Source organism: Saccopteryx bilineata, chromosome 6 (genome assembly GCF_036850765.1).
Source record: "Saccopteryx bilineata isolate mSacBil1 chromosome 6, mSacBil1_pri_phased_curated, whole genome shotgun sequence".
NCBI classification, from domain to species: Eukaryota; Metazoa; Chordata; class Mammalia; order Chiroptera; family Emballonuridae; genus Saccopteryx; species Saccopteryx bilineata.
The window spans coordinates 164,802,897-164,946,600 of NC_089495.1; the positions used below are offsets into that span (position 1 = coordinate 164,802,897).

Here is a 143,704-nt window from a genome sequence, read left to right on the forward strand (position 1 = left end):
ATTCTTCCTATCCAAGAACAAGGAATATTTTTCCATCTCATTGTATCTTTTTCGATTTCCCTTAACAATGCTTTGTAATTTTCATTATATAGGTCCTTTACGTTCTTTGTTATGTTTATTCCTAGGTATTTTATTTTTTTTGTTGCAATCGTGAAGGGGATTATTTTTTTGAGTTCGTTTTCTAATATTTCATTGTTGGCATATAGAAAGGCTATGGACTTTTGTATGTTAATTTTGTATCCTGTGACCTTACTGTATTGGTTTATTGTTTCTAATAATCTTTTTGTGGAGTCCTTCGGGTTTTCGATGTATAGGATCATATCATCAGCAAAAAGTGATAGCTTTACTTCTTCTTTTCCGATATGGATGCCTTTTATTTCTTTGTCTTGTCTGATTGCTCTGGCCAGAACTTCTAGCACCACGTTGAATAAGAGTGGAGAGAGTGGACAACCCTGTCTTGTTCCTGATTTAAGGTAGAAAGTCCTCAGTTTTATGCCGTTTAATAGGATGTTGGCTGATGGTTTATCATATATGGCCTTTATCATGTTGAGATATTTTCCTTCTATACCCATTTTGTTGAGAGTCTTAAACATAAAATTGTGTTGTATTTTATCAAAAGCCTTTTCTGCATCTATTGATAAGATCATGTGGTTTTTGTTCTTTGTTTTGTTGATATGGTGTATTACGTTAACCGTTTTGCGTATGTTGAACCATCCTTGAGATTCTGGGATGAATCCCACTTGATCATGATGTATTATTTTTTTAATATGTTGTTGTATTCGGTTTGCCAGTATTTTGTTTAGTATTTTAGCATCTGTATTCATTAGAGATATTGGTCTGTAGTTTTCTTTCTTTGTGCCATCCTTGCCAGGTTTTGGTATGAGGGTTATGTTGGCCTCATAAAATGTGTTTGGAAGTATTGCTTCTTCTTCAATTTTTTGGAAGACTTTGAGTAGAATAGGAACCAAGTCTTCTTTGAATGTTTGATAGAATTCACTAGTATAACCGTCTGGGCCTGGACTTTTATTTTTGGGGAGATTTTTAATAGTTTTTTCTATTTCCTCCCTGCTGATTGGTCTGTTTAGGCTTTCTGCTTCTTCATGACTCAGTCTGGGAAGGTTGTATTGTTCTAGGAATTTATCCATTTCTTCTAGATTGTTGTATTTGGTGGCATATAATTTTTCATAGTATTCTACAATAATTCTTTGTATTTCTATGATGTCTGTGGTGATCTCTCCTCTTTCATTTTGGATTTTATTTATTTGAGTCCTGTGCCTTTTTTCCTTGGTGAGTCTTGTCAAGGATTTGTCAATTTTGTTGATCTTTTCAAAGAACCAGCTCCTTGTTTTATTGATTTTTTCTATAGTTTTTCTGTTCTCTATTTCATTTATTTCTGCTCTGATTTTTATTATCTCCTTTCTTCGGCTGGTTTTGGGTTGTCTTTGTTCTTCTTTTTCTAGTTCCTTAAGGTGTGAAGTTAAGTGGTTTACTTCGGCTCTCTCTTGTTTGTTCATATAGGCCTGAAGTGATATGAACTTTCCTCTTATTACTGCTTTTGCTGCATCCCAGAGATTCTGATATGTCGTATTTTCATTTTCATTAGTCTGTATATATCTTTTGATTTCTGCACTTATTTCTTCTTTGACCCATTCATTTTTTAGAAGTATGTTGTTTAGTTTCCACATTTTTGTGGGGTTTTTCCCCTCTTTTTTGCAGTTGAATTCTAATTTCAAGGCTTTATGATCAGAAAATATGCTTGGTACAATTTCAATTTTTCTAAATTTGCTGATATTGTCTTTGTGGCCCAACATATGGTCAATTCTTGAGAATGTTCCATGTACACTAGAGAAAAATGTATACTCTGTCGCTTTGGGATGAAGTGTCCTGTAGATGTCTATCATATCCAGGTGTTCTAGTATTTCGTTTAAGGCCACTATATCTTTATTGATTCTCTGTTTGGATGACCGATCTAGAGCTGTCAGCGGTGTATTGAGGTCTCCAAGTATGATTGTATTTTTGTTAGTTTTTGTTTTAAGGTCAATAAGTAGCTGTCTTATATATTTTTGTGCTCCTTGGTTTGGTGCATATATATTAAGGATTGTTATGTCTTCTTGATTCAACTTCCCCTTAATCATTATGAAATGACCATTTTTGTCTCTGAGTACTTTTTCTGTCTTGTAGTCAGCATTATTAGATATGAGTATTGCTACACCTGCTTTTTTTTTGGATGTTGTTTGCTTGGAGTATTGTTTTCCAGCCTTTCACTTTGAATTTGTTTTTATCCTTGTTGCTTAGATGTGTTTCTTGTAGGCAGCATATAGTTGGATTTTCTTTTTTAATCCATTTTGCTACTCTGTGTCTTTTTATTGGTAAGTTTAATCCATTTACATTTAGTGTAATTATTGACACTTGTGGGTTCCCTACTGCCATTTTATAAATTGCTTTCTGTTAGTTTTGTATCTAGTTTGTTTCTTCTCTTTTGTTTTTCTATCATTTGTTTTTGTTTGTTTGTGTTCCATACTTCTTTCCTCTGTTGCTACCTTTTTTAAGTCAAGTGTTTTTGTGGTGGTTTTTTAAAGGGTGGTTACCATTAAGTAATGAAAAGGGTACCTACCATATTCATTGTAGTACCCTATCTTATAAGTATTTCTGCACTTCATCATCCTTTGCTACTGTTAATCTCCATCCTCTCCCCCCTTTTTTTCCTTTGTTGTCACAGTTTAAGTTTGGTTTTATTGTGTTCTTGGTGGAGCTGTTACTTGTGGTGTTGTTTTCTTTTGTTCTTTGAATCTGGTTGGAAAACCCCCCTTAGTATTTCCTGGAGTGGGGGCTTTCTGTTGATAAATTCTCTCATCTTTTCTGTATTTGTGAATGTTTTTATATCTCCTTCATACTTGAAGGATAGCTTTGATGGGTATAGTATTCTTGGCTGAAAGTTCCTCTCTTTCAGGGCTTTAAATATTGGGGTCCACTCTCTTCTAGCTTGTAGAGTTTCTGCTGAGAAATCTGATGATAATCTAATAGGCCTTCCTTTATATGTTGTACTCTTCTTTTCCCTGGCTGCCTTGAGAATTTTTTCTTTGTCATTGGTTTGTGTCATCTTTATTATGATGTGCCTTGGAGTGGGTTTGTTGGGGTTAAGAAAACTTGGTGTTCTGTTTGCTTCTTGAATTTGAGGCTTTAGTTCCTTCCACAGGCTTGGGATGTTCTCGTCTATTATTTGTTTGAGTATATTCTCCATTCCATTTTCTTTCTCTTCTCCCTCTGATATACCTATTATTCTTATGTTATTCTTTCTGATGGAGTCAGACAATTCCTGTAGGGCTTTCTCATTTTTTATTATTTTTGAGTCTCTTTCTTCTTCTCTCTGTTGTGCCTCAAGTTGTTTGTCTTCTATTTCACTAATCCTATCTTCAATCTGGGCTGTTCTATTAGCTAAGCTTGTTACCTCGTTTTTCAGCTCGTGAATTGAGTTTTTCATTTCTGTTTGATTTGTTTTTATAGTTTCAATTTCCTTGGTAATATATTCTTTGTGTTCATTGAGTTGTTTTCTGATCTCCCTATATTGCCTTTCTGTGTTTTCTTGTATATCTCTGAGTATTTTTAAGATTTCTATTTTAAATTCTCTGTCATTTAGCTCCAAGGCTTCCAATATGTTAAGTCTTTTCTCCATAGATTTTTCCACATCTATTTGTGTTACCTCTCTTTCTTTTGTATCCATAATATTCTATTTCCTCTTTCTTATCGGCATCTGAGGGTGGTCTTATTGATAGCACTAATTAGAATTAATAAAGAGTAAAAAGAAAAAAAAAAAAAGGGTAAAACACCCTACAAAAAAAAACAGTAATAATTTATTATTTCCCCCTTTTTTTCTCTCTTCTCTTTCCCTCCTCTCCCCTCCTCAGGGAAATATCGTGCCTATAATGGAGGGCCTGATTTGGGGTGAAGAGTTCAAGGGGCACAAAAAAGGGAGTAGGGACCTACTAAATGCAAAAAAAAAAAAAAAAGGAAGAAAATCTTAGACAAGCATAAGATGATTTGCTTGTAAGTGATGGTCAACTAAGAGATATAATGAGAGGGATAAGAGGGAATCAGAAAAAAGGACCAAAAAAGAATAATAAAGAAGAAAAAATAAAAATAATAAGTAAAAATCTGTTGTATTAAGTGGAGCGAAGACTAAATACAATGGAGACCTTGGGTTGGGAGGACCCAAAATGCCACAAAAATAAACAAACAAGAGAAAAAAAAATTAAAAACAAAAGCAAAAAAGAGAAATAAAGCCAAAAAAAAGCCTTGAGTCCCAAATTAACTAATTTGTTCGTGATTGAGGATTATATGGGAGGAAAGTAAAATGAGAAAAGAAAAAACGAATAGAAAGGAAAAAATAAGAAAAAGAGAAAAACGAAGGAAGAAATAAAATAGGAGGAGAAAAAAACAAAATAAAGCAAGACAAAAAAAAAACAAAAAAAAAAACAAAAGAGGAGAGAGTGAGAGTTAAGTGTTTTGGAGTATAACCTTAAAGGAGGGTGAGGATGAAGAAGAAAAATAAAATGCAACACTCATGGGTAGTGTAGTTCAAGAAAGGGGAAGCATAAGATGGGCAGAGAATAGAAGGACCGAGGTGGAGGAAATAAAGGCAAAAAGATAGAAGAAACAAACAACAACAACAACAACAAAAAAAAAATTAGTGGATCAAGTTGTAAAGTCTGTGGGTTTTTCTTGATTTTGAGAGGTTAACTTCTTCCTTTTTCTTTTCTCTCCCTCTTCCTGGTTGGTGACTCTGTACCCCAGGCTCTGCCCCTGTGTCACTCTTAGGTAGGGATTTGCAGTTGATGGGATTCTATGGCAATGTCATATAATTGGCTTTAGTCTTGCTGGAAGTAAAGGCTTGTTGGCGTTTGCAGGATCCAACGATGAGAGAGTTTGCTTTCCTGGATTCTCTCTCCTAGTCCCCCCTTTCTGAATTAGCAGCCTGGTGATCCAGCTATAAGGCCGCAACTGCTTCTGCCTGGGGAGTAAGAGGCTCAAAGAGCTGGGAAATCCCCACTCTATCCCCACTCAGTGCAAGGCTTTGGGAAAGGCTCTGAGAGTCAGGGCCTCCAGTGTAATCAGGCGGGGGTGGGAGTCAATTGTTGTCAAGGTGACTGTTCAGCGCCTATCATTTAGTTGGACCTCTCAACCCAGGCTTTCCACACTTTGTAGCCTGTTTTTGCAGGGAAGAAGAGGCACTAGTCTCTGCTTACGACTAGTGTAGTATAGACCTTATTATCTGCCAAGTCCTTCTTGTTAGCGTTTATCCCTGAATATGGAGGCTCTATCAATCAGAAGTTGCCCCCGCCCCTTTAGCGAGAGGCACTAAAAAATATCATGCCTCTTGTCTTGGATCGCTGAACTGAGAGAGATCTTATCAATTAGAACCGAGGGTGCGCAGATTTTATGGGTTAAGCTAATTTCAGTGATTGGGTCGCAGCTGTGTTTCCGAAGGTATTTTAGGCTGCCTGCGCGCGCCCCTCCCCCAACGCTTGATTGTTAGCTTGAATGGCTGGGTGAGGTGCCCCGCCCACGGAGAGAATCTCCCAAGCCTCTCCCACTCGCCCGGCGGCTGGACCGCACCAGGCGCAGGATAATGGAGCCCCCTGGGTGTGCGGGCCAGTAGGGCGCCCTGGGCGCGTGGAATGCCCAAGGCACGGCGCGAATGGGGCGCTCCGGGCACCGGTGGCCGGCGACCCCCACTCGCAGTGTGCGGCCGCTGGGAATGTCAGCGGTGCTCAACCGGACCGGCGCGCGCGGAGGCTCGTGGCGGCCGCTCGCGGTGGCGGTTCGCGGCGGCCGCTCGCAGCGGCGGCTCGCGGCAGCTCCCGGTTCCCAAGTATATGGGCTGACTCACCGCAGGCACACTCCCTCGCGGCTTGAATGAGCGTCGCTGCTGCGGTAGCTTCCTCCACACCCTTGTCTCTCAGATTCAAGTGATAACAGTCCTTTTGCTTTCAGTTTGTGTGGAACTCCGGAATGCTCCGAGGATAAATTTTTCTGTTTCTAGTTGATAAATTTGTTGTGATTTAGGGGAGAGCTGTCGGACACGCTTCTCACGGCGCCATTTCCGTGACGTCACTCCCGACTTTCCACTTTTATCCACTACTGGATGCTGCCTAAAAGAGACCACTTTGCCCAAACAGAATAGTAATATTAGTGGCTTTTAAGATTTGTTCTCTCTGTGTGTAAGTAGTAAAAATGGTGGACATGGGCAAGTTCAATACACATGCAATATATTTCATTCACCATGACTGTAATGTTCAATGATGTCCAGTTTTACATTGAGCATTAACACCCTTGCAAACTCTCTGAGGCTTTTCTGATAGCTTAGGACACCTCTTGCTTACAGATACACAGCATAAATCGAAATACAGTGCAGATGCTCACAGACACAGTTCAGAGCTTGAAACAAAGATGCTGAGTGCAGTTCTTTGGGAAGGAGGTTGGCAAGGTCACTTACCACGCCCTCTGCTTGGGATGTGCACGGCCTCTACAATGGCTTGCAAGACAAGCACGAAAACTTTTCACATTTTCCCCAGAAGTGAACATCCTGTTTGGATTTCTTTCTGTTAGTGAAAAGGGTAATAATATAGGTCTTTTGTTAAAACAAAGCAGCTATAACTGAACTTTGGAAAAGCCAGAAACCTTATTTGGCTTGCCAGTTCTTAAATGGGCTTTGAATAAATAGCCAACAGTTCTTATTTAGAAAGCAAATAAGAAGCACAGGGCTTCTGCAGGTGGCAGCTCTCCTGCTCCTGCTATTCCTCCTTCTTTCTGTAAGCAGACACTCGCCAGAAGCAATGAGCAGCAAAAGGTGGGAGGACCAAGACTTTGTTCTGACCTTCAAGTCTTGAAGACCTCTGCTCGTTTTTCTGTTGGTTGTTTTTCCCACCGAAGGATTTCTTTATCTTTAATCATACTATATTTGGGGGTATATGTGCTGCAAATATCTTTTTTCTGGTTCGTGGTTTTGTCTTTTCACCTGAGTGATGCTATGTGGGTAAAAACAAATTCTTAATTTTTTTAATATTTATTTTTATTTTTTGAAGACCTAGTTAGCTTTATTAAGCAATTCATAAATCTTATTAATTGGGCAGCATCCCATCTAGAAACTAGAACTGTGCTCCCCTATAAATTCTTAATCTTAACAGAGTGAATGTATACCATATTTTTTGCTCCATAAGACATACTTTTTTCCACTAGAAGTGGAGGGGAAAATGCCCGTGCATCTTATGGAATGAAAAATGCATTAATTATTTTCTATAATTTGCAGATTTGATGTTTGATTTAGGTAATCAAAGTCATAAAGCCTCTTTCCTGTATTTTCATTAAAAAAATCTCTAAAAGCTTTAAAGTATAACATTTCACATTTATGTCCATAATGATCTAGATTTTTGTGCATGGTGCGTTTGTTAATGTATTGTCCAAAATTTTTGTATCCGTGTTCTCTGATTGAGACATGTCCAGGATTGTGCTTTCTCATACTGGTCATGTCTATCTAGCTTGTGTTTCCAGGTTATACCAGCTTCATACAGTGATCTGAGGAGCATCTCAGACAAGGTCCCCTCAGTAAAGAGAGGCACACTTGCAACAGGAGGGTTTAATTGACAGGAGTACATACAATGCTGTAGGTGCAAGGGAACCAGTGGGCACTGGGCCTTAATCTGCAGCTAGAGGCTCCCATGTTACACTCTTGCACTTGAAGGTTGAGGGGAGCCACCTAGGAGTCAGGGAGCCTCAATCAGCCCACTTGTGAAGAGAACAAGAAACAAATACCATGATGTCAGTCACCTTATGCCCTCCACCTCACTCTTGGCACCTTGTTAGCCAAATGCAACAGTAAGTCAGAGGGAACAGCAGCCCCACTGACGAAGTCCACACAGGTCAGTGTTCTGGGGCAGCACAGAGAACGGTATGAGTGGGGCTCGCGGGCAAATGAGTGACCTGGAACAGGGAGATTTCCCTTTGTCTTAATCCTCCAGGAGAGTTGTCAGTGCTTTACTTTTTGGTCCATTTATTTTAGGAATTGAGAAAGATTCTATGATCTGACTTCCATTTCATTTTCCTTATCCAGACACCCACTCCAATATAGAGTCAATTCTTGTCATTCCAGGTTGTTACATTCTAAAAAGTTGCCACAACACTGAATTAGCAAATATTGAACCAGTGCTCTTAACTGAGATACAGGTTTGGTTCTTGTGATTCTTGTCACATTTTGTCAACCAGTCAGTATACAACTTCTATACATGTTTCTGTTTAAAGACACCTTATTTGACATATATCATTGATTCATTAACATTGAACTCACAGCCAACAGCACTGTAATCATGCCTGAAGCTCATCTCTGTAAGGTGCATCCCCGCCATCTTGCATTTAGGGACCATAGACAGCATTTCAGTATTATTACATTTGGAGGCCATTTGAAACAGTGAAATAACCACCAACAACAAAAACATGGCACTAAACAGACTACAGAAATGACATTAGGACCCTTATTTATACTGGGAGAGCTAAAAAACAAAACAAACAAACAAAAATCAGGCCCTGGCCGGTTGGCTCAGTGGTAGAGCATCGGCCTGGTGTGTAGAGGTCCCAGGTTTGATTCCCGGCCAGGGCACACGGGAGAAGCGCCCATCTGCTTCTCCACCCTCCCCCTCTCCTTCCTCTCTGTCTCTCTCTTCCCCTCCATTGGAGCAAAGGTGGCCCGGGCGCTGGGGATGGCTTCTTGGCCTCTGCCCCAGGCGTTAGTTAGAGTGGCTCTGGTCGCAACAGAGCGACACCCCGGAGGGGCAGAGCATCGCCCCCTGGTGGGCAGAGCGTCGCCCCCTGGTGGGCGTGCCGGGTGGATCCCGGTCAGGCGCATGCAGGAGTCTGTCTGACTGTCTCTCCCCGTTTCCAGCTTCAGAAAAATACAAAAAAAAAAAACAAAAAACCCAAAACCCAAAAATCAAAGTGTTATGTTGTGCAGCCTGAGCTGGGAAGCTGTATGCCAGGTCACAGCAGCTTTCACCATTCTGAACATATCCATAAACAACAACAAAGGTGCCACAAGCATTGCTTTGGGAGTTACAAATAAATTTTAGCAAATAAGCAAATTCACAGTACAGAATCCATGAATAATGAACATCAGCTATATTTTAAGCTTTTCTACAAAAAAATACCGCACTACAATGCAGAGTAGATTTACAAAAACTCAGTTCTTTCAGACTGAGTATGAAGAGATGCTAGCAACATACCCTAAAATGAGCCTGTATTAAAATGACCAACTGATGGGCAACCCATTGTGCTTTTGGGGACAGACCTGAACATTCTGGTGATAACCAAATATGATGAAACCCAAATAAGCCATGTGGGAATGGGTCCTGTAAAATTTGGCGTATTGAACCAAATGGTGCATAGAGTACATTAACAGTGGAGTCGTTACAAAGGCTTGTAGCAATATAAAAAAGGTTTATGTTTTCTAAACAAACAAAATACAAACACATAAATACCCTAATAATAATACCTGAGTATTTGTAGGTTTGATGGGTAAAGTTTTGATAGCAACACATACATAAAAAATGACAACAGTCTTGGTAGTTAGAAATATGAGTAATAGAATTTTTCCTAAAATTTCTTTTAATGTAACATTAAATAATAATGTGAAAGGAAATAAAAAGCCAGTCCAGAAAATAAACAATTTTTCTTTTAAGTCACATGTGTGCATTTTAGAACCATAACTCTAAGTATGTATAGAGAAGAAAGGTCTTAGAATATATTATATAAATAAAAGTTATGTCACCTTTTTTATGCCCATTTTCTATATATAAAAGCACTGACTCAGTTTTAAAATGTATTTATGAAATTTTATATAAAGTAATAAAAGAATAACACTAACACTTACATTAATATTATTTTCTCATAAGTATTTATTTTAACTTTATCATTTTCTATGTTTCTTCTAATAGATATTTGTGTATATTTAATTTAACATTTTGTAGTTCTTTGGTTTAAATTTTATAGAATAATTTCTTAAGAAAATACTAGATAATATGTATTAACAAAATTACCTTTGAGAATATTTGTAGCAATTTTGACATGGTGTGAAATGTCTCAAACATATATATGGATACAAATTAATGCTGTTTTAAAAAGTTTTTTTTAAGTATTTGTAATAAAACTAATCTAATTATTCTTCTGAAGTTCTCCATTCAAATATTCCTGGGTTTTGCAAGTCCATGAGGGAAATGAAAAGAGCCACAATAAATAGAATAAATTCCTTACTTAAAGTTGCACAAAGTACAGAAGCCTAACTTTATCAACATGAATGCAGAATACTCATTTTCATGAATTCATTACTTTAACATTTCTGGATGAAAAGCCTTCTGAAATGTCTTTCTTCTCTTCATGCCTTCTAATGGGGAGCACACTGCACAAGGTTTGACCTTACCCGGATGTCTCTGAGAAACTTGTAGCAGGCAGAAGTGAGTCTGAGATGTCATTGGAGGAGGACTTTGAAGATGGGTCAAGGCTCTTCAGCCAGCCTGAAGGCTTCACAGTTTTGTTAGTGTGGCCAGAGTGGACGAGGGGGGCAGCTGGTTCCCTCGAACTTAACTATGAGACCCTGTCTAAGAACCACCCAAGTATAATATCATAATAAATGATTGCTGTTTTATGCCACTAAATTGAAATGGGAAACAGAAACCTAAGTATATAGTTATTTATAGATAAAAATGCTGATTTATAAATTGGTAATGAACACCAGGGCTATCCGTGGGGACCAGAACACACTTAGGGGTCCTCAGAGCATACTCTCCCTATCTTAGTTTGTGTCCTCACAGAAGCACATCTTGAGACAAGGATTCCAGTGAAAGCAATTTATTGGAGGTGACACAGGCCATCACCAGTATGAGTGTCAGGATACAGAAGGAAGGAAGCCAAAAAGTTTATAGATAAGCCAGTTTCTACCATTGGCAAGTGAGCTCATTCCCCCTGAGACCTCTGGGAGACTGCAGAACATTGTTCAGAGTTGTCCCACCCAAGGGGTGTTTACCCACTAACTTCCCAATAGTCATTGATTGGGGGCCGCTCCCAGTAGGCACAGAGGCATTAATTTCCCTGATTAATGAAGTAAATTAACCACCCACTGCTCCTCCCTTACTTCTCTAGCTAGTATCCAAGCAGAGAAGACTGGAAGTCCAAAGAAAGCCATCAGGAGAATTGCAGTTGGGATCAGAAGGTGTGGAGATAGGTGACACAAAGTGCACTTAGTAACTGGCAGCTGCTGCTGCACATAACAGGTGCTCATTCAGTGTACTGGGCACCTACACTGGTCAGAGGACAAGTCCAGGCAATCCTGGAGGCACACTGCATTGGCACCCATCACATTCTCTCTTGACTCCAAACCCCACACCGGACATTGCCCATGCCACACTTCCTTCTGTGATGCATGCAGATAGATGGCCACACCTTGTTTTCCACGTAGGTCATTTTCTGACCCTGGTCCTCTTAGAGCTGAGTGTTCTTAAATGGCTTCAGCCTTGTCTCTGCATATTACCTAGTTGGACACTCAGTATTTCAGCCTAGCTGCTTCTATGTTCACTCAGTCCAAGTGTCTGTGTCCACCCTAATCTGCTTATAAGGAAAGGCCAGACAATTCTCTTCGGTTCTGTCTTATTCAGGGTGCAGGCTCTTACTTTTCCTGCCCCAATTTCTCTGAAATTATCTAAAGAGATATGTCCAAGGTTGCTGAAAAAAAAAAGGGATAAGCTAGCATTGCCCCCCAGAAACTTATGCAATGATAGAAATGTTCCAGATCTGTGCAGTCCAATATAGTAGCCATCAGTTATATGTGAGCTATTGAGCACTTGAAATGTGAATAGTATGGCCACCACCCTAGTCAGCATGGGTGTAGGACTGGGTCCTTTGGATCTATTCTGGATCAGCTTCTACTTAAGGGTCCCACTCCCTCCCTGGTTCACACCAGAGCAGGTCTCCTTTCCCCTCCTGCTTCAAAGGATTCCTCTTCTGTTCCTCCAGTCAGTTTTCTACCAGGTTTGTCTCTCTGCCCTGAAACCTCTGCTCACCTAGCCTCTGGGGAAAGAAAACATTCACTCTGCATATTAATGTTTGAAGTTTTTCTCCCACTTGGGTGTAACCTGGGGGAGAGTGGGAGTGCCTGTAGGTTTCCTTTGAGAAAAAAAGAGAATAGGGGAAATACCCAGAAACATAAAAATAATTCTAACACATACCTCTGCAACCCTTAAGTCACAAGGTCTGGTTTAGAGGATGCAGTTCATTTCACCTCCCTTTCAACTGAATAGATTTTAGAATCTAAAATTGTAGGCCTTAGAATAGTCATAGAGAGTTCTTCTTAAAATGTATGCTTCCTAGACCCCAACTCTAGAACATCCTGATAAAAAAAAAACTAGTGACTTATGAATCAGGTTTTTTTTTTTTTTGGTATTTTTCTGAAGTGAGAAGCACCTGACGGGGATCCACAGGCATGCTCACCAGGGGGCGATGCTCCCATACAACCTGAGCCATTCTAGTGCCTGAGGTGGAGGCCATGGTGCTATCCTCAGTACCCGGGCCAACTTTGCTCCAGGCTGCGGGAGGGGAAGAGAGAGACAGAGAGAAAGGAGAGGGGGAGGGGTGGAGCAGCAGATGGGCGCTTAGCCTGTGCCCTGGCTAGGAATAAGACTCGGGACTTCCACACATGGGGCTGATGCTCTACTGCTGAATCTGCCAGGGCTGGTAATCAGTATTTCTTGACCATCCTTTAGAGTTTCCACATTGAGCCAGGTTTGGGAACTCTTACGTTTCATTTCTTTAACCCTGCCAGTAAGTCTCCTTTCAGGGCTTACAGCAAATGACTAATCACAAAGGAATGTCTGATGTCACAAGCCAAAAAGTCCTGGCAAACTTCCATAAAAGACCCTCCTTGGTCCAGCAGCCAATGGGCTAATGCCCCACGACCCTTCCCACTCCTCCTCCCCAAAAACCCTTAAAACCCAGTCCCAGGCTGTCCCTGGCGTAGGACTCCCCTTGTGAGTCAGCCCGGCAGGGTTCCTTTCTTCCTTTCTATAAAGCCTGTTACTCTGGTCTTTTTGGACTCCCATGAATTCCAACAGGAACTGCTTTAATCAACATACTGAACCTGACCAGGCGGTGATGCAGTGGTTAGAGCAGTAGCCTAGGATGCAGAGGACCCAGGTTCGAAACCCTGAGGTCACCGGCTGGCTTGAGTGCAGGCTCATCTGCCTTGAGTGCGGGCTCACCAGCTTAAGCACAGAGTCACTGGCTTGAGCATGGGATCATAGACATGACCCCATGGTCACTGGCTTGATCCCAAAGGTCACTGGCTTGAGCCCAAGGTTGCTGGATTGAGCAAAGGGTCAGTGGCTCAGCTGCTGCCCTCCAACTCAAGGCACATTTGAGAAAGCAATCAATGAACAACTAAGATGCCTCAAATAAAACTGATGCTTCTCATCTCTCTCTCTCTCTCTTCTGTCTGTCCCTATCTGTCCCTCTCTCTGTTTCTTTCTTGCTAAAAAAAAAAAAAAAAAAAAAAAAATCATTATACTAATGATGCACTTCAAGGCTTTTGAGTTGGCCAGGCTCCATTCAATCACCCTAGAGCTGTTCTGCTTTTCAAATGCTTAGTTCATTTCTTTTCCAGTTTTCTTCTTTACTCCTGCTTTTACTGCCACCTCCAATTTCCTGCCCCCAAAGCACACCAGTTAGAATAATGCATGTAGTAATAATAAGTAAAGTCTGCATGAAGATCTGAAATTTCCTTCTAACTCTAGAGTCCTGCAATACATAAATTCGGTGACATTTGCTTTAGTTATTTTTCTTTCTAGGATTTTTGGCCTTATTGCCATGCTCTCTAAAAGCAGATTACATTTTCTTAGATGTATTTTTTGTTTCCGTGGCCATGGTATACTTATTAATAGTTCGAAATTGTCACAAGTTCTCATTTGGCAGTGATCATTATATTTGCTTCACTACCTCTGCTTTAGCATTGCCAAATGTAAATGGTCTGGACTAGACTTTGTGTTAAAAAAATAACTCCCTTTGAGATAGTCCTGGAAATCTCTGGCAGATGATAAAATCTAGCTATGGACACTTCTCCTAGGAGATTAGAATTCTTCCTGGTAGGTGTGTTCAAGGAGACCCATGGCCTATGGACAATATTATATGAAGGATAAGAGAGGTCAATGGCTCACTTCATTGAGAAGAATCCAGTCAGTAAAACGAATGAAATAAGCATATATTGCATATATTAAGGTGACCAACTTTTTTACAATGAAAAGGAGGACAAAAATAAATTGAAGAAAACAATACCGTAAATAAAAGAAACATTTTATTTATTGTAAAAATAATACACTATAATATGATAAATGCATAATAAAAACATTTGTAATATTTTATACTGTAACTATGCTTACATGCCTGATAATTTTTAATAATAACTGTAAGAAAAAAGTAATCATTTAGATACAAATACATCACATCACACGCAATGGATTGACTCTGCATCGATCTAATATGGACATTTACAGATTAGTCTTCCAATATCAAAAAGGAGGACACTTTTCTAGGGAGGACGGAACTTACAAAAGAAGAACTGTCCTCCCTAAAGGAGGACGATTGGTCACCTTACATATATGCAATTCAGTTACAACCAAGGAAGAGAGACCAATGGAAGGTTGCAATGTGGGGAAACTAAAAAATAACCCTGAACTTATATTGGGGGAAATGATACATTTTTAAATGTCTTGTTCTGGAGATAAAAATGGACCTTTCTGCCAGCTGTTGCTGGTGGGTGGGTGAGTGGGTGAATGGGCATTACACAGTTAATGAAGTTATTTTCTGTGGCTCCTTTAAATTCCCTTTTGTGGAATTTGCCTGTAGTTTGTGTATTCTATTCTGCTTTCCCATCTGCTCATCCATTCCATTGCCACAGTCGTGCTGAGCAGGAATTCCTGAACCAACACAATGCTCAGTGTTTGAGGTGATAGCTAATGGAAGCCAGGGGTCATTTTACATTTCTCGCATATTTAAAGGACCACAGTTCACATTGGCCTAGGGCCTCCCGCCGGCGCCAGTTCAGCGAGATAGGAACCCGCTCTCACCCCGCTCTGCACTCTTCTGGGATCTGCCCTTGACGCTTAGGGCATCCCCCACTGCCCGGGCAAAGCCCGGGACTACAAATCCCGGCAAAACATGCGCCTTGCGCCTGCGCCCCCAGCCTGTAGGGTGGGCCCAGGACTACAAATACTGGCAATCCATGCACACCGCGCCTGCGTTCCCCGCGGGTGCGAGGACTGACCGAAGGCGCGGAAAGCGCGTCCCAGACGGCTGAGAAGGCTGTGGCGGCGGCATCAGGCGACATGGACAACGCAGGCAAGGAGCGTGAGGCAGTGCAGCTGATGGCGGAGGCCGAGAAGCGAGTCAAGGCTTCCCACTCCTTCCTCCGAGGGCTGTTTGGGTGAGCGTTAGACCTCGCGTGCCCCGGGGGTCTCCACCGGCCGGTCCCGCCGGTCGCTGCCCGCGCGCCCGGCAGAGAGCCCTAGGGCTGCAGACCTCCACAGTGCGATTTCCGAGCCCCTAGGGAGCTCCAGCGCCTGCAGCCCCAGCGCGCCCTCCGGGGACGCGCGAGGCCCCCAGGACCCCCGCCCTCTCGTCCCGAGCGCACGGCTGTTCCTGCGTCGGTGCCCGGTCCCACGGCGAGGCCGCGGCAACGTAGGTGCGTGGGCCCGCAGCGCAGTGGCGAGGCCGACGGTGGGGCCCATGGTGGGTCCGAGCTGGGGGACCTGTGTCCGGTGAGCGGAGGCGGCCAGGAGCTGCGTGGCGGGCCCGGGCCCGCGCGCCCCCGCCCCGCCGCGCTGGGTGTCGGTGTGATACACCCTCGGGCAGGAACGGGTACGTTCCCAGCGAGGTCTCCGTCGCCAGGACTGATGCAGGAGCCAGGCCTCCTGTGGAGGCGGAATACGCGGCTCCTGCTGGAACCAGCGTCCTCCGGGCATCCTTTTCATTTACTGTGCTTCGTGCTCTTCCAGGGAAGGTCTTGACCTCGGACGTTCCAGAAAGCAAAGCTTATTCTTGGAAGAATTGTGGCAGTTGGATAGGTGGATGATTCAGCTCTTTAGGATTAGAGAGGCAGAAATTTTGTGGCTTTTTTTTTTTTCCCTTTTGAAAGTGAAAGGACCTCTGCTGACACCAAGAGCGTATTTTTATTTTTGGTAAGGACAGGTGGCCCATACTTAGCTGTTTGTTGTTACACACGCTTTTATTTCTGTACAAATTCAGTTTGGAATCTGCTTATTTCGCCATCTCCGTTCTTTTGGGGATAAATAATACTTGGCCATCGTTGACACGTCTCTTGGGGAATTGCTGAAATGCAGGTTTCTCACGATGCACAGTGGTGGGGGGTGCAAAGGATACAGAAAGCTGAGGGTCGTGTCCCCAAGGGTCTTAAAGACAGCGTTTGCCAAGACTAGTTCTAAACTTCTTCAGTGACATGTAGTTTGACATGACAACAATGAATTCTAAGTTTGTTCCTCATTAAAAGTTACCACAATACAGAAGAACACTTCCTAAAACTTGATACTAACACCAAACAACAGATCCTTTCTCTGATTCAGAAAGCATTTAAAATTTATTTAATGTCATAGCACCCCATGCCAGGAAATGATTTATTGTCACAGCCTATTTCAAGTCAGGATGTCCTTCCCTGGAAGAGAATTTTTAAGTAGCAGAAGAAAAGAGCATTACAGCACTTGATGCTTATTTCAAGGAGAACACATTTTATTTCTTGAAGTGTTGCATTATTGTTTTTGTGAAACTAGGTCAAATCTTGTCATTAATCCTAAAAGGATTTTGAAAGCTTTTTCGTTTTGAAACATCTTTTTTTTTTTTTTTTTCCAAGCTTGTTGATCACCTACTGTGTTGACAGGCCATATAAGAAGACTTGACCTTTCACACTTAGTTTGTAGGTCTGGCTGGATACAGCAGGTCACTATATTATCTTAGCTTTGGGACCTAGGGCTGTTGACTTAGCCTCTCTGTGCCGCAGTTTCTTCGCTGTAACAGTGGGTAATAATAGTATATCTCATATTTAGTGTGTGTGTGGGGGGGTTCAATGGGTTTATCTTTGTAAAACATTTAGAATGGTTGGGAATAATTAGGATATTTATTAAAATGGTTAGCCCCAGTTATTTATCAAGGAAGAGGAGAACCAGACAGACTCAAGTGACTTTGTCGGTATTTCAGAGCCAAAAACCTTTGGGGTAGATCATTGCTCTTTTAATGAAATAATATTTTGAAAGAGCTTTGTATCATACAAGTGTTACTTATACTATGGAGAATTGTGTTATTTTTAGTGATTCTTAGTTCTAGGAATGCTTAGGGAAGAAGAGTATTCTCAAGAGTTCTGTGAGCTTTAATAGTGTATAATTATTTGAAGCCAAAAACCAGGCCTAGTTTGTCTCCCAGTTACAATGAAAAGACATTCTGTATCAGTTTTAGGTGTTTAGAATCTTACGTTATATTTGACATCACTTGCACATGTCAATGTCCTTCTGGGCTGGAATATATGTTACTCCACCCTGCTTCTCTTCCCTTAGCTATAGAATTTTCCTAGGTAATTGTTATCCTTTATTTAAACCACAGTGTAGTCCTCCTCCATGTCAGACTGCTGAATTAACAAAACAATACTGATATGAGTATTGTATCATTTCAGCCCATATATTTAAGTGCTGACTAGCTGGTCTTTTTTTTTTTTTTTTGGTATGTGTGACAGATAGGTTCAGAGAGAGGGACAGATAGGGAGGGAGAGAGATGAGAAGCATCAATTCGTTGTGGCTTCTTAGTCTCCTTAGTTGTTCATTGATTGCTTTCTCATATGTGCCTTGACCAGGAGCTACAGCAAAGCAAGTTACCCCTTGCTCAAGTGAGTGACCTTGGGCTCAAGCTAGCGACCATGGGATCATGTCTATGATCCTACATCCCTGCACTCAAGTCATATGAGCCCGCCCTCAAGCTGGAGGTCTTGGGGTTTTGAACCTGGGTCCTTCGTGCCCCAGTCTGATGCTCTAACCACTGCTTAACTGTCTGGTCAGGCGATCATCTGGTGCTTTAAAGAGAACAGATGTTGCTGTTTTGAGGGTGTAGCAATCATTAACGTGCTCTGCATTTTGCAGATATTTTACATCATGGACTCGGTCTTTACTGAAGATTAAAACCTATTGGGAGTTTATCTTCACTCTGTTTATCTACCACTTACAGTGGTTCTGTGGCAATACTGTATCCTCACAGCTATTCTATGGCTCTTCCTTTGTTATGGCTTTCAGTAAAATTAGATGAAAATATCTTTCATGAAAGGTACATGAAAAAAAGTTATCTCCTGGTCAAATTGGAGGCATTTGTAAACACAACCCTCACCTCCTCCTCCCACAACCACATCAAAATTACAGGTAAGCTACAGAACAACCATAAATCAGAACCACCTGAAATCTAGCTGAATGGAAGTCCTACAACTAGGGAATTAAAGAAGAGGCCACATCTTTAAGGAGATGTGGAAAGGGCTGGTCCCACACCCATGTGTGGCTGATAAAAATCAAGATGGACATCTTGGCTGGGAGTTTTCCCCTGAGGAGTGAGGGGTCATGGCCCCCGGGTCCCCCAGTCCAGGATTCCAGTGCTGGAAAGAGAAGTCCCCTTGACTTCCGGCTATAAAAACCAAAAGGGATTGTGGCTGAGTGAGGGGGACGGCTGCTAAAGTCCCAGGCAGTTCCTCTTAAAGGGCCAATGCTCAGACTTACTAGGACTCACTCCCTGTGAGCTCTAGCACTGGGGCAGCAGCTTAAAAGGCACCAGAGACATATGGGGAGGAACTGAATTATCCAGCATTAGGCTGAGACTAGGTGTGACAGCTTTCTCCCAGATAGAAGTGCTAGCAGAGGCGATTGTTACTTTTCTGAGCCCTCCCCTCACATAGCCAGCGGGCACCAATACACTGTTTGCCCCACCCTGGTGATTCTCTGAGGCCCCACACTGCCCAACATTCAGGCCCACCCATGCTGTTTCCCCTGGCTTTTCCATAGAAATAGCCTGTCTTGGATCATGCTTAAAATCTCTCAAACAAGCAATATTTGGCCTCGGCAAGCCTCATACCTCTTGCTAAGTGGCCCTGGGTGTGGCAGTAGTAGCAGCTGGCCTTACTTCACAGCTTGGTCTCACCTGGGCACTTCCTAGCCCACCACAAATAGCAGCTATCTGCACATCTCTTTATAGCTCATGCCGGGTGGCCCTGGGCAGAACATAGGTGGTGGTTGACCTTGGCCTGCGTCTTCCAGAACCAGTTTACCCAGTGGACAGCTTTAGACCATGTCAAAGCACTTCCATCCAACCATCTCCACAAACAGCACATTCACCAGGCAGATTCAACTGGTACCAGAACACCACTGAAGTAAGTCCTGCCCTGTAGGGTGGGCCCCTGCTTAGCGGATCACCACCGTGGTTGGAGGTTGGTGGTCAGTTGTCAGAGCCAGTCCTTGCAGCTCATGACCTGTGGGTAATTCCTTACCATTGACATGCTAACAGCAACCAAGGCTTAGCTACAAGAGGAGGGTGTAACAGCCCACATGGCAGGTGGCATAATTCAAGTGCCCAGCCTGGGTGATCGGGGAGGCTGTGCCATTGGACCCACAGGACACCTACTACATTAGGCCACTCCACCAAGCCAGCTGTACTGAGCACATAGAAACAAACAGGGAGGCTGCCAAAACAAGGAGACAAACCAGTCCCAAATGAAAGAACAGAACAAAACTCCAGAGAAAGAACTAAACAAAATGGAGACAACCAAGCTACTAGATCCAGAGTTTAAAACACTGGTTATAAGGTTGCTCAATGAACTTAGAACTGCAACAGCATAAAAAATGACTAGTCAGAAATGAAGGCTATACTAACTGAAATGAAGAATGATGACACATTATAATTAAAATGTCAGAGGTTAAAGAAGAATCTTAAAAGCAGGAGAAAAAATAGTTGCCTACAAGGGAGTTCCCATAAGACTGTCAGCTGATTTCTCTACAGAAACTTTGCAGGCCAGAAGGGATTGGCAAGAAATATTTAATATTTTTTTTTTTTTATTCATTTTAGAGAGGAGAGAGAGAGAGAGAGAGAGGAGGGGGGAGGAGCAGGAAGCATCAACTCCCATATGTGCCTTGACCAGGCAAGCCCAGGGATTCAAACTAGCGACCTCAGTATTTCCAGATCGATGCTTTATCCACTGCGCCACCACAGGTCAGGCAGGATTGGCAAGAAATATTTAAAGTGATGAAAAGCAAGTACCTAGAACCAAGATTACAGCGAAGCTATTATTTAGATTCAAAGGACAGTTAAAGAGCTTCCCAGACAAGAAAAAGCTGAAGGAGTTCATTACCACCAAACCAGCATTACATGAAATACTAAAGGGTCTTCCTTAAGAAGAACTAGAAGAAAAAAAGATTTAAAAATATGAACAATAAAATGACAATAAATACATGTCTATCAACAATTGAATTAAAAAACAAAATAAATTAACAAGCAGAATGGATCATACTCATAGATAGACCTTTTTGACAGTTACCAGATGAGAGGGGGGTTTGGGGGAATGAGTGAAAAAGGTGAAGGGATTAACAAGTAACAAATCATGATGTATAGCAGCCATAGGGGATATAGTTAATAATATTCTCATAATTATGTGGTGTCAGATACATTAGATATTTATTGGGATGATCACTTAGTAAGTTATGTAATGTCTAATCACTGGACTGTACACCTGAAACTAATATATATGTCACCTGTGATTGAAAATAAAATATGATTTTTAAAATATGCATTATATAGTCCCAAGAAAAAGTCATTCATATATTTTGTGTGTACAGTACAAGTTCCGTGCTGTCTTAGAAATTTCAGTGTTTGTTCCTCACCATCCCCCACAGGAAGAGATGCCTAGGAGATGCAACCATCACAAGAAACCACTGTTAGTGATGTTCTGTGTTCTTCTCGACTGTCAGTTAGACAGTGATGTGTTTTTGTAGTTGTGAAATGAAATTAAACATATTCTTTCTGAATGGGTAATATAGTATAGCAAAACTACCAGCAAAAGTGTAGTGTTTCCAGAGGTGAGCTATTGAGTTTGGTACTTTTTTCAAATTCCAATTTAGAATCTCAATCAAGGGCTTAGTGTGATCTCTAAATAAACTGCTTAGTATGGCCTGGGTTTGACTGGAAGATCCTTTTGCATGTCTGAAGCCTCCCTTAAGATCCTCTCCATTCTGTTACCAGGAGACCAGATTGGGGATAGCCTGCACAATCACATCAAAGAGAATGGCTGCTTATGAATGACAGTGGGAAGATGTTCTGGATGGTTAACGCTTTCTTCTCTTGTTTTTGAGTGTTCTCCAATCTCAAAGCTTATGAAAGAGACATAAATCTGGCAGTGTCAAAGTAAATTTAATGAAATAATCCTGTTGGGTTACCTTGAAATAATTATGTCTGTAATTTATCTATTTGTGAAAATAGGGAGTATACCTTTTTAAATAATCTTTTTATTGATTGATTTTAGAGAGAGAGAGAAACACCTACTTATTCTATTTATTTAAATGTATCAATTGGTTGATTCTTTATGTGCCCTGATTTGGGATCCAACCTGCAGCCTTGGCATAGCAGGACAATACTCGAAACAACTGAGCTACCTGCCAAGGGTGGGAATAGTTCTTAATCATTGTAGACCATTAAGTATCAGTATTCTTTTGCACAGCTTTATTTTGACAAAGATTTTGCTTAAGGTTTTCTAAAATAAGGTGGGGATTTGTTATGCCATTTGTAAAGCATTTAGATCTTCCTCAGTTAAAATAAATATTCAGATGCAGATGGAACTTTTAAAAAAAAAGTAATTAGCCCTGGCCGGTTGGCTCAGCGGTAGAGCGTCAGCCTGGCGTGCGGGGGACCCGGGTTCGATTCCCGGCCAGGGCACATAGGAGAAGCGCCCATTTGCTTCTTCACCCCCCCCCCCCCCCCCCCCCCCCCCCCCCCGCTTCCTCTCTGTCTCTTCCCCTCCCGCAGCCAAGGCTCCATTGGAACAAAGATGGCCCGGGCACTGGGGATGGCTCCTTGGCCTCTGCCCCAGGTGCTAGAGTGGCTCTGGTCGCGGCAGAGCGACGCCCCGAAGGGGCAGAGCATCGCCCCCTGGTGGGCAGAGCTTCGCCCCCTGGTGGGAGTGCCGGGTGGATGCCGGTTGGGCGCATGCGGGAGTCTGTCTGACTGTCTCTCCCCGTTTTCAGTTTCAGAAAAATACAAAAAAAATACAAAAAAAAAAAAAAAAAAAAGGTAATTAGCTCCAATTTAGAGACAAGTAGTATATTTCTGATGTACTAATGGAAAAAATAGAATAACCTATATATTGGATAGTTATTTATATATTATACAATATATGTTCTGTATGAACTATTATAATAAATGTAGCTACAATTCTCTCATTTACTAATTTGGTGACCCTGGCCAAGTAAATCATATCTGGAGCTTTTGTTTTTTCAGCTTTCAAGTGGGCAGACGAAAGTAACTTACTTTTCAGAATTGTAAGGATTGAATGAGCTATCCGAGTGCTTATTAAGCTGTACAGAGCTATATTACTATTACAGTGGTACCTTGAGATACGAGCAGACCAACATACGGTGTGTGTTTTTTTTATAAGATATGAGCTGTGCCTTGGTTTGTATTTTTGTTTGAGATCTGAGTGAAATCCCGAGATATAAGTCATGATTCGGGAAGCTGCTGCTAGTTGGCGTGTTGGCGCATGGGTCCAGTATTGGCAGTACAACACCAGCATCTCATTCTTTCTCACATGTTACCCACAGAATCAAGTCGAATCTCGTGCGCTGTACTCGTTCTTGCATCATTTTTGCATTTTTTACTGACTTTTTTTGTGTGCTATCATGGGCTAAAGAAAGTGAGTGTAAAGGACAGTGGTGAGAAGAAGAAGAGAATGATATCGATAGAAGTAAAGGAAGAAATAATAGAAAAACATGAGTGTGGTGTACGAGTGATTGAACTGGCAAGGCTGTATGACTGCAATACATCTACAATTTGTACCATCCTTAAACAAAAGGATGCCATCAAAACCGCAAATCCAGTGAAAGGAACTACAATTCTGTCCCAATTAAGGACAAATATCCATGAAGAAATGGAGAAGCTTCTGCTGGTGTGGTGTGGGTGAAAGAGAACTGGCAGGAGATACAGTAACAGAGACTGTAATATGCGAAAAGGCACGTATTATTTACAGTGACTTGAAGAAGAAAGAACCTTCAACCTCAAAAGAGGCAGCAGAAGATACGTTTAAGGCAAGTCACGGCTGGTTTGAAAATTTCAAGAAGATATCTGGCATCCACTCGGTGGTGAGGCATGGTGAAGCTGCGAGTGCTGACTTTAAGGCAGCTGAGAAGTACATCGCACGTTTTGCTGTGCTTATTGCAAAGGAAGGCTATATCCCCCAACAAGTGTTCAACTGTGATGAAACAGGATTGTTTTGGGGAAAAAATGCCCCGGAGGACTTTCATCACGCAGAGAAGAAGCTGCCAGGCCATAAACCCTTGAAGGTCTGTCTGACCCTTGCATTGTGTGCAAATGCTAGCGGTGATAAAGCCACTGCTAGTGTATCATTCTGAAAATCCTTGAGCCTTTAAGACTCACAAGATTTTTAAAGAAAAACTGCAGGTTATATGGCACGCCAATACTAGGGCATGGGTTACACGGCAGTTTTTTATTGAATGGGTAAATCTCCTGTTTGGCCCTGCAGTGAAGAAATATCTTCAAGAAAATAAACTCTTGATGAAAGCATTACTAATCCTTGATAATGCTCCAGCCCACCCACCTGGTCTTGAAGATGACATTCTTGATGAGTTCAAATTCGTGAAAGTCCTCTACCTCCCGCCCAACATGACTTCAATCTTGCAACCTATGGATCAGCAGGTCATTTCCAACTTTAAAAAGCTTTACACAAAGCACTTGTTCCGCCCCTGCTTTGAGGTGACTGAGAATATAATTCTAACCCTTTGAGAGTTTTGGAAAGATCACTACAACATCGTGATATGTTTACGCATTATTGATTGGCATGGCAAGAGGTTACAAGAAGAACCTTGAACTCAGCATGGAAAAAGTTATGGCCTGATGTTGCAGACAGGAACTTCGAAGGATTCGAACCAGGGACCGAGACTGAGGTAAAAGTGTTGGAGGAGATTGTGTCCCTCGGAAAGTCAGTGGGTCTGGAGGTAGATGAGGGTGATGTAAATGAGCTTGTCGAAGAACATGAGGAGGAACTCTCAACTGAGTTGAAGGAGCTTTAGATGATAAACATGGAGCTTCTGCAAGAGATTAGTAGTGAGGAGGAGGTAGAGTCGGAGGAAGTGATTTCTACAAGTGAAATTAAAGACATGCTGGCAATGTGGGAGAAGGTTTCAAGTTTCATTGAAAAGAAACACCCAGAAAAAGTTTCAACTGGTCCTGCTTCAGCACTTTTTAATGACACTTGTTTGTCACATTTCCGTAACATTTTAAAAGGCAGGCAAAAGCATGCCTCTTTGGGTAGATTTTTATTCAGAAGTCCTGCAAGTGAAAGTGCTGAAAGTGCAGCCAAAAAGGCAAAAACAGGTGATGATTAAATGAAAAATACGTAATGTTAAGCTTAGGTTAAGTTTAAAGTAAAGAAAATGCAGTTTTAGTTTACATTTAGTGCTAAGAAAGTGCAGTTTTAGTTTACATGCCTACAGTGCTTGCATCCCTTCCTCTCCCCTCCTCTGCCATTCACCTCCATTAGCTGCACTCGTCTGTCTCCAAGGTAAGAATACAGTACTAAATAACACTTTTTTCTTTTATTTCATATATTTTGTTAAGCATTGGTAAAGTATACATGTGTGTTTCTTAATTAAAAATGTCTTTTTTCATAATTTAGGATGGTTTGGGGATGTTTCACAGGGCTGGAATGGATTAAATCTATTTCAGTTATTTTAAGTGGGAGAAATTTGTATGATATACGAGTTGACTGATGAGCTTGGTTACAGAATGAATTAAACTCATATCTCAAGGTACCACTTTAATTGTAATCATTTGGTTTTCAAATTATGATGTCAAGTTATAGTTTGTATATCAAATAATAAACTATTACCAAATTGGCCTTTTTCTGTTTGTATTTTTTGCAGTGTTCACCATTTAGTCTCTCATTCTTGTGAGCCCTGTGAGGTGTGTAGAAAAGGGGATGACCCTATAGTGGTGTGTGGCTCTAGAATGTGAGCTCCTGGGAATCTGTCTTATTGCTGTGGTGTGCTTATCATGGTGAGGAAGGGAGCATCCCTGCAGGAGTCACTCAAACATGGTATCTTTCCACAATGCCAGGTTAATTAGGGGAGACCTCCCAGTAAGTCAGTAAAGATACACAGGTTACACACAGAGTGGGAGCTTATGTGTTAGAAGTGAATAGAGCGAGTATCTGGCAGGAAGTTCCAGTCACTGGCAGTGTCTACAGGTGGAGAGGCAGGTGTCAGTTTCAAGCCAGGCAGCTGTAGTGGCAGCACTTGTTTGGTAGGTGGAAGTCTGGTAGGGCTCTGTACCTGACCCATGGTACAGCCAAGCTTGAACGTTCGGTGATCAGAGCTCTGAATTCTTATAACTATAAGGGGTAGAGGTGCCAAGAGATAAAAACCAAGACTGTTTATACAAGCATTCTAGTTATAGGGGACTTTATAATTTATTTATTTATTTAATTTATTATTTATTTTTATTAAGTGAGAAGTGGGGAAGCAGAGACAGACTCTCGCATGCACCCAACCAGGATCCACCTAGCAAGCCCCCTACTGGGTGATGCTCTAGCCCATCTGGGGCCACTGCTCCAACTGAGCTATTTTAGCTGAGTTGAGGCCATGTAGCCATACTCAGCACCCAGGTCAACTTGCTCAAACTGTTTGAGCAGTGGCTATGGGAGGGAAGAGAGAAAGAGAGAGAAAGAGGTGGGGTGGAGAAGCAGATGGTCGCTTCTCCTGTGTGCCCTGACCAGGAGTCAAACCCAGGACTTCCACATGCCTGGCCAACACTACCGTTAAGACACCCGACCAGTGCCTATAATTTATTTTTACTTTGTGTTTAATTAGTTGATAAAATTGGTAAAGCTTTTCTACCTTCAAATATTTTTCACTGACTGATTCCTAATTAGATTTCACAGCAAGGAAACTTTGTGAAAGAATTTCAGAACATTAGCTATTTCTGTATTTGAATGGAGCTTATGATATGAATGGTATTTCATTAAAATATAACAAGTTAATAGATCAACACCTTCTTGCACTCAAATATATATTTTTAATGGTAAGGACATACCTGTCAATTTTTCTTTTAATGGATATTTTCACTAGAGATTGAATGAAAAGTTATATTTTGAAGACCTTTTCAGTATCTGCAGAGATAAACATGATTGTTCTCCTTTGTTGTTAATACGTTAATTCATGGATTTCCTCATACTGACCTGTCTTTGTATTCCCTGAATAATTCCTCTATGTATTTCTTTTAACAGACTAATGGATTTTTGTTTGTTTGTTTTTGCTTTTTAGCAAAAGAGACAGAGAGAGACAGATAGGGACAAACAGACAGAAGGGAGAGAGATGAAAAGCATCAATTCTTCGTTGTGGCACCTTAGTTGTTCATTGGTTGCTTTCTCATATGTGTCTTGACTGGGGGGCTCCAGCTGAGCCAGTGACCCCTTGCTCAAGCCAACAACCATGGGCTTCAAGCCAGTGACCTTTAGGCTCAAACCAGCGACTATGGGGTCGTGTCTATGATCCCACGCTCAAGCCAGTGAGCCCATGCTCATGCTGAATGAGCCGATGCTCAAGCTGATGAGCCCACGCTCATGCTGGATGAGTCCGCGCTCAAACTGGCGACCTCAGGGTTTTCAACCTGAGTTCTGTGCATCCCAGGCCAACATTCTATCCACTGTGCCACTACTTGGTCAGGTTAATGGATTGTTTTTAAATATTTTATTTCAAGTCTTTTATTTACAATTTATTTGTATATAGACTATCAGATTGAACTATATATTATTGATGTTACAAGTGCCTTAAAAAAGGAATTTGGGTCCTGGCTGGCTAGCTCAGGTAGAGCATCAGCTTAGCATGTGGAAGTCCCGGGTTCGATTCCCGGCTAGGGCACACAGTAGAAGTGCCCATTTGCTTCTCCACCCTTCCCCCTCTACTTTCTCTGTCTCTCTCTTCCCCTTGCACAGCCAAGGCTCCATTGAAGCAAAGTTGGCCCCGGTGCCGAGGATGGCTCCATGGCCTCTGCCTCAGGTGCTAGAATGGCTCCAGTTGCAGCAGAGCAACGTCCCAGATGGGTAGACCATCGCCCCCTGGTGGGCATGCCGGGTGGATCCCGGTTGGGCGCTAGCAGGAGTCTGTCTCTCTGCTTCCCCACTTCTCATTTCAGAAAAATACAAAAAAAAAAAAAAAAAAAAAAAAGAAATTTGGAAGGTTTTTTTTTTCCTATGCTCTGGCCTTTGAAGGTTTAAATATGTAAACCAAACTTAATTTTAGAAAATTATAAAGAATAAAAAGCGTTTATTGAGCAAAAAGAGCTGCAGCCTAGGAGACACATATCCAAGAAGCAACCTGAATTCTGCCCCATCAAGACATAGGGAAGGAGGCCTTTTAAAGTAAACGTTCCTGCCCAAGTTCCCAATTTTATCTAAATGAGGTTTCAAAAGTGTGCAGTACTGATTGGTGGATATAGATGATACAATTTGAGCATTTCTGATTGGACAGGGGAGGTCCATTGTTTTGAAAGAGAAAACCAGGGTTTCTCTGTAGTGATTGATTCAGATGGTATAAACAGCAGAGGAATTGTACCAAATATTGAAAGCTTGATTGGTGGCTTTTCCCAAAATTCAGTGCTCTCACTCTGTCAGCCTCCTACTAGAGGCTGTTTATGAACTTGAGCCCAGTTAAGGACAGTCCTTTTCCACAGATTATTTCTTTTTGGGGTTCACAAGTAGAATCCTCCTACAGTGAAATTATCTTGGTTTTTTGGTGTGTAGGGTTTGGTTTTTTTATACACCCCCCTGAAATTGTAATGTTTAAACTTTTGATCTCTACTGAGGTCAGTTTTGGTAAATTTATTTTTCTAGGAAATTATTTTAAGTTTTAAATTTTATCTTCAGAGTTGTCTTCTATGACTTTTTAAAATATTCTTTATTTCAGTAATTTCCCTCTTGTCACTTCTTTCTCTTGTGTGTGTGCTTTTCTGCTTTTTTCTTGATTCTTTTGATTCTTTCTGTCTAAACAACTAATATTTTGTCTTAGGAGTTTTATTAGAATCCTGTTTTTTGCTTTACTAATTTCTGCTTTTACCTGTATTGCTTTCCTTTATTCTTCCCCCACCCTGGCTTTGGAGGGTAGGGTAGGTAGTGGCCTTTAATTTGTGATTTCCATTATTTTATTTATATGGATTCAAATATTTATGGTTGAGTTTTTGTTAAAACTGTATTAATATTTTAGTTGTATCCCATAGATCCTAACATATAGCATTTTGTGTTTGTTTCCCTATACAATATTGTTTCTGGGTTTATTTCATTGTAACCAGAGAACTTACTGAGGTTCTTTTTGCCACCAGATGTATGATTGGTGTTTATTTAATGGTCCATGTGCAATTGAGAAGAAGGTAGATTTTCTCTTATCAGAGTGTATGACTTGATAGCCATCCCTAACATCTAGGATATTTTTATACTATTTACTTTTATACTATGAGTCTTTTTCAATATGCTTAGCTTCGTTCCTTACTTAGGCATTTAGTGTTTTTGTCTGCTCTGGAAAACATCCGTTACCTGTGTGTCAGTCTGTGAGTATTTTCTTTTTCTTTTTTTTTTTTTTTTTTTTTTACAGAGACAGAGAGAGAGTCAGAGGGATAGACAGGGATAGACAGACAGGAATGGAGAAATGAGAAGCATCAATCATTAGTTTTTCGTTGCATATTGCGACACCTTAGTTGTTCATTGATTGCTTTCTCATATGTGCCTTGACCGCGGGCCATCAGCAGACAGAGTAACCCCTTGCTCAAGCCAGCAACCTTGGGTCCAAGCTGGTGATCTTTTGCTCAAACCAGATGAGCTCGTGCTCAAGCTGGCGACCTCAGGGTCTCGAAGCTGGGTCCTCCGCATCCCAGTCTGACACTCTATCCGCTGCACCACCGCCTGGTCAGGCTAGTATTTTCTGTTTCCCCTTTTCTCCAGGGGAAGTCTGTGTGTGTGGGGGGAGTTCAGTTATTTGTACTTTATCAGAACAAATGTTTCCGTGTTATTTTTCTACCCATTTCCCTGCTTGTTTTAGTCTTAGAGCTCCAATAGAACATATTCAATACTGCTACTGCCAGTCTTCACTGATGTTTCCTAGTCAGGCATTTGGTGTACAAATGCAAATTAGCATTCTCCCCTGATGCAGCTATCTACTTCCTACATCATGTGAAAAAAGTTGGACTGTTTATACATATATTAAACCCAGAAATAAATAATCTTGAAATGGTTACATTTATCTAGGCAGTCTCCGAGTTTCTAGAAGCTGTGGTTACAGAAATGAAGTATCAGGTGAAAATAAATTGCTTATGAAAGATAAACTATATCAGAATAAATAGTTCCATATGGCTGTGATGCTGTGATTGCAGAAAACCCTGTGTGATCCTCAGTGATAAGGGTGAGAGAAGCGTATCCTATGTTATTTATGCCCCTTTCAAGCATACCTGAGCTTATGCTAATAAGGTGAGTCCCTAGATGGCTACAGTATCAGGGCTAATTGTCAGAGGAACCGACCATGTGGTATGAGGGTTGGAACTTTCAGTCCCACCACCCCCCTTCAGGAATGGGAGAGTGGCTGACAATTAATCACTAGTGGCCAGTGACTTAATTAATCATGCTGTGTAATGAAACTCCAGAAAAAGCCCTGAATGGCAGGGTTCAGAGAGCTTCTGGGTTGGTCCCTGGAGGTGCTGAGAGGTGGCACACTCGGAGAGGAAAATAGAAGCTCCATGAACTGTCTTCCCCCATACCTTGTCCTGTGTGCTTTTGTCATATCCTTTATAATAAACTACTGGTGGTAAATATAGTGTTTCCTTGTGTTCTATGAGTTATTCTAGCAAATTATTCAATTTAACAGTCATGGGAGCCCCTGATTTGTACGTGTTGGAGATGTGAGTGCCCCGGGGACCTAGTTAGTACTTAGGACTGGTGGCTGAAGTAGGGCAGTCTTGTGGAATTGAGCCCTTAACCTGTGGGGTCAGCACTGACTCTAGGTAGTTAGTCTCAGAATTGTAAATGATAGGACACTGACTGGTAGCCACAGAGTGGGAGTACTGCTTGGTGTGGAGAGCCTGCACACTTGTTAGAGGGACATATGGGGAAACTTTCTAAACAATGGATAGTGTCTTCCCCTGAGACACCCAGTCGTCAGCACTGTCACCGAGGCTTGTGTCAGGCCTGTCGGTCCCTCCCCAGAGAGGAGCCCAGTGGCTGAAGAGATGCTGCTGGGGAGGATCAAGAAGAGGGAGACCCCTCCTGGGTGGTGTTTTCCCGGCGGGTCCTGAGCACGACTGAAAATGACCCCTGTTTTCAGCCCTTTGATACAGTTGACATCTGTCGGTGTAATCTGAGGTTGGCCTGATTTTTGTCTCTAGTTCTGCTTTCACATCATCGCAGTGTTGTCACTGTCACTTCTTATGACATTTCTAACCTAACAGTGGTGATTTTAGAAGCAGCTTTATTACTACCTCAGCAGTTGTCACATTTTCTTTTGGATACATCTCATGATGTGTATTCCTTTTGTGCCCATGATTCCACTTTGATGTCTTCATCCTCCCGTCCACGGTTTAAAAGTGCGTGTACTGTAATTGTTGGTGTTTCACAGTGCTCCACAATAGTCGTTAATCTGGGTGGTAATGGCAAGCTGGCAAATAAAACAACCAGTTCTTTTATGAGCCAGTGGGTTTCTTTGAGAATAGCAGAGCAGTGCAATTTGGGACAAGCAGGCTAAGGAAAACCATAAGCCAGTGTGCAGAACAGAGGAGAGGGGCTTGCTTTTATTAGGCTTTAGGAGGCAGTGGGGAGAGCTGTTTTGAACAAAAGTTCCCTGGAGAAGAACAAAAGTTTAAAGTTTTGGTCGTTTATCATTGGCTGCAAGTAGCGGTTAGTGTATTATTTCTGGGGCAGGGAGGGATCTTCCTCCTTTGTCTTAAAAAATAGGAGATGAAATTCCATGTGGCGAATGTCCTCCCTTGTCAAAGTAATTATTTTTCTTGCTGGTTATTCAGGCTGTAACAAGTGGTAGGTGGGTAAGATATGCCCCTTTCAGGGCTTCTCAACTCCATTTTAAATGAGGTGTCCTTTATTTAGTTTCAAAAGGAAAAACCAAGACTTTAGATTATTTGAGAATTAATTGGTTTCTAAAGGATAACACCTGAGCTCTCTGAAATAATGGGCTATAATTTTTCAGAGCTGATTCTCCAGCCTTCCCCCCGTCCCCAGTCATCTAAATGGGAATGAAAAGGATGGCATTGTTAAGAGAGGCAGGGACTCACAGGCTGGACTCACAGACACAGTTCCCCTGTGCACTGGTGTCTGGTGAGACATGTGCTCTGACCAAGCTTCCTGGTGGGACATGGACCGGGGCCGGACACTGGCCCTTTCTAACCTGAAGTTGCATATTCTTCCTTTAGCATTTTGATAGCCTCAAGGGCAGAAACTCTTTCCTTAGTGTTTTTTTCTGGTACACACTGATCTCAGTAAGTGATTCCTGATTAAGCAGGTCCACAGGAGGAGGGAGGTCAGCCTTGCCCAGGAGCTGGAGTTTCGCTGGGGCTGCTCGGTGGTGGGGCTGGTGCTGGTGGTTCTTATGCAGGCTGGTCACTGATTTCTTCATGGGGGTAGGAGTGTTTTCCTCTTCAAAGTCAAGATACCATAATACCAAAAAATAGTCTATTTGGCTCAATCTAGTTTTCTTAATGTCAATTTAGTGTCATGTACATATATTGTATCACTTGATAATGTTGATTCCTTCACAGAAAGTTGTTTCTGTGTTCAAGAATCTTCTACCTCACTCTGTGGTCTCTGGATAGCAATCAGTTGAATTATTGAATGTGAACTCTGAATATTTGTCCTTAAAACTTACAAAAAATAACTTTCATTTATATAAAAGAATAGGCATTTGGAATAATTTCAAAAGTACATTTTTTAATTAGCTTTTAAACTTAAGTTCTATGTATAACAACTGAGTTTTTCTAGTGCTTTTATTTTATTTTTATGACAGAGACAGAGAGAGGGACAGACATGAAGGGAGAGAGAAGAGAAGCATCAATTATTAGTTGAGGCACCTTAGTTGTTCATTGATTACTTTCTCATATGTTCCTTGACTGGGGGGCTACAGCAGACCAAGTCACTCCTTGCTCAAGCCAGAGACCTTGGGCTCAAGCTGGTGACCTTGGGATTTTGAACCTGGGTCCTCTGCGTCCCAGTCCAATGCTCTATCCACTGTGCCACCACCTGGTCCAGCTATATTGCTTTTAAAATAAACACTTCTGTTTTAGGAGAAGTAAGGGTCTTGAGGCTGGCAGGGTTCACTTGATATTTTTATAGTGATCACTAGACTTGAATTCAGGCATCAGCTCCACCGACTGACTGGCTGAATGATCTTAGGCAGGCCATGGACGTCCAGACACAGCTTTCTGTGCAGTGGACATAACGTCTCTCATGATTGTTGTAATAATGAAGATGACATAACACTTGGGAATATTCAGCATAAAACCTGACATGATGTAGGCATTCTGTCTCTGAAAATAACAGGATAAAGTACATTTTAACTAAGCTAGTTTTATTTGGAAACCTTTAAGAAGAATGATTGTACTATAATTACAGTTAAAGATTCCTGTTATACTTTAGAAAAACAAGACACGAGAAAGTGACAAGTCTTTGTTAGCTCCAAGAAGCTATGGCTAAGATTGAAAACTTTGTTAGAAATTTTCCACTGTGGAGATTAGCTAATTGGGTTTTTAAAAATGTATGTATAGATTTGAATTGGAGGAAAAGGAACATGAAGTGTGAGTGAGAGCAGGCTTTGCTTATTGTGACACTTTCACTTTGGGTATGGCTTGTTGCCATCCTGTCCTGTGCTGTGTGACATATCCCCCAAAGGTTTTTTTTGTTTGTTTGTTTTATGTGTATGTGTGTGTATGTATGTATGTGGATGTAATTTTGCATACTATAAAGATCACTCATTTAAAGTGTAGAATTCAGTCATTTATAGTATGTTCACAGAATGTGTAACCATTACAACAGTCAATTTTAGAACATACTGATAACCTAAAAAGAAGCTCTGTCACCCCACGCCCCCATTTTTTCCCAACACTCCTACTCTAGACAACCAGTAACCCATCTCTAGATTTGCCGGTTCTGTACCTTTTATATAATGAGATCATACAGTGTGAGCTCCTCTGCGACTAGCTTCTTTCAGTTGGTATATAATGCTTTCGAGGTTCATCCACATTATATCATTTATCAGGACTTCATTCCATTTCTAATGACATTTCATGTTATATGTATACCACATTTTATTTATTCATCTAGCAGTTGATGGACATTTGGGTTGTTTGCACTTTTTGACTTTGAGTAATGCCACTGTGAACATTTGCATACAAGTTTTTGTGTGCACATTATGTTTTCATTTCTTTTGAGTTTATATTTAGTAGTAGAACTTCTGGATCATATCCTAACTCTGTGTCTGACCTTTTGAATGACTGCCAAACTGTTTTCCAAAGTGGCTGCACCATTTTGTATTTATACCAACAATCCATGAGGTTTCTAATTTCTCTACATCCTAACACTTGTTATTACCTGTGTTTTGATTCTAGCCATCCTAGTGGAAATGAAGTGGTATCATTTGATTTGCATTTCCCTGATGGCTAATGTTGAGCATGTTCTCATGTGGTTATTGGCTATTTGTATCTTTGGAGAAATGTCTGTTTAGATCCTTGACTTAATTTTTAATTGGGTTATTAGTCTTTTTATTATTGAGTTGTACTAGTTCTTTATATATTCTAGACACAAGTACCTTATTAGACATGATGTACAAATATCCCTAAAGGATTTTATGCCTTCAATACATGAATCTGATTATAATAACCCTGATTGAGTACATAGTCTGGGTCAGGTTCTACAATGGCAACTATATATGGGTAATTTCTTTTGATCCTCATAACAACCCAAAGGTATACATAATATCATACTCAGTTTATACATGTGAAAATAGAGGCCCAAAGACCTAAAGAACTAGCCTTGAGTCAGACAGTTAGTAGTTACTCTTGCCTGGGCCCACCAGCCCTACTGCACGGGATTGACACTGAGCTGCATGCCTCTAAGTGGAGTTCAAAGCCTGGCATATGCGGATACCCTCACTCATGTTCATATCATGCCCACTCTTGTCATCCTTGACCTCTCCTGTCTCTTAGTCTTTATGTCCATATTTCACTCTCAGTTACTCATTATGTGTACAGCACAGTTACAGGCTGCTCTATCATGGTTTTCCTTTGGTTATTCTGTGTTTATAATATAGACAGACAAGAGAGAGAAATATCTTTAATAGAAGGGCCTTTGCTTAGTGAAAACAAGGTTGATTTTAAAACTGGTGGAAGTTACAGAGAATTATTTTGGCTTTTATGTAAGGAGAAATTTCTAAGCAGCTAAAACTGTTCCTTAGAGCAGGGGTCCCCAAACTTTTTACACAGGGGTCCAGTTCACTGTCCCTCAGACCGTTGGAGGGCCGCCATATAGTGCTCCTTTCACTGATCACCAATGAAAGAGGTGCCCCTTCTGGAAGTGCTGTGGGGGCCAGATAAATGGCCTCAGGGGGCCGCATGTGCCCATGGGCCGGGCTGTAGTTTGGGATGACTGCCTTAGAGGAATCAGCTGCCTGGTGGAAAAACTTTCCAAAACTGTAGGTTCTAAAAGCAGCAATGGAGTTTCCTCCTCTCAGGATGCTGTAAATTTCATTTCCACACTGGGTATGTGGCTGGATCCCAAAGCCCCTTCCATACTGGGGGAAGAAGGGCTTGTTCCCTGCCATAGCTGACAGCTGATAGAGCCACAGAACAGTGTGGTGTTTTCTTATATGCTCCGGCTTCAGGTTCTGCTATTTTAAGTCTGAATAAACATAGTGCTAAATTCTTAGACATTAACATGGTAAAGATGTCTTGATCCTTCCAATTTTAGTCTCCTTTGAAAAATGTTCTTCTGATTTCTCAGATTGATATCAACTTTAGTTTTCATGCATGGAGAGGACTCTGGTTAAGGGTGAAGATCTGGGGCAGCCAGATCAGTGTTTGAGCCTCAGTTCTGTGGCATCCTTGCTATGTGACCTTGGGCTAGTCACTTTATGTTTGTATGCCTTAGTTTCTGGAACACGGGAATAAGTGTATCCGCTTTAAGTAGCTGTTAAGGTTCTATACTGCTTGTCTAGCACATAGTACATGTTCATTAAATAATTATAATTTGAGGATTAGGGATGTGTATGGTTGTCATAGAAAAACTTAATCTAATTTTTAAATTTTTCTTAGAGGAAACACAAGAATAGAAGAGGCTTGTGAAATGTATACCAGAGCTGCAAATATGTTCAAGATGGCTAAAAATTGGAGTGGTATGTATACAGTTTTTGTTTGTTTGCTTTTCAGGCAGATAACTTTAAAATCATTTTGAAGGAATAAATGAATGCTGTCCCCATAGAATAAGACTGTTGGCGCTAAGCAAGATGTCAGTGCTGATTATCTGGTGTGGCCAGCATGAACTGGGTGGGATTAAAGGACCTTGATTTAGTGAAGAAAGTTGAAACCCTGAGATAAAATGTAAACATAAGGACTAGATCTGTTTAGTTTCTATAAACCACTTCATACAGTAAGAATAGTTTTGATTCTCACTAATGTGCGCAAGTCAATCTATTGGCATGAAGATTGGAAGTTGTGGTAGACTCAGTGAAAACAGGCAGGAGACATAAAATGCCTGCTTTTCTTTACATAAACAGCAGTAGAGACAGAGAACTTCTGTTTCTTACTCTATTGCTCTGTGATTACTGTTTGCGGTTCTATTGAGAAATGTGACGATGGGAGTGTTATTTGTATAAACCAAAACAGACTTGCTGTGATTTTTTAAAGTGATGCTTTCTACCTACTGAAATTACACACGATAGAATCAACAGAATTATTGTTTTCATTGGTCTGAGTGGGGATGTGTCTTTCTGACACTGATTTGAGAAACAAATTTATCATCACCTCTAGAAAAGGGGGCTTGTCATAGTAGAGTATTTCTGTAGTGAAATGGAAGTGGCCTTCAGCCAGCACAGGGACATGGCCTCTGACCCTGGCTCGTACCTGCTGCATGATCTACAGCAGGGTCCCTTCCCTCTACAGGGCCGTTTCCCCGGCTTCCCCTGCCCCGGCTTGTTGAGATGTGATTGATACAAGGCGATGTGCTGGTTTGCCCATTTGCTTTTAAGGCCAAGCTCTTTAAAATCACTTCAGTGAAGAAAATGCTGTGAATCTGAAAGCTCCTTTGTGGCTCTAAATTTTTTTTATAGGTTTAGTTTTAGGTAAAAAGGTTATGTTAAATGTTTTATATGTTTTCAAATGCACTTATGCCTAAATTATAATGTACTGAAAAAGAGGGAAGGAGAAAAGAGTATTATTTCAGCATTTATATCTTTTGTTGTGTTTACATCCTATAATCAGAGGTGAAAAGTGATCTTATCTAAAAAGACCACTTTTTTATTTTATCTGATGATCATCTATTCTAACCCTGAGGTGATCTCATTGCAGGGAGGCGGTTAGCATTAATATATCTAACGAGGCTTTGTATTTATCCTTCCCCCATCATCTCTTGCCTACTCTGACATCTCAGCTTCTACATTTTCCCAAGCCTGTTTTAATGAACCACCAAAATTAATTGTGTTCAAATGTAAGTCTGCTATATGTCATTGCAAAGAAGAGCTAAAGTCCCTAACAGTGGCCTTCTGGCACCAACCAGATTCTCAGTTCCTGTCTCTGACCTCATCTCAGACCCACTCCCCTCCTCCACCTGGCTCCCTCCTCAGAGCCCCTCTGGCACTCTCTTCCCCGAAATAGGGTGCGGCTGATTCTGTTCCTCTACCTCCTCCAGATGTTGTCTTCTCAGTGAGGTCTTCCTTGGCCACCCTTTTTAAAGATAGCAATCATCTTCGTTTTTCCTGGAAACCCCTTTCCCTTTTCTCCAATGTCCTTATCACCGTGTAGCAAAAATAAGTGGAAATGTTTACTAATTTATATGGTGCATGTGTATTTATTACGTGCTGTCCCCTCATTAGAATGTAAACCATAGAAGGCCAGGACGTTTCTGTTCTGTCTCTGCTATACCTGCAGGGCCTGGACTGGTGCCTGCAGCACGGTGTATGCTCGGGATATTTGTGTAGTCGGTGAATAAATATTAGATTCTGTGAAATCATTTCTGTCTTGCAGTGATCATAACACCACTGCAACTCTAGTTTTAAAAGTTCTTTTATAAATAGTAAGCTAATTTGTTTGATGCTGGGTTTTTGAGAGATCATCCTGGCAGGTATTAGACCAGTTCTACAGGGGAAGGAAATTAGCTTGAGAGGTTATATGACTTTAGTTTAATACATGCTCCTTTAAAGACACTTTTAAGTTTGGAGGAATGGAGCTGCATTTGTCAGCAGTGATTGGAATGAGCACTTAGTGAAAAAGTAAGCAGGCAACTAGTTTTGGAAGGTGGGAGCATAAAATGATGAAATCAAACATTGTCTGGGGAAATGGAGCTAGCACTAGAGAGCCTGGTTGTTAGGTGTTATACTCAGCGAGGAAAGTATGGACCGTGATTGGTCAACATAGGTAAACTGTAAAATGAAATTACTGGTGGAAGAGGAAAGATATAGGCTGTGAAGGAAATGGTGACATTAGACTTGATAAACCACTGGTTTTGATTATAGGATAGATCTGTATGTAATGATGGTGAGGATGAACACGTGTAAATGGTGCCAGTCTATTCTAAGCTATTACCCCACTCTTCTGAGGCACAGCCAATCGAAGTTTCCATTTAGCTGATACATTCCTTAGAAGTTAGCTGCTGCCCCAGGATCTTCAGGGGCCTTCCTACTACCCTTGCGGTGGCATTGGCCCCTCTGGGAGCCCCAGCCTCATGACTCATCAACAAAAGCATTAAAGCCTGGTGGGCAGGGGTTCTTTGTCCCATGCTGGTGGTTAACTATTTTCAGAACTGCCTGGGCACTCTTTCTGTCTTACACAGAGCAAGAGTTAAACCTGGGTAGGCTGTGCTGCCTCTTGCGCCCCTGGGGTGTAGTCTGGAAACCCCAGTGGGATTGCGTGGTTAACTCAGGAAGAGCGGTACATGGGACAGCAGGTGGAGCTTTGATGGAAATGAGTGTTTAATCTCTTAAAAAGAAATTTAAATATTTAATACCAGCACTGGGTACTTAGGCATCTGACATGAATTTCTGTATGTTTTTGAAATGTGTTTTTTTTTAATAGCAAAAGGCATTGTGATAGTAGTAGATTCTTTCCCTCCCATTGCTGTTAGTATTGATTTCCGTACTCCAAACCTTACTGAGTTGTGTCTCCGTAAGCCTTTGTGCTCCCCAGCCCCTGCTGCCCATTTTTGGGAGACACTGCCATAGTGCTCTCCCTGAACTGAGAACCTCACGATGAAGTAGATTCGTCGTTGGCCAGGTTCCTCGTGTTAGCATGTCCAGTCCTCCTGAGCTGGTCTGTGGGTGTCGTCGGCCTGCCCGCCCACCGGCCCTGCACTTCCATCGTCCTGTGGGCAGCATGGCTGTCGTGCCCTAGTTCCTGCCCTTCCTTGCCTTCAAGCATTTGTCCGTTGTTTGTGTGACTTCTCTGCCAGGCATTTCTTTCTTCATTCTTTTTTGCCACTCCAGAATTCATAGTCCCTGATCCAAAACCTTTTCTGAGACAATGTAGTCCTAAGTCTTTCACGTTGCCCCGTGCCCTGGTGGAGAGCTGGGCAGCACCCGTAACCAAACCTAGCTGTGAATTCTGCAGGGACGTGTACGGACTTGCAGGCTATGTGGGGTACGGACAGATTAAACCTCTTCGAAATTTTAGTCAGATTTTGTCATAAACTTAAGGAAAAACTTTGAATTTAAAAACTGTAGGCCTAATTATCACTCATGGAGAAACTTATTTTGTCCATGAAGACTTCATTAGCAGTTTCTTCACTAATCACAACCACGTCCAGAGAATGCTGTAAGATAAAAAGAGGACTGAATAAAACCCTTGAGCTCAGTGCTTTATCTTTCTGTAAGCATTAGTAGCTTGAATCTGCCAGTCAGTGTTCAGTCCACGCGAGGAACAGAATCGAACAGCTGGGAGGAGGCTGTTGCTGAGGATGGAGACTCAGTGCCCAGGGGCCACTTGGGGGTCCTCTGTGGCCGAGAAGAGCTTTGATCACTGCTTGGCTTGTTTCTGGCTATTTTTATAAATCTCTAAGCGGCACTTGCTCACATTGTCTTGTGCTTCCGACTGGAATGCTTCTTTTCGGTGGAATGGGACTTTCTGGGAGTGGGTGCAGCACTTAGAACAGAGCCATTCCATGGGAGACTTGTTCCTCTCTGTTTAATTGTCTGCTTTATCTTCCTCAGCTGCAGGAAACGCGTTTTGTCAGGCAGCCAAGCTCCATATGCAGCTTCAGAGCAAACACGATTCTGCTACCAGCTTTGTGGATGCTGGGAATGCTTACAAAAAGGCAGACCCTCAAGGTAAGGCACAGCTCCGTCTAGGACAGCGAGTTTCAGCCGGGCTGCCGTGGCACACTGGGGCGCCACAAGAGGTTTTACAGCGTGCAGTATCTGACTATTTAGTCAGGGGCACAGACCTCTTTTCCCTTAGATTGTCAAATTAAAAAATGACAACAGCCAACACAATAGGGTAAATGAATCTGAATCATACCTATTTTATTTTGTCAGATCAGCAAAAAATATATTTTTGGTGTGCCGCAGAATTTTAGTAATTATTTTCTGTATGCCATGAGATGAAAAGGGTTGAAAATCGCTGGTCTAGGATGGTAGGGCCCATGTGGGTGACCTCTACTGCTGAACCTTTTGAGCCGTGGGAAAAATAAATTTTTGTATTTTGGAATAATAGAGATTTTGGTAGCTTTAGGAATTTTTCTTTAATCATTTGGAGCTTTATTGAGGGAGAAGATCTGTTAAATTTATCCTGGTTTTTTAGTTGCTTTACACAATTTTATTGAAATAATATTTGTGTTGCATTTTGGAGAACTTTTTGGAAATAAGCTTTAATTTTATCTAAGACATCCTAATTTCCCTAACTTTACGAATATGTGTATTGCTTATAAAGGAAACTCTCATGTTCTCTCACTCCTAAATACCTCTTATGTTTGAAAATCCAGTTAAGGGGAGATTGTAATATCTGATGGTTAAAATAAACTTACTCATACAGTATTCATCTGACTTTTTAGAGTGTTTTCAGAGAATTTGTTTTGAGGGAAAGAATGAAGTTGGATACTTAAAGTGGTATAACTTTGCCAGTGTTGTTTCTCTTTTAGTTAGAGGAGTGCACACTTAGCAATTAAAGCGTCGGGACCTCCGCCCTGTGTTTGCACTGCTAGCTGTGGAGCTTCTCCTTTTTCTCTAACAGTCCACTTTCACATAGAGATTCCAAAGTCTGTGACTGTATCCTACAGAAATAAGATAAGTACAAAGGCTTCTGTCTAGAGACTGATCACAGTGCCATTTCCAGAATGAAGCACTGAACACAGCCGAAGCGAGCAGCAAGGTGAGGTGGTTGGATGCCGGTGTGGTGGAGTGCGCTGCCGTCGCTGCACACGGCCCGGCTCCAGAGAGTCTCACACGGGGAGGCAGTGCTCAGGTCCGTGATGCTGTCCGTGCATGCACACGTGCATCTAGAGACACTGCAGGGCAGAGCGCGCCAGGGACTGAGAGTGGGTCTGAGTGGGCTGATGCATAGCTTACTTTCTCTTTATGGTTGTCTGTATTTCTAAAGGTGTGACACTGAATCCACATTCTTACGTAGTTTAGGAAGAAGGTGCTTTTATTTTTATTGGTCTGTTCTCTGAGACGTTAGGCCTTTGCTCTGCTGCGTCTTTTCCAGAGCCATCCTGTGCAGCTGTCAGCATGCCAGCATGATAAACACCACCATTTTGTGAAACGATGTGTTGGCTCGTTGCTTTAGAAAATTAGTATACTTTATTAACACTGTCATTTATAATATTTTTTCTTCCTTTTGTGTATCTGATAGTACAGCAAAAGTTAGCATCTTTAATATTATACAGAATGTTGATATCACTCAAGAATTGTCTGAACAGAGATTGCAAAGTGCTTTTGGTTTTGGCCACATGAAGAGCAGTCTCTTGAAGTCATCTTCTTGTAAAGTACTGTCTTCCAAAATTAGTATATATAGATGTCTCTGAAGACTGTATTTGCATTTATGTTTTAGCAGATAGAGCTGCTCAGTGTAGATGACACCCCATTTGTTTATTTATCAAGCAGTCTCTCCTGGATGGAGCCCCCACTCTGAGGCTGTTACTGAGCACTCGCGCTGCAGCTCCAGTTCCCTCGATGCACTGCAGCTGCTGGCAGAGCTCGCCGAGGTCTGGGTCCTGTGTGACTCATGTTTGCTTCTCGTTAACTCTCCCCTGCCTCCGCTCTAAACGGGACCTCCTTAATGTTCTAGTAGCAGCCAGGAAGATAGGCTCACTTGAACTCTCTGTGACTGAATGGATTTTTCATTGTTTTTCTTAAATGCCTACGCTTCAGAGGCTATCAACTGCTTAAATGCAGCCATCGACATTTACACAGACATGGTAAGACATTGCCTTGCTTGAGCAGCTATGGGGTGGACTCCTTGAAATGTCTGAGAGTCATATTTTTTTTTCTCATTTCTAAATGGAGTGGCATTAAACTAGATAAAACACAAATGTGACTCTGTGTTTTGTTTTCCCCCAGGGAAGATTTACAATCGCAGCCAAACACCACATTACCATTGCTGAGATTTATGAGACTGAGCTTGTAGACATCGAGAAGGTAAGCCATGGAATGATTGAGTTCCCCGTGAACTTGGTGTGAAGCAGGTAGTTGACTCCAGGGACAGTTTCCTCTTCCAGTGGAGCTGAGTGAAATAGAGTGAGCAATCCCTACGTGGCTGTGCGTGGAAGGCTTAGGGGCCTGGGGCTGAGGAGTGGAGGGCTGCTTTCCTGGAGGCAGGTCTGAGACAGGGGCTGGCTGTGGACCGCTTGCTGTTTCCGTTCGGGCGGTCCGTGTCAGGAGAATCTTCCCTGTTGCTGCGGCCTGTGTGGCCCCGTGAGGGAAGTGGAAGTGCTGTGAGCATTGCACACCTTTATCTTCAGGCCTTGACCCTGCGGAAGAAGGTAGGTGAACACCTACTTGGCCACACGTCCGCTTCACTCAAGTCTGGCTTTCTAGCGGTGGTTTACACAGGCATACCTTGGGATATGGCGAGTTCGGTTCCAGACCAACGCCATAAAGTGAATGTCACAATAAAGGGACCCGCACGTGTTTTGGTTTCCCAGGGTATATGAAAGCCATGTTTACACTGTACAGCACGTCCTAGTGTAGCACATTTGTTCAATGTGGTTCTGTTATAACTTTGATGAGATAATATAAGAACTTAACTCTTATGTAAGTTAAGAGTTAACTCACTGGCTTCTGGTAAGATTGGTGTTGTGTCATTTTACTTAAGGTGGTAGAACCTATCAACGGTATTAAGTGAGGACTTCCTGAGTTTAGTAAGTGTACAGTGTCGTTATGTCTATTCAAACAGTGTACATATGTTTAAAAAGCTATTGCTAAAATGTACCACCGTGTGAGCCTTCATGGTCTCCTATCTGTTTGCTGGTGGGGGAGGTTGCTTTGGAGTTGATGAGCATTCATCAGTGGAAGGCAGGAAAGCGAGGCATACCTCTAGTAGAAGAAAAGGAAGGAGGAAACACTTACTGGGCATCTGTTGTTTCCCAGGCTTTGTCCCTGGTGGCATGCCATGAATTTTACAACCTTTCAGCTCTGTGACAGTAAGGCGTCTGTGGCTATGGAAGGTAGGACTCGATATGGTTACACTGCCCGGGATCACTCAGGTGGAACCGGGGGAGCCGAGGCAAAGCCGGCCCAGCACTGCCCTGTCCCCCTGCGGTCTGCTCAACGGGGGTCTCCAGAGGGCTGGACTGTACTTTGGTGAGAGGAAAACACACTGGCCAGAAGTTATTGGCTGCCTCAACTCAGACTGGGAGCAAATGTTTGTAAACCGGTCCCCCTGAGTACTGTGGAAAACAAGTGTGAGTCAGAAAGAGAAGCAGTAGGGGGGATCGTCACTAGCTGTCAGACTAGTGAACCCTGAGTGTGCTGAGACTCTGGTCGCATCCTGTCTCAGTGTCTTGGCACCTCGTGCCTGCTGCGGCACTGGACAGCTGTCAGTCCTCCTGGCCTGTGACTTACTTCTTGCCTTGGCTCTTGGAACGTGTCTCCCACCCGGTTCTCTGAGCACCTCGTCCTGACTGCTTACCTGGTTCCTTCCCTTCTCTTCACCCTGTAGTGTGAAGTGCCCCTGAGTGGGGTCGCTGTCTTCTCTGTCTGCACGTGCTCCCTAGGGACCTCTGTACTCACTCAGCATCACTGCTTTAAGTATCATCTGTACCCCAGTGACTTGCCTAGACCTCTTTCTGAGCTTTAGCTTCCGATGTCCCTATGTCTGCCAACCTTCCTACTTGAGTCTCAAACCAAGCATGTTTGAAACGGATTTTGGATCTTGCCCTCCCTCCCACCTGATGTTCCCCTCCCCACCACAGGCATATTTGCCTTTTCTCCTTCTCCACGCCCAACCTGTGAGCCATGTCTGCGGGTGCTGTCCTCAGAACTCCCAAGTCTTAGCACTTCTCACTCTCTCTGTACAGGTGGGCTCCGTCCTGGGGAGGTGGGCGTTTGTGTGTCACCTGCCAGCGGAGGCTGCTGTGTCAGCAGCGCGTCCACAGGGGTCAGAAGAGTGCTGCAGGCAGAGCCTGAAGTGCTGAGTGTGGGCCCTGCTGCCCGGGAGTGGACTCGGGCAGCCGCTTCAGCACACGGGTCTTCTTAAAGCTTAGGGTGGATAAAATGAGTTATGGTCTACTCTTGTTTTCTTTCTTTTTTAAAAATTAAAGATTTGCCTTGGCATCTTCTGAAACTCCCATTACTCACTACTCACAGTGTTTTTGCCATTCTGCAAGTTGGCCAGTAGGTGCATCTTTTTTCATTGATGTGTTCTTTTTAAAAGCAATTTAAGAATATTACTCAACATACACACAAGTTTAGCTTGTCGTGTTCACTGGTATTTGGCATCCTGTGTTTACAAACATCCTTGCCTTTGAGTCCCTGGTTGGACTCACCAGATTTCGGTTGGTGGGGTGTGAAGTTTAAGTTTGAAAAAAATCAGGGTGTTTTTTTTTGTTTTATTTTTTTTGAAGACAGACAAGGGAGAAAGAGAGAAGCATCAACTCATAGTTGCAGCACTTTTAGTTGTTCATTGATTGCTTCTCATATGTGCCTTAACCTGGGGCTCCAGCCAAGCCAGTGATCCCTTGCTCAAGCCAGCGACCTTTGGGCTGATGGGATCATGTGTATGATCCCAAACTCAAACCGGTGACCCTATGCCTAAGCTGGTGAGCCTACACTCAAGCCAGTGACTTTGGGGTTTCAAACCTGGCACTTGAGTGTCCCAGGTCGATGCTCTATCCACTGCGCCACCACCAGTCAGGCAAAAATTGATTGCTTTATATTTGATTTGTTACAAATGAATTTTTCCCCGTTTAATACTAGCCTCTGTATGTCCTCTAATTCAGTCACAGATTTTAGCTAGTGAACAGTGAAGAATGAAGTTTCATAAACTCACCTTACTTCTTTGACTTCATGAAGTAAAACCCTGAACCAGATAATAAATGGGTTATTTTTAAATGATCCACAGGAATTATGACTTATTTCTGTTTTAAGTTCCTGGAGAACATGATTTAACACTGTTTGTTACAATGAAGTATTTTGTGTAGTATGTCAGGTTCCTGTTAGGCCCTGTCTGGGGGGGGGGGGGTGGCGGTCTATGTTCAAAAGGAGTTGCTCCAATGTTAGGCTGGTAAGGGCTATTTCACCCACAGAGTGGACTCTAACGTGTACCTGGAAACTGTTTGCTTCAGTGATGACAGTTGCAGTCCCAGGGCCTGGGCTTTCATTTCAGGGCCCGTGTCCTCCAGCATGGTTGGCATGCTACTTACATAACAGGATAATCAGCTGGGGCTTTCTGGGTTTATTGTTACATGTACTGTTGATATTGGTGGCCATGTCTACTTTTCATATTACTGCCTTGGAACTATAAGAGACAGTGGGCCGATGTCTAGTGTATGTCTGTTTGTGCCTGCTAAGTTTCACTACGGGTTGAAATTCTGAGCTAGGTGGAGCGTCCAAATAGCCTTTGGTCAGCCTCTTTCCCTGAACCTCTCAGCCAGGTACACAGGCTTTCCTTTCAACTTCAGTCTGTCATAACTTCGGAAAACCATGATTTTTGATTATTGGTTTCATTAGCATTATTAAAAACTAAATTTTAAAATGTTTTACTGTGATAAATCTAGCTGTAGTTACATTTTGATGAACAATATCATTATTTAATAAGTATTTGCTTACACTAAATTGTTGACATTTTGCCTTTTTTTTTAACCTCCAAAACAAGTTACACAACCCACCTCTCTTCATTGAGTTCTGGTGCTGTAAGAACTGGAAAGGAAGTAGCTACATTTCCTCCTTACGAAGAGGTTGTGTAACTGATACTCTTTGCAGAAATATTTGGTCATGTTTCTCATATGTTACCCTATTTATTACAATGAAAAGTAGTGTTTAAATACTTGACAGAATGAGGATAGTTCAAAGATTATTTTTGATTAATCATAAATTCAATGAAAAATTTTCTTGGGCATTCCAAACTAATCAAGATATTTGCAACAGTTTAATAGGAGACCTTCATCTGAAATGCAGTTTGCATTCATTCACTTAGCTTCTGTTTATTGAGCACCTACTCTATGATAGGTAATATGCTTGGCTTAGGGACATGATAGTGAGCAAAACCATCTTGAGACCTACCTTCATAGAGCTTATGAGCTTATGTTTTAGTAGGAGATGTACATTCATCATATCATACAATCCCACATGTGTGTGAATTTAATAGCTCTGATCTCTGACATATATTCTACCAGACATTTTCTGGATGTGTCTATATATTTGTAAAAAAAAAAAAGGATTAAGGATTATAATGTATCTGTTCTTTCATAGTTTAAATATTTCATGAAGAACTTTCCATATTGAATTTTCTGTCCATTACTTTTATTTATAGCACAGTAGCCCATTATATTTAACTACCTGAGTTGTTTCCAGTTTTTCTCCTATTATAAATAATACTGAGAAAATTTGTATGTGTGTGGGGGAGTATGTATTAGTTTGGGTAGGCTAAGTGGCTGAAGCAAATAGATCCAAAACGCAATCGTGAACACAGAAGTGTCTTATTTTTCCACCAACTTGTCTCATTTTATTAAAACCTGCAGTCCAGACAAGGCCAGTGTTGGCTCATTCTTGGTTATCACCATTACCACCTGCAGGGAAAGGGGCCTTACACTCTACGGGCCAGGTCTGCTTGCTTCCAGTCAGTGCCTTGAGCCATAACCACACCAAAGTGGTTTCCTACCAGTCTCCTAGCCTGCTATATTTTAATTGTGCTTTTCCTGTCCCTGGGCCTCTCAGCTCATTAGGGCTGCCTTGAAGCCATTGAACTGATAGGCAGTACCTGTAATCTGATTTTCGCATAGGTTTATTTTAGATTTACTAGAAAAACCTTCGAAATTTAAAACGGGGGTCTATAAACCTACCAGCTGTTTATGTGTGTCTGCAAGCTTAGAATGGTTTTTACATTTTTTTAATCATTGAAGGGAGAAGCATTTATGACACACAAAAATTAAATGAAATTGAAATTTCATTGTCCATGAATAAAGTTTACTTACATATTTATTTTTTAAATTTATTTATTGATTTTTTAGAGAGAGGAAGAGAGAAACATTGATTTGTTGGTCCACTTATACTTAAGCATTCATTGGTCGGCTCTCGTATGTGCCCTGAAGATCAGACCTACAACTTGGGCATATGGGGAGGACCCCCAGCCAGTTGAGCTACCCAGCCGGGCCCATGAATAAGTGTGCTGGCGGATTGCCACACTGGGTAGTTATGCATCATCTTTGGCTGCTTTTTTGCTACCACAGGAGAGAGAAGTAGTGAGAACAGATTATATAGTTCACAAAGCCTAAAATATTTATTATCTGGCTTGTTGCAGAAAAGGTTTCCAGACCCATACATTAAAAACATTGTTCAGACTTACCTCTTGCCATTTAAAGTATTGGCCTGGCCAATCTTTGCGACCCTATCTCTGGATTTTGTTTCCCTTCATAATTGTCTACAAACCAGCTAATTCCTTCTGAGTTTTATTTATTTATTTCTTTTTATTTTTTTATAATAAAACCTTGCTGAAAATAGCAGTATACTCTGTCATCTGGCTGTTTCCATAGCCCTTATTTCCATAGAGTTTCCAGCTCCAGTGGTTTGCCTTCTGAGTTGTCACATGCTCGTTTTCACTAACTTATGCCACAGCAGGACAAGTTTCTAGCTTTCTGGCCTGCAACCTCTGTGTCTTCTCCACTTGACTGTTAATTCAGCACCACACAGTTTAGTTTGAAAACAACACCTTTATTCTAGATGACACTTATGTTATTAGTGAGGATAGCTTGTGCTGCTTTAGCAAGCCATAAATCTAAATTTAATAGGGCATCACAGATCTAAAAAATAACAGTCCAGTGTAGCTGTTCTGGGTTTGGCAGCGGCGGGGTATGGGGGGTTGGAGTCCATTCTGCCCTTTGTAATTATTTAGGAACCAGACTGACAAAAGTTACTCCATCTTTAGCTTGTGGCTTGCATTGCCGCTCTAGACTTGGCCATTGCCATTCTAGCTCGTGAGAAAGGGGGAAAGCCTGGAGAAGGATGCCAAGTCAGATGTGTGGACCAAGCCTGGAAGTAGTTGACAGCGTGTGCCATTCTAGCTCATGAGAAAGGGGGAAAGCCTGGAGAAGGATGCCAAGTCAGGTGTATGGACCAAGCCTGGAAGTAGTTGACAGCGTGTGCTATTCTAGCTCGTGAGAAAGGGGGAAAGCCTGGAGAAGGATGCAGAGTCAGATGTGTGGACCAAGCCTGGAAGTAGTTGACAGCGTGTGCCATTCTAGCTCATGAGAAAGGGGGAAAGCCTGGAGAAGGATGCAGAGTCAGATGTGTGGACCAAGCCTGGAAGTAGTTGACAGCGTGTGCCATTCTAGCTCATGAGAAAGGGGGAAAGCCTGGAGAAGGATGCAGAGTCAGGTGTATGGACCAAGCCTGGAAGTAGTTGACAGCGTGTCTGTTTATGTTTCAGTGGAAAGAGGAGGTCTCATGGCTACCCTAACTGCAGTACAGGCTGGCAAAGGATGTAGCTGGGTATTTGCCCTGGGGGAAAGGTAGAAGAGAATTTGATGGACAGGGGGCTATCTGCTACTAGGCTTTCAGAGATGCATACATTTGTGTGTTCCCTAAATCAAGTAGGCCAAGTCATGAAAAGTTTACTGTTGGGATAGGCTTATTTATGAGAAAAACATCTATGCAAATGTAGTTTTTTAAATACAACTCTGAACAGGTAGTTTGAATAATGCATGTGTGTGTTTTCAGGCTATCGCACATTATGAACAATCAGCTGATTATTACAAAGGAGAAGAATCCAACAGGCAAGTATTATTTCTCTTAATATAATTAACTGGGTTTTTGTCAAGTGTGATAAGAGACGAATCTTCACTATATTCCGTGAGTTTATTGTACTGTTTATTGTACTTATCAAATGAAGGTGCTCTGGTGTATGTTTATGTCTCTGGGTCTTGGTTTCAGCTCCGCTAACAAGTGTCTACTGAAGGTGGCAGCCTACGCAGCCCAGCTCGAGCAGTACCAGAAAGCCATCGAGATCTACGAGCAGGTGAGGCTCCTGCTGTCTGGTCAACTGCCAGGAGAACTTACTTTGACTCGCTTCTTTGTTAATTAGACTTTTTAATTTAGTTTTTCTTTTTATTGAGATATAATTTACACATTATGTATTTTAAGGAGTACCATGTTTGCAGTGTTTAGTTTATTCACAAAGGGGTCTATGACTTTTTTCTTTTTTGTATTTTTCTGAAGTGAGAAGCAGGGAGTCAGAGACAGACTCCTGCATGTGCCCAACTGGGATTCACCTGGCATGTCCACTAGGGGGCGATGCTCCATTGCAAACTGAGCCATTCTAGCACCTGAGGCAGAGGCCATGGAGCCATCCTCAGCGCCCAGCTTTGCTCCAGTGGAGCCTTGGCTGCAGGAGGGAAAGAGAGAGATAGAGAAAAAGGAGAGGGGAAAGGGTGGAGAAGCAGATGGGTGCTTCTCCTGTGAGCCCTGGCCAGGAATCAAACTCGGGACTGGGACTTCTACATGCCACTGAGCCAACCGGCCAGGGCCCCAAAATATTTTTATCATCCCAGAAAGAAACCCTATTCTCTCCTCTTAGTTCATGGAAACCACTGGTGTCTGTCTAAATGTATTTTTTGCTTCTAGGCCTTTAATTAAAGTATTTACATTGAATTACACACTATGTGGCCTTTTGTGACTGGTTTCTTTCAATTAGAGTAATTTTTTTTTGGTTCACTTATAACATGTATTGGTACTTCATTTTCATAGCTGAGTAGTATTCCACAGTTTATTCATGTATCAATTGATGGACATTTGGGGTTTTTTTTTTTTCATTTTGGGGCTCTATGAATGATACTGCTATGAACATTTGTGCTCAAGTTTTTGTTTGGGTTGTGTTTGTAATTCTTTGGTGTATACCTAGGATTGGGATTGCTGGTCATGTGGCAAGTTACTTGAGCTGCCAAATTGTTGTCTACAGTTGCCACACCATTTCCCCATCCCGTCAGCAAATATGCAGGGGTTCCAGCTAATCCATACCCTCACCACTGCATTTGTTTGTTTAATTTGTTTATTTGTTTGTTCTTTTGTTTATTAATAACCACCCTAATCAGTGTGAAGCTGTAGCTTGTATTTTTATTTTCTTTTCCTAATGATCAGTAATGTTGAATATCTTTTCATGTGCTTATTGGCCATTCATATATCTGCATCGGAGAAATGTCTGTTCAGTTCCTTTGCCCATCTTTGAAACAGGTTATATATGTTTTGGTATTGAGTTTTAAAAGTACTATATATTCTGGATATTAATCCCTTATCAGATAAGTGATTTGCATATATATTCTCCTGTTCTGTGTGTTGCCCTTTTACTCTTTTTTTTTTTTTTTTCTATTTTTCTGAAGCTGGAAACAGGGAGAGACAGTCAGACAGACTCCCGCATGTGCCCCACCGGGATCCACCCGGCACGCCCACCAGGAGCAACGCTCTGCCCACCAGGGGGCGATGCTCTGCCCCTCCGGGGCGTCGCTCTGCTGCGACTCTAGCGCCTGGGGCAGAGGCCAAGGAGCCATCCCCAGTGCCTGGGCCATCTTTGCTCCAATGGAGTCTTGGCTGCGGGAGGGGAAGAGAGAGACAGAGAGGAAGGAGGGGGGGGGGTGGAGAAGCAAATGGGCGCTTCTCCTGTGTGTCCTGGCCGGAAATCGAACCCTGGTCCCCCACACGCCAGGCCGACGCTCTACCGCTGAGCCAACCGGCCAGGGCCCCCTTTTACTCTTTTGATAGTGTTCTTTGATGCACAAAATTTTAAACTTTTATTGAGTCCAGTTTTTCTATTTTTTTCTTTCTTGCCTGTGTTTTTCATGTCATATCCAAGAAATTGCCAAACCCAAGGTCATAAACTTTTCCTTTATATTTTGTTCTAGGAGTTTCAGTGTTAGCTCGTCGGTCTTTGATCCATTTTGAGTTAATGATGTCAGTTAAAGACTTTACCACATTCTTTTTTGCATGTAGGTTTTCAGTATTCCCACCACTATTTGTTGAATACACTGTCTTTTTGCCATTAAGTGGTCTTGGTACCCTGTTGAAAATTATTTGAACAATATGCAAAGATTTATTTCTGGCTCTCTGTTCTAATTCATCATACTGCTTGATTATTTTTTGTAGTAAATTTTATAATCGGGAAGTGTGAGTCTTCCAACCTTTTTTAAAAAATTGCTTTGGCTATTTCAGGTTCTTTGCATTTACATATGAATTTTGGGATCTTGTCAGTCTCTGCCAAGAAGCCAGCTGAGATTTTGATAGGGATTACATCGAATCTGTATACCAATTTGGAAAGTACTGTCATCTTAACATTAAGTCTTACAGTCTGTGAACACAGGGTGCCTTTCCATTTATTTAGAGCTTTAATTTTGTTCAATATTTTGTAGTTTTCCATGTACAAGTGTTGCACTTCTTCGGTTAAATATACTCCTAAACATTTTATTCTTTTTGATGCTATTACAAATGGAATTGTTTTATTAATTTCCTTTTCAGATTGTTAATTGCAGTTTTATATACTGCAACCTTGCTGAACTTGTTTATTGGTTCCAGTGTTTGTTTTGTGGATTCCTTAGGATTTTTTGCATACAAAATCATGTCATCTACCAATAGCGATGGTTTTACTACTTCTCCAGTCTGAATGCCCTTTACTTCATTTCTTGTCATTTGCTTGTGCCAGCACAACGTTAAATAGAAGTAGCAAGGGCACATATCTCTGTCCTGTTCCTGTCTTAGGAGGAAAGCTTTCAGTCTTTCACCATTAAGTATGATGTTAGCTGTGGCTTTTTAAATAGATGCCCTTTATTATTTTGAGGAAGTTCCCTTTCTTCCTAGTTTAACACTTTTTATCATCAAAGGGTATTGGATTTTTTCAAGTTCTTTTTCTGGGTCTATCAGAGGATCATATGGTTTTTGTACCTGAATTCTATTAAGATGCTATATTTCATTGTTGAACCAACAACATATTTCATATGTTGAGCCAACCTTACATTTCTGAGACAAATCTGTTGGTCATTGCAAAGTTTAGGGGTCTCTAAGAACAGCTCAGGTTTGATAATTCTCTAGGACTCATAGACTTCAGTGCAAGCTATTATACTCACAGTTATGGTTTATTATAAAAAGGATACAGATTAAACTCAGCTAAAATAAGAGGTTCCATGGGGCAGAGTCCAGGAGAGTTGCAAGTGTGGAACTTCCTATTATCCTCCCTCAGTAGAAGTGTATGGACAGCACTTACATCACTTAACAATATTGTCACAGTGGAAGCTCACCTGAATGCAGTGTCTAGGGTTTTGGGGGTGCTCAGTAACATAGATGTGGCTGACCACCCATGTAGTTGACCATATTCTCTAGTCCTTCCAGTTTCTCCATGGCTGAGTTGAACTACATGGCACAAGGCCCCAAGTAAACTAAACACTTATCAGGCAGGACAATCCAAGGGCTTAGAAATTAACTCCCAGGAGTCATGGGCAAAGGCCAGACCTAACTTTAGACAAAATTAATCCTTAATTGTATACTCATGTAACCTTTTTGTAAATTGCTGGAATAAGTTTGCTAGTACTGTGTTGAGGATTTTGAATTTGTATTCATAAAGGATATTAATCTTTAATTTTGTTTTCTTGTGATGTGTTTGTCTGGTTTGGTAGCAAGGTAATACTGGCCTCATAGAATAAACTGGGAAGTATTCCCATTTTTTACTTACTTTGGAAGAGTCTGTGAAAGATTAGTGTTCATTCCTTAAACACTTTGCAGAATTCAGTGATTTTTTTCTGTTGTTTTTCTGTTTTCAAATTCATTGATTTCCGTGGTTACCTTTATTATTTCTGTCCTCCCACTTTTTTGGATTTATTTAGATTTTTTTGTAACAAGTTAAAATGGGAGCTTAGCTTACTGATTTTCCTTTTTGTGTGCATGCAATTTTAGTTATATCAGTTTCCCTCTTAGCACTGCTTTGGCTGTTTCACAATTCTGTTATATTGTTTCTTTTTTCTTTTTTCTTTTTCTTTTTTTTGTATTTTTCTAAAGTTGGAAACTGGGAGGCAGCCAGACAGACTCCTGCATGCGCTTGACCAGGATCCACCTGGCATGCCCACCAGGGGGCGATGCTCTACCCATCTGGGGTGCCGCTCTGCTGCAACCAGAGCCATTCCAGCGCCTGAGGCAGAGGCCACAGAGCCATCCTCAGCGCCCGGGCCAACTCCGCTCCAACGGAGCCTCCCGTTGCGGGAGGGGAAGAGAGAGACAGAGAGGAAAGAGAGGGGGAGGGGTGGAGAAGCAGATGGGCACTTCTCCTGTGTGCCCTGGCCAGGAATCGAACCCAGGACTACCGCACGCCAGGCCAACACTCTACCACTGAGCCAACCGGCCAGGGCCTGTATCATTTTTTAAGATTCATTTCATTGGATTTATTGATTTCCATGGATTAGTTAGAAGTGTTTTAATTTTCAAGTGTTTGGTGATATTTCTATTGTTGACTTCTAGTTTGATTCCATTGTTGCTATAGAACACACACTGATTTTAATTTTTATAAATTTGTTGAGACTGGTCTTATAGCCCAGAGTACGGTGTTTCTTGCATATGCTCCATAGTTCTGCTGTTCCTGGGTGGAATCTTCTATGATTATTGGTTATATTCTCTTGGTTGATAGCACTGTTGAGTTCTGTATACCTGCCAGTTTTCTTTCTAGGTCTATCCATTGTTGAGGTTGGAATGTTGAAGTCTCCAACTATACCTGTGGATTTGTCTAACTCTCCTTTCATTTCTGTCAGTCTTTGCTTCACATATTTTGCAGCTCTGTTTCTTTTTTCTTTTCTTTTCTTTTTTTTTCTTTTGTATTTTTCTGAAGCTGGAAATGGGGAGAGACAGTCAGACAGACTCCCGCATGCGCCCGACCGGGATCCACCCGGCATGCCCACCAGGGGCGACGCTCTGCCCACCAGGGGGCGATGCTCTGCCCCTCCGGGGTCTAGCGCCTGGGGCAGAGGCCAAGGAGCCATCCCCAGTGCCCAGGCCATCTTTGCTCCAATGGAGCCTTGGCTGCGGGAGGGGAAGAGAGAGACAGAGAGGAAGGAGGGGGTGGGGGTGGAGAAGCAAATGGGTGCTTCTCCTATGTGCCCTGGCCGGGAATCGAACCCGGGTCCCCCGCACGCCAGGCCGACGCTCTACCACTGAGCCAACCGGCCAGGGCCGCAGCTCTGTTTCTTGCTGCATATGTGTTTAGAATTGCTATGTCTCCTTGGTGGATTGATACTTTTATCATTATACAGGGTGGGGCAAAGTAGGTTTACAGTTGCTCATATGGAAAATAATACAATAATCACCTGATCAGGCATTGATGCAGTGGATGGAGCATCAGACTGGGATGCAGAAGACTCAGGTTCAAAACCTTGAGGTCACCAGCTTGAGCATGGGCTTACCAGCTTGAGCATGGTATCATAGACATGACCCCATGGTTGCTGGCTTGAGCCCAGAGGTCACTGGCTTGAAGCCCAAGGTTGCTAGCTTGAGCAAGGGGTACCTTGCTCTGCTGTAGCCCCCCAGTCAAGGCACATATGAGAAAGCAATCAATAAAGAACTAAGGTGCCACAATGAAAATTGATGTTTCTCATCTCTCCCTTCCTGCCTGTCTGTCCCTATCTGTACCTTTCTCCGTCTCTCTATCTCCATCACAAAAAAATAAAAAGAAAATAATATAATAATTAATAAAGAATAATACAAGAACCTGACTTGTGGTAGCACAGTGGATAGAGTGTCGATCTGGGACACAGAGGTTCCAGGTTTGAAACCCCGGGGTCACCAGCTTTAGAGTGGGATCTTAGACATGACACATGGTTGCTGAGTTGAGCCCAAAGGTCACTGGCTTGAAGCCCAAGGTCGCTGGTTTGAGCAAGTGGTCACTGGCTCAGCTCGAGCCCCCTGGTCAAGGCACATATGAGAAGCAATCAATGAACAACTAAAGTACAGCAACTATGAGTTGATGCTTCTCATCTCTCCCTTCCTGTCTCTCTCTCACACGCTAAAAAATAATAATAATATAAGAGTAAATTCTGTGTTTTGCGTACTCACAACTATAAATCAACTTTTGCCCCACCCTGAATAATGTTCTTTTCTGTTAGTTTTCCATGCTCTGAAGTCTACTTTATTTGATATTGATAGAGCCTCTCTGCTTTCATTTTATTTATGTTTATATATATCATATTGTATCTTTTCTTTCAACCTGCCTGTATCATCATAATTGAAATGAGTTTCTCATGGACAGCATATCATTAAGTCATGCTTTCTAATTCACTTTGCCAATTGCCATATTTAGACCACATTTATTGTAATTATTGCTATATTAGGGCTTAAGTTTGCCATTTTATATTTTGTTTTCTAGTTATGCTCTTTATTTCTCTGTTTTCTATTTTTCTGCCTTCCAATGGGTGACTTATCTGTAGTGTTTTTTAGCATATCTCTTTGAATGGCTTTTTAGTGATTATTCTAGCTATTATGTTTATATAATTTATCATAGGCTAATGGTGTCTTCACTTGGTCAATTCCAGTGAAATACAGACATCTTAACCTTACTTTCTGCCTCTACTCTCTTCATTCAGTATAGAATTGTCTTAAATATATATTTTTTACATACTTTTAGAACCACCTCAGTGAGTGCTTCAACCATCAAACATAATTTAGAAAACTCAAGAAAAGCTCATTGTATTCACTTACATTTTGTTTGCTGTATATTTTCTTCCTTTCTTATGTTTTGAGATTTCTTCTTTTATTGTTTCCTTTCTATTTAATGAATGTCCTTTTCCCATTCTTTTAGGGTAGGTCTGTTGGCCACATATTCTTTTTTTCTTTTCTTCATTTGGGAATACAGTATTTGATTTCCTTTTCATTCCTGAAGCATATTTTCCCTGGTTGTACAATTTTGGGTTAATTGTTTGTTTGTTTAATACTTGAAAAAGTGCCGCTTACGGCCTCTGGTTTCTGATGAGAAGTCGGCTGTCATTCACGTTGCTTTTCCTCTACAAGTAAGCGGTTGTTCTTCTCTGGATGCTTTCAATTTTTTTTCTTTGTCTCCAGTTTCAAAAGTTTATGTGCTTTGCTTTTATGGTCTTTGAGTTTCATAAAACTACTTGAATCTGTTGGCTTCTGTTCCTTGCCTGATTTCGGGAGTTCTTAGCCATTATTTCTTCAAGTAAATTTTTAGCTGCTTTCTTTTTCTCCTCCCCTTCCAGGACTTGGAGGATCCCAACATTAGACCTCATTTTGTAGTCACATAGGTTCCTGATGCTTTGTTCAGACTAAGTAATTTTTTTTTTTAGATGAGAGGAGGGGAGATAGTGAGGGATACTGCCACATGCACCCCAGCCAGGATCCACCTGGCAGCTGTGTCTAGGGCAGCGGCTCTCAACCTGTGGGTCGCGACCCTGGTGGGGGTTGAATGACCAAAACACAGGGGTCGCCTAAAGCCATCGGAAAATACATATTTCCGATGGCTTTAGCTGCTGAGAAGCCGCACTACCGTCTGCAGTAGTGCTATTTATCTTGAACGCACGCAGTTATGGATGTGCGTTCCAAACTGAATGCCTGCGGTCATGCACAAACGTGATTGCATCATCCGTCTGGGGCCTAAGGGCTGGGGGAACAAGTGGGGGGGAGGGGATGCTCCACAGTCCATAGCAGTGCAGCTGCTCGTGCATAGCAGCGCATTACATGTGTCCGGTGCTTGCTGACGTCATCAGTGGGAGTGGGCGGGTGCAGCAAGTACCGGAGGACAGAAGCCTAGGAGGCAGAGAGGCAATGAGAATACATAATGCATATCAAGTATTTACATTCCGAATCATAACTGTAGCAAAATTACAGTTATGAAGTAGCCACCAAAATTATTTTTTGGTTTGGGGTCACCACAACATGAGGAACTGTATTGCAGGGTCACGGCATTAGAAAGGTTGAGAACCACTGGTCTAGGGCAATGCTCGAGTACTGAGCTAGTTTTAGTGCTTGAGGCTGACGCGCTGCAACCAAACAAGCTATCGTCAGCACCGGGCTGATGCTCGATCCAATTGAGCCACTGGCTGAGGGAGGGGAAGGAGAGAAAAGGGAGAGGGAAACAGCTGATTTCTTCTCATATGTGCCCTGCCTGACTGGGAATCAAACCCCGGACGTCCCTACACTAGGCCGATGCTCTATCCATTGAGCCAAGCTGAGCCAGGGCCAAAATTAAGTAATTTTTAATGTCCTCTGTTCTGTCATCAGTTTCTTGATTGTTTCATCTGTCCCATTCACTCTACTCGTTGAGCCCATCCACTTTTTGTATGGGTTTTGTATTTTTCGATTCTGAGATTTTCATTTGGTTATGTTTTCTGTGGATTTTTTTGTTTGTTGGTGCTCTCTGGTTTTCTTTTCTTTCGAGTGTTTTTGTATTCATATTTAAAGCAATTTTATGAAGCCTCTTTCAAAACCTTTGTTAATGATAACATTTCCGCCATCTCAGAGCTGCCATCTGTTTTCATTTGGCTTGAGATACTTTCCTTTTTTGGTTTGGTGGGTGAATTTCAATTAAAAACTGGACATTTTCACATTGTGTTGTGAAACTAGGTATTGCTTAGACCTCAGCAGCTGGTTTTCAGTGACGCTGCTCTGACTGGGGGAGGGGAGTGTCACCTCATTACTGCTGGGTGCAAGGAGAAGAGCAGGCTTCCCCCTTGGCTTCCATTGACATTGGGAGGAGGCCCTGTTTTGTTCCAGCTCCTGCTTGCCCTCCAGCACCCCCATGCTGGGGCGCCCTTGTTTCTGCCAGGTCACAGTGAAGGTCTCAACCCTCCACCAGGCCTCTTCCGAAACCATGTCTGCTGGGAGATGAGAACACCCGGTTCCTCTGGCAGGAGTTGGGGTCCAGGCGCCCATGTGGTATCCACTGCCTCAGCAACGGGTGGAGGGTGGGCTCATTACTGACTGGTGGGAACGAAGGCCTGGCTCCCTTCTTGGCCTTTTCGGAAGGCCCCTAGGCAGGAACATTGGGCTCTTCTTTGCAGTCTAAGAAAGATGGGCATCTTGGTTTTCTCTTTAGCCTTTGATGCTGTGAGTAGTAGTAGGGCCACAGTTTTCTGGTGGTGTTTGGCAGGAGTGGAGCAGTTATTATCTAAACATTTCTGTCTTGCGAGGCTGCCCCTTTCCTAGTCCTTTGGCTTGAGACAGCAGACTTTTGTTTTTGTTGTTGTTTTTTCTTTAGCCAGTGGCTTTCATAGGTTGCTGACTTTTTTTATAAAATGTCAGGGATATATGAAAGAAATGGAAAATCAGGGAATTCATTGTCATTTTTTCCTTGTGTCTCGATGTCTCTACCAGACTACTGTTTTCACCTTTCATTCTGACATTTGTTTTACATAAAATGACTGGGGCTTTCAGTGTACTTAGGGGAGGGATAGAGGAAAGAAGGTTTATTTCATCTTCCTGCAAGTGGAAGTCTTCTGAGCTATTTTGAACAGGTCAGCACTAATAAGTATTTTTTTAAAGATTTTATTTGATTTTAGAGGAAAGAAAGAGAAAGGCGAGGGGTTGGGGGGTGGAACAGGAAGCATCAACTTGTCATTGCTTCTTATATGTGCCTTGACTGGGCAAGCCCAGGTTTTTGAACTGGTGACCTCAGCATTCCAGGTCGATGCTTTATCCACTGCACTACCACAGGGCAGGCACTTTATGTATTAAATATTGTTTCTTCTAGTAAAATTTTCTAGTTTATGATATGGGATTAAAAGAATGTATTTCATAGCTAAACTAACATAAGATACAGCAGTATTTTCTAAAAGTAGTAGATAAGAATTAATTTGCCTAAATGTGAGAACCCAAACCTTAAAAAAAAATATATATATATATATACACACATATATGTATATATACATACATGTGTGTGTGTGTGTGTGTATAAAATATACAGCCATGGACAACAGTGTGGTGGTAGCCAGAGGGAAAGGGGGGATAGAAGTCGCCAAAGGGGGATAAATGGGAAGGAAAGAGACTTGACTTTGGGTGGTGGGCGCATGAGGAAGAGTGCAGATTGTGTTTTATTGAGTTGTACACTTAAAACCTGTATGGTTTTAGTAACCATTATCACCCCAATACATTCAATTTTAAAAAAAGAAGCCAGGCCCTGACCAGATAGCTCGGTTGGTTAGAGCATCGTCCCAAACCTCAAAGGTTGCCTGTACAATTCCCAGTGAGGGCACATACAGGGACAGATTCACGTTCCTTTCTCTCTCTCTTCTACCTCTCTCACTGAAATCAATAAATAAAAATTAAAAAAAAATCTAAACCTTTTAAATCTGTCTCCTTTCTGTGCCTAGGTGGGGACAAACACCATGGATAATCCTCTGTTGAAATACAGTGCAAAGGATTACTTCTTCAAAGCAGCCCTCTGTCACTTCATAGTGGATGAGTTGAATGCCAAGGTAAGGAGTTAGTCCTTCAGTACTAGTTTTCTGACACATTACAAATGAGAGCAGGCCTCACTCAGGCACTCTTGTTCTTGCCATCTCTTTGTTTAGGTGATGCTCATTAATTGCAGGACTAAACTGAGTAATTAAAAATGATAATAATATAGGTCCTGGCCGGTTGGCTCAGTGGTAGAGCGTAAGCCCCGCATGTGGATGTCCTGGGTTCAATTCTTGGTCAGGGCACACAGGAGAAGCCAAGCGCCCATCTGCTTCTCTACCCCTCTCCCTCTTGCTTTTCTCTGTCTCTCTTTTCCTCCTCTCCTGCAGCCATGGCTCCATTAGAGCAAGTTGGCCCCGGATGCTGAGGATGGCTTTATGGCTTCCACCTCAGGTGCTAGAATGGCTCCAGTTGCAACAGAGCAAGGGCCTCAGATGGGCAGAGCATCGTCCCCCTAGTGGGCATGCCGGGTAGATCCCTGTCAGGGCACATACTAGAGTCTGTCTCTGCTGCTCCTCCTCTCACTAAATTTATAATAAAATAAAATAAAATAAAAATAAAACAATCATTTAAAAAAAGATAACATGGTACTGCCTAAACTATTCCGTAGCCACATTTCTTTCAGTCGTTTTGCCTTAAGGAAATTAGGGAGCTAACAGGGAAGCAATAAAACTAGAATGAGGATGGGGAGAAAGTGAAAAGCCAAGTGAAAGCTGAGAGACTAGAGGCAGAGAGTTTGGTAACCTTGCTGTTTTCACTTGGAGTTGGAAGAGTAGAATTAAAACCAGAAAGAGGAAAGTCAATCTTCCCTCCAGCCTCAAACAGTGGTCTGCTGAGTTTTTGGCAATCAGGACAGTGTTGAGCACTAACTGCACTTAATGGATACACACAGACGTGAGGTCGCCAGTTTGAAACCCTGGGCTTACCTGGTCAAGGCACATATGGGAGTTGATGCTTCCTGCTCCTCCCCCCTTCTCTCTCTCTCTCTCTCTCTCTCTCTTCTCTCTAAAATGAATAAAAAATTTTTAAAAATGGATTCACACAGACACCAGTCTATGAGTTTTCCAGAATTAGATTTAGTTCATGTCTTCTCTGCAGCAACCTAATTGAGAAATATTGGTTTAGAAACTTCCTCTTAACAGAAATTGAAAATTGAAATAGGAGGATTCCTGTGTTGACTTTGATGTTGAGTTTAATACCATATTTCTTATACACTTAAATAGAATGTTAAATGAGTCTTACTAAAATTAATAGACTGGTCAAAGCTTTGTTTCCCAAAGTTTTGTTTTGTGAGTCAGACATTAACCAGTGGTTTTTCTCTCAGCTTGCTCTCGAGAAATACGAAGAAATGTTTCCAGCGTTTACTGATTCGAGAGAATGTAAATTATTGAAAGTGAGTAATATTAGAACTTGGAAGAAGAAAGCCTTTGCTGTCTGGTGGCACTGGGTGTGAAGGGAATTGTTAATGCTGGGAAGTCTGCTGAAAAGCCTCCTGCCCCTGGGAGCCGGGTGGGATTCCTCTCAGCCAGGGCAGGCACTGGTCTGGGCGGGTGGCTCCGAATGTTAGCACAGAGACTGGGCCCGAGATCGGGGGACTTCTCTATCTGTGCTTGGCTAGTTCTCCCGTTTTGCAAAGTATTTGGCATATCAGTTAATGTGATAGTAAGGCTGTTTCTGTATTTAAAGTATCTCTAGTCATAGATGGAACTTTTTAGCCTACCAAACTAATTTTACATGTTTATCTTACTAGAAACTTCTAGAAGCTCATGAAGAACAGAACAGTGAAGCGTACACTGAGGCAGTAAGTTATAATACATTCTTTGAAGGTTTAAGTTACAGAAACTTTTTATTGTCTAAATGCCGAACATTTGAACATTATTCCAGTATACCTATGTTGTATTTTCTAAAGGTCATGTTTTATATATTCTGCAAACCTAGACAATTTTACAGTTTCATTAGCAATGGTGAATTTAGCTGTGAGGCAAATTCAAGGAAAAATATCACATACTTTTATAATTTGTTATTTGAATATTTTCCTTTGAAAATAATCTGCTCCCTAAGTATAAACTAAAATCAGTTGAATAACATTTAAAATATAAAAACAAAGCAGTGAGACTTTGCTATATTCCAGACTAAAAGAAGTGGAAGCTTTCTTTCATTATATTCATCACTCTTCTGATTTCCCATCCTTTGCCATCATATGTTTAGAATAGAGCTATCTGCCATTAACATATTCGTTATAGCTTGGAAGCAGTAGTGGGAAGGAATGTCTTCCCATTAAACGTTTGCTACAAAACCATTTCATCCTATTGAAATGTTATTCTTTAGTAATGTGTTGAAATGAATTTAAAAAGTTCAGCTTCCATATATTTTCTCTGCAAATACATTTTTTTCTTGTTGAGTGACTATTGGAACACTATTAATTTTCCACGTTCCCTTCTAAACCTTATATACAGTCTAATTTCCTTTGTCATATTAAATGTGCTTTTCCCATTTTAAAAGCTGCTGGAAATTTTTGTCATCACAGAGCAATGTAAAAGTCAAAGAAACTTATAAATAGCTCCATCAAAATAGGCAGAGAATAATGAGAAATTACAGTTGTTTGTTTTTTCTTTTTGTTTTTTGTTTTTTTAGCAATAGAGAGATAGAGACAGATGGGAGGGGAGAGAGATGAGAAGCATCAACTCGTAGTTGTGGCACCTTAGTTGTTCATTGGTAGCTTTTTATGTGTGCCTTTACCAGGGGCTCAAGCTGAGCCAGTGACCCCTTGCTCAAGCCAGCGACCTTGGGGTCATGTCTATAATCCCGTGCTCAAGCTGGGGACCTTGGGGTTTCAAAGCTGGGTCCTTAGCATCCCAGGTCAACACTATCTACTGCACCACCTCATGGTCAGTCAGAAATTAAACAATTTTTAATGACGAAAGTTATGAACTGGAATGAATAATTTTAAATGAAGAAAGTTGGTGGGTTATCACTATCTATGTTTAAACAGCTCTTATTTTGTTTTTTGGAGTTTTTTTTCTTTTTCTCTTTTTTTTTCTCTCTTATTATTTTGTTTTGATTGTATTTCCATTGACTAATTCCTGCTCCTCTGTCCTTAAACTAGGTGAAGGAGTTTGACTCCATATCACGCTTGGATCAGTGGCTTACTACCATGTTGCTTCGTATCAAAAAGTCCATCCAAGGGGATGGTGAAGGAGATGGAGACCTCAAGTGAACCATTTATAAGTCTTTGTGGCATGCAGCTAACTCCTCTTCTGTTTTGTCTTAGGGCCACGTGATCTTTATGGGATGCCCATTTAATGGCTTGATTTTGTTGTGCATAAGCCATTGCTGTGAGTGTTTTGTTCAGTGTACCTGTTTGTGTCACTGTCCGTTGGCTGGACAGGAAGCTCCTGTGCACTCCGTGGGTGTAGTGGGCTATTTCATGCTTCAGCGTCCCCAGAGTTTTCTGAGAACTACTTCAGAATTTTGTTCTTGTCATATGATACTTGCAGAACCCATGTTTAATTTGGCACATATTTTTCTGCCCTTTTTCTTGGACTTGAGTATCCAACCCAGTTGTTCTAATCAACGCTTTGCATATTCCCTGTAAATTTGCATCTGGATGTATTCTCTAAGTGTATGTGTTTAGTTTAGGGTGGTTGTTAGGAATAAGTTTATGACTTTATGAGAAATTCTTTTGTTATCTTGTGATTTTTTTTTTGATGATGCTAATGACCAGTTTCTTTGCTTTTGATATTCTTCCCTACGCTAATGTGCATGTGGAGATTCAGAACAGCGGGTCTGCCTGCATCACTTACCCTGTGAGGAAAGGGAGCTTCCCAAAGTGCCCGCTTCTGTGTGGATGAATGTCAGGTGGATTTGACTGCTGTGTGTGTGCGTCACACATGCACACAGCTATGGAAAGTCTGTGAAAACTGAGTTTGTCTTTTTCCTAGACGTAGCTTCCACTTTTAGTTGGGGGGGAAACTCCTTGCTTTGTATTCACGTGAAAGTGTTTTAACTGGCACTTCCTTTCTCTTAATTTCCACGTTCGCACTGTCTCCCAGCAGAGGTGGAACCCTTTCAGCCGCGGTTACGTCCCTTCTCAGTAGGGCTGGAGAGTTGAAGTTCAGGCTTAGGGAAGTGTGTCAGTGGTTTCCTCCATTTATTGGACGTGATGGGTTAGGTGGGGCAAATATGGCACAGAGGTTTACTGTGTCCTCCCACTAGCTTCTGAGGGGACCTAGCTTTCCTCTGCACTGATGAAATTGATTTAGCTTTTTATTTGAACTTTGAAATCTGTCCTTTTATTTTGTGTAACATTATATGTGCTCTATTGATTTATAAACTTGATTCCTACCCTTTATGTTACATATTGACATTGTACTTTAGACAAGATCTTGTTTCTTGAATTTCCTCTGTGCATTAATATTAGGCTTAAATGATTTGTGATTGACCTGTACTTGTTGCCAGGTATAGCCTGTGTTTCTGTTGTTGATTGTGCTATTGTCATTAATAACAGTAATGAAATTTCCCATGTCATGTTGGATAGTAACTAGTATTTAAGTGTTTTCATTTTTGCATGCCCTCAGCTGGGATTGGGAGGCTTTGTGGGACAGAAGAGGGTGTGCCAGACTGAGGTCTCGGTGCGCAGGGCGGTTTCGGGACAGTGAGTAGGTTAGTCCCGGATGAAGGAGAGAGCAGAGAAGGAAGTGGAGAGGGCCAGCTGAGGCCCGATTGTGGAGGCTCTTTCTCAGATGGCTGCGAGGATTCCCTGGCTGTTCTTGTGGAGTGATGTTCGCAAGGTGGCCGGATGGAGAGGAGGGTTAGGGGTGTCATAGTATCACTGAGGGTTGGGGGGACGGGCCAGAGAACACTGACACTCTGGCGTGGGCCCTGGCATATGATGAGGATTCTTTTTTCCTTCACAAGTCTGGGGTTCTTAAAGGGAAGCTGCTATCACATACAGTACTATTTGGAACAGAGCTTTTTTGGTATTTTATTTTCTGCTGGAATCATATGCAAATAAAGACAGAAAAGTGGGTTTTTGTTACTTTACCTAATCAGTTCCATAACCATCCAAATGTACTTTTGTAAAAAGTTATTTTCCAAATGTGCTTTTGTGCAAGTGAGGCGAGGGGAGCGCCTTGGTAGCCGGTGTGCTCTGCCGTCCGGCCCGTCGGGGGAGCACGCAGCCTCCCCACCGGCCACACCTCATCACTAGAGGTTTGTTTCCACTGTGAAAGAGCCTTCTGGTCTGACCTCTTAAAGACCAGATGCTTTCTTTTAAGGCAATTCCATATAACTTTTACCATGATCCCCTCACAAACCCCTGCCTGAGAAAGATGGTTTTTAAAAATAATATTGGCAGCATTTTGTTATGTCAGGCAGAGACTTGCTTGGCTGTTTGGAAATAAACATTGGGTTCAGTGCCTGAGTTAAGAAATTTTAAAATATTTCACATGAAAGAGTAAAAATAACTGGAGTGACTAGAACAGACCTGCTGAAGGTGAAAGGAAAACAAGAAGGCGAAAGGCCCATTAACAGTACCCAAATTTCCTTCCTTGAAATATTCCATGTCACACGTAGGGCAGTACCATAACAGGCCTAAGGTAGATTCTCAGGATTTATAGAACGTTATTTATGAACAAATTGTAATGACTGTTTATGTGACAGTTCTTGTATTTTAGCAAATCTGGGGTTAGTTCCTAGTCTAAGTCAGTTAAAATTTCTTATGGGAAAGCTTTGCTTTTTGTGGCAACACTTTTATAGCTTGTGTGAGTTCCTTTTTTATTTAATGATTTGAAAACAGTATTTTTGCACAGTTGTGACTGTGATGGTGTCACTATAACCAAAGTGTGTGCATTTATTGTTTCCTCTGATACTGTACATTTAAAATATCCAAATGCAGACCTCTGTGGCTTTCTTTGGAGGGTTTGGCAGTATAGCATGCTGCCTGTGCCCCACCCCGTGGTGCAGGCTCCTGCCTGGGCCGTTCCGGGTGGGTCCCTGTGCTGTTCTCTCTCATGTTCTTGGGTGGAGGACTGATTGTATTATGGAAACTAACCATAAATCTTCATTAGCAGAAAAGAATATGTATGTTTTATGTGCACCTGTACAGTAAATAAAGTGGGAATTATGAGTACTACTTGACATGTCTATACTTAAATTTACACAGATTACAAGTAGCTTCCTTTCCTTGAAGTTGTTCCTGTTAAGGCAATGAGCATTAATATTCTCTAGGCTTTTTGAATATCCATTGAAACATGAGTTGGTCTATGTTAAGCTCTCTGTTACTTAGTGGAAATTCAGGGCACTGTGATAGTTTTGCAAGCTGAGGGTTTAGGAAAGAAGCCCTGGTTACATACAGTCTGTTGATACAGTCTGCTAAGTTTGCACAGTGACTCTGTAAGCCTTGCATTCCCATCCCTTTCTGCTGCCTCATCACAGAATGTTGCTTGCATCCTTTGGGCTACAGTCACTTGCAAAGTTGAGGTAGGACTGGTTCATAGAAAACTGTTAGGTGTGTGTGTTGGGGTGGAGGGCAGTGAGGGGACCTAGAAGCCACTCAACTCTGTTGGTGGTGTGGACATTTAACTTTGCAGATGTCCGTACAGGGTCAGCACGTGCCTCTTGGCAACTTGGGCCACAAATCCTATGGAGGAAGAGGGTGTGTGGGCGGGGGGTCAGCTCCTCCTGTCAGAGCAGTGTTTAGGTCTGTGAGCACGTCCACAACAGAAAGATCATTCAGATCAAATTTTGAGAAAAGAATGGTAGAACAGGCCACCACAGCCAAGGAATCCAAATTGATCATTTCAGGATAAGTTTATCTCAGAATCACCTATTTCCTAACAAATGATGATGATGGTAAGATCCCTGTAGAGACTGGCAAAGGTCTGTGGTAGTTTCTGGGGCGTGGCTGAGTGACATGCTGGGGGGCCCTCTGACTGTGTTGGTAGCTTGCTCAGTCATAGCTTGCCCCCACCTGGGTACAAGTGAACAAATGGTCCTTCGCACAAGTGCCCTCCCTCCACTGAAATAATCTAGTTACTTCAAATTTCACACTGTGAAGTTTAATTAAAGGGACAATTACTTACTTGGTCTCAAAAATTGTCCAAGTTACAAGATATAAAATTTAACAGGTTAGGATTAAATTATAACTCATACTCAAATTTGTCGGTTTAGATTAGCATCTATAGCAAAACCATACTTCTTTTAAAATTAGCTTTAATAAAGGTCTTGTCCCACCACATGACCCCCTTTTCCCTTTTGGCCAAACCCAAGGTAGAGGGACCCACATGGGGTTGTGAGGCACCACATCACCTCCTGGCTGGTCCTCTTGCCCTAGGGGCGGCAGTGCCAGCACCAAGGCATCAGCCTAAGCACGGGTTCAGGATTGGCTGTGAGGCCGTCGCCTACCTTCACTCAGGGAGGCTGTGCCTGAACTAAGAAAAGTAGGGAGACACACCCACCAAGCCCCCAGTGATGAGTCTGCCACAGGGTATTCAGATTTCGGTTTAGATGCACCTTGACCCTCCCATGAAGCAGACAGAGAAATAGGTACATTGGAGAAGTCTCCATGACACAAACTTGAACGTGACATTGAAGAAGCCAGTCCAGATACACACTCCACAGCACCAGCTGCACAGGTTACTTCTATAGCAGAGGTTAGTGTTACTTATCACTAGGCTTACTTATCTTCACTTCTAGAGAATCAGTGTGCAGACCACATAGTTATAACTGAAGAGATTATTCCTAGGACTATAACCTTGATTTTAAAATTCAGTATCCATGGCCTGACCAGATGGTGGTGCAGTGGATCAAGCATTGGCCTGGGATGTAAAGGACCCCGGTTCAAAACCCCAAGGTAGCTGGTGCGGGCTCATCCGGCTTGAGCATGGGGTTGCTGGCTTGAGTGTGAGATGACAGACATGACCTCATGGTTGCTGGCTTAAAGCCTAGGGTCACTGGCTTGAGTAAGGGGTCACTGGTTCGGCTGGAGCCCCCACGGTCAAGGCACAATGAATAACTAAGGTGCCCCACACAAGGAAGAATTGATGCTTCTCATCTCTCCCTTCCTGTCTGGCTGACCCTATCCCTCCCTCCCTCTCTTAAAAAAATTAAAATCCATTATCCAGGAAATTACACTTCTTTCAGTCTAGACTCTAGAGCAGGCATCCCCAAACTACGACCCACGGGCCGCATGTGGCCCCTTGAAACCATTTATACAGCTTCCGCCGCACTGCTGGAAAGGGGCACCTCTTTCACTGGTGGTGAGAGGAGCACTGTATGTGGCGGCCCCCCAACGGTCTGAGGGGGACAGTGAACTGGCCCCCTGTGTAAAAAGTTTGGGGACCCCTGCTCTAGAGCCTAAATTTTAATAATGGAAAAAAACGTTAAGACTTGCAAAGCTATTTTACAAAGCAAATGTTTATTAACACAAACAACTTTTTGTAGAATTTCTAAAGAAACAAATCCAAGACAAAAAATTCTTCTAGTAGTAACAAAATAATCTATTATTTAAATTCCTTCTCATTAGGATGACTTTACACTATGGAACAGTACATCAGTTGGGCAGGTTCATTCTCTTACCAATAAAATGGTTGTGTGACAGTCACTATTTCTTGTTGTTGTTCTGTAACACAACTAGGATATGTTGTCGTAATTGGATTTGAAGTAGTTCAGTACTGCTGTCTTTAAGAGCAGGTGTGCAACATGTTATCAGCACCTAAAACACCTTGTAGTGGCTTTAGTATGTAATATCTTACAGACTAGAACAAAATAAGCACATAAGAAGTCTTCCCTCATTAGTTTCTGGCAGGGTGCAGCTATGTCTTCATCTTGGAACTTACAGATAAGTTTCTTCTCTTAGAAATGAAACTTTCCACAAGTTAATAAATTAAAATGTAGAAAAAATGGTAAAAGAATTCTCCTTTAAGGTTGTCTTTAAATTAATAGGTTTACGGTTATGTCAGTAATGACTACATACAGAAGCCACTGGAAGCAAGAATTAAGCTTAGCTAACACAGCAGAACTGTATTTCATTGCAAATTCATTAATTCCAGCATGAGACAGCCAAAGGAGCATTTAGGATCCTGGCTTCACAATCTACTCTTAAGGCATAATCAGCGATGTGCCGAGGCTCTCGGTCCCTCTGCTGTCTTCTCATATGCTCCCAAGGAAGCAAATGTGACATTTACTTGCCTTTTCCTAGCTCTTGATTTGGCAATGAGAAAGTCTGGGTTTCTGAAAATTACAGAAATTAAGTCAGAAAAGCCAGGCAGAAATACTAATACTATGTGCCCTAAGATTTGCCACAATCACCTCATTGCTACTTGTCAGTAAAATGACTACACAATGTTTCCAGTGTTCTAAAGCCTCTTGCTTAATTTTTCACATCTCTTTGCAAAAGAAACCCAAAAAAACCCCAAAAACTACACTGGTTGCTACTAAAATCTTTGGTAGGACAGTTTTTACTTTATCACATTTTTAGGAGTGAAACTAAGCAGCCACATTTCATTTCAAAAACTATTTTATGGCATTTCCTAGCTGCATATGTGCTGTGAGTAGAGGTTACACCAAGCTGTTTTGCAAGTGTTCAACGTGTCACTTCCTTTCTAGTGTGGCATTGGGGAGTTGAGGGGAATGAATGCAGTAGTTCATTTCTTCAGTCCCATTCAAGGGTCCCTAGAGCAAATCTGACTTGCTTCACTTTCAGCTTGATAGAAAATTATCTTAAAAGTTTCAGAGAAATAATCCCACATGGAAGTATAAGGCAGGCTGAGAGACCAGGGAGACCATTTAAAGCAAATTCATGGCTGGATCAGTGCGATGTAATCTATTAACAGTTGTCTAAACTTCATACACATCAAGATAATCAAGCATTAGAATGACTAGTGCATACAGCAGCCTACACCAGAATTAACGTTATGTTAATTGCCTCGTGTTGATAAAGTATACCTGAGTTCATGCAGATCAGGATTTTTAAGGGAAAGCTTTAAAAATGCTTTGACAAAAACGTGCAAGTTATCAGAAATTTAGCAAAGTCAGAAGCCATTCTTGCCCATTTCTTTGCCTACAGACAGTTCTTTTCTTAGCTCGTGACCTCATCTTACATATAGCTGTCAACACAAGACACAGGATGGGACCTGCTTGGCAGGTAACATCAAGCTCTTATTCCATGCTGGTCAAAGACTGAAGCTGTGTAGGCATCAGATCTGTCTGTGGGGTCAGCTCACTGAGCTCACCGATAGTGGTGGCCAGCAGCGCACCCTGGGGCACCACAGAACTGTCCAACTTGCAGGCTGTGTCTGCAGAACTGTTCTCAGGCACAGCAGATACGTTGCCTTGGACTGTTGCCAGGTTGTGAAAGTGGTTATTTTCTGCGAAAGACAGCAATTTATCTGAAAGTTTGGATGATGCATATTCTTCTTCAGGCTGTTCAGTCTTATGCCCCTCATCGTTCTTGGGTAAACCATCTACAATAACAAGGAAAGACTTCCATGGTGTGTTCTTATCATGCACCTACAAATCAAACAAAGCATCAGTACATGTGTCTGAACAAATATCTATAAATCTTTCAATCCATTTAAAACTTATTAAAAACATTTTTTTTTTAGCAAGAGAGAGAAGGGGACAGAAAAGATAAAAGGGAGATGAGAAGCATCAAATTATACTTGTGCCACCTTAGTTGCTTTCTCATCTGTGCCTTCACCTGGGGGCTCCAGCAGAGCCATTGACCCCCTTGTCCAAGCCAGCAACCTTGGGCTCAAGCCAGTGACCATGGGGTCATGTCTATGATCCCATGCTCAAGGCAGCGACCCCACATTCCAGCTGGTGAGCTTGTGCTCAGCCCTCAAGCCTGCGACCTTGGGGCTTTGAACCTGGGTCCTCAGTGTCCCAGGCCGACACTTGATCCACTGCGCCACCACCTGGTCAGGCTAAATTCATCTTTAAATCAACAGTCTCTTCCACTTACCGTATTTCCCCACATAAGATGCTCCCATGTATAAGATGAATCTTATTTTGGGGGCCCAAAGTTAAAAAAAAAATGTTTTACATAAAATTATTGAATTCAGGTTTTATTCATCATAAAATTCATACAACTATTCATCACTGTCAAAACTCCCATCCAGTAGCTTGTCCTCATCTGCATCTGATGACATATCACTGTCTTCATATATTGCCTCATCCTCAGTTCCATCAATGGCATTTGAAATGCCACATTTCTTAAATGACTTGGCAATGATCTCAATCTTGATATTATCCCAGGATCTTTTCACCCAGGTACAAACTTCTTCTATAGTCAGTTTCTTCATTCTTCCTGCTGGTGTCAAATTGTCCCCAGAAGACTTCATCCACTGGTTCCATTCATCTCTCATGGCAGCTTTGAAGGGTTTGTTAATGCTGACATCAAGTGTTAGAGCCGGGATGTCAAGCCTCCAGGAATGATGGCAAGTTTTGTTTTTTGCTCTGCAGTAATCTTCTTTGTGTTTTTGTTATGTGTGCCCTGAACTAATCAAGCACCAATAAGGTAGGTTTGCATAATAGCCCACCTGGTCTCCTCCTCCAAACTTTCTCAAACCAGATCTTCATCCCATCCTAATCCATCCAACCCTTGTCATGAACATGGACAACCACTCCTCGAGGAATGTCTTCTTTTGGCATTGTTTTGTGTTTGAAAATCAGCATAGGAGGCAGCTTGGTTCCGTCGGCACAACCAGCTAGAACAGCTGTACAATGGCTCTTTTCATGTCCACTTGTCTTCATAGTTACAGTTTCCACCCCCTTCTTATCAACATTACTTGGGACATCAAATTGAAGGGGGACTTCATCCATATTTGCAATCTGTCCCAACTCAAACTGATGTGTCTTCTGACATTGAATGACAAAACCATGAAATTCAAAGACCTTCTGCTCACAGCTTTCAGGAATCTTTTGGTTATCTGGTGCATGTACGCATGCTCAGTCCATTCTGTTTCATGAACCTGAAGCACCAATTGTGTCCTCCTCTGAAATCAGTAACTTCTTTTTCATCAGCAATTCTTCTTGCCTCATGCTGAACCATCTTTGTGGACACAGGAATTCTAACTGCCCTTTGCTCTTCAATCATATCTTCAGCTCCCTCTCTACATCAGGCCATTTTGCTGACTGCCTCTAATGGCCTTCTTCTGCTGTGGCGTGTTCAGTAGGGTTTCTTCTTCCCGTAGCCAGTCTCAGATTGATTTCTCAGTTGGAGGAGGACCAAACTTACGTTCAGCAGCATGATTTCCATCCACTTTTGCAAACTGGGTCACTTTTAACTTGAATTTAGCACTGTACAAAAATCTTATCTGAGTCATTTCTGAGCAGAACGTGGCAAAACGTAACCTACCATAATATACCGCTAACAAGTGTGAAACAATGAGCGCAAAGACAACAAGCGTGAAAAAGCAGGAAATGCAAGTAAAAAAAAATCTACAATGAGCACAAAAACAAGCAAGAAAAAGCGGGAAATGGAAGTAAAAAAATCTACAACCACTGTATAAGACGCACCCAGTTTTTAGACCCCAAATTTTTCAGAAAGGGTGCATCTTATACATTGGGAAATATGGTGATTTATACTGCAGCCAACGCCTTTTACTACTTGTCAGTGTCTTTCTACCATTATTGTCACTGTCAGAAGTGTCTATCATGGATGTGCCTTCCTCGTTCTTCACTTCAATCACACTGTGAATGTGCTCACTGCAGAGAAAAACTGAGGAAGAAGTGAAGTACCTGCCATCTATCTTCTATAACCACATATACAATAAGAGGCATTTCTGACTGTCCAGAGCAGGGGAAGTCAACCTTTTTATACCTACCGCCCACTCTTGTATCTCTGTTAGTAGTAAAATTTTCCAACCGCCCACCTTCCACAGTAATGGTGATTTATAAAGTAGGGAAGTAACTTTACTTTATAAAATTTATAAAGCAGAGTTACAGCAAGTTAAAGCATATAATAATAATTACTTACCAAGTACTTTGTCGGATTTTCGCTAAGTTTGGCAGAATAAATCTTTATAAAACAACTTACTATAGTTAAATCTATCTTTTTATTTATACTTTGGTTGCTCCACTACCGCCCACCATGAAAGCTGGAAAGCCCATTAGTGGGCGGTACAAGTTGACTGCCACTGGTCTAGAGTCATACATACAGAGAGACCAGCAATTTGTCATTGTTAGGCCAAACTGTCGCTTACTGAGGTATGCCGCCGGAGAGTGGACTTGTCAGTGAACGCCCGGCCACACGCATTGCACATGAACGGCTTCTCTCCTGTGTGGATCCGGTGGTGGCGCTGGAGAGCGTTGAGCTGGGTGAACTGCTTACCACACTGGTCGCAACAGTAGGGACGTTCCCCTGTGACAGGAAGAGAAGAAAACTGGTGATCTCTTTAAGCACGGTGTATTTAATTCTGAGTACAATGCTGTCTGTAAACCGCTGGAACGTGTCAGCACTCCACCATAAGGAAGATCAGCTGAGGGTCAGTTAACAGGTACAGATCTACTACCTCTACCCAGGGCTCCCTGATCCAAAAGTAGTGTTCCCATGAAACCTTTTGGAAGCCACATGGCATAAAGTGAAAAGTATCCCCATTTTCTGAAAGTTCATGTTGTTTTTTTTCAGCTAGTGAAAACAGGTACTGATGTACGTCTTTTGTAAAAGCAAAGTGGCCTAACACAAATTTTTGGAAAGCAGGAATACCTTATAATACCAAAAGTTTACGGCCTATACCAAAAAGGGGCCAAAATCCATACTTCTAGTTTATAGTACAACTTATAGAAATTTCATCTATTTCCTTAGTAATGGAATATAAAATTCCCAAATCCCACAATTGAATTTGCATGCATGTGTATACACACAAATATGTACAGATTATTCCTAATTCTAATCTGAAAATGTTCAAATGTTCACACATTCATACCTTTTCAGTTTCTCAGAGCCAGAAACTAGAGACTGAAAAAATTTTAAATGCTATTATGGCACACAAAGTTTGGTGACAGGTTTTTCCTAAAGCTAAATTACAATTTTTCTACTTAGTCAGAAACCTCTGGGCTGTCTTTCTTGGTACACTGAACTCTCCGGTGACATTCCAGCATACCTGTGTGGACTTTAATATGCTGGTAGAGCGAATTCCGCTGGGCAAAGCTCCTGAAACAAACTTCGCATTTAAAGGGTTTCGATCCAGTGTGGATTCTATTGTGATGTTTTAAATACTCCTTAGAAGCAAAGCTCTTGCCACATGTCTCACACATAAAAGGTCTCTCACCTACACAGAAAGATGAAACACACAGTGAGAATGACACAGGCCCTAGAACACAGAGACAGTAGGGCCACACTCTAACCCATAGACACTCCCAAAGGACGGGCGGCTGGTTACACTTCTAGTTCAAACTGTCACGAAACATCTCTTCATGGAAGATGTTCGTGACCAGCTGAAGGCTAGTGTAAAATATCCTTGGAGATCCCAAGAAACAAGCCAGTAGACTGGAAACAGATCATTCAGCCAGCCTACATTTTGGAAATTTAGTCATTTCCAACAAATAATTACACAACTTGTTTGGAAAAAATGTTTGGTATTTTTCCATAGAAACACTTCTTTAGGATCTTTTCAGAATAAAAGTTTCTCTTGAAAAGGAGAGGAAGTTTAGATTCGCTATATATGCAAAACTATTAGAGTAGCAATGCCAAAGCAATTTGAATTGGATTACAAGACAAGCAAATCATGTTTAACTACCACTTCAGTTGTGTAGTTTGAATCCTATAATCCTAAAAATCAGACTCATCTGATTATTAAGTGTACCTCTGATTTCACAAACATCAAAATAAAAATATTGGGTTTAATAAAATCTGAATATATTAGTATTTTCATCAGATGATTCATTCTAATTTAATCCATCAGTGTGACATCACCTCTACCCCCAAGCACTCATTAGACAACAATTCTGCTGCTCATTTACTGTCGAATAATTCACATCATTAAATGCCTCATCTCTGTCTCACCTGCATCTGAACTTGAGGGTCATATGACAGTATTTAGAAGTGAAAATTTAAAAATACAAGCAAATAAGTCACTGGGTTAACAATGAGAACTACAGTATACAACAGAGTCTGTACATTTCTTTGTCAAAAACAATAGGGTTTTCTTAACCACAGGGTTACTGGGCTGAATCAGAACAAAGTCAACTTAACTTAAATTTCTCCATCACATAAAATCATATCACAAAATTCTGGAAAATGGAAATAAGATAATTCTACCACCTTAATACATCCTATAACTATTTTCTAGTCTTCTGTGTAGTGTTCAATATAGTTGGGATTAACTATATGCTTCATTGTGCACTTTTCAAGTCCATATCCAAGGACAGGTGTTTTTCATAATGTTCAGAGCTCTCACCCCCAATGGGCAGGCTGTGAGTCAGGAAAGGGTAGATTTTCCAGTTTACTGAACCACTGGTTGGACAATCAGGTTCTTTCTAATGCTTTGTTATTAGAAATTGGAAGAAGAATGAAAATAGAACTTTGCCCATACTCTGAACAATTTCTTTAGGACAGATTCCTGAAAATGGAATTTGGGGCTAAAGCAATAGGAACTGTTTCATACATATGAAACAGTTTGTGATGCATATGACTCACAGGCCAGTTCCTACTGCCTCGTTTGCAAAAGCATCCCCACCAGCACAGTTTATTCCTTTCTGGTCACTTTTCTACATGGGAAAGATCATGGCTTTAACCTGCACCACTTTGGTAGATGCCAACTTCTAAATTAATAAATTGCAGTTTCCTTCTATAGCTAGGAAAGACATTAATCACAACAGCAGGAGTATTTACCTGTGTGACACCTTTTATGATAAATCAGCATGTGGTTCTGAGTGAATCTTGCACCACATTCATCACAGACAAAAGGTTTTTCCCCTGTATGAATTCTGAAAGTACAACATTCAGATGATAACTTAGGATGTATTTCAAACCTCACCGTGCAATACAATTTCCACTCTAGACTGCAGAGAGTTTGTTCTATGAGACCTAATGAGAATGACTGGAGTGAAAGATGAAGAGGCCCACAACCTTCATCCCCAAATACCCATCTGCACAAAGCCAAAAACTGTTTCCCTGGAAGACACTGAATGTCCACCCACACCTGCCTTAGGGTGTATGTTGTACAGCCCATTCAGGCAGAGACCATGCCTCTGCATATTTTTAAAAACACTAGTTTCCTTATTCCGAATTATCAACCAGACACCCTAGGAACTATTGCTATGAAGAACCACATAACCAAAAAGTTAACTATCATTTCCTAATGTGTATGACAAAACCAGTTTAGAAAGAACTGTTCTCAGAATGCTGAAGAAACCTGGTTTCTGAAAATGCATAAGCAATTTAATTCACAACTAGTATGAAGTAGCTATCAACCACGATTTACTAAGCACTTCCTAATAAGCCAAGTTTTTAAACTTGTTAGAGTAAAAAGATGAACACCATGCTAACATCCCCAAGCCTAGCCCAAGTTCGAGGGCAGCTCTAGAATAGGGTAGAAAATTGCGTGTCTGGATTTGAAGCATAAATACTGAGCACCATAAAGAAACTTATTTAAAAACAGTATCACCCACATACAGTGCAAAAAATTAACAAACAAAACACTGTCTGTCCTAATTGTGGAGTTTAGACTAACCAACGGCAGTTTCCAAGCCAGGAGAACATGACCAGAGAGGGGCCCTAAAACTCTAAAATGTCACCTCAGTGAGGTCATTAATGGCACTGTGGGACCTAGATGGTCATAAGCCCAAGTTCTAAATCAAATCAGGAAAAGAAAAAGGCTCTCAGCCTCAGGGGTGGTGACAAGTGCAGGCACCAGAGGCTCCTTGGAACTGGGAGGCTCCTGGCCTCCAATACATGCCAGACAAGACCTGCAGGGCTTGCAACCTCAGGCTGCAGCCCGGTCAGCAGCTGTCTGCCACCCTGGTTCCGGATCCGGCTTCCGCGCTGTGACCAGAGACGGGAGGCGCGGGAGGTCCTCCACAGCCTGAGGCCTCCAGGAACACTACGGGATTTCTATGACGTAGAAGGAGACCATCTCATAGCATCTCTACCCAGAGAGAAGTGAAAGATATCCAAAACAGGCCCCCAGCTGTTAAAGGGAACAAGTTACGAAGCGAACTGTCACCACAGTCCAAATCCTAGAACTACCTAATTTCTGACACCCATTTCAAAAACAGTAAACAAGCCACATTCGGGGAAAAAACATTTTTCTGAGAGGGTCTCTGCTATTCCCAGTCGGCTAGAGCCAGGTGCACACACCTCATGTGGGTCTTCAGTGCTGAAGGCTGAGAGAACTTGGCCTCACACTCGGTGCAGCCGTAGGGCTTATGGCCCGTGTGTGTCCGCTCGTGGAGCCGCAGGGCTGTCTTGGAGCTCAGGCCCTTGCCACACTGCTGGCACTGGTGCCGCTCGCCACCCCCCTCGTGGACCTGTACCACGTGCCGCTTGACATCCTTCTTCCTCTTGAACTTCTTCCCGCAGAGCTCACACGGGAAGTGGCGCTCACTGCTGTGCACGTGGCGCTGGTGGCTCTTCAGGTTGCAGCGGTTGGCGAAAGTCTGGCCGCAGGTGTCACAGCGGTGAACCACCTCCGCGGCCACTCCATGGTGGTGCCTGATGTGCTTCAGGAAGCTCTTCTCATACAGAAAGTCCTTCTCGCAGATAGTGCACTTAAAGTTGCTCTTCCTCTTCTCTTCCTCCTCTGCCTCCGCCCCCGCCTCCTCCTGCACAGCCTTCTGCAACAGCTGCCCAACCTCCAAACCAGCGCTGGAATCCTCATGTTTTGTCACTGGCTCCATCTCTGTTCCCACAGGGCTGGGGTCTTGGGGACACCTGTAGTCCCCCACATCATCCTCAGCACTTTTCTGCTGCTCCAGGAGTCTTGTGTATTTCTTTTTAGGAATTTCCACAAATACTTTTCTGCCAGCCAGCCTTCCACTAGCTCTTCTTATTTTAGGGAAGGAAGGTTTAACTACGTCTTTCTTCTTGTCTGGTTTCTCCCTGGACTTCCTAGGGGGCATATCTGGCAACGTGCCATTGCTGATTCTCTGCACTGAGAGACTTGAGTCCATAAGGCCGTTGGCAAGAGGACTGTCCACAGCCACACTTGCCCCAGTGTCAGGGGTTACACTGCCTCGGGAGCCACTGCTCCCTTCCCCCTCCTGAGACTCAGAGAAATTCTGTAACTCCAAAAGTACTGACTCTAACATCTGTTTCTTTAGTTGAAAACAAGTTTCTGATAAGTCCAAACATTTCAGCTTTTCAGCCATTTCTAGCATTCGCTGCACCCTATCTTCTTCTACCTGGACCTTTGCAGTATACACAAACTCAAGAAATGAAGCAAAATCAACAACCTGCACTTCATTTAAGTAGACGTTAGTCCTAGTACCATCTACAGTCTTCTCATTAAGGAACACTTCCTTAAAAAATTTGCTGGTGGCTGCCAACACCGCTTTATGGGCCATGAATTCTTCACGGACACCCTGGTACTCCACACTGACAGTCACGTCACACAGGTGACCCAGCAGGCGTAGCTGATGCATTTCGTGCAGAAGGTTAACTGGTGAGGATTTGGATTCCAGCAGAACTGCACCACTTTCCATGTTTCTTCTTTCCAAAAACAGCTGTGAAAACAAAAACAATAATTATTTTATGCATGAGCAACTACTTATAAATTATGAGAATTATTTCCATTCTTTAGAGACTATAAACTTATTAACCACCTAAACCTAGCTTTTCTCATGTAAAGAAGATTGAAGTTACACTTATCACCAGTTTTCTAAAGTAAAGTCCTGGTACACCTTCATTAGATAACATCTACATGAAAAATTAGCACATTACTAAGATCTTCCCCAAGAATAAACAAATGATTCAAACTATAATTAATTAACTATATTAAAGCAATAAATTTTGCTTCATTTTCTAATTTGCTTATGTACACAGACTCAAAACTACAACAATTTATGGTAACAACAATGTCTAGTTCTTTAACCAAACAAACCAAAACAAATGGCTTGTCACTATCTGGGAGCAAACCTTAGACCAGGGGTCTCAAACTCAACTCAGCATGTGGGCCGCAGAGCAGGATCACAGCTGTTTGGGGGACCGCACTAGGTCTACAAAAGGCAACTGTTACGCAACACTTTTCTCACTGCAGTTGAAAACAAAAAAAAAATCAGTACAACAAGCACAATCGTACATGCAGTTTACTCAGTGTCACAAAACGACCAGAAACTGTAGTTCGCATCACAACTGCTGTTAACTAAGCTAATATCTAGCTAGGATGCTAGAGAAATGAAAAATACAAGTAGGCCCCTAGGTTTACTTAATTTTATCCAAAATATTTTGAACTTCGTGGATTAGTCTGTGGGCCGCACAAAATTGTTTGGCGGGCCGCGAGTTTGAGACCCCTGCCCTAGACAATCATGTCTGCCTTTGAAAACAATCAAATAATAAAAATATAAACCACTTTCTTGGGGAAACTTCATGAAAATGTTGTCCACAATCCATGGCCATTTCCAACATCCCTAAAACACCTCAAAAGTTACATTACCATTACTCTCACGAAGTAATGAGCCCCACCACTTCTACCAGCTGTATTACCTCCAGCAAGTAACTTCTCTGAACCTTAGTTTGCTCCTTTGTAGAAGGCTGGTAGGCTATTGTGAGGCTTCCGTGAGTGCAAACGTGTCAAATGCTTACAGCCACACCTGACACTTGTTGGCTAGTTGTGACTGGCCTCCCAGGCACCAGGCCTTGGGGCTATAATCCCTATGTCACAGATAAGAAAGGAAGTAGCAAGGTAACAGGAAGTGGTTGGGCTGGGCCTTGAGCCTGGGTCTGGTGGGACTCTGGACTCACACTGAAACTGCTCAGCACACCCCACACCTCACCTTTCCCAAATGCAAAGAGCCGCTTTCACTCCCTATATGTGTCCATTACTGTGGGTGCTGTGGATTGCACCCCCACCAACCACGAGGTCTCCTCTGCTTGCTTTCCTTAGTACCCCATACCATCTTGGGTCATTTCTTCTGCTTTGCTGGTTCTCCTCTCACCTCAGTCCACTGAATATGTGCTTTCTCCTCAGGGTTCACCCCTAAGCTTCTACTCTTGAATCTCTTTCCCCTTCCAAGTTCGCTTTCGTTCCTAAATCAGCCTCCAACGTGCCCACCTTCCTTCTAGCCTCCTTCAGTGGGATCTTAGGTATCACCTCAGACTCCATATGTCTACAACAGAACTTTCATTTCCCTGGAAACCAGTCTCACCTGTCCCTCCTTTTGCAGCCCCATCAAAGATACCTGAGGCTACAACTGGCTCCCTTCAATCACCAGCACCACACCCCAAACATGTCTCTGAGATTTAACTGTAAAAACATCTACACTCTACAGGAAGGACCTGAGCAGTGTCACCTGAAGGTAACTCCACAGTAGTCTGGAAATACTGCCCAAACCTAAGTCAAGGCTACATGCGGGGTATTTGGAGGATGGAACACTATGACATGTTGGAAGAAATAGTAGAGGATGGGTCTCTCAGCTGATGCCGTACTCACCAGCAGTCCTGCACTTCCCCCAAACTTCTGCCGACCGGCCTTGAGCAGATGTGCGAACTCACAGGGCGGCCTGACAGTGACTTCCAAGTCAAAGTGGTTTCTGAGCACGATTTCCCATCTTGCCCGAGCAGAGAAGAGACAACAGAAACACTTCGGCTTGGGTGACAGCGGCATCTCCCCATTGTCAAGGCAGCCCCTCCGTCCCAGAGCATGGCTCTACCGTCGGGCTCCGCGGTCCGCCCCTCCATCCTAGGGAGGTTGCAGCCTGAGCCCGAGTGGGCACCGCGTCAAACAGCCCCCGCCCCCACAGCGAGCTCGCTGCCCGCGCACGGCGGGCCCTGAGCGCCCCCGACCGCACACTCCCCAAGGACACGGCCCAGTTGCTGGCGGACGCGAGTACCTGCTACGCCGCGCGCATCCACCGCGCCCGCACGATCAGGCCTGAGCCTCCGCCCGGCCGCGCCCGCCCCCGGCTCCTGCAGCCCTGAGGTACCCTGCTCCTCCGGAAAGGGCCCGCGCGGACAAACGAAAGCAGCGTCTGGGAGGACACTGGGCAGGCCCACGGGCCGAGTACTCACCTCGCAGCCACCGCCACCGCCACCGCCGCCGCCGCGCGTCTGCTGGACCAGGCCCGCCGGGTTGGCCGTCTGCTGGGCGGGGCGCGGTACCGGCGCGGGCGCCGCCGATTGGCCGCCGTCGGGCCTGCCCGGCCCCCGCCAGGCCCCGCCCCTTCGTGGGGTTGCTGTAGGGTCTACGCGCGCACGTCCGACTGCGGAGGCCTTTCGGCCAGTTACGTAATCTGACGTACACTGAGGTCTTGCGTCCTGCCGGTCGTGAAAGATTGCGTCACAGGCCGCGAGCTATAGTTTGCGCCTGCGCAAAAGGTAGCTGCCGGGCACTGTGGCTGACGCGCTACGCGGGCGTGGTAGTGGTAGGCAGCCCCAGAATGTCACGTGAGCGGTCGGGTCTGCGGTCAGGTTCGGGTCAGCCCGGTTGCCTGCCAGCGGCATCAGCATACTGCGTGCTGCTATTACCCGGGTCCGGACTCGTCTCTCAGAGTGGGTTCAACGACGGGGGCCAGGGTACCCCAGAAAGAGACCCGGCAGAGGAGGCAGGCGCCCCGCGGGCGTCTTCCGGCTGGCGGGCATCGGACAAAGCGCTTCCACACTCAGCAGGGCGCCTGTTACTCTTTATTGCATGATAATTGTTCTAGGAGTCCCCAGCCAGGGTCATGGCCTGATTGATGGGTCATTATGGAACTTCCCCCAAAGACCCTTTAGCTCTGTGGCAGTTTTTCCTTAGTAGTCTTTGAATCCTTCAGCTCAAAACCCTGCTGCATCCGCCTTGTATGTATGTATATATGTATGTGTGTGTATATATATATATATATATATATAATTTTACATTAAAAATATATTTTTTAATATATTGATTTGAGAGAGAGAGAGAGAAGGGAACAGAGAGAAACATCGATCTGCTGCTCCACCCACCCATGCATTCACTGGTTGACTCCTACATGTGCCCCGCTGACGGGATGGGACTGCAACCTTGGCATCTCACCTTGGCCTATCCTGGGCAAACTCATTATTCAACAGAGCCAAATATCAACAGTACAACGATTGAAATTTCCTTTGAGAGCCAAATTATTTAAACTTAAACTATATAAGTAGGTACATTCCTTATTGAGGTAGTGCCCACACGTGGTATATTGTGGAAGAGCCACATTCAAGGGGCCAAAGAGCTGCATGTGGCTCGTCAGCTGTGGTTTGCCCACCACTGCTAACCAACTGAGCTACCCGGCTAGGGCTCATTCTTATGCAGTCCTAATCAAAACCCCACTCACTGTTCCACACACCACTGGAATCAAGCTTCCAGTTTTAGTAATTCAGACCTTGGCATCCTGCTCCTAACCATTGCTAAATAAAGTTTTGCGAGGTCATGTTCTCACTGTGGCTTCGTCTTACCCACAGGTTGTATCGGTTTAATGTTTGGGAGTGTAAAACAGATTACAACTAACAGGCATACTACTTCCTGTGGGAAATAAGGGAAGTAATTTTTCCTCTTTTTTCTTTGAGCATGTATTTTAGGAGTTATTGTAAATGCAGTCACACGTGGAATAACAGCCATTTATCAACAACTGACCACATCTACAAAGGTGGTATGCCATGTAGCCTTGGAGTGTAGCAGCTCTCCCATCTAGGATTGTGTAAGTTCACTCTCTGATGTTTGAAGAACCACAAAGAAATAAGTTGCCAAGCTAGCATTTCTCACGCTGTATCTGGTCTTTAAGTGGCACATGACTGTACTTATCCTCTTTGAAAAGTATGTACGTGGCCCTGGTCGGTTGGCTCAGTGGTAGAGCGTCGGCCTGGCGTGCAGGGGTCCCGGGTTCGATTCCCGGCCAGGGCACACAGGAGAAGCGCCCATCTGCTTCTCCACCCCTCCCCTTCTCCTTCCTCTCTGTCTCTCTCTTCCCCTCCCGCAGCGAGGCTCCATTGGAGCAAAGATGGCCCAGGCGCTGGGGATTGCTCCTTGGCCTCTGCCCCAGGCGCTGGAGTGGCTCTTGTCGCGACAGAGCGATGCCCCGGAGGGGCAGAGCATCGCCCCCTGGTGGGCATGCCGCCGGGTGGATCCCGGTCGGGCACATGCGGGAGTCTGTCTGACTGTCTCTCCCTGTTTCCAGCTTCGGAAAAATACAAAAAAAAAAAAAAAAAAAAGTATGTACGTAAATCCTTTTGAATACTAACTAGGTCTTGCCTCAGTTTTGGGGGAGCCATCTCCTTGAAATAGAAACATAATGGAGACAGTGTTCTATCTCCTAATTTTCTTGAGAGGGTAGGAGCCTAACTTCAGCAGGTGTCTTACTCCAAATTACAAAACTAAATTGTCATGATACCTGAGAAGTTTGATTTTCCTCTAGGTAAAGCCAAACAGCTAACCTAAATGGTCATCCCAATTACACATCTCCTCCATGCAATCTCCCCCAAACTGGTCCCAAGCCTTGGGTTAATTATACTGAAAATAAGAACAAAATCTGTTTAGTGCTTACAATGGGTGAGCCACTATGTTTTGCATATTACTGATATTAATCACTTCTCACCAAAATTCTATGGTGTAGTATTACCCTCATTTTACAGACGAAGGAAGTCAAGCACAGCAACTTATCCTAGATTACAAAGAGAGCAAGCAGAGGCAGGACTTGAATCTCCACACCTTGAACTCTGTCCAGACCACACAGCTCCCCAGCTACAGCAGAACAAAGGAGATGCCTCCTTCAAATCAGGTAGAATATCAAAAGGGAACTAGAGAGGGTGTGATTAAATCACATCCTAATAGTTTCATGTCCTTGGTTTACATGAATCCAAAAGTGAACACTGAGAATGTGGTTTACAAGATGGGGGGGGGGGGGTCGGTAATGGCAGCTTCTTGCAAAAGCCCAAGGATCCAGACTTGCTTAACAGCCATCTCTAATCTCTACACTCTCCTGGCCACACAGGCCTGGGTGCAGGTCTGGCAGTGACCACAGCCCCTCAGCAAAGGCCATTTGCACATCGTATTCTGATCTTCCATCTTCCTACATTATCACCTCAGTCTTCAGTCAGTCCTTTCCTCCAGAGGAAAGCCAATCCCAGCTTCCTGAGCAGGACAGAGCTTCAATAGGACAAGCTCACAGATATTTCCAGCTTTGCCCTCAATAGCTGCATGACTTGGAGAAATGCTTACCATATTATAATGAGTAAAGGCTACATTATTTTACATAGGGAATGATCTAAATTAATAAACAAATAGCCCTGGCCAGGTAGCTCAGTTAGTTAGAGCCGCCCCCCCCCCCTGCCCCCCATACGCCAAGTTGTGGTTCTGATCCCTGGTCAGGGCACATACAGGGAGTCAACCAGTGAGTGTATAGAAAAGTGGAAGAAGAAATCCATGTTTCTCTCTCCCTCTCCCTTCCCACCGCTACCGTCCTTTCTCAATAAGTAAAAATTAAAAAGCAAATATATAAACTAATCTGAAAAAAACTATAACATTGTGACCTGCACTAAAGGTGAGAGCAAAAGAAACTTGCACAGCTTCAACGCCCAGCCCACCACGACCCCACGTTGTTGCCCGCAGGAGGGCTACGCCCCTCCCGGCTCCCAAGAGCCCCGCACAGGGGCGAGGATGGCGCGGCTGCACAATTATAGTAATTTTGTGTGCCACTCGGAGGAAGGGTGGGTCGCAGGGTGCTGACGTAATCCGCCATCTGTGGATCCCAAGTGCAGAAGTACTGCCAGGTAGTCGGTGTGCCTGGGCAGGAGAGTCTTCGGCCTCCTGACCTAGGGACGTTTCTGGTGTTCCCTCAGTCCCACGAGGTTCCCTGATGGCCGTGCAGCCCTACCCTCCGTCAGTCCCCTAGGCGGAGGCGCTGAAGGCCAGAGGCCACCGCGGAAAACACAGGGCCCGCACACCTTCCCGAAGGCGTTAGGGGTAGTGGGTAGCCACCGCGCATGAGCAGAAGATAGAACCCGCGGGGGACCGAGGCCTGCAGCAGTGCGAGCTCTAGTGGAGGAATGATGTCGCCACCTAGTGGGTAGTTTACCTATTGTGTGGATTCCAAGGCTCTAAAACAGGGGCCTGGAACCTTTTTAGCTGAGAGAGCCATGAACGCTACATATTTTAAAATGTAATTCCGTGATGGCCATACAACGACCCCTGTACGTTAGGCATTATCCAATAAAAATTTGGTGTTGTCCCGGAGGACAGCTGTGATTGGCTCAAGCCACCCGCAACCATGAACATGAGCAGTAGGAAATGAATGGATTGTAATACATGCGAATGTTTTATATTTTTAACATTACTTTTTTAATTAAAGATTTGTCTGCGAGCCAGATGCAGTCATCACTACAGTAGATCAAATTAAGCATATTTAGGGAAGTTTAGAAGTTAAGACCTTATATGAATTTTAGCATGTCTTCACCCGCGTTAAATTTGCACAAATTAGCAGAACTTTAAGTTATTGATTATGAGGAGCAGCACCTCCTTAAATTTTGCACCCAACTTGGCTCATTGTTTCACTCAGACTCAGCCCTGTGTCTAAAGGACAAAGCAACTTTCTGTCATTTTCAGTTTGCTCTTTATAAAGGAGAGATGCAGGAAAATGGCCTGAGAATGGACAGAGACTATCTGAATTAGGAAAGATTGTGGGGGAGACAGAGCTGGTATTTAAGATCAACCAAAGCAGCATCTAACCTCTGGACTTCCCCAAAGACACCGGGGCTATGGGCTCTAAAAGTAGCTCCTACCTGATTCTTCTTTCTTTTTTTCTTTTTTTTTTCACTTTTATTTATTTATTCATTCATTTTTGGAGAGGAGAGAGAGACAGAGAGGGAGAAGGGGGGAGGAGCTGGAAGCATCAACTCTCATATGTGCCTTGACCAGGCAAGCCCAGGGTTTCGAACTGGCGACCTCAGCATTTCCAGGTCGACGCTTTATCCACTGCGCCACCACAGGTCAGGCCGATTCTTCTTTCTAATCGGAGAATAAACTCATCTTCCGGTGATTTGAGGGAGCATAGGATCTCTGGTTCTGCTGCTCTGTTAGGGCTCAGCTGCAGGATCAGATGCCTAAAGAAACCCCTTCCCATCTTGCACCTGATGCTTTAAGGGTTAGATAATTGTACTGATGATTGATATACTGATGATTCCTTACTTCACTTGTCCATCCTCTTTCCCATGTGTTTCAGCTTCTCTCATTAGAAAAGTCATCTATTTCCATATCCATTAACCTTGAACTCAGCCATATGATTTGATTGGGTCAATGGTATGTACCGAAGTTCCAAGCCTTGGCTTTAAAAGGGAAGACTTGTTCCTGCTTGCGCTGTTGCACCTCTGCCATTGCCATGAGACCACCCCTGGGAAAGCCACTAATCGCAGGAGAAAGATGAGAGCATGTGGAGCAGATTTACCAGTGAAAGTAAGCCAGCTCAGCCCAGGCGGAAGAGCACTCAGGCAACCTGCGAATTCAAAGATCAGCCAAGCCTCAGCTCTACATCACATAAACTAAATAAAGGCTTCTGCTGCATGCTGCTGAGGTTTGGGGAATGTTTGTTACCCAGCACTGTTGAAGCCATAGTTAACTCACACAGAACCCTGCAGAAACCTGTGAAGCCCTCTTCCCTCTGAACCTACATGTTGATCCCTCACTTCAGACAATAAGTTACTAGCATACAGAACTTGCTTTATGGACATGTGTATTTTCAAAGACTGGCACAATGTGTGGACATCATCATCTTAGCCAAATTCACAGATCTTTATTCTGCTGTAACCTGTATTTTACTTTAGCAAAGACAAAAGATATTTTAAAATACTGCTATGCTGCTGAAAAATTAAGTGTACCCTTAATATTGAGAGTAAAATTTATACTTGGCCTGGTTTTCCTTAATCTCAGAAATGATGAGAACAAGTTAAAGACAAAAATCTGGACTCATATATGCATGGCTCTGGGACCCCAGGATGCTCAAGAACCTCTCTGTGGCCCCTCTTGTCTCTAAACCCCTAACCCACAGTTGAAAGAGATTTACACTTTGGGAAGAACCTAGAAGCAGGAGGCTCTTAAGGCTTGTGTGGTCCTGCAGATGGGACTTTGGGGACAAATTGCCTGGTCACAAGTGGGCTTGAGTGCCCCTCCCCCACACTCAGAGGCAGGCAGGAATTCCTGTCCATAGGATAAAATCTTAAAAACTGATGTGGGTGCCCCTGGAGACGATGTTCTATCTTGGCTGTGCCCCTGCCACACCAGCCCTGTGCTTGGTTAGCCACCTGCACTGGGGTGGGTACTAGATGTGAGGTACTTGTGGAGGCTGGTAGCCTGTTCCCAGGTTGTCTCTGCCCAGGTTGGGCTCTAAACACGTGCTTTGACAGAGCCCAGGGACACTGGCATCTGTTGGGCTAGGTTCTTGCACCCACAACTCCCAATGGACCTATCAGGTGCCTGCCACATGAACAGAACACCAGATAAGGACCCTGGCTGGATAGGTCAGTTGCTTAGAGAATCATCCTGATACACCAAGGTTGCGGGGTTGATCCCAGTCAGGGCACATACAAGAATCAACCAATGAATCCATAGATAAGTGGGAGAAGAAATCAATGTTTCTCTCTCTCTCTCTCAAATCAATAAATTAAAAGAAGAAGAAGAAACACACACACACTCAAGACAAGTCCTTGGCCCTCAGTGTTATGTTCGCTCAGGTGACCAGGGCCAGATGAATAGGACAATATGTATAGAAAAACTAGAAAGGTGGCAAGAAAAAAAAGTTTTGAGATGTACTATATTAAGTTTCAGTGACCAGAAAGCAAGAAGAAGGGGCAGGAATAAGTAACCAGTTCACGGCTGGGGCAGCTGACAAGACTGCTCACGTTCCTGTCTATTTTGGAACTTGAGTCAACCTCCAGGCGTCTGTTAACTGCAGAAGTCACCGCATCCTTCATGCGTGAATTTTCAGGAATATTACCTGTAGCCAGTCAAAAGTAGCCAATAATTCTTCCTCATGGCCTGGGCTTCACCTTTTCTCGTTCCCTTATCTGTAGCCAATGTCAATTCTTTCAAAACATCCCTGTCCCCTGAGCAGAACGTATGAAAGTGCTCATCCACTCCAGGACAGGGCCTGGGGACAGGACACGTAACCCTTTCCACCTGGCTTCGCTGTTGGTGGTTGGCTGTTGGACTTCATGCCCCAGGACCTGGTCCTCTTTCTTGTGAGCCATGGCCCAATAAATTCTTCCTTTTGTGTATTTTTTTGAAGTGAGAAGCAGGGAGGCAGAGAGATAGACTCCGGCATGCACCTGACTGGGATCCATCTGGCATAGCCACTAGGGGGCGATGCTCTGCCCATCTGGGGCAACGCTCTGTTGCAACCAGAGCCATTCTAGCGCCTGAGATGGAGGCCATGGAGCCATCCTCAGAGCCCGGGCCAACTTTGCTCCAATGGAGCCTTGGCTGTGGGAGGGGAAGAGAGAGACAGAGAGGAAGGAGAGGGGGAGGGGTGGAGAAGCAGATGGGCGTTTCTCCTGGGTACCCTGGCCGGGAAACAAACCTGGGACATCCACATGCCAGGCGACACTCTACCACTAAGCCAACCAGCCAGGGCCAAATTCTTCCTTTTAAGAAGACTTTCAGTCTTAGAAATTAAAATTTTTGTTTTACAAAGGGATGCCTGTGAAATTGGAGGCAGTGTGGCCAGAGTCTCGTTCTGAATAGGGCTCTGGAAGGCTACTCTGAGGAAGTAAGCTTGGAGCAAATACTCCAGGAGTTGTGGGGTCAGCCTGAGGACACCTTGGAGAGGAGCTCTCGGCAGAAGGAACGCAGTGTAGGGTGAAGAACCACTTGGCGGGGGAGAGGGGAGGCCAGGCAGCCAGCCCCGCTTGGTCTGGGTCAGACCCTATGCCCACGTGTCTCTGCCCCCCACCTGGCCAGGTGTGCAGACGGCAGGCAGGGTTCCGCAGGAGGTTCAGCCCTGGCTACGCCCCCGACACCCAGAAGCCAGTATAGAAAGAGCACCCAGCCCTCTCCTCCTGGACACATCCAGACAGAGCACCGGGCAGCCTCAGAGCCCGGGGCCCAGCTCTGCTCTCACCTCTCATCATCCTTGAGATTACAGAACATTCAGGCAAAGGTTTTTAAAAAGGTGGGAGCAAACACCTGAATTTTAAGTTTTCTCATCCTCCCCAGCAATGAAACTGTCAAACAGATGCTGTGGATATGCTTATATTTTTTGCAGCCTGTGAAACAATGAAAGCGAACACAGATTTATAAATCTGGTTTAGGAAACTAATTATAAAGCAAATGTAGATGAAGTAGTTACTGTTTTTCTTTTTGCAACTTTTTATAAACTTTTAATTATTCTAACACTAAGGTTTATTAAAAATTAATTGTGCTGCGGAGTGATGTTAGTCCCCACGTGGGTTTTTATTCTGGCCCAAATCCACAAACCTTATGGGGCAGAGAGGGAGAGGGGAAGAGTCTCACTGTCTCCTGACCAGGGTTACTTCCCGGCCCCTGAGGCAGGTCAGCTCTGCGCTGACACTGCAGCCGGGAGGCTGGGACAGAGCAAGGGCTGTTGGTTTCTTTCTGTGGCTTTGGTTTTGGTTTGATGAAGGCCACAGCCGCAGAACAAAAGGGTGGGCAGGAAGCAGAAGGAAGTCTTGGGTGGTCTGAGGGAGAAGTGATGAGGCCCTGACTGGGTAGAGGTGGGAGGCACAGGAGCTGGGCCTGGGCAGATGAGGAGGTAAGGGCAGAATGACTTCGAAGATTCTGGTGGAAGTGAAATGGGGGACAGTGAGCAAAGCTGAGGGCGGTGCTGGTGGACCATTTTAACCCAGATTGGATATTAAGGAAATGCCAGAAATCAAGAAGCTTCTGAACTTGGTCAGTTCCAAGAACAGCAGGTGCACACCCACCCTGCTCACCTGTTAACCATGGTCCATGTAGTAGACTCCGTCCGAAATACAGCACACACATCTGCCGGGTGTAATACTACCCCTCGCCCCGTGCAGATGAGGAAACTAAAGCTTGCAGATGCTGAGCAGCAGCTGGAACTTGAGCCCTGTCGGTGCCTTTGCAATGCCCATTTTTTAACCTTCACACTCTCTGACAGATCATGTCTCCCAGTGAGAGAATGGATATTCCAATATATCAGTAGTCCTCCAGCCTTACTGAACCCGAACCCTTTGCAAACACCCAGATGATGGTCCCCAGTGGCCCTGGGGACAGGGACCAGGCTTTGAGAATCACCGTCTGGTGCTCTTTCCTGGCTGGCAGCTTCTGACATCTTGAGAGACAAGCTTTTCCTAGGCTACCTTGTCCAGCGCCCAAGGTTGTGATCTTCATTGTATTTCAAGAAATGCCACAAGCCAGTGTGCAAGGCCCCCACAGAGCTTGCCAGTGTTTACTGCACCAGCATGGGTGAGACGGGGCCCAGCTCTCCCTGCTGGAGGTGGAGGAGGCCGCTCTGACGTGGGACAGGAGTACCATCTCCAGGCAGAAGGCCCTGGGTGAGTTTTTCAGCTGCTTTACCACTCATTCCACGTGAGCACTGTCTACCGCCACCCTACACAGCACCCAGAAATGGATGACCAGATGAGGATCCTCATTCTGCTCTGTGGGACAGTGAAGTTCGAGGGCCATCTACAATGCCACTCCCACTCAGGCCTTCATTTTGAAATGCCGGGGTCCAGCCCCGGCGGTGATCCAGGGGTCCCACAGGAGGAGACGGCGTCGGCGAAAATCGAGTGAGAGAGCCGAATTCTTTTCTTTCTCTTTATTCTCTAGTTAGCATTTACTGCCAGGCATCTCTACCAAATGCTAGTACAGCTCCTTTTTTATACACACACACCAAGTTACAATTACATGGTATTAATCATTGCTTCTGTTTCACTATGTTTACATGTTTCCAGATAACAGTTAATTTATATCTATAAACTACAAATCAGGTGGCAAATCATTCAAAGTACAATTAAAAAATAACTTGAATAGCGATAACATCGGTGAAAGCTTTTAAAGGATTAGTACTAACTAATAACTCAACTTTACTGTTGTTGTGAGTCAAGGGGCAGAGAGAGATTAACAGACAAAATCATTAAGGACTAGCAAAGGACCACCGCTTGCTTAGGCAAATGGCCTTGAGTTCATGCAGTGTCCTAATTTTTCTCACAAGACTTCAAAAGGCTTGCTTATTAAGAAATTGTCATAACATCAAGAGTAACTTTTGCTTAAAGATATATAGAGTGCACCTGCAAGATAGCTTAGTAGCAACATAATATTAGAAGGCATTAATTGCTATTGCTTCTATGGATTCTTCCATATTCCTCTTTATTATCTGAATGAAAAACCTTGGGAAAGTATATATATTTCATGAGAATGTCTCACTGAGAAAGCCTAGTAACTGCCTTTAGTCATAAAACAAGTCTCTTAACAAAACATTCTTACTAGCCAGCTGCACTCCTATCCAAGGCCACGCAACAGGCCACTCCACTACACTTTACCTAAGATTCTAATGTCTAGTTAAACTTTATTTATTTACTATATTCATATACTAACTAAGTTCTAACTATATTCTTTCTAACATGATTAATAAGAAGAAATTCTCCTACAAACTTAACCCTTTATGAGGGATATCATGGCCAGCCTCTTATGTTTATGAGCCCAGTTCAAGGGGCTTACAGGCTTTTCTGTGGCACTTACACCTTCTGTCTCATTTCCAAAGAAATTACTACAAATCTACAGGGAAAGCACGGTACTATTATCCCTGTGCCACAAATAATAGCACACACCCAGAAAAGGGGGGATATAAGGCCAGATTAATTCAAAAAGTCAAAGGGGGAAGTATCGTTGTGCCTATTCTTTTTGCGGTGACTTTGTCACCCCGCAGCCATTGGTCTTCACTGCAGTGACTTTGTCACCCCGCAGCCATTGGTCTTCTCTGCTGTGACTTTGTCAATCAGCAATTTTTGGTCTTCTTCTGCTGTGACCTTGTCAGCCAGCAGTTGTGGGTCTTCTGCTGCTGTGACCTTGTCAGCCAGCAGTCGTTGATTGGCTCCCGACATCGAAACTACTACCTGGGCCCTGGCTGGTTGGTTCAGTGGACAGAGCATCAGTCCAGCATAGGGACATCCAGGTTCTATTCCGGTCAGGGCACACATGAGAAGCAACCATCTGCTTCTCTTCCCCTCCCTCTCCCCCTCCTCTCTCTCTTCCCCTCTTGCAGCCAGTGGTTTGGCTGGTTTGTGTTGGCCCCAGGCATTGAGAATAGCTCACTTGAATTGAGCATTGGTCCCAGAAGGGGATTGCCAGGTGGATCCCAGTGGGGGTGCATGCAGGAGTCTGTGTATCTCCCTTCCTCCCACTTAAAAAAAGAAAAACCGCTACCTGGTCCGACCACACAAGGATAGGAGGTTGGGCAGGGTTGCTCCCAGTTGAGGGGGTGATGGGCAGCAGACGCCCTTCCTGTGGGCTCTAATGTAGAGGGTGGGGCTGCTGCAGCCCTGTGCTGTACTGAAGTCCACACTGTGCCACTAGCCTGTCTGCTGATGTTTAGTTCCCTTTACTAACCTACAATAGACCCAAGTTCGGAAATTCTGAAAAATAAAAACAATAGAAATGTTACTGGCCCTGTGTGTTGGGACTGGGTGTGATTGGACGGGTGTTTGGGGGAGGGGCTCCTGTGGTGGGATGGGAGAGACCGCGTTGCCTGGCTGAGCCCATATGCACAGAAACTCACACACAAACATGTACACACACTTGTACACTGCAAACCATCCTCAGAGAGTCTACTCCTAGTTGTCCTGTTAGAAGGCAAAATGTTTGGGGAACAGGGTCACCTTTCACACTTCATGCTAGTCAGTGGCCGTCTGGTTCACCTTACTTGGAGCTGGGAGATGACAACTACATAGCAGTTGTAAACCCCCGAGGATGGTGGCAGAGCAGAGCAGCAAAACATCTAGGTGACCGGACCAGATGTCTTCGTACCTAGATCTAAACTCATCTACATTTAGGGTAGGCAGCTTTTTCCAGAGTACTGTCAAGCCTCATTTCAAAGAGGAAGCAGGTAAGGCTCCTGATGGACATCGGGAGGCAAGGAACAGGTCTTTCCAGCCTTGCCTCAGAGGATCCCTGCCGTCAGAGAAATTCTCCCCTTAGGACATGGGAGCGGGGTGCATGCATTTCATGTCCTGTGTTCAGAGGTTTTTCGTAGACTCCAGGCCATCTGCTCAGCTCAACAGACCCTGTTGAAGCCCCATCTTTCTGTGCTAGAAGTAAGGGAGATGGCACCTCACCCCTCTTCCTTGTTGGGGACAGAACAGGGGCCTTGAAGCAGGGGAAATCCTTTCTCCCAGGAAATCTCTGCCCAAAATGCCCCAACCTCATCTCATAAGGCAGTGGACACTTGCTCCCCAAGTCCCCACCCTGGCAAGCACTGGGGAGTTTGGGGGTTCTTTGCAATTGTCAGTATGAGGTGTGGTACCCCCTGCCATCACTTATGTGGCTGCTATGCATGCTGAGGCGGCTGGGTGTGGGGAGGCACTAGTGCCCTTTGCCCTTGGTTAATTCCATTACAGTAACTTGTGAGTTTATGCATCATTTCTTTCCTTCCTTCCTTTCATATACATTTTTGTGATTTGCCTGTTTCTTTCTTTGCACTCCTCTTTTTCCCTCTTACTGATTTTCCTTACTGTGTTCTTTATGTAGCAGGCAGTAAGGCCTGTCCTTTGCGGCACATACCCTTCTCCAGTTTGTCACTGGTGATTGTGTTTTGCTGCAGTAAAACGACCCCTGAACCACAGTGGCTTCAATGATATGGAAGTGTACTGCTTGGTCCCGAGAGAAGCCAGAGGGGGTCACCCAAGGCTGGTGAGAGGTTCCAGGAGGTTGGCAGGACTCCGGGGCCTGCTTTCCCTTCCTGCATCCCGTTCCCGTGGCTGAATTACGCCTCATGGCCACCTAGAGTTGCTAGAACATCAACTCTCACACTTTCTAAAGAACTGGATGAAATTTGGGAGGGAAAAAAGACGGGAGGAGGAAAAATGGCTGGCTGCCCCAGTCTTTCAGGGAGTGTTCCGTGAAGTGTCTCACAACTCACTTGGCTCGTGGAGTCATGGGGCCACCTGCCTAGGTGGTCTAAGGAAGGCTGACCTTTCATCTGAATGCTTTCTGACCCCAAACCCTTGTTCTGAAGGAGGGGAGAATGGATGGATACTGGGTGGCCAGTGGAGGCCGACTTTAGTGCCCTTCAGACTGTGCCACCTCTTAGTTCCTAAATTTATTGCTCCATGGGGACAACTGTTATTGTCTTGAAGCTTCTCAGGCCAGTATGGTTCAGACTCCAGGGAGTTCATGTCAAGGTGAGGGCCTGATGTGACTTATGCCCTCTATTCAGACCTGAGGTAATGAAGGCGGCATTGCACCCAGTCCCTTACCGAGGGACCTTTTGAGATCTGAAGACCAGCAGCATCTCCTTCCCAATCCATCTCTCGGCTAATCCCCGCGCCCACCCTACTCCTTCCCGAGGGATAGTGCTCCAGCGTCTCTGACAATTCTACATCTTGGCTTGGAACCTCCCTCTTACGCCTTGTTTTACCAGAATCTCCACTGAACTGTCTAGTTTTATTATGCACATATCTGTGACTGGTTGAACCACTCTTTATGTGGCTTTGAAACAATGTATTCATCACTTCATTCCTTGCCTCTGATTCAAGTATGAACCCCTGAGGGCAAGGAACCCACCTGTGCCTACTCTGCTTCCTCGGTGCCAGGGCAGAGCCATTCCCTTACAAAACACCATGTACCTGTCGCAAACCTTTCTTCTCACCAGAGTGTGGCACAGGCCCTGAACCTATGAAGGCTTAAAGATAGGATTCTCTTCTATCATTTAAGTCTAGGGGTAGGAAAACTGGGGCCATTTTGGTGATTTCACATGGTCACCAGGAACCCAGGCTCCTTTCAACTGAACACAAACCTACCTCCAGAGTATAACCAAGCTGTCCTCGTGGCCAAGGACCGAGCCAGAGCCGGTGGCCCAGCCATCCCAGCTGCCTTCCAGGTAGCAGGACAGGAAGAGGGTCTTTGGAAGCAAGAGTCCCCCGCAAGCCCAGCCCTTCTACGTTACTGTGACTTGGTCATGTCAAACCTAGCTATAAAGCGAGGTGGGTGGGTGCTGTCTCACTAAACCTGGAGATTAATTGGAGCAGGGGACAATATGACGAGGAGGCTGTCATCAGGGTCACCGCACATATCAGTATCACTTTCCTTTTCCAGTTCTCCCTTCCAAACCCTAACCCACAACCCTACCCAAACCTAGCACATTTACCAAAGAAAATTTAAGTGGGGAAGCCTCCAGGCCACGGGACCTCATCTATTGGCCAAAGGATGATGGCACTTTCTAGTTTTCTACTTTTTTACACTGGAGAAATGTAATTCAGAGTTGGTCTTCACATCAATAAAACTATCTAATTCTGATGCCTCCCCCACCCCAATCTCAGTACTTTTTCATAAAAGTAGTTCATGTTCCCTTTATAAGCGGGTAATATAGCTTCATTTACAAGCAGTTATCAGCTCTTTAGTGTCACCTGTTCTTATTCATCCAACTATCGGCTAAGCTTCTAAGGTAGGGCCCCAGCTACCTCCATTAGGTAATTCACACATACTCTAAGATGAACTACACATTAAGACACCTAGGGTACTTTTGAAAACTTCCAGTACCCAGATCTACCCTCAGACATTCCTACATAGTTGGTTTGGAATGTGTGACCTGAGCACAGGTAATTTCAAAGCGTCCCAAGGAATTAGTGGGAGGTGGCTGTGAAGCCCAGCCCTGTACCTGTACACCTGTGTGCACACCTATCCATGGGCAGGTGCTTGGCCCTGGCCCTCACACTCTGGAGGTGCCTTCTACTAAGCCTACTGTCTTTAACCATCTTCTTAAAACCCAGACATATCAGGCAAGAGAAAAGGACAAAACATCTTGTATTATTGTTTTATTTTCCAATATTTCCAGAACCAGGGTCTCTACTAGACAAGAATAGAAAAATAGAAAATTTTACTACTATGAAAAGGCAACTATGACAAATAAGTATACTCAGAAAGGGGCTCCTTGACCTCGAGCAAATGCAGAGTCCATCCTGGAGACTGTAGCCGACAGCAACAGAAAGGAACTCCTGTCCCCACCTTCTGAGCTCTGCGCCTCCCTCCAGAGCTGGGCTGAAGCAGAGGCTCTCCTGCTCTACTAGCTGGCCCAGTCCTGGAACCGGAAGCAGTCACTTGCTATCTTCCACACCGTGTTGCTGGGTGAGGCCTGGGCAGTCAGGAGGAAGTTCTGGTTGAAGTCCCGCTGTTTGTTGCCTTCAAACTTCACTGTTCCACCGATCACAACAAGGACTGTGGTCTGGCTTGGGGTAGCTTCATCAAGGACAGGCTGGCAGTCAACCACATTGATCTGGAACTCACTGGAAGGCAACATTTCAAAAAACTCACTCAAGGACTCTTGTCCTGAAACCGCGTTTCCGTTCCACACCAGGGTGGCTGTGCCCATGTAGAGGCGAGACAGCAGGCGCCTCCGCTTATCCATGGTGGTGTAGTAGACATTGACAAACTCCTCAGCAGCCCTGCACGCCTGATCCACGTAGGTCTTGAAGTCCACTGTTGCCATCTCTGGCTCTGGGGAAGGGCTCCTCCGCCCAGGTGCTTCCTGCACCTGAGGGAGCTGGCGCTGTGGGGCAGAAAGGACGAAGAGAACCCACATCAATGCCAAGCTGCATTCTCTCCTGACCACTGAACAGTCATCCTTTCCTATTGGTGGCAAAACAATTACATACTTTAGAGCAGGGGTCTCAAACTCCGGGCCGCATGTGACCCGCCGAACAATTTTGTGCGGCCCACAGACTAATCCACGAAGTTCAAAATATTTTGGATAAAATTAAGTAAGCCTAGGGGCCTACTTGTATTTTTCATTTCTCTAGCATCCTAGCTAGATATTAGCTTAGTTAACAGCAGTTGTGATGCGAACTACAGTTTCTGGTCGTTTTGTGACACTGAGTAAACTGCATGTACAATTGTGCTTGTTGTACTGATTTTTTTTTGTTTTCAACTGCAGTGAGAAAAGTGTTGCGTAACAGTTGCCTTTTGTAGACCTAGTGCGGCCCGCCAAACGGCTGTGATCTTGCTCTGCGGCCCACATGCTGAGTTGAGTTTGAGACCCCTGCTTTAGAGAGATGTCTCTAGGCTCAACTTGCTGCTTACACCTAATCTTACTAAACCTCATTTTGATCATTTTAAAGTGGGAATATTACCACTTGTGGCATAGTTGTAATATTAATTAAATAAGACAGTGTATACTAAGTGCTTAGTCAGAAAACCCTGATAACCTACATAGCTACATATTACCCCAAATTTTAAAAATCTCATTTTATAAAACAGTACACTTGACAGAAGCCACCGTACCCTGAAAGTGTGGAACAGGTGTGACTGTCCCTAGAGAAGAGAAGAAAGTTTATCCTCACAACAGTGGGCCGTGCTGAAGGGAACATTGGCCCCAAAAAGGCCAATCAGATGGCATATACCTCACCAGCGGGTGACAGTCTGTCCTTAGTTCACTTCAAAGAGACTAGAAAATTAAAAAAAAAAAAAAAAAAAAAAAAAAAAAGGAGGTTTCTTAAGAGAGCAAGAAAACAAATGCCACAGGACAGAACCAAATGACGGCCATAAGCCTCAGGATGAGCTCTAAGAAGCAAACTTGGTGGCTGACTGGGAATGAGAATGCAGAACAGGTGGCACCTGCAGCCCAAACACTGACCAGGTAAGTCCTGTGAGCCGCAACCGGAAGTAAGTTAGAATGGAAGAAATTCTATGGAGGGGTGTGGGGAGGGGGCAGCAAAAAAGAATTTCAATTGTACCTGAGATGCCACATTTCTTTCAAATAAAAGTCCAAAAGTATAAAGAAATAGTTGTTTCTTTTCAGGGTATGGTACAACTGTTCTCTGTTCTTTTTTGCATGATTAAAATAGAACCCAACAGAAGCCATTACTAAAATAGCGGACATGTTTAGACTTCAAATGTGATAGTGAACAATTTTTCATTTTGCAGACTGTAACTTTTTAAATGAAATGCACTAACGATTCCCCAGGATTGGGAAGGAGCAAGGCGGCTCCGTCTCCAGTAAAGGCCTGAGGAGCTCGAGCAGGGCCAGGTGCGGACCCTGGCGCTCCCACTCCCCGCAGACCTGCCGTTGCTGCAGCCAAGTGCTGAGCTGGTGTCTAAGAGCGTCCACGCATTACCTCACTTAACGGTCACCACAAATGGGCGAGAGGCATTAATTAGCACAGGGTGGGCAAAGCAGGCTTCCAGTCGTTCGTATGGGAAATTAATAAATAATGCAAGAATAAACTGTTTCTGTATTCACGATTATAAACCCACTTTTGCCACATCCTATATAATAATTTTATTAATGAGAATACTAAAACTTAGATTTGGATCAGGGTCTTAACAGTAGGCACATTCCTAATTTATTACCTGTAAGAACGTGCGTGGCCCTTGTAAATGTTGACAAGATTACGCTGTCCTTTTACTTGCTTACTTTCTAAGCCCCCGCACTTCTGAAACCGTCTGGAAGCGCACAATTCCCCGACCGCGCGTGTGAACATTTCCTTCCAGAGGCCCACCTGCTCATCACCAAGGTATTCCTCCCCCCGCTCGGGCCAACCCAGACACGCCCTCTCCCCGCTCCCGTTCCAAGCAGTTTACCACCGACCCCGCCCCGACGCTTAACCAACGCCCGCCTCCACCCGCGCGGCCAGCCGCCCACGGAGCTCGCGGCCGGCCCGCCTCCACCGGGTCAGGAATGAGGGTTGAAAGAAGCGTAGGAAGAGGCCACGGAGCTCCTGCCTCCCGCCCAGGGAGCCGGACTCGGCAGGAAGCAAGAAGCACGTAAGGCCCGCGCTCCCCGGCCATCTTCAGACCCGCAGCCTGATCGGCGCACGGACACTGCACCGTCCGGCGAATTTACTGCCCAGCTCTTCGCACAGGCCGAGGCCTGACACGGCTGCAGCGCTGCCACCCGGACAAGCACAAAACCTGGCTCGATCCTGACAATAGAGGGAGGGCGCGGGGACACACGGGAAGCTGTGTCGTGAGGCCATCGGACCGTCCCGCGGGGACTACCTACCTGCGCCCGCGCAGGCCGGGCTCAGCGTGGGCGGCAACCTCGGCCAGCCCCGGTCAGCGTGGGTCGGGGCGTCCTTGTCCGGCGTCTCCCGTCCGGCGCCTCGCGCGTACCACGGCTCCACAGCGAGCCGGCCCTGTGGGTCGCGGGGTGCCGAGGCCCCGCGCCCCCGCCTTCACCCCTCTTCTTCCCGGGACTCCTCGCTTAGGCCGCTGGACCTCCGAGCCAAAGACTTGATACTGCCTTGCGCGGGTTCCCCCGTAAGGCCCGCCGGGCTCCGCGCAAACGCTAGCGTCCCCGACACCGCCCACTCTCACACCAGGTGAAAAACAGCTGTGCCAGCCAGTGAGACCGTGGTTCAGAGTCTGGCTCCGCCTATGTCTGGCTTATAGGCGCTGGCGACTTCTGGGAGAGGCGTTTTCCCAGAAGACACTGCAAACCCGTTCTCAAGTTTTAATTGGTCTAACTGGAGCTCGGGGGCGGGTCAGCGTCCCCAACTGGTTAGGTGGGATCTTTGATTGGGTGAAATCTCCAAGTTTCGACCCTGGAGCTCCTTGGCGGGTCAGCTCCCCAGTCGGAGGAGTTCATTTAGTAAAAATGAGTGTGGGCAGTGTGCGGGCACACCGCTGTTCCCGCTCCAGGACTCTTTATTCACCAGCTGTTGGGGTGATTCTAGTTTAAGACTAGTGCAGCTTCATTTGATGCAATCACGGGAATCCAGCCGGGACAGCGACCTAGCTTAAAGCTTTGAATTGGAGATAGCATATGGGGAGCCAGGGTGTCCCGCGAGGGCTTCGCACCACCGGGACAGTGAGTGAAGCGGCAGAGCCTCTATTGAACTCTACCTCATCAAATACCTGCGCTGATCCTAAAGGATATATAGAGAAAAACCAATTTATGTTAAGTGGGAATTTAAGCCAAAAGTGAGAGAAAAGTTTAGGGTGTGGTTAATGTAGCATCCACCAGGTAGGAGAACAAAGGTCAGAGACTTTCAGGAGTCAAGATGCTACTTTATTGGCCAGTTTAACCTGCGCAGGGGCCAACTCCCTAGATGGGCGAACTCCCAAGATGTGCAGAGACACCGTGCTCACAAGGAGTTGTAAACGGAAGCCGCGCCTGGCGCTTACAGCTAGGTCCTTATATATCCTAAGTGAGCAAGCATAATACAGAAGCAAATGTGGCAGTTAGCTATTGGCTAGGGAGGTCGCACACAGCATAGCAACAGGGGCTGATTTTAGCTTAGTGGCGAATTTCAAACGTAAACTTCTGATAAGGGTCTCTGACCTTCTTTGTTCTCAGCCTCACAGGGGCCATATCAGTACTCCCTGTTCCTTTAATAGTTTAATAGTTACACTCTTTGGCAGCCCCAGTATATCAGTACTCCTTGAATCTAACAGTTAAGGCTTGAAATTGACAGAAGTATGCCAAATAGAGAAACTTACCTTCCTGTGTCCTGTAGATTGAGAGACTAGAAAGACCGCCTCCCTTCAACTCTGGCTGGAAACTAACTTCTTTCTGTTCTCCAGCATTGAAACTAGCTGTATTTCAGCTAATCTGTGATTTTTTTGTTTTCACTGAATTTTTGTTGAAGACAACAGACTCAATAGAAGGGAACTAATCAGTGTGGAACTTGGGAAATATAGTTTACACCATTAAACGTTTGGTTTCTTCATACACAAGATTCTCAGGTCCATCCATTGGTCTGAGAGACTGAATAATTCCTTGCAAATCTGTGGCAGATCTCTGGACATGTGAGGTTTTCTGCTGTTGCTTATCTTTAGAGTGTGCATGCATTCCACTCATACCTTGTTAGCTACCTTATGGTGTACCTTTGCTTGCATTCCTAAAGAATCCTTGCTCTTAGATTTCAGGATAAATTTAGAAACTAGATTGGCTTTCTAATATAGGCCCCCCCCCCACTTAAATCACACAGGCAGAAAAATTTGGATAATGAAAAATTAAGTTGTAGGCTGAGAGTGTAAACTAGCATCTATAGAGCAGTATTCACACCAAAATGTCTTTATAAAGCCTCAGACAGCCTGACCAGGTGGTGGCGCAATGGATAGAGCATCATGGAGGCCCCAGGTTTGAAATCCCAAGGTCGCCAGCTTGAGCGCAGGCTTATCTGGTTTGAGCAAGGCTCACCAGTTTGAGCTCAGGGTTTCTGGCTTGAGCAAGGAGTCACTCTGTCTGCTGTAGCCCCCCAGTCAAGGCACATATGAAAAAGCAATCAATGAATAAGTAAGGTGCTGCAACGAAGAACTGATGCTTCTCATTCTCTCCCTTCCTGTCTGTCTGTTCCTATCTGTCTCTCTCTCTCTGTTTCTGTCAAAAAAAGAAGAAGAAGAAGAAGAAGAAGAAGAAGAAGAAGAAGAAGAAGAAGAAGAAGGAGAAAGAAAGAAAGAAAAGCCTGAGACAATAAAATTAAGATGTAGTGTACAAAAATTCAAATCAATTGAATCAATGGACAGCATCAATGGAATAAATAAGAGTTGACTTACTACATGCCCACTAGGTTGGATGTCTACTGCTTTACTTTTGCTCATGTGTATATGTATCTTTATTATATGCGGCTTAAGTGTCTGTTTGTCACCGATAGCTTACTGGTTGCTTGTGTAACTGTACTAGCCAATGGGGTGAAGTTGCCACGGTATTCAAATAGTCCTGCCTTCTGGCATGCCACCTCACAAATTGAGGTTAAAGATTGGAGCAATTATTATGCTGTTAAGAAATCTTAACACCAGAAGGGGTCTTTGCAATGGTACAAGACTAGAGGTTCTCCAATTGAAAAATAATGTCATAATAGCTAAGTCTTTGACTGGCTCCTCTAAAGGTGAAATACATGTCATTCCAAGAATCGATTTGGCTCCATGTCAAACAGGGTTGCCGTTTCAATTGAGACGTAGACAATTTCCTGTAAAACTTGCCTTTGCTATGACCATCAATAAGTCTCGGCCAAACGCTTAAGCATGTTGGCCTTTTTTTTACCTGAGCCTGCATTTGGACACGATCAACTTTATGTTGCCTGTTCAAGAGTTCATGAAAGAACGGACATAAAATTAAAAATAATTGATGGTCCTCTGCAAGGTGAGCTTAAAAATGATGGAAAGATCTACACAAGAAATGTTGTGTACAAAGAGATCTTTGACATGTGGATTAACATTTTATTATTTAAATCACCTTTATTTATTGAGCTAGCGGTGGCTCTTAGGAAATGTACCGCCAGTGGTTTCCTTCATTACACTCTACTTTAAGCAATTAAGCAAGTAGAAGGGGGAAACCCTGTGGGGCAGTAAGCAAAGGGGCGTCCTCACTGCCTGCCCTGGGTAATTCAATTTGAATTAGCAGACACCTTTGCACAAATCATTTTAATTACAATTTATAATATCTAAAACAGCGGTCATTTTGTATGACCGCTGGGCTTTCTAGTATGTTATATGTGTGTGGGTGTGTGAGTATGTTTGTGTATGTGGTATATATATACACAGTGGAATACCTCTCGGCCATAAGGAACGACGACATAGTATAATTTATGACAACATAGATGGACCTTGATAACATTATACTGAGTGAAATACATAAATCAGAAAAAGCTAAAACCTGTATGATTCCACACATAGGTGGGACACAAAATTGAGACTCTTGAACATAGATAAGAGTGCAGTGGTTACCATGGGAAGGGAGATGTGGGGAAAAGGGAAAGAGGATTGGGGGAAGAGGGACAAATATAAGGTGACAGAGGATAATTTGACTTTGGGTGTTCGGTGTACAATGTAACCAACTATTCAAATGATGTGGAGAGATTTACCCCAAATCTATGTACTCTGGTTGATCAATGTCACTCTGTTAAATTTAATTTTCTAAATAATAAATAAATAAATTTGCTCATATTTTCTTTTTTGTTTTGTTAAATAGTCCTTGCCACCAATCCAATGCAGGAGTCCACAATTCAGTGTGGGTAAAAGGAGAGACTTTTTTTCAGGTGAACAGTTTGCAAACTGGGTAAACAGCCTCAGGTGGAAAGTAAAAGGTGGGCTCCCCCACCCACTCCCTAAGGAGAAGCCCACTTTTACAGAGGAAGTTCCTGCCCTGGTCCCTGATTGGCCCATTTCTATGCAAATGATGAATCCAAATTTATACATTTTGAATGGTCTACATAACACGGTCCTGATTGGCTGGAATCATACATCTTTGGTCATTATGGAGATGCTCTAATTGCATCGCGGCAAATGAGGATATAGCTGTACACTTCCAATTGAACAAGGTAGGTCTCATCCCATTGGTTCCAGAAACTTCTTTATAAGGGTTGGCTCAATGGCAGGAAGTCTTGGCAGCCTCATCTGTTGTGTTTCCCTAAGATGCAGCATGTGTGAGAGGCCTCTGTCAGCAATGGCTGCCAGATTCTAGCTATGAATTTGAGCACAATTAACGAGGATAATACCTTCCTGGCAGATATATTTCTTCTGGGAGTCTACAATTTTATTCTTATAACTTTGGTGGAGGCATCATTATTCCCGATTTTACAGATGCGGAGGCTGAGAGAAAAATGATCAGCCTGGAGTCATAGACCCACTTAAAACCTAGAAAAACTGTTAGGAGAACATTTGTGCTGCTCCAACTTCTTGTAAAAACAGGGCTTTGGAGCCAGGAGAGCAAGAGGATAAGAGGGCAAGAACCTTTCAGGTTCTGTCTCCATCATGTAATATTGTGCCTGAGGACTAAAAAAAATACTGTTCGAATGAACAGGTCTGGGTTCACATAATTGCTCCACCACGTTCTACTTGTGATGATTCCCCTCTAACACTCACTCTTCTCCTCTTCGAAGCAAGCCTGGTTTTTATTCCCACTATGGATCTTGATATTCGGAGGTCAGAGACAGTCTTGACTCTGAGAGGCACAACACAGGCACTGTGTCCTAAGCACAGTTGTGGAATGGTGGGAGACCATTGGAGTTCAAATCATTGAGTCTGGAGAAGGATATTATAGGGGATTTTGGGGAAGATGCTTTTTCTGTTTCTCCTTCTAAACATGTGATATGTGGATGGTGCTACTGCAGCCATTTTGTCCCCTGAGGGCAATGTCCTGTACAGTGAGGCAGCCAGAAGAGACAAGGAGAAATCAAATTTTTGATGACTGTGTTGGGAATAAAATCAGCCCTGAATTTTGGACTTCTCAGTTATAAAAACCAATAAATTATTTTTTTTATAAATTTTTATTAATGTTAATGGGATGACATTAATAATTCAGGGTACATATATTCAAAGAAAACATGTCTAGGTTATCTTGTCATTAAATTATGTTGCATACCCCTCACCCAGAGTCAGATTGTCCTCCGTCACCCTCTATCTAGTTTTCTCTGTGCCCCTCCCCCTCCCCCTAACTCTCTCCCTCCCTCCCTCCTGCGTCCTCCCTCCCCCCACCCCTGGTAACCACCGCTCTTTTGTCCATGTCTCTTAGTCTCGTTTTTATGTTCCACCAATGTATGGAATCATGTAGTTCTTGTTTTTTTCTGATTTACTTATTTCACTCCATATAATGTTATCAAGATCCCACCATTTTGCTGTAAATGATCTGATGTCATCATTTCTTATGGCTGAGTAGTATTCCATAGTGTATATGTGCCACATCTTCTTTATCCAGTCTTCTATTGAAGGGCTTTTTGGTTGTTTCCATGTCTTGGCCACTGTGAACAGTGCTGCAATGAACATGGGGCTACATGTGTCTTTACGTATCAATGATTCTGAGGTTTTGGGGTATATACCCAGTAGAGGGATTGCTGGGTCATAAGGTAGTTCTATTTGCAGTTTTTTGAGAAACCACCATACTTTCCTCCATAATGGTTGTACTACTTTACATTCCCACCAACAGTGTATGAGGGTTCCTTTTTCTCCACAGCCTCTCCAACATTTGCTATTACCTGTCTTGTTGATAATAGCTAATCTAACAGGGGTGAGGTGGTATCTCATTGTAGTTTTGATTTGCATTTCTCTAATAACTAATGAAGCTGAGCATCTTTTCATATATCTGTTGGCCATTTGTATCTCTTCCTGGGAGAAGTGTCTGTTCATGTCCTCTTCCCATTTTTTTATTGGATTGTTTGTTTGTTTGTTGTTGAGTTTTATGAGTTCTTTGTAAATTTTGGATATTAGGCCCTTATCTGAGCTGTTGTTTGAAAATATCAGTTCCCATTTAGTTGGCTGTCTGTTTATTTTGATATCAGTTTCTCTTGCTGAGCAAAAACTTTTAATTCTGATGTAGTCCCATTCATTTATCTTTGCCTTCACTTCTCTTGCCATTGGAGTCAAGTTCATAAAATGTTCTTTAAAACCCAGGTCCATGAGTTTAGTACCTATGTCTTCTTCTATGTACTTTATTGTTTCAGATCTTATATTTAGGTCTTTGATCCATTTTGAATTAATTTTAGTACATGGGACAGGCTGTAGTCGAGTTTCATTCTTTTGCATGTGGCTTTCCAGTTTTCCCAACACCATTTGTTGAAGAGGCTTTCTTTTCTCCATTGTGTGTTGTTGGCCCCTTTATCAAAGATTATTTGACCATATATATGTGGTTTTATTTCTGGGCTTTCTATTCTGTTCCATTGGTCTGAGTGTCTATTTTCCTGCCAATACCATGCAGTTTTGATTATTGTGGCCCTATAATATAGTTTAAAGTCAGGTATTGTAATGCCCCCAGCTTCATTCTTTTTCCTTAGGATTGCTTTAGCTATTCGGGGTTTTTTATAGTTCCATATAAATCTTAAGATTTTTTGTTCCATTTCTTTAAAAAATGGCATAGGAATTTTGATGGGAATTGCATTAAATTTATATATTACTTTGGGTAATATGGCCATTTTAATTATATTTATTCTTCCTATCCAAGAACAAGGAATATTTTTCCATCTCATTGTGTCTTTTTCTATTTCTCTTAGCAATGCCTTGTAGTTTTCTTTATATAGGTCCTTTACATTCTTTGTTATGTTTATTCCTAGGTATTTTTTTGTTGTTGTTGCAATCGTGAAGGGGATTTTTTTTTGAGTTTGTTTTCTAATATTTCATTGTTGGCATATAGAAAGGCTATGGACTTTTGTATGTTAATTTTGTATACTGCGACCTTACTGTATTGGTTTATTGTTTCTAGTAATCTTTTTGTGGAGTCCTTCGGGTTTTTGATGTATAGGATCATATCATCAGCAAAAAGTGATAGCTTTACTTCTTCTTTTCCGATATGGATGCCTTTTATTTCTTTGTCTTGTCTGATTGCTCTGGCCAGAACTTCTAGCACCACGTTAAATAAGAGTGGAGAGAGTGGACAACCCTGTTGTGTTCCTGATTTAAGGTGGAAAGTCCTCAGTCTTACGACATTTAATATGATGTTGGCTGATGGTTTATCATATATGGCCTTTATCATGTTGAGATATTTTCCTTCTATATCCATTTTGTTGAGAGTCTTAAACATAAAATTGTGTTGTATTTTATTGAAAGCCTCTTCTGCGTCTATTGATAAGATCATGTGGTTTTTGTTCTTTGTTTTGTTGATATGGTGTATTACGTTAACCGTTTTACGTATGTTGAACCATCCTTGAGATTCTGGGATGAATCCCACTTGATCATGATGTATTATTTTTTTAAAATGTTGTTGTATTCGATTTGCCAGTATTTTGTTTAGTATTTTAGCATCTGTATTCATTAGAGATATTGGTCTGTAGTTTTCTTTCTTTGTGCCATCCTTGCCAGGTTTTGGTATGAGGGTTATGTTGGCCTCATAAAATGTGTTTGGAAGTATTGCTTCTTCTTCAATTTTTTGGAAGACTTTGAGTAGAATAGGAACCAAGTCTTCTTTGAATGTTTGATAGAATTCACTAGTATAACCGTATGGGCCTGGACTTTTATTTTTGGGGAGGTTTTTTAATAGTTTTTTCTATTTCCTCCCTGCTGATTGGTCTGTTTAGGCTTTCTGCTTCTTCATGACTCAGTTTAGGAAGGTTGTATTGTTCTAGGAATTTATCCATTTCTTCTAGATTGTTGTATTTGGTGGCATATAGTTTTTCATAGTATTCTACAATAATTCTTTGTATTTCTATGATGTCTGTGGTGATTTCTCCTCTTTCATTTTGGATTTTATTTATTTGAGTCCTGTGTCTTTTTTCCTTGGTGAGTCTTGCCAAGGGTTTGTTGATTTTGTTGATCTTTTCAAAGAACCAGCTCCTTGTTTTATTGATTTTTTCTATAGTTTTTCTGTTCTCTATTTTGTTTATTTCTGCTCTGATTTTTATTATCTCCTTTCTTCGGCTGGTTTTGGGTTGTCTTTGTTTTTCTTTTTCTAGTTCCTTAAGGTGTGAAATTAAGTGGTTTACTTCGGCTCTCTCTTGTTTGTTCATATAGGCCTGAAGTGATATGAACTTTCCTCTTATTACTGCTTTTGCTGCATCCCAGAGATTCTGATATGTTGTATTTTCATTTTCATTTGTCTGTATATATCTTTTGATCTCTGCGCTTATTTCTTCTTTGACCCATTCATTTTTTAGCAGTATGTTGTTTAGTTTTCACAATTTTGTGGGTTTTTCCCCCTCTTTTTTACAGTTGAATTCTAGTTTCAAGGCTTTATGATCAGAGAATATGCTTGGTACAACTTCAATTTTTCTAAATTTGCTGATATTGTCTTTGTGGCCCAACATATGGTCAATTCTTGAGAATGTTCCATGTACACTAGAGAAAAATGTATACTCTGTTGCTTTGGGATGAAGTGTCCTGTAGATGTCTATCATATCCAGGTGTTCTAGTATTTCGTTTAAGGCCACTATATCTTTACTGATTCTCTGTTTGGATGACCGATCTAGAACCGTCAGCAGTGTATTGAGGTCTCCAAGTATGATTGTATTTTTGTCAGTTTTTGTTTTAAGGTCAATAAGTAGCTGTCTTATATATTTTGGTGCTCCTTGGTTTGGTGCATATATATTAAGGATTGTTATGTCTTCTTGATTCAGTGTCCCCTTAATCATTATGAAATGACCATTTTTATCTCTGAGTACTTTTTCTGTCTTGTAGTCAGCATTATCAGATATGAGTATTGCTACACCTGCTTTTTTTTGGGTGTTATTTGCTTGGAGTATTGTTTTCCAGCCTTTCACTTTGAATTTGTTTTTATCCTTGTTACTTAGATGAGTTTCTTGTAGGCAGCATACAGTTGGATTTTCTTTTTTAATCCATTCTGCTACTCTGTGTCTTTTTATTGGTAAGTTTAATCCATTTACATTTAGTGTAATTATTGACACTTGTCGGTTCCCTATTGCCATTTTATAAATTGCTTTTTGTTAGTTTTGTATCTTGTTTGATTCTTCTCTTTTGTTTTTCTATCATTTGTTTTTGTTTGTTTGTATTCCATACTTCTTTCCTCTGTTGCTACCTTTTTTAAGTCAAGTGTTTTTGTGGTGGTTTTTTCAAGGGTGGTTACCATTAAGTAATGAAAAGGGTACCTACCATATTCATTGTAGTACCCTTTCTTATGAGTATTTCTGCGCTTTATCGTCCTTTGCTACTGTTAATCTTCATCTTTTCTCCCCTTTATTTCTTTTGTTGTCACAGTTTAAGTTTGGTTTTATTGTTTTCTTGGTGGAGCTGTTACTTGTGGTTTTGTTTTCTTTTGTTCTTTGGATCTGGTTGGAAAACCCCCTTTAGTATTTCCTGGAGTGGGGGCTTTCTGATGATAAATTCTCTCATCTTTTCTGTATTTGTGAATGTTTTTATATCTTCTTCGTACTTGAAGGATAGCTTTGATGGGTATAGTATTCTTGGCTGAAAGTTCCTCTCTTTCAGGGCTTTAAATATTGGGGTCCACTCTCTTCTAGCTTGTAGAGTTTCTGCTGAGAAATCTGATGATAATCTAATAGGCCTTCCTTTATATGTTGTATTCTTCTTTTCCCTGGCTGCCTTGAGAATTTTTTCTTTGTCATTGATTTGTGTCATCTTCATTATGATGTGCCTTGGAGTGGGTTTGTTGGGGTTAAGAAAACTCGGTGTTCTGTTTGCTTCTTGAATTTGAGTTGTTACCTCGTTTTTCAGCTCGTGAATTGAGTTTTTCATTTCTGTTTGATTTGTTTTTATAGTTTTAATTTCCTTGGTAATATATTTTTTGCGATCGTTGAGTTGTCTTCTTATTTCCCTAAATTGCCTTTCTGTGTTTTCTTGTATATCTCTGAGTATTTTTAAGATTTCTATTTTAAATTCTCTGTCATTTGGCTCCAAGGCTTCCAATATGTTAAATCTTTTCTCCATAGATTTTTTCACATCTATTTGTGTTACCTCTCTATCTTTTGTATCCATAATATTTGATTTCCCTTTTCTTATTGGCATCTGACGGTGGTCTTGTTGATAGTGTTAATTAGAATTAATAAAGAATAAAAAGAAAAAAAAAAGGAAAACACTCCACACACACAAAAAGTAATAATTTATTATTTCCCCCTTTTTTCTTTCTTCTCTTCCCCTCCTCTCACCTCCTTAGGGAAATATCGTGATGACCTGTGAATTATATTATGCTAAATGGAACAAAAACTGCCTATACCAGAGGGCCTGATTTGGGGTGAAGAGTTCAAGGGGCAAAAAAGGGAGTAGGAACCTACTAAATGCAAAAAAAAAAAAAAAGGAGAAAATCTTAGACAAGCATAAAGTGATTTGCTTGTAAGTGATGGTCAACTAAGAGATATAATGAGAGGGATAAGAGGGAAACAGAAAAAAGGAGAGAAAAAATAATAATATTTAAAGAAGAAAAAAATAAAATTAAAAATAATAAGTAAAAATCTGTTATAATAAGTGGAGCAAAGACTAAATACAATGGAGACTTTGGGTTGGGAGGAATGCTAGTGAGTTAAAAAGCAATGTAAAAAGTACCCAAAATGCCACAAAAACAAACAAATAAAGGAAAACCAAGAACAAAAGCAAAAAAAAAAAAAAGAACAAAAAAACCCCCCCAAAAACTTGAGTCCCAAATTAAATAATTTGTTCGTGATTGAAGGTTGAATGGGAGGAAACGTAAAAGGAGAAAAGAAGAAATGAATAGAAAGGAAAAAATAAGAACAAGAGAGAAACAAAGGAAGAAAAAAAGGAAAGGAAAAAAAAGGGGGGGAGAGAGTGAGAGTTAAAGGTTTTGGAGTGTAACCCTAAAGGAGAGTAAGGATGAAGAAAAGAAATAAAATGTAACACTCATGGGTAGTGTAGTTCAAGGAAAGGGTAGCATAAGATGGGCAGAGAATAAAAGGACCGAGGTGGAGGAAATACAAATAATAATGAAGGCAAGAAGAAAGAAGAAAGAAACAACAACAACAAAGAATTAGTGGAACAAGTTATAAAGTCTGTGGATTTTTCTTGATTTTGAGAGGTTAACTTCTTCCTTTTTCTTTTCTCTCCCTCTTCCTGGTTGGTGACTCTGTACCCCAGGTTCTGCCCGTGTCACGCTTAGGTAGGGATTTGCACTTGATGGGATTCTATGGCAATGTCATATAATTGGCTTTAGTCTCACTGGTAGTCAAGGCTTTTTGGCATTTGCAGAGTCCAACAATGAGAGAGTTTGCTCTCCTGGAGTCTCTCTCCTAGTCTCCCCTTCCTGAATTAGCAGCCTGGTGATCCAGTTATGAGGCTGCCACTGCTTCTGTCTGGGGAGTAAGAGGCTCAAAGAGCTGGGAAATCCCCACTCTATCCTCACTCAGCGCAAGGCTCTGGGTAAGGCTCTGGCAGTCAGAGCCTCCAGCGTAATCAGGTGGGGCTGGGAGTCAATTGTTGTTAAGGTGACTGTTCAGTGCCTACCATTCAGTTGGACCACTCAACCCAGGCTTTCCACACTTTGTAGCCTGTTTTGGCTGGGAAGAAGATGCACTATTAGCTGCTTGCTGTATAGATCTTAATATCTGCCAAGTCCCTCTTGTTAGGTATATCCCTGAATATGGAGGCTCTGTCAATCAGAAGTTGCCCCCGCCCCTTTAGCAAAAGGCACTGAAAAATATCATGCCTCTTGTCTTGGATCGCTGAACTGGGAGAGATCTTATCAATTAGAGCCCTGTGGGTGCGCAGATTTCGTGGGTTAAGCTAATTTCAGTGATTGGATCCGCAGCTGTGCTCCAGAAAGTATTTCAGGCTGCCTGCGCGCCCCTCCCGCAACGCTTGATTGTTAGCTTGAATGGCTGGGTGAGGTGCCCCGCCCACGGAGAGAATCTCCCGACTAGGAAAAACAGGCTTGGCGCCCCTCCCGGACCGCGGCACCGGGCGCGCGCGCGGTTTCTCAGTGCACGCTGGTGGCCGGGACTCTCTGGACCACAGCACGGGGCGCGCGCGCTCGGTTTCCCAGAGCACGCCGGTGGCCGGGACTCTCCGGACTGCGGCACGGGGCGCGTGCACGGTTTCTCAGTGCACTTCGGTGACCGGGACTCTCCGGACCAGCACGGGGCGCGTGCGCGCGTGCGCGGTTACTCAGGTCACGCTGGCTGCCGCTCCCCAAGTGTGGGCGGGCAGCTGCACATGTGGGTTGACTCACCACAGGCGTACTCCCTCCTCGGCAACAGTCCTTTCGCTTTCTGTGTGTGTGTGTGTGTGTGTGTAACTCCGGAATGCTCCGAGGATAAATTTTTCTGTTTCTAGTTGATAAATTTGTTGAGATTTTGGGGAGATCTGTCGGACGCGCTGCTCACGGCGCCATTTCCATGACGTCACCCGATTCAATAAATTATTTTTTAAAATATGAGCTGCCTCATTTATAGAATGGAGACAGTAATAATATCAATCTTTTGGGTTGATGTGAAGAGCTAACGAAACAATATGTGATGTTTAGCATAGGAGGGAGCATAGCATAAGCATTCAGAAAATGTTAATATGCTTTGACATTTTATATGGACAGCACATTCCTTATTTTCCAACAATTCCTCCAATGACTGGCTTTTAAATTTGGGACAAGCATACTGACAAATTGGTAGGATTTGTCACCAAGTCACCTGGGCACCTTCTGGCAGCTGAGCCTGGCTTGAGCAGCAGTGGAGCACGTGGCTCCATTTGCCGTGTGAAGTCCGTCCAGGGAAGAAAGCCACATGTGATCACATACAGTCTCCGACAGCTCTGAAGACAGGAAATTTTTGGATGTTTAAGTATGCAGACACCGGACTGATCTTTTCCTCATTTCCAACAGAGTTTGCTGGTGCAGGATCTGACATTTGTTTGCCATGAGCGGCTGTGTGACTTGGAGCCAGCCAATCTACAATTATGGCTGGGCAGTCGTGCCTCTAATACATCCCCACCAAAATGTGTGTTGTTTTTATTTTCCTGACTTAATAGAATTATGTGAGCTACAGCTGGATCAGAGTGAGCTGGGGCTAAGATACACACACTCATTGCCCCCCCCCCCCCACTCACTCGTGAGCTATTGAGAGTGATAGCCTTGATTCCTCCTGGTTTCTCATGCCTTATTGTGATGGATTATATTTTCTAAAACTAGTCACAAAAATATTTCAGTTCCACATCCTCATTTAGAACCTTGCCTTGCATCCCATCAAGGTCCCCCTCCGTCAGCTCAAGGTGGCCTACGTGACCATGTGAAGCAGCCCTTGACAGACAGAGTCCAGAAGAAACAGTGCTATGTAACTTCCAAGGCACAGCCTTCACTGTCTCTACTTACGTCCTTGGAACCCAGTCAGACTGCCATGCTGTGTGTGGCCCAGGCCACATGAATAGGCCCACGGGGAGAAGAATCAGCTGAGTTATCCTGAAAGCCCACAGTTGTGCGAGTGGGCTGCCTTGGGAAAACGGGTGCTGCAGCCCTGGGTCGGACTGCTCGGGCTGATGTGGCACAGAGCAGAATGAGCCTCCCCACCACGCCCTTCCCACACTGTAGACTTATCAGTGAAATAAATGAAGGTTACCCTGTTCAGTCATTAAGGTCTATGGTGGGCTGTTACGGAGCAAGCCAGCCAGAACTCTTTCCCTTACTCTTCTTGGAGTTCTGCCTAGCCCAGGCCTGCCCTGGGGCTCCAGGAGGGACCCTTCAGCCAATAATACCTCCATTGGAGCTATATGACTTCTGTAAAACTGGGTTTGCTACTCCTACTAAAGAAACCCTGGAGAGAGTCCCTGCCCCCAAAAAGTGTCACCAAGGAACCAGATACTGAGTCCAGTGAGCACAGTGCCCTCCACCAGCACCACACATTTGACCCTATGAATTTCCCCACCCCTTTTTTTGTGAGTTTCTGCACTCTTCTGGTAGATATCTTATCTTAATCCCTTCAATGATATAGCCAGGCGGCTGTGAGTTTCCTTTCTCTTAAAGATGACATTCATATATCTTTGCCAATTAAGGTTTTCTGAGTTAACTTCCAGAGGATCATCTTATTTCTTTGCTTCTAAGCAGGTTCCGTAAATTAATGTTTATGAAGTACCAGTGTATGGAGACTTAGTTGGGATTCTCCAAGAAGGGAAATCTAGAGCAGGGATTCAATGCAAGTTGATTTGGTAAGTGCAGGAGCACTGGTCTAGGAGTGGGAAATTGAGACAGGGAGGTGGATGTCATACTGTGATTTATCATAAGAAATATAGATTTGATCTTTATCCCCTTCCTGGCATAAATCTCCTAAAACATTAGGAATTTTCAAAGTGATGAGAGGGATAAAAGTATCTTTGATTATATGACTTTGGGAAGAACCTAAGGATAGATCAGGCTGCCAGGAGCCTCAACCATGGATGAGAGGGTTGGAACTTTGAGTTCTACCCTTGCACCTCCCAGATGAGGAGGAAAGCTGGAGATTGAGTTTAATTAACAGTGGCCAGCAATTTAACCAGTCATGCCTAAGTAATGAAGCCTCCATAAAATCCAAAAAGACACGGTTTGAAGGGCTTCTGGGTTGGTGAACACACGGAGATTTGAGGAGAGTGGTATACAAGGAGAAAGTGTGGAAGCCTCACATCCTTTCCCCATATCTTGTCCTATGCGTCTCTTCCACCTGACTGTTCTTGAGTTGTTTCCTTTATAACAAACCATTAATCTAGTAAGTAAAATGTTTCTCTGAGTTCTAAGCTGTCCTAGAAAATTAATCAAATGCAAGGAGGGGATCATGAGAACCTCTGATTTATAGTCAGTTGGTCAGAAGCACAGGTATAACCTGAACTTGTGACTGTCATCTGAGGTGGAGACAATCTTGTGGGATAGACTCCTTACCCTCTGGGATCTGATGCCATCTCCAAGTAGATAGTGTCACAATTTAGTGAAATTGTAGGGCACCCAGCTGGTGTCTGAGAATTGCTTTGTGTGGGGCAAAAGCCCACCAACTGAAACTGGTTGGTTAGCTTAAAGGAAAGCTAATCCTTTCCAACCTGAAAATATAAGCATGAGCTTAACAAAGTTCTCTCTCCCTTCCTGCTGGAAAAAAGGCTTACCCCACTCACTTATTTGTTCAGGGGTCTCCAAGCAGCAGCCATGCTATTTGGGCTGGCAGCTGTAGAGTCAGTCCCTAGGAAAGAGGTACTGACTGAGCTTTGACATGGGCTAAACCATGGCGCAGAGTATCTGGACTCTAGTCTTTATATGGGGCTTAATGAAAATAAGACTGGACTTTTTCGTTGGTGAGACAGAGGGAAATGTGACATTGAATACCTATAAACAACCTTCTTGCAACTCTACATAAATTTTACTGCATAAGCCTAAGCTTCTCCAGCAGTCCAGCACAGCCCTCCTATTTAGAGTATTCTACATAAGCTGCTAGATCAGCTCTCTCATACATGGGCTTGTTCCTACATGTCTATAGTGTGGTTCTCAAACTGTCTATAGTATGTAACCACAGGCAAACGCATTACACAAAGGGCTTGCTTAAGCTGTATATTCCAACATCTATCTCTGACATTCTTTTTCAATCAGCCTGGGCAGGACCTAAGAATCTGCACTTTTAATAAGTCTGCTCTCACCCCCATTATTTAAACTAAGAAATAGGTTTTAACCTGACCAGGCAGTGGCGTAATGGATAGAGCATCAGCCTTGGACACAGAGGAATCAGGCTTGAAAACCCAAGGTAAAAAACTTGACTATGGGCTCATAAGCTTGAGTGCAGGTTTACCAGCTTGAGCAAGGGGTCACTGGCTTGAATGTGGGATCATAGACATGACTCCATGGTATCTGCCTTGAGCCCAAAGTTTGCTGGCTTGAAGCCCAAGGTTGCAGGTTTGAAGCCCAAGGTCACTAGCTTGAGCAAGGGGTCTCTGGCTCTGCTATAGCTCCCTGGTCAAGGCATGTATGAGAAAACAATCAATGAACAACTAAGGTGCCACATGAAAAATTGATGTTTCTCATCTCTCTCTCCCTTCCTGTCTGTCCATACTCCCTTGCTAAAAAAATTTAAAAAAAGAAACAGGTTTTATATGACACTGACTTATTTCAGCTTTCTGTTGGTGTTCTGTACCCTCTTTGTTCTTCTGAGAGCATCTCTGAGGAGATGGGTGAACCCTTTCATCTCTGCAGGAGACAAGTTCAGGTCAGGCTCTGAGTACAGTAATCCCGTGTCATAATATTTGATAAAAGGGAAAAGTAAAGAAAAGATAAAAACAGAGGAAGAAGCAAGGCCAAGTATGGGTAACTTGTGTGTGAGTGGTCATCAAGGACATTGTGGACCACGACAAGATTCATCACAGGGAGGTTTTATTGTGCCCTTGAACTGAGTGTGCCAGGCTATTGAGAATGGAGTATAGACTGGGTTCCACAAATTGGCTTTGATAGAGGAATTCTCCCAACTTCGATCCTAGGTGGTGGTGACAAAGAATGAATCCGAGATATATCATGGAACCAAGAACAGCATCTCACTTTCACTGGGGTATCATGCCAGCTCTCAAGGACCTAATCTTTCCTGAGGATAGCAAATAAGTGCATAGGTATACATGGTAAGGCACACCCAACGGGAGTGCCCTGTCCCATTTAATCTCACTCTTCATACTGTTGGGAGCCCATCGTTGACTTCAGCAGCAGTGAAGCTCAGTGGGGTCTGGTTGGCTTCACATGTGATGAGCTTCCACAGAGGAAGAAAACTGGAAAGATGGGTCTGGGCCCCGAGGAGGGGGTGATAGCTGAGTGGAAACCTGCTGGGGCACCCCCAAAGCATGGGAAAGGTGCTGAGTGGGAAGGGGGACGCCTCGGTGGGACCATGGTACTTGATAACGGGAGGCTCCGCAAGGGCAGCTCAGCTTGGGAGCGGCACGGGGCTTGATGCTGGGGCAGCCCACGGGGCAGGGGAGGAGGGCAGTTCAACCTGTGAGTCCTGACGAAGCACAGGTCAACCAGACTGAGGTGGCTCTGTGGACACTGCATTCCTGACCCTAAATAACACGGTGGCCTTTGATACCCTGAGCTTTGGAAACAGAAGCAAAGGCTGGGAGCTAGGGGGCCTCGTTGGGCCCAGGATGGTATATCCAGGGGCCCCAGGGGCTTAGGGAAGTAAGGACAGGGGATGACTTTCCTCTGGGAGCTCAGATACTAAGCCTATGTTGGGGCTCACCGCCTCCTTGGAGAAGAGTAGAGGTGCTCTGAGGGGAAGGACCAATGGTGATTGATGGCAGTGACGACACTGCTGCAGCTCTTCCCTCGCTCAGCACAACTCCGACCAACATAGGCCAAATCCCCTTTCCAAAGTTCCGATTATGTTCTTGTCCTTGTTCCTTAAAGCCAGTGCTTGTTGCTTAGAAACAAACTCTGTAATTTGGAAATCAGATCAGATAATATTCTATTTTCAAGAACTGTAAAATGATTGCAAACATATCATTATGCGCCGACAGGCTTCCTGACTGGCAGCTCCAGAGATCGCAGAGATTTTTTTTTTTGAGGGGGGGGGGGGCAACAAACTGATGCTGTAGATGGAAACCTGTTTTACAAGATTCTGAGATAAAATCTGTTTCTACCATCTTAAGGGGTCGCTACTCCACCTGTGTATGGCTTTGTACATAGTTTACAGATATCTTCACAACTGTTCTATGACGGGGGTTTTATGATTATTCCACTTTACAGTTAAAAAACAACAACCCGGGCTGAGAGGGTGAGGTATTAGCCTGAGGGCTGTGTGAGTCTGCTCAGGTTGCCATAACAGAGTAGCATGGACCAGGTGACTTCAAGTTCCAGGTCAAGGTGTAGGCAGCGTCGGTTTCATTCTGAGGCCGCTCTCCTTGGCTCGTAGATGACTCTCTTCTCTCTCTTTCGTTACTCGGTCTTCACTCTGTGTGTGCCTGAGTTCTAATCTTTTGTTTTTTTTTAATTTGTTTTTGTTTTTACTCCTCAATTTTTTTTGGAGATATAATGGACATATAAAGTTGTTTAAGGTGTACAGCATTTGATTTGATACACTTAAACATTGCAACACAGCCACCATACATAGCACCGGCTAACACAGCCATTTCATCACATCATTACCATTTTTTGTGTGTGTGTGGTGAGAACATTTAAGATCTACTCTCTTAGCAATTTTCAGTATATAATACAGTATTATTAACTATTGTCACCATGCTGCCTCGTAGGGCCCCAAAACTTATTTGTCTTATACCTGGAAGTTTGTGCCCTTCAGTAAGCATCTCCTCATTTAGCTTTCTTAGACTTCACATATAAGTGAGATCATACAGTACTTGTCCTTCTGTGCCTGGCTTATTTCACTTAGCATAATGCCCTCAGCATCCATCTGTCTTGTGGCAAATGGCAAAATTTACTTCTTTTTTATGATTGGATATCAGTTTATGTATATATGTTATATATTATATATATCAGACCTTATTTATCCATTAATTCTTTAATGAACACTTATTAGGTTGTTTTCCTCTTAGCTATTGGTGAATAATGCTGCAATAAACATGGGACTGCAGATATCTCTCTCTTTTTTCTTTTTTTGTATTTTTCTGAAGTGAGAAGCAGGGAGACAGAGAGAAAGAAAGACTCCTACATGCACCTGACAGGGATCATCATGCCCACTAGGGGGCAATGCTCTGCCCATCTGGGACATGGCTCTGTTGCAACCAGAGCCATTCTAGTGCTTGAGATGGAGATCATGGAGCCATCCTCAGTGCCCTGGGCATTGCTCCAGTGGAGCCTTGGCTGTGGGAGGGTAAGAGAGAGATAGAGAGAAAGGAGAGGAGAAAGGGTGGAGAAGCAGATGGGTGCTTCTCCTCTGTGCCCTGGCCGGGAATTGAATCCAGGACATCCACATGCTGGGCTAATGCTCTATCACTCAGCCAGCTGGCTAAGGCTGCAGATATCTCTTTGATGTCCTGTTTTTATTTCCTTTGGGTATACATCAAGAAGTAGAATTGCTTCATGTCATATGGCAGTTGTATTTTAAATTTTTTAAGGGACCTCCATACTGTTTTTCATAATGGCCGCACCATTTACATCCCCAGAACGTACAGTGTTTCTTTTTCTCTACATCCTCATCAAGACTTATTGTCTCTATTCTTTTTGATGACAGCCATTGGGACAGGTGTGGAGTGATAGCTCACTGTGGTTGTGATTTGCGTTTTTCTGATGATTAGTGATGTTGAGCATTTTTCATATACTTCTTGGCCATATGTATGTCTTCTTTGGAAAAATGGCTGCTCACTTTCTCTGCCCAGTGGTCTGGGCTGGCCGCTGGCAGGGTTCCTGGGCTCTGGGTGGGTAGCAGAGTGGAGGAGGGACTGGGGGGATGGTGCCAGTAAACTGGAAGAGCTATGAGGCAAACACTGGTCAACTCTGTGGAAGGAGTGCTGGCTGTGAGCTGCTTCAGTGGTAGAATCTGCTGGGCTTGTCTGCAGGGCAGATCACTGTGAATCACAGTGGCTCCCTCTGTGTGGCTCTGACTTGTATCCCCTGCTTTTCCCCCTTTTCCAAGTCTTCTCTATACGTTTCAGCTTTGCTGGTCTGGGTGGGGTGAAACTGATGTGGACCGTTAGCCTGGTGTCCCCTCTTCCTTTCCTGGAGAGAGTCTCTTTCTAGTTGGGGAGTGCCCTCCTGGTGGGAGCATGCCAGCCTGGGGATGGGGTGACATGGGCACATGTAGCTGTCCCTCTCTTCTCCTGTGCCTATTCTCAGGGGGCTTATTGTTCTGATGATTTGTTGAAGTTTTTTAAGTGGACTCTGGAGCTCTCCCAGAGCTGTTTTATTTATTTGTTTGTTTGTTTGTTTATTTATTTATTTATTTATTTATTCTTGGATAGTTCTAATTGTAGGTCTTTGTGGAGGGATGGAGGTTGGGGTCCCCTGTGTCACCATTTAGTGACACCACCAACTGCTCCTAATTTCCTCTTCTAATCTGATTGGATTGGGGACTAACTAGTGCCCTCATGTTAACTTAATTGTTTTTTAAAAGCTCTAACTCCAAATAAGGTCCTATTCTGAGGTTCTTGGGGTTAGGATTTTGAGGAGACATAATTCAGCGCATAAAAGGTGCCTTGTAAGTCCATCTAGCTTTGTGGGAGCAGGACTCCAGTGGAAAGGCATCTACATCTCTCCTGGCCTAAATGGTGCGTGTCAACTTGGCAAAGCTGGAGCTGCTTCCCAGACCCACCTCCGCACAGTTCCAGGTCAGCATCCCAGAAGGAGGAGCAGGCCTGAGATCCTCAAAGCAGATGTGAGGCAAGGTGGGCTCTTGAGGGTGGTGGCCCTGGGAGGTGATCAAGGACAGGTGCAGGGGGTCCACTGTCCTAGCCTGCTCTGGCCGTCCTCTGCTCTGTGCCAGTGCATCCTCCTGATGTCCACCTGCTGACCAGCAGCCATCCAGGTTTGACTGACATGTCACCCAGAGGAGACCTGCTGGGACCACATCTCCCATGACCTCCCTGGTCCCCGTCATGAGTGCCCCCCCACAGCCTCATTAAGACTCCTCTAGACCCCCGTGAGCTCCCTACAGACTCCCCATGGCCTCCCTTAGCCATAGACACACGAAGGGACAGGTGGTTGTCTTTGCTGGTCTTCTCATGCTGCTTCTGTGACACCTCATCCCCCAGGCCTAATCTTTTCTAGTCCTGTGAAGGTCTAACCCTTTCACTGACTCCCTTCTTCCCCTAGAGCTGAGGGCTCTGCTCCCATGAATGAGTCTGCCTACACAGTGGCCATGCATCTTCAGAGTCAAGGGGATACCACTCATTTCACAATAAGATACAGGGACTGGATAGGGGGAGGACCCAGCACAAGCCAAGGAGGATTAGGAAAAGAGATTGGTTCGTTTGGAATAAAGTCTGCTCTCTTCCAGGCCCGAGGTAATATAATCAAAATTTAACAAAGGCCCCTCTCGGTAGCACAGGTTTGTTCCTGGGTTCACCCGTCAGTTTGTGCACATTCTCTCTTTGCAGCAGACATGTGGGCCCAGTAGCCGCGGGCCCCAAGCACAGGCTCAAAGCAGAGCCTGGATGTGGCAGCGCTGCCCAAGCACCCCTGGGAGCAGAGTCTGTGCCGGACACCAGAGCCCAGGGCGACTGCACTGTAGTGTGGAACTCTGCCCCCTGGTGGCCACCTATGCACACCAGGCCCGGACTTCCACAGTGAGATGGACCTATGTCTTCAAGTTGTGGATGAGACATTGGGCACCTGGAGGAAGTCCTTTGTTTTTGCTCCAATAAATCTTCCCACTACACCTCATTCTCCTACGCCTGGGTCTCTGAATGCTTTTCTCTGCAGAAGAGCACTATTTGCACCAGCAACAGATTGAGCCTCTGTGTGTCATGCCACCTTCTATTAATCCACTCTGTTGTGATGGCATTTGCGACTGTCTATACTAGTGCTGCTGTGAGCAGCCTGAGGGCTGGCTACAGGGAGCCCACCCTGGACTAGCAGGATCAGGGTCCGCCTGCTAACCTGATCCCTCATCCTGGTCAAGCCTCATTGTAGGCACTCTGCCTGGGAACCCAGGAACCTCCTTGTATACAGGTCCGAGCCGAGCCTCCCCAGGTGTCAGATCTCATTTAGACTTAGGTCCCCAATCAGTCCAATGGCTCTGAGCTACATGTGTCCGCCCTTTGATGGGATCATGCACATGGAGGCAAGAGCTATCTGAGTTGAGGGCAGCAGCACATTCCTGCAGAGGGAGGGATGGAAGGACCAGAGAGACCGAGCAGTCCTGGGGGAGAGTGAGAAGACCAGAGTGGGGAGGCGGGTGGCTGTCAGCTGGTATTTTAGTGAGAGAGGCAAGTGGGGAGGGCTGGGAAACAGCTGCGGGGAGTTTGGATCTGTGCTGCCACTAAGCCCAGAGACCCCACGAGGGCCTCACCTTTACATAACCCACCTGTGTAGCCACGCCCCGCATAGTTACAACTTCCTCAAAGTTCCTGAGTCCCTTGCCAGGCAATCCTGCTTGACCCAGCCTCAGGCAACAAAGCTGCTCCCTCAGGTGGGGCAGGTTTGCCTCTTCGGAACTTCGTAGGAATGGAATCGTACCTGTACGTGGTCCCCTGTATCTGGTTTCTTTTGTTCAGCCTAATGTCAGTCTTTGAGATTCAACCATGGTGTCAGGTGTGTGAATGGTTGTCTGTAGGGAAAACAGCTGCGTTAGTCTTGCTTACTTGTACTTTGCATGATTAGTGCATGAGCACGTGGCAGAGCCATGTGTGTGTGTATATTCTGTGTAAGTCGACAGGTGCTTGCCCTCAGGACAGATTGCGGATTGCCTGCTGCCCCTGTGAGGAGCCATTTTGCTGTTCATTCGCCTGCTGCTGTGAGAAGTGATTTTCCCGTTTGTCCACCATTGTGAGAATCTATAAAAGAAGAGTGGTTCACCACTTTCTGGCTCTGCAGTTCCTCTACTGTCTGCCCGTATCCAGTGTGAACCTGCCTGGCCTCAGCCACTGGCATTACATTGTTCCTTTTTACTGCTGAGTAGTGCCCACTGTATGGAGGGAAGGATGACAGCAGTCTGCTCATCACTCGCCTGCTGACCTAGGCTTTTCCAGTTTAGCATTATTACAAACAAAGCTTCTAGGAAGCGTCTGTTTTGAAGTCTTTTTTTTTTTTTCAGTGAAAGGAGGCACGACAGAGAGACAGACTCATGTACGCACCCTGACCAGGATCTACCTGGAAAACCCAATAGGGGTGATGCTATGCCCATCTGGGGTGTTGCTACGTTGCTTAGGAACCTGAGACAAAGACCATGGAGCCATCCTCAGCACCTGGGGCCAACTTGCTCCAATTGAGCCATGGCTGCAGGAGGGTAAAAGAGAAAGAAAGGGAAAGAGAAAGAGAGAGAGAGAAGCAAGAGGGGAAGGTGTGGAGAAGCAGATGGGTGCTTCTCCTGTGTGCCCTGACCAGGAATTGAATCCAGGACTTCCACACACTGGGCCAACACTTTACCACTGAGCCAAGCAGCCAGGACTGCTGTGGACCAGCACAGCTCCAAATAATGTTGTGGAATTAAGGAAACACACTTTGTCAAAACAAAACCGATGGGACCGGGAGGACTCCTCAAACTGCCTGGCAGCATCTGAGTGCCTCATAGCCCCAGTTCGCTTTATTAAATAGACCTATGCAAATCAAGGACCCTGATACAAAGTTGCACATCAAAGGCTAAGACAGGAACTCTCCAAGGCAAAAACAGGATACATTAGTGAAATTTACAAACATCTGAAACAAACAAAGAGTCAGAGGAAGGGCATGTATATTGCTTCCTGCAACCCAAGGAAACAAGTGGAGTGGGTGCAAACACTCAGCATCAAAGCCAAATATGGAGATGGAGGGGGGAGAACTTAGCCCCCTGCCAAGCCTCGAATCTATAATGGCTTTTTGCCATTAACGGTCCACAACATATCCCCCTTTTCTTTTTAATTTGTGTGCTGAGATTTGTACTCATCTGATTTTCTAATTTGGAGGCAGACGGAAAAAATACAGAACAAACACAAAATTAGTATAGCCAATGCTAACAGATACCCAAAACAAGTATACTAATATATCACAGTGATTAAAGCCTTTAAGCAAACTCTTTAAGCTAATACAACAAGAATCTATAAAAGAGTAATGTCCTTAAAGTGTTCACCAAGTCCAAGTTGGCACCAACACCATTCCAAATCTCTGCAAATGCAACCCAACCCCAGTTCAGTCCATCAAAAATTGTCACAGGAGCAGGAGTCCAGGAAAAGTCCACTTTCAGGAGAAGTCCTCATGGCACTGGAATTGCTGTCACACTTCCACACTCTGCAGTTAGCATCAAAGTCCCAATGACCGCTGTTCCCAGCTGGCAATGACCCAGGTAGACTGGAAAAGCCATCTGCAGCACGCATGAAGATGGAGCTTCCATTTTCCTCAAACTGGAAAGATGAACCCAGGGGTCCTATACTGGAGCTTTACAGTTATGGGGTGGTGAGGAGAACCTTGGGATACACTAAGCTGGGTGGCAGAGGTAAATTTGTAAGTTGGCAAAAAAGGAAAAAAGGAGCTCTGAATTAGGAGTAGGTCCTAGCCTAAACTATGAGTGGGGCATTGAGGCAGGAGGAATAAAGGAAAGACTATATATTAATCAAAGCAGCAGAAAACAGGACTATCAATACCTACAACAGAGATCTTCGAGGGAAGAATAAAAAACCTGAATATTCAGGCAAGACCTAGTTAAATGGCCCTTGTGTAAACGAGACCAGTCCACCGGCTACTTGGAAGAAATACCCCAGGCTCATCCACAGTGTCGTAGAAGGGGCCGACGGCCCTGGGCACCTTTTAGCCTTCAGTGGCAAATCCCAGTATTCTGGGCAAGGTTAGGTCACAGGTGGCTGGAGCAGGGTTGGAAGAGACTGAACCCTCCCTTAGAGGAGTGAGGGGGAAGCCTACCTTCCAGTGTGTCCCTTCTTCCTCACAGCAAAGGCATGTAAGCCTGGCAGGCTTTGGCTTAAATGACCATCCTTTCCACTATTGAAGCAGGGCCCTGATGAAGTTCCAGTTGGAGCGTTGGAGCCTCTGAGGGTGTATGCCAAGAGCTAGTATTTTACCTGATCTCCTTTGGGCTTTTTTGGCCTCTTGGTACCTTAAAAGCCATACTCAGAAGATCTCACTGAGGGGCTTGAGAGTTCCTATCTGCCTATATATCTGGAGCTATTCAGAAAAGAACAAAACAGTGTTATTAGCTGGAATCAAATAATAAAAAAAAAGAGGTAGTAGTTTGCAGGACAAAAAAATTTGGCATCTCTTGTACATCAGTATTCAAAAGAAACTGTTTGAAGTAAAAAGCATGATAGGGTAGACCTGCAGGAGCTCCAGGATATGACCCCCCCTTTCTTTTTATATTATTTACAATAGAATCTTCAAGCAAATATTAAACACACTTTACAATATTTTGACTTCAAAGATTGCAAGAAATTCTTGACTTTGTTAACTTTTAACAAAAATAGAGTAAATGCACCTTTAAGCAACATTCCCACACTTATCAAAATACCCCCTTAATATTAATTAACAGGCACTTTAAAGAGTACATATCAAAACTGAAAAATCCTAGTGTGATCCTCATTATTCTCCTATAGTAAAAAAAGTCTTTACACCTTTATTATGTAAATCTATGCTGCTTCAAGCCTTTCACTTGCAGCCTGGAGCAGCCTGGCCAAACCAGCAAGTCTCTTGGATCCAAAATGAGCGTGCTTTACTTATTCCAAACAAAATTATATTTATATAGGGAAATCAAATTATCCCCATTTTGTTTTCAATACTAGAGCCTGCACTTTCAAAACTATTATCATTGTTACTTTTCATGTAAGGACTTAATTCAGGCCTTATAAACAAAAACACTTAGACATTATACAAAGACTTCACATACAATCACACAAATCAAGAGTGAAACCCGGGGTTTTAGAGATTAAACTATGGCCTGCTTGATCTTAAGTAGGGCTACCTTAATAGGAACATAATAAGGATATATACTAAACAGAGCTCTCTCTCGAAAAATCTCAAGACGGCCATATGAGATCTCTATTCAGCAATACCCAAATCAGGCCCCCCTTTCGCCTTCTTTTCAAGCAATGGAGCAGGAAAATAAAATGATCTAAAACATTTAAAAAATAGATAATAATAATTGAGAAAGGGAAGAGAGTATAGTAAAATAAGTCTTATGCAATTGCTCTTGTGAAGTCTCTCATCCAGAATCATGGTGTCTCACCAGTCGTTCAGGGATCCACCGAGGAGCTTCAGCAGACCTAGGAAACACACACACACATCCTCGGTCCCATAAGAGAACAGGGTCTGGCCCTTGCCAGATTCCTGTGAGTGGGTCCCTCCATTGCACTTCAGGGAAGGCTTTCCTTGCAGGGTTCCAGAGTCTCTCTGCTGCTGAATGACCCTGTACATCAGTATTCAAAAAATTTAAAGTGAAAAGAGCATGACAAAGAATATTTGCAAGAGTTTCCTAATACTTAAGTTGCTATTTGGCTCCTAACTCTGAACACACCTCACAATGCACTAACCAAATCAGTAAGTCTTAAGGATCTACATTCTATTCTATTTAAATTAAAAGAGCGCTCGTTACAAGTTCTAAAAACATTTTATTTTTTCTAAATATTAGAGCCAGCATTTCCAACCTTTGCATGCAAAAACAAACTTAATTCAGGCCTTAAAAACAGACACATTTTGACAACATTAAACGAAGACTAAACAGAAACAAGAATTAGATGAACCAGACAAACCAGAGAGAAACCCGGGATTTCAGAGCACATCCAGATTAGAAAGATGCCTGCCTGATATTAGTCAGGGCATTTTCTGACAGAGGGGCTGAAGGATGTGACTAAACAAAATCTCCCCAAGAAAATTTGCTCTCAGCAGCTGCTGGGATATTTTCCATAGTCAGATCCAACACAGATCCCCTGCCTCAACCTCCAGGCAAAGAACAAGAAAGAAACAAAATGATAGTTTAGAAGATCATAGCCAAAACATTAAAGAAAATCAGATCAGGACAGGAAAAACTATAACTTTCCTAATACCTGAATCTCCTATCCATTCTCAAATTCTATAGTTGCTGTAACTAGCGGCTCAGGTTGACTATGCTGAGATTTTTTCTCCTACCTCAACAGCCCCTTCATGAAAGTCCAACTTCCACAGCAAATAATTACCCCCAGAGAGACAAGCACAAGCAATTGCCTTCCAGTCATTTGGGGGAAGAGCCTTTGCACTAATAGTATCTAATAAACCTAGTGAAAAAGGGGCAGTAGGCCCATACTGAACACAAACAAGTTTAAGCTCTTTCAGAGTTCTAAAAGGTACAGGTTTATATTCTCGCACTAGTCTCCCTGTATCATCCTGTCTTTCTACAACAGGAAAATGGGTAAAGTCATCATTTATTGTTTCCCCTACATTTCGAGCCTGATAATCAGCCTGATAAGGGAACGGAGGAGCAGAGGGTTGAATATAGGAAGGAGCTGAGGGCAGCGGAGGCCCCGTGGCTAAGGCAGCCATAGCCACGGATTTTTCATCCCCCCTGTCATCCTCAGACTCCAAGTTATCTTTGTTTTCACATATCTCTGTTTCCAGCCACCCTGATACTCTTCAGACAACAATTTGTCTTCATACAGAAACATTTCTATATAAAGGTCCCTTACTTTTGACCCTATCTGTCCCATAATCTTTTACTCTCAACTACACTTTCCCCCAAAACTTTCTTTACTCACTGTGCGCACTTCACTTTGGGGAGTTCCATCACCTTCCTTCAGTTTTAGTTTCCTCGTACTCATACTCAAGTCGTCTGTTTGGGTGCCACTTGCCGCGGACCAGCGCAGCTCCAAATAACGGTGCGGAATTAAGGAAACACACTTTGTCAAAACAAAACCGACGGGACCGGGAGGACTCCTCAAACTGCCTGGCAGCATCTGAGTGCCTCATAGCCCCAGTTCGCTTTATTATATAGACCTATGCAAATCAAGGACCCTGATACAAAGTTGCACATCAAAGGCTAAGACAGGAACTCTCCCAAGGCAAAAACAGGATACATTAGTGAAATTTACAAACATCTGAAACAAACAAAGAGTCAGAGGAAGGGCATGTATATTGCTTCCTGCAACCCAAGGAAACAAGTGGAGTGGGTGCAAACACTCAGCATCAAAGCCAAATATGGAGATGGAGGGGGGAAGAACTTAGCCCCCTGCCAAGCCTCGAATCTATAATGGCTTTTTGCCATTAACGGTCCACAACACAGGACCATGTCTAGAAGTCTTTTTGTGGCATTGTCTTTTCGTTTCCTTTGAAATACATGTATCTGGGAGACTTGCTGTCTGTGGTTAAGGGTGTGTTTTACTTTGTGAGAAGTACCAAAGAGTTTCCAAAGTGGTTGCATTGTTCATTCTCACTAGCAGGTATGAGAGCTCTTCCTGAGAAGTGAGAACACAGGGACCTCTCGTCACTTGAGCTGTAAAATAGTAAAGTTAGCCTCTTGCCAGCACTGTGGTTATCAAGCGCTTGCTGCTTGCTATGAAGTGGGGTTCTCAACCCTGGACGCATATTACAACCACCTGGAAAACTTTTCAACTTGCCATATTCAAGCCTTGTCTCAATCAATTAAGTTCAGAATTTCCAGGATGGTTCCCAAATATAAGCATTTTTCTGTTATCCAGCTATGTTGAGAACAATTGTTGCAGGAAAGATTTGTGAACACCCAGCAGAGACATTCTGCAGAGGAGGGTGGGGCCTGGTGCACACAGAAGTGCACTGCTGTCCTCTAACAGTGATTTTCAACCTTTTTTGAGCTGTGGCACATTTTTTACATTTACAAAATCCTGGGGCACACCACCTACCAAAATGACACAAAATGACACTCTAACACAGTACATATTATACATATAGTTAATAATATAGTTTCTAAATGTATTTATACTCACACCTGACCATGTCTCATGGCACACTGGTTGAAAAACACTGCTCTAAGAGACAGAAAACTGTCCCCAAATACCTGCTATTGCAGAAGTGCCTGACATTAAGCTTTTTGTCAGGAAATGGATCGCCGAGGCATCCATTTCAAAGTATTCCACCTCAAATAAACATAATATTAGCTGTTGAAGGAAGGAGGCCCATCACTATCACTATGCTAGGACCACACAACGCCCCTCCTTCTCATCTCAGATGGCCACGCCTCCCAGCTGCCTACCTGACCTGTTTCTTCTGCCTCAACCAATGGCATCTCTTACTGAGCAGTGTGGTAGGCAAAAGTCAGAGAGGAGGTCCCTCTTTTCCCCATCCTGAGTGAAAGTCTTAAGAGAACGACAAACCTGGGTCCTCTGTCCCCCAACAGCTCCTCAGTCTCACCTGCTGGCTCAGCCTCACCTTCCAAGAGCTGGTGTGCAGCACTCAGCTCCACACCGCCCCCTTCTTTCCATGCTTTGCACCAGCAGAGCCTGTCTTGAGGTCGCCCATCGCACCCAAGCATTGCTGACAGCCCGACTTACATGTCCTGCTCAGATCCCTGAATTTTAGCTCTAACTACCCACCAGCCTGCTCAGTGCCTCCTCTTGGAGAGAGTATATCAAATCAGCAGTAAAAACTAAATGCCTGACTTTCACTCCATTCCCACAAACCCCTCCCTACAAACCTTCTCCTGCATTTCACTAACATTTCAGTCCAATCTCTTGGTTATTCAGCCAAAACTTCCATGGAGGGAGAATCATGCCCTCTAAAGATGACCATGTCCTAATTGATGGGACCTGTGAAGATCTTACCTCATATGGCAAAAGGGATCTTGCAGGTGTGTTAAGTTCAGGGCCTTCAGATGCAGAGGGTATACTGGATTATCCAGATGAACTTGATGCAGCCACAAGGTCCTTAGTGGAGAAGGCAGAAGAGTCAGAGTTGGAGAAGCAGATGCGATGATGAAAGCAGAGATTGGAGAGATGCAGCCACGGGCCAAGGAATGCAGGTGGCCTCTCAAAGCTGGAAAAGGCGAGTACAGATGCTCTCTGAGAGCCTCCAGAAGGACCACGACCCTGCTGACAACTTAATTTTAGCTCACAAGGACCTGTTTGAGACTTCTAAGTGGCAGAATTGTAAGATAATAAATTTGTGTTATATTAAGCTACAAGTTTATGGTAGTTTGTTATGTAGCAACAGGAAACTAATATGACCTTGAAGGTTTATCTCCTTTCTGTCACTCATACTGGTACCTACCAATCAGTAAAGTCTGCCTCCAAAATATTTGCAGAATTTGATCACCTCTTAATCTGCCCTTCCTCATTCCTGTCCTAGTCAAGCCTCTATTGCAGCAGTTCTCAACCTGTGGGTCGCGACCCCAGCGGGGGGTCGAATGACCAAAATACAGGGGTTGCCTATTTTTCGATGGCTTTAGGCAACCCCTGTATTTTGGTCGTTCGACTCCCCGCCGGGGTCGCGACCCACAGGTTGAGAACCGCTGCTCTATTGTCTCTTGGCTGGACTGGTGCAGTAGTCTCCCAAAGTAAAGATGGCTAGTGGTCATCCAATATCCATGTTCCTCCTTTTCAGGAATAGAACTGATTTTCTTTATTTGAATAAAATGAAGATCTGCATTCCTCTGCCTCTCACTGAGTTCTGGATAGACTGACTTGTGTAAAAGTGTCATATACAGCTATTGGAAAATAATTAAAATTAGGCTTACTCACCTGTTTTTCGGCTGTGTAGCCACAATGCTTAATGTGACCAAGGGCACAGGACCTTGAGCTCTGCCTTAATGTAAGCCCCTTATGTAACCAAGGACATGGATTTTGGCTCGGTGTCACTATTGTCCGATTAGCCATAGAAGCCTGAGTGCAGGGACTGCTGCTGTGCCCGCCTGCTGTTGCCACTGACAAACTGCGGTGGCTGCTGCGCTCTCCCCGTCACACATGTCCTATTTGCCTACACCTCCGTGTCTTCTTCAGCTCCCAGCCTCTGGCACCCTTCCATCCCTTGCCTCTGAACTTGGACCCAACAACAGCTTCCAGGAAATTTGTTTCAGTGACTAGAGCGTTCCTCATCCTTTCCTCACACTCCTGCTGGCTGGAATAGAGAGGCACAGGCCAGAGCCAGAGCCCAGTGTTGGACCATACAGCAATAATTTAGGATGGCAGGGAAGAAAGAAGGAACTTTAGAGTTGAAATACCTGCCTTGATCAGCTTATGTTTGGACTTGACTTATGTTAGAGAGAGAAATGTCTGTATTGTTGAAGTCTGTTATTTGGGGGTTTTGTGTTGAACCCTGTAATGCCAGTGGCCAAGGCCAGGCAGGTTCACATTGGATTCGGGAAGATGGTAGCCATTTCCATTTATTGAAGTCTCACAAAAGCGGGCAAGCAAACAGGCAGGGGAGATCTTCTCCTCATGGCGCAGGCAGGAGATCAGGGAAATGGCCCCTCACAATGATGGGCAAGCGATCTGCCAAATGGCCTGTTGCAGTGGAGGGCAAGCAATACGTGTCAGAGGAAAGTGCCCGTAGCCTTACACAGACTGTACACACACATGGCTCTCGGCCATTTGCCCACACACTAATCATGCAAAGTGCAAGTGAGCAAGCCTAACATAGATTTTCCCCCTACAATCCCAATGAGCACCCATGTCCTATGTAATCTTCCTGTTTGTGCCCTTGTCCTTGTCTTCACTACTCCCAACGTGGTAACCAGAATGGTTCCTTAAAATCTAAGTCAGTCCCTCCCTTCTCTGCTCAAAACCTTCAAATGGCTTCTCTCTGACACTGTCCAAAAGCTAACATGGTCCCCACATGATAGATGTGCCTCTTCCTAACGTCGCCTCCCCCAAACCTCTCCTCTTCCCACCCTCATCCATTAGTACCCCCTGCAGCCACATGCCCTCTTCACTGTTTAGAAAGCCTACCTCCTTTGCCTTGCCTTGTTCTCCACTCAGCCGGAATGCCTCTGCCCAGACACAGACAAGGTCAGGCTTCCTCTTGGAAACTGAAGGTCATTGTTGACAATTTGATACCAACAGGGATCCCCAGTTTGGGATGCAGTGAGGGGAGAGGCTTGACTCAGTGTGAACTGCTCAACTGGGAAACAGTGTGGCTGTGGGATGGGACAGCCTGGACGAGGTGGTCAGGGGAAGCAGCCTCGGGGTTCAGTCACCAGTGTTGCAGCTCTGGCTACATCAAGGAATCCGTGAATGGAAACTGATGGAATGTTCCACCAAGATAGAGGTGAAGCTGGCTTATAAAAGAAGAGCTCCTGCCCATGGTCCCTGTTGGGTACATTTCATGCGAATGAGGACTCTGAATCTTCACAGTTTGGTTGGCTCAAAAAGCAGTCCTGATTGGTCAGAATGGGACTGACATGATTGGTTGGTGTAAAGCCAGAAGCCAGGGCCAGGGCCACCATCACAGCCGCCCGACCCATGCAGGTTCGCATTGGATTCGGACAGTCGGTAAAGAAACAGCGGAGCCAAAAACTGATGGGCCATAGTCTTTAATCCTAGCTTGCACCCGGCGGGCAAGTAAAAATACACACTGGGCTCCAAAACCCAGTCACATTCAGTGCTCACAAAGCCACTGACTTATCCGAGTTTCCTACAATCAAAGGTTTCTAGCTCACCAGACTTATTCACCTCTGTTCCCCATCTCCTTCCTGCACTCCGCCATCTTGGCTGCTTTTCCTGGCCTCCTCCATCTGGCCTCCTTCCGCTGCTGGCTCTACTCTCTCTGTTCTCTCATGCTAACCTCAGGAACCAAGAGCACAAACTCTGTTCTGCCCCCATTTTATAGTATAGCTTCACAACCTTTAATCCAATATACAAAATAGGGAAGTCTCTAATACAAAGTCACTTCTCTGAGGCATGATTGGATTGTACCACCCCACATCAAAAAGGGTGGGAAAGGCTTAATCCCAAAACCAAGCCCCAGGCTACAAGGATTCTCAACACACATTAATATCACCTGGGCGATGGCCTCACGTGGGCAACGTCATCTTTAACAAAGTGAGTATAATATATTTTATCTGCCCAACAGTTGGTAAAGATACAAATAAGGGGATAGCTGCACAACTTTGGGCAAGGTAAATCTCAGTCCTCTCAGTTGAAATGCAATTCTAGGAACTCTCTTAGAAGATTCTCAGCAGGAGCACAGTGCAGGAGGCTTGGCAGCCCAGGCAGTAATTTTTCACAAAAATGCAGCATGTGTGAGGGACCTTTGTAATCAGTGGCTGCTAGACTATGATCATGATTCTGAATCCAAGTAACCGTGAGGAGTACTTTCTGTTAGATATATTTTTCTCAGGGTCAACACTCTTTTCATCCTGGTCTCTGCTCAAATGTCACCTCACCAGAGAGACTTCCTTGATACCCCTACTTAAAACAGCTCACACCTCCTTATCCCACTCTGTCCAGTGCCTTGTGTTCCTCCATGACTGACCCCTAAAGCTCTGTATTTGTTGTCTTCTGTGTTATTTCACTTTCCTCCAAGATAAGGAGAGCTCTTTTAGGGCTGGGCTTCTCACTGCTCTGTTTACAGCCACACCCTCATTACTGAGAATGGTGCTGGCATGCAATGACAGGTGCTTGGTCAATGTTTATTGACTCCATTCATGAACAAATAAGGTGTTCCTAAAAAAGGGAGTCCTAGCTTTTTCAGGGTGTAGGAGACAAAAACTTGGTACAGGAAACCCTTGGTTTTCAAGAAAATCGATACAATAAATATTTGAAAAAACAGGATGCTTGGAGCAGATCATTGTGGGATCTGGGATCTTGTTTTCAACTTGATATTGGGGGTGGGGGAGTGGTGGATTTTAGAAACAATGACAGAGCCAGCCTAGAGTTTCAAACTGGTGACCTCGGTGCTCCAGGTCAACACTTGATCCACTGTGCCACCACAGGTCAGGCTAGGTCCAGTTCTTAGTGAGAAAAGATATTGCAGAACAGCAGAGTGATAATTAAGTTTTTTTCCCCCCTGAAGAAATAGTTAGTTCTTCTGCGTTGTTACTTTAAATCAGTGATTTTCAAGGGGGCAATATTACCCCTTAAAAGACATTGATCAGTCTCTGAGACATCTTCAACTGTCATAACTGTGGGAGAGGTGCTATAGGTATCTCTATAGCATTCAGAGATTCAGAGATGCTGCTAAATCTACTATAATCACACAGTCCCCCACAACCAAAAATTAACTAGCTCCAAATATCAATAGTGCTGAGGCAGAGAAATCTGGCTTAAATGTATTTTGTGAAATAGCATAAAAGGAGGACGAAGATGCCCAGACAACTTGATGAAGGAAGTAGGATTTATTTAGCTGGCGGAGCAGTGTGACCCCCAAAAGAGGCAACCAAGCATGTGCTCCCTTAAGTTAGATTTCTTACATCTTATATAACTTTTACAGAATACAGGTTTTCATGCAAGGGGCTCGTGATCCCTTTGTCTAGAGGTATACATCACTCTCATGACTTCAGGATGGAGGATGAGTTTATGTGGGTTGTGTTGGGTAAGGATAAGTGTTGGAATTTTTAATTAAGGTATTTAAACATTGTCTCTTAAAGGCTTTTAAGAAAAGAAAAGGGGAAGAGGTTTTCAGATAAGTTCTATCTTCTTTGCTCTGTGTAGCAAGTGGCCCCAGTCACCCTTTCAGAGAACTATAGGAAGTAGTTAATCTATGACTGGCTGACTCAGTTGCCCCTGCAGGCTCCCTTCCCTTGTATTCTTCTTGTTTCTTCCTTCTCAGGAAAGTGGGGGCTTGCCTCTCCTTCCTCAATATTCTGCTGGAATTGGATACGTAATTCTGCGAGACTCTTCAAGTGCAGAGGAAGTTAAAAGTAGGACTATTTTGCTTTCAGCATAGTGAATCCTTAGTATTTACAAGTGTTTCCATCAATAGATTAATAATCAAACCGGTACTTACTGAATATTCAATGTATACCTGCAAACAAGGTGGTTATATTCTTATTTCTTCCTCTCCTACCTCCAATATCCTGTATACCCTTTTCCCCACCCCAGTCACCAGACTTTTGCAGGCTCACTGTACAATGGAACCTTTTCTAGTGAGAATAAATGAATGAACAAATGAGTGAATGTGTATGGCCAGTGTCCACCGCCATTGTGGCCATGCAGATTCTCACTGGATTTGAGCAGTTGGTAAAGAAAGAGTGGAGCCAAAAAATGGTGGGCCATTCCTTTATTAAAGTCTTATACTGGTGAATGAGCAAACAAGCAGAGCTCTCATCCACAGCTCCCAAAGTCCTGATGCATTCTGGGTTCCACAACCCAGAAAATATTCTCTGGTTCCTCCTGGAATCAAAGGCCCCCACCAGCCTCAGCAGAGCTCTCAAAGACCCTCAGCTCTGGTTCCACATCTGCACTCCTTCATCTCTTCCTGCAAAACCCAGGCTGGGGAAAAAATCCCTTCTCCAGAAAACATTAGCAATACAATGGCCCCTCCCAAGCAGGAAGGCAATCCGCAATTTTCAATCTGCCACCCTGAGGGATTGAGCACCTCAGCCTTTCACAGACTGCATACACATGGCGCTGCCCAGGTCAATGCAAAGTATAAGTGAGCAACCTAAAACACACATTTACAAAGTTATTTGCCCAACAGTGAATGAATAAATGAAATACACACACTTAGGAAAGGAGATAACATGAAACTCATAGAAGATCTTAGGGCAGTGGTTCTCAAAGTGTGCGCCAGGGTGCACTGGTACACCCTAGAACAGTGGTCCCCAACCTTTTTTGGGCCACGGACCAGTTTAATGTCAGAAAATATTTTCACGGACCAGCCTTTAGGGTGGGATGGATAAATGTATCATGTGACCGAGACAAGCGTCAAGAGTGAGTCTTAGACAGATATGACAGAGGGAATCTGGTCATTTTTAAAAAATAAAACATTGTTCAGACTTAAATATAAATAAAACAGAAATAAAGTAAGTTATTTATTCTTTCTCTGTGGACCTGTACCAAATGGCCCATGGACCGGTACTGGTCCACGGCCCGGGGATTGGGGACCACTACCCTAGAAGATTTCCAGGTAGTGCCCTATGGTATTCCAGAGAAATATGTGCCTGTTGGGGGCCAAAGTTTAGATTTTTAGGGGACAGAGGTGTGGGGAATTGGCTGTAAGCTGACAGTCTGCCCAACCCCCCACCTCACTTGCCTGATTAGGTTGCAAAAGGCTGTTAAGCTGTGATGCTGGATTGTTTACACTACCCTCCATGCTCCCCGGAAAGACTGGAGGCAAGTTTCTTCCATCCTTTGTTTGGTGTACAGTTAGGATGATATATGTATGGTGGGGGTTTTCTGCACTTGGTAAAATTCTTGGTTTGCCTTGGAAACATGATCAAAGATCTCATTGATTTGCTAATGGCCCACTTTGCCCTATAATTAAAGCAAAATGTGGTTTTTGGGTGCACTTTGTTCTTACCAGCAGCAATTACAGGACCCTCCTGACCCCATATTTTCTTAATTTTGCATATTTTCTTAATTTCACACCTTTCCCACTTAGGAACTGGAACTACTAGCTGCACTGGTTCACGGCATGTGCCCAGATATAAAAATAAATATAGTTACTCTATTATACCATTTCATCATGGAAATACCACTCTTTTTGTTAACACATCATTATTATATTTATTATTAACACATCATTATATTATTTTTAGATAAATACACCCAAATAAATGGATAGATTTCTCAAAAAGAAGTGTGATATTGAAGAATCCAATTCTGGAAGTGAGCACAAGTTAAGTATAAATAAAATAGGACTTTAAGGCTGACAGGCAGAATTTAATTTATTCCATCACTTAACACTGAACAATATGATTGGACTAGAACCTCATTCATGGAAGCTTCAAGTGATTTTGGTTTAACATTAACAGAAGAAGAAGAACTGGCAGCTATATCCATTGATCGTGGATTGATGATTAAACATAAGAAATTGTCTCTTGAAGCTTTTTGGATTTCTATAAAAGAAGAATATGTGGCAATATCTAAAAAAGCTTTGAACATTTTACTACAATTTTCAACATACTATTTATGTGAATTAGGATTTTCTATCCTCAACACAATTAAGAGTAAAATGAGAGGAATTCTTCAATGTATTGACGAGGACATGAAAGTTTGCCTTTCAAATATGTGCCCAAACATTGAAGAAATCACTAGGACACATCAGGCTCATGTTTCTCATAAACACAAAAATGAAAAAACTTAACACATTAGTGTTAATCCAAATTCGGAGGGACCCGAAATATGGAAGACAGGAACAAGGTCCATCGTTTATACATCAAAGCTTTATTGTCTAGCTTGGCCAAGCGGCGGGAACTCCGACAGAAATCTGATGGAGAACACGCCGGCCTTTTGTTCTACTTAGTTTTTATAGTTTTGTAAGTGGGAAGTACAGAAGCAAAAATTGCAATTAGGAGCCCCTTACTGCTATTGGTTATAGTCATATGTCCTTTAACATGATAGGACCACGTTCAATTTGCAAACCATACATCATTTTGGAGAAAACAAAATTTACAAGTCAACTCAATGGTAGAAAGATGTCTCTTTACATATTAAAGGCTTTCCTATATTATCTAGTGTTTATCTGCTATCTCTCTGTCCAGAGTCACACACGCATTTACATAGGAGAGGTAGTTTCGGTGGGGACAAATGCCCGAAAATGGCTCATTGCTATAAGAAAAGGTTTATTTTGGCTTTTCTCTTCCTGCACCTGGCTAGCCATTCACCCCTTTCCCCACAGGTGTGGTGGAATGTCTGAGAATCCATGTTTTCCTCCCCTTGCATTTACAATACAATGCCAAGGGCCATCCTGGTTATGCCAATCAAACAGTACAGAGACTATTTTCACAATTTCTCTGCACTCCTTAACCCAAATTAATAAAATGTTCTCCAAGCCTCCTAAAATATTAATATTAATTCTGTAGCCTTTAGTACTTTACAACACCTGCAGGTGAAATGGTTCAGTAGCTCCTCAATTAGCACCAGGACCTCCCAAATGTACTAAAACTTATGAAGAATGTATCTATGTATATTAAAAGATAACTTTTTGTCATTTTTAATTTTTAACCCTCTTTTCTATGAATTCTAAAAAGCATAACTCAAAAAATGTAACATAAAAATGTTTTTTAATGTCAGATTAAATTTAATTTTGTTGTATTTATTTCATTTAATTACCATAAAAGCATGCTTGGACTTTATATTTTTTCTTTAATATTTGACTTAATTATTATAACATATTTCTCAGAAACTTGTATAGAGCGTGCCTACAATTATTTGTAGGATTTTAAATGCGTCCCGACTTCAAAAAGTTTGAGAACCACTGTCTTAGGGCAATGTGGCTGTTCTTGGGCAAGGGAGCTTGGCAGAGGCAGGCTCAGCAGTGACATCTTTGGCAGCCAGCCCTGGGGCTGCTGGGGGATGAAGGGGCACCGGGCAGACACATAGCACTACACTCCTTGTTGGCTCATTTAATTGCTGCTCCAGTCTCTAACTTTCTGGGGAAAATCCAAATGTAAGTTTTCCCCAGACTTCAATCTCTCTTGTTGGACTTCATTTCAAAAGATGAAAAACCACAAGTGATGGTTTGAACACTGTGGCTACTTTGATTCTGATGAACCAGGACTTAACATTATAGAAAATCAAGATTTACAAAACAAAGCCTGGCTAGGAGGGTAGGGACAGGAGGAAAGCTAGGAGCATGTTCCTGTAGCTTGATTCAGCCTGGGCGAACACCATCACTCAGCACCTTGTGCATAACCTGTCGGGTACCTTTTAGAAAGCCACCTCCTGGGCTTTATAACCATCTCCTCCCCTCTGTCTTCTAGATTGTAATGCACCCCATAGTACCGTAGACATCAGAAGTATCTGAAATTTGTCGATTAAGAGTAAGTCCATGCAGTTAGCCTTGCCTAAACTTAATGAAAACCAGAATCCCTCCAGAGCTGGGCCCCAACCTCCACACAGCTCAGTGTGGGCACAGCTTGCAGATCGAGGCAGCCTGTGGTCTTTGGGCCCATTTACGTCACCGTCACCCTCTCTCCTTGAGGGAGTGAGTGTGCAGCTGGCAAGTGCCTGGGCAGAATAACTAAACAGACAGGCACAGTGCCCGTGAGAGCGCTCCACCAAAAGCAGGGAGAGAGGGTTCTGGTTTTATATTCTTCTTGTTAGCTTAACATTCTAGAAGAATAGAGCAGATGGAAAAAAGAAAAAGGGTTGAGGTGGAATTAATTCAAATACATCCAGTTTGCAGAAAAAGCCCATCAAGTGTACGTCCCTTGGTTTCAGTACAGGTGCGATTTGTTCTCCTGTCTTCTCAGGAGGGCTTGGGCCGGTTTGAGCCAGTTTTCATGTTGGGATTGGAACACAAGCAGAAATATTGTAGGAAAACGATAAGAGTTCTTCCAAAATTATCTCTCCTGTGGAAGCAGAAGGATGTTACATCCTAGCGAGATAGGCTACAGCAGACCCAAAGTGAATTTTATAAGTTTTATTGCAGACCTGTGCAGGGACTGCAGGTAACCTTTATTTAGTTTATTTTGTATATGGTCTAGTTTCATTGCTTTGCATACATCTGTTTAATTTTCCCCAAACCATTTACTGAATAAATTATCTTTACTCAGTGTATGTTTTTACCTACTTTGTCAAATATCAAATGACCATAATGATGTGGGTTGATTTCTGTGCTCTCTACTCTGTTCCATTGATCTATATGTTTGTTTTTATGCCTATTACATGCTGTTTTGATTACTATGGCTTTGCAATATAGTTGGATATCACATAGCATGATTTCTCCAATATTGTTCCTCTTTCTTAAGATTGCTGTGGCTATTTGAGGTCTCTTTTGGTTCCATATAAATTCTTAGAATATTTGTTCTAGTTCTGTGAAATACATCATTGTTATCTTGGTAGAAATTTTGTTGAACCTTTAGATTGCGTTAGGTAGTATGGACATTTTAATGATGTTAATTCTACCTATCTTTGAACATGGTATACACTTCCACTTATTTATTTTATCTTCAATTTCTTTCTCCAGTGTCCTAATTTTCCTAGTACAGGTAGGTCTTTTACATTCTTGGTTAGGTTTATTCATAAGTATTTTATTTTATTATTTTTTTCTGTTGCAATTGTAAATGGGATTGTTTTCTTAGTTTCTTATTCTGATAGTTCATTATTGGCATGTAAAAATGTGACTGATTTCTGTATATTTATTTTGTATTCTTCTAATTTATTGATTTAATTTATCAGTTCTAGTAGTTTTTTTATGGAATCTTTAGGGTTTTATATATATAGTATCATGTCATCTAGAAATAATGGGTTTTACTTCTTGCTTTCCCATTTGGATGCTTGTTATTTTTCTTGTTTGATTGCTGTGGCTAGTATTTTCAGTACTATGTTGAATTAGAGTGGTGAAAGTAGACATCCCTGTCTTGTTTCTAATCTTAATGGAAATGCTTTTAGTAGTTGCCCATTGAATATGATGTTGGCCATGGGTTTATCATAAATGGCCTTTATTATGCTGAGGTATGTTCCCTCTATTCCCAATATGCTGAGAGTTGTTTTAATATTTTTAAATCATAAATGGGTGCTGGATTTTATTAAATGCTTTTTCTGCATCATTATATTAATATGATCATGTGGTTTTTATCCTTCATTTTGTTTATGTGGCCTATCACATTTATTGATTTGCAGATATTACATCAACCTTGCATCTCTAGAATAAATCCCCACTTGATCATGGTTTATGATTTTTTTAATGTATTGCTGGATCTGGTTTGCTAATATTTTTTTGAAGATTTTAGTATTTATGTTCATAAGGGTATTGGCCTAAAATTTTCTTTTTTTTTTAGTGTCTTTATCTGGCTTTAAAATTAGGGTAATACTGGCCTCATAAAATGAGCTTAGGAATGTTCCCTCCTCTTAAATTTGTTGGTATAGTTTGAGAAGGATAGGTGTTAGTTTTCCTTTTAAAATGTTTGGTAAAATTCACCTGTGAAGCCATCCAGTCCAGAACTTTTGTTTGTTGTGAGTTTTTTGATTACTGCTTCAGTTTCACTAATTGTAATCTGTCTCTTCAGATTCTCTGATTCTTCCTGGTTTAGTTTTGGAAAGTTGTATGTTTCTAGGAATTTTCCATTTAATCCAGATTGTCCAATTTGTTGACATATAGCTATTTGTAATCATTTCTTACAATCCTTTCTATTTCTCTGGTGTCAGTTGTTACTCCTTTCTTTCTGTTTTTGTTTATTTGAATCTTCCCTCTTTTTTTCTTGAAAGTGTGGTTAAATATTTGTAAATCTTGTTTATCTTTTAAAAGAACTAGCTCTTGATTTTATTGATCTTTTGTAATTTTTTTTTAGATTCTATTTTGTTGATTTCTGCTGTTCTTTATTATTTTCTTTCTTTTTGCCTACTTTGGTCTTTGTTTCTTGTTATTTATTTAGTTCCTTTAAGTGTAACTTTAGATAGTTTATTTGCAATTTGTGTTCTTGTTACTTGAGGTAAGCTTACTGTGCTATAAGTTTCCCTCATAGGACTGCTTTTGCTGTGTCCCATAAGTCTTTAGTTGTTGTGCTCTTATTTTAGTGGATGTTTCAAAGTGTTTTTAAATTTTTTCTTGTATTCATTGTTGACCCATTCATTGTTTAGTAACATGATATTATCCTTCATGTCTTTGTGTGTTTTCAGTTTTTTCTTGTGTGTGATTTATTTCTGGTTTTATGCCATTATTGTCAAAGAAGGTGCTTGATATGATTTCAGTCTTCTTAATTTACTGAGACTTGTTTATGTCCTAACATGTGGTCTGTCTTAGTAAATGTTCTATATAAACTTGAAAAGATGCCTGACCAGGTGGTGGTGCAGTGGATAGAGCATCGGACTGGGATGCAGAGGACCCAGGTTTGGGACCCTGAGGTCGCCAGCATGAGCACGGGCTCATCTGGTTTGAGCAAAAGCTTACCAGCTTGGACCCAAGGTCCCTGGCTCAAGCAAGGGGTCACTCAGTCTGCTGAAGGCCCACAATCAGGGCACATGTAAGAAAGCAATCAATGAACAACTAAGGTCTCGCAACAAAAAGCTGATGATTGGTGCTTCTCATCTCTCTCTGTTCCTGTCTGTCTGTCCCTGTCTATCCCTCTCTCTCTCTGACTCTCTCTCTGTAAAAAATAAAAATATTAAAAAAAAGAGAGAATTTTAAACTTGAAAAGAATACACATTCTGTTGATTTGGGGTAAAATGCTCTGAAAATATCAATTAAATCCATCTGATCTAATGTGTCACTTAAGGTCACTGTTTCCTTATTGATTTTTTTATGTCAATGGGTGTTAAATCGCATCGTATGACTGTATTACTGTCAGTCTTTCCCTTTGTGTCCGTCATGATGTTTTTTACATATATAGGTGCTCCTATGTTGGGTGCATAAATGTTGCCAAGGATTATATCCTCTTATTGGATTCCTCCGTTTATCATTTTGTAGTGTCCTTCTTTATCTCTTACTGTAGCCTTTGTTTTAAAGTCACCTTTGTTTTAAAGTCTATTTTGTCAGATGTAAGTATTGCTACTCCAGCTTTTTCCCCTTTTCATTTGCATAATATATATATATTTTTTTATTTCTTTACTGTTAGTCTCTGTGTATCTTTTATTCTGAAGTGGGTCTCTTGTAGACAGCATATATATGGATTTTGTTCCTTAACCATTCAGCTACCCTGTGTCTTTTGATTGTATCATTTAAGCCATTTATATTTAAAGTGATTATTGCTAAATACATATTTATTGTCATTTTATTCTATATAACAATTTTTCTTTGCTTCCCCTTCTTCCTTCTCCTCCTCTTTCTCCTCTTCGTGTTCTTCCTCCTGACTTCCTCCTTTTCCTTCTCATTCACCTCCCTCTCCTCCTCCCCCATCTCCTCCTCCCCCATCTCCTCCTCCTTTTACTCCTTCTTCTAGAAGGTCTTTTAACACTTCTTATAGTGCTGTTTGGTAGTAACAACCTCCTTTAGCTCTTCCTTCCTTCCTTCCTTTCTTTTCTTTTCTTTTCTTTTCTTTTCTTTTCTTTTCTTTTCTTTTCTTTTCTTTTCTTTTCTTTTCTCTTAAGTGAGAGGAGGAGAGAGAGACACATACTCCCGCATGCACTCTGACTGGTATCTACCTAAAAACCTCTGTCTCAGGTGAATGCCTGAATCAACAGAGCTATCCTCAGTGCCTGGGGTCAATGCTCAAACCAATCGAGCCACTGACTGCTAGAGGAAAAGTGAGAGAGAAGTGGGAGGGTGAGGGGAAGAGAAGCAGATGGTTGCTTCTCATATATGCCTTGACTGGGACGTTTGCAGGTCGAGCTGATGTTCTATCTACAGATCCAATGGCCAGGGCCTTAGCTTTTCCTTGTCTGGAAAACTCTTTATTTCTTTTTCAATTTTAAATGTTAACCTTGCTGGGTAAAGTAGTCTTGATTATAAGTCCTTGCTTTTCATCACTTTGAATACTTTATGGCAATTCTTTCTGGCCTGAAATATTTCTGCTGGGACTGTCCTTTGTAGATAACTGTTTTTCTATTGTGACTTTTAAGATTATCTATTTGTCTTTAATTTTTACCATTTTAATTATGATATGTCTTTTTGTGTGCCTCTTTGGTTTCATCTTCTTTGGGTTCTGTATTTTCTGGAACTCTGTGAACTTTTTCCTTCACCAGGTTAGGAAATTTTTTTATCAATAGTTCTTCATATAGGTTCTCATTTCCTTAAGCTCTTTCATCTCCTCCTGGTACCTCTGTGTATGGTTTTGTTACACTTCACATTGTCCCAAAGGTCCCTTAAACTATCCTCATTTCTTTAAATTCTCTTTTTTCTTTTTGCTACTTTGATAGGGTGTCTTTTCTATCTTGTCTTCCAAATCAGTGTTTTCATCCTTTGCTTCTTCCAGCCTTCAGTGTATTCCTCATTTCAGATGTTGTATTCTCTTTTTCTGTTTTTTTTTTAATGGTTTGTATGTCTTTTTAATGCTGTTGAGAATTCTTACAGCCATTACTTTGAACTCTATAGCTGATATATTGCTTGCCTCTATTTTATTTAGCTCTTTTTATAGAGATTTCACCAATTTTTTTGTTTGGGCCATGTTTTTTGTCTCCCCATTCTGGCTACCTCTTTGTTTCTCTGTATTAGATAAATCTACTGTGAATCTGGTACTGCTATTGTGGACTTATGTGGTAGGTACCTTGTGGGGTCCAGTGGTGCATTCTCTTTGATTGCCTTAGCTGGCTGAGTGCTCCAGGAATGTCCCTTGTGTGGGTTATGTGGGCTCCACTTTTGTAATTGAGTATTAATTGCTATTGGCCCATTAGTGCATGGGCTTGACTCTCAGGCTGGTTGCCTGTGAGACTCAACCCTAACCATGGTATGTGAGCTGCTGCGCAAGTGCTGAACCCTAACGTGGAATTCACCGAAGCAGTGTCTGACTCCTGCCAAGATTTCTTTTTTTTTTTTTTTTCTGAAGCTGTAAACGGGGACAGACAGACAGACTCCTGCATGCGCCCGACCGGGATCCACCCGGCACACCCACCAGGGGCGACGCTCTGCCCACCAGGGGGCAATGCTCTGCCCCTCCGGGGCGTCGCTCTGCCACGACCAGAGCCGCTCTAGCGCCTGGGGCAGAGGCCAAGGAGCCATCCCCAGCGCTGGGGCCATCTTTGCTCCAATGGAGCCTTGGCTGCGGGAGGGGAAGAGAGAGACAGAGAGGAAGGGTGGGAGTGGAGAAGCAAATGGGCGCTTCTCCTATGTGCCCTGGCTGGGAATCGAACCCGGGTCCCCCTCACGCCAGGCTGACGCTCTACCGCTGAGCCAACTGGCCAGGGCAAGATTTCTTTTTTGATATGCTGCTTCAGAAGCTTATTGGATCCTGTTCTGATGGTGTCTGAAATTGGCCACTGGGTGTGTTGGTTTGGGGCCTCTGG

At 43.2% G+C, this 143,704-nt stretch overlaps 3 protein-coding genes across 6 annotated transcripts; 1 reads left to right on the plus strand and 2 right to left on the minus strand.

Moving 5' to 3' along the window:
• Positions 1-15,278: 15,278 nt before the first annotated feature.
• Positions 15,279-65,784, plus strand: NAPB (NSF attachment protein beta). 3 transcript variants are annotated; one of them, XM_066236015.1, is made up of 11 exons: positions 15,279-15,423; positions 35,686-35,765; positions 39,789-39,905; positions 41,946-41,992; positions 42,135-42,212; positions 48,948-49,003; positions 49,161-49,245; positions 59,567-59,671; positions 60,979-61,047; positions 61,405-61,455; positions 62,761-65,784. In XM_066236015.1, exons 2-11 carry the CDS (start codon positions 35,717-35,719, stop codon positions 62,869-62,871), a joined length of 768 nt encoding a protein of 255 aa, XP_066092112.1. In that variant the 5' UTR covers positions 15,279-15,423; positions 35,686-35,716; the 3' UTR covers positions 62,872-65,784. The 3 variants fall into 3 exon arrangements, with proteins under 3 accessions (XP_066092112.1, XP_066092114.1, XP_066092115.1); XM_066236018.1 differs by having other exon boundaries at positions 15,292-15,508; XM_066236017.1 differs by lacking the exon at positions 41,946-41,992.
• Positions 65,785-68,386: 2,602 nt separating this feature from the next.
• On the minus strand, positions 68,387-81,064 carry GZF1 (GDNF inducible zinc finger protein 1). 2 transcript variants are annotated; one of them, XM_066236029.1, is made up of 7 exons: positions 80,824-80,970; positions 80,246-80,363; positions 76,957-78,320; positions 75,490-75,584; positions 73,760-73,927; positions 72,860-73,017; positions 68,387-70,163 (listed from the first exon to the last, which is right to left on the minus strand). In XM_066236029.1, the coding sequence occupies exons 3-7, from the start codon at positions 78,297-78,299 to the stop codon at positions 69,813-69,815; spliced, it is 2,115 nt and encodes a 704-aa protein (XP_066092126.1). In that variant the 5' UTR covers positions 78,300-78,320; positions 80,246-80,363; positions 80,824-80,970; the 3' UTR covers positions 68,387-69,812. The 2 variants fall into 2 exon arrangements, with proteins under 2 accessions (XP_066092126.1, XP_066092125.1); XM_066236028.1 differs by lacking the exon at positions 80,246-80,363 and having other exon boundaries at positions 80,824-81,064.
• A 14,672-nt stretch (positions 81,065-95,736) lies between these two features.
• On the minus strand, positions 95,737-99,229 carry NXT1 (nuclear transport factor 2 like export factor 1). Its single transcript, XM_066236858.1, has 2 exons — positions 98,934-99,229; positions 95,737-96,482 (listed from the first exon to the last, which is right to left on the minus strand). The coding sequence occupies exon 2, from the start codon at positions 96,420-96,422 to the stop codon at positions 96,000-96,002; it is 423 nt and encodes a 140-aa protein (XP_066092955.1). The 5' UTR covers positions 96,423-96,482; positions 98,934-99,229; the 3' UTR covers positions 95,737-95,999.
• Between the last annotated feature and the right edge of the window lie 44,475 nt (positions 99,230-143,704).

What these genes read in the sequence shown, in the direction of transcription:
- GZF1 (XM_066236028.1), bottom strand. Translation starts at nt 78,299, where the DNA reads ATGGAAAGTGGTGCAGTTCTGCTGGAATCCAAATCCTCACCAGTTAAC. An exon ending in GCATATTAAAGTCCACACAG is followed by an intron (nt 73,018 to 73,759) that starts GTATGCTGGAAT and finishes TTCCTGTCACAG; the next exon opens with GGGAACGTCCCTACTGTTGC. An exon ending in CTCTCCGGCGGCATACCTCA is followed by an intron (nt 70,164 to 72,859) that starts GTAAGCGACAGT and finishes TTTGATTTGTAG; the next exon opens with GTGCATGATAAGAACACACC.
- NAPB (XM_066236018.1), top strand. Translation starts at nt 15,411, where the DNA reads ATGGACAACGCAGGCAAGGAGCGTGAGGCAGTGCAGCTGATGGCGGAG. An exon ending in TTCCTCCGAGGGCTGTTTGG is followed by an intron (nt 15,509 to 35,685) that starts GTGAGCGTTAGA and finishes AATTTTTCTTAG; the next exon opens with AGGAAACACAAGAATAGAAG. An exon ending in AAAGGAGAAGAATCCAACAG is followed by an intron (nt 49,004 to 49,160) that starts GCAAGTATTATT and finishes TCTTGGTTTCAG; the next exon opens with CTCCGCTAACAAGTGTCTAC.
- NXT1 (XM_066236858.1), bottom strand. Translation starts at nt 96,422, where the DNA reads ATGGCAACAGTGGACTTCAAGACCTACGTGGATCAGGCGTGCAGGGCT.